General features: G+C 43.9%; 3 protein-coding genes across 4 annotated transcripts in view; all 3 read left to right on the plus strand.

Annotated features, from left to right (window-relative positions):
* Positions 1-43357: 43357 nt before the first annotated feature.
* On the plus strand, positions 43358-97519 carry spag5 (sperm associated antigen 5). Its single transcript, XM_059655489.1, has 21 exons — positions 43358-43718; positions 46376-46568; positions 50035-50154; positions 50319-50411; positions 56674-56808; positions 58949-59042; positions 59342-59489; positions 59594-59656; positions 65658-65820; positions 69348-69460; positions 70136-70310; positions 72374-72464; positions 77312-77395; positions 78192-78275; positions 78488-78590; positions 81246-81378; positions 84901-85002; positions 86549-86701; positions 88628-88702; positions 91679-91759; positions 96570-97519. Exons 1-21 carry the CDS (start codon positions 43426-43428, stop codon positions 96654-96656), a joined length of 2583 nt encoding a protein of 860 aa, XP_059511472.1. The 5' UTR covers positions 43358-43425; the 3' UTR covers positions 96657-97519.
* A 6626-nt stretch (positions 97520-104145) lies between these two features.
* On the plus strand, positions 104146-131899 carry LOC125464595 (fructose-bisphosphate aldolase C-like). Of its 2 annotated transcripts, XM_048557175.2 has the most exons (10): positions 104158-104279; positions 107997-108062; positions 115940-116078; positions 117366-117577; positions 119327-119381; positions 123445-123605; positions 124493-124576; positions 125562-125736; positions 128717-128916; positions 131127-131899. In XM_048557175.2, the coding sequence occupies exons 3-10, from the start codon at positions 115967-115969 to the stop codon at positions 131220-131222; spliced, it is 1095 nt and encodes a 364-aa protein (XP_048413132.1). In that variant the 5' UTR covers positions 104158-104279; positions 107997-108062; positions 115940-115966; the 3' UTR covers positions 131223-131899. The 2 variants fall into 2 exon arrangements, with proteins under 2 accessions (XP_048413131.1, XP_048413132.1); XM_048557174.1 differs by lacking the exon at positions 107997-108062 and having other exon boundaries at positions 104146-104279.
* Positions 131900-136785: 4886 nt separating this feature from the next.
* pigs (phosphatidylinositol glycan anchor biosynthesis, class S) overlaps positions 136786-144179 on the plus strand; it is a 62468-nt gene continuing 55074 nt past the window's right edge. The window contains exon 1 of the mRNA XM_059655454.1: positions 136786-136892. Coding sequence (XP_059511437.1) covers positions 136853-136892 — 40 coding nt within the window. The 5' untranslated portion in view covers positions 136786-136852. The remainder of the gene's footprint in view (positions 136893-144179) is intronic.

Raw genomic sequence — 144179 nt, forward strand, 5'->3', positions numbered from 1 at the left:
CCCAGTACTGACTGAGTATAAATGTCTCCCAGTTAAATATTGGGAAGACTGACCAGTTTTCGGAACCCATTCCAAATGCCATTCCCTGGACAAAAACTGCACCTGTTTCTCCAATGACAGTCTGAGATTAACTGTATTTGGAAACTCAGTGTCACCTGAAGCCTGGGGTGAACCTCTGACCCTGTATTTACACCATTACTGCGATCACATATTTCTTTCTCCTTGTCATCACCCTATATCAGCTCATCGGCTACTGAAACCATCCTTCAAGCCAGCCTTATGTCCCAGTTCTACTATTCCAATGTATTGTTGTCTGGACTCCTACATTCCTGCAGATGTCTGCCACAAGCCTGCCTGCATCTCTTCTGTGCATGTCCTAATACACGCCATGCTGCACTAACTCATTATCCATTGGGGGTTACCCTAAAGTACCCTTCATTGATGCTGTGAGTCCCTGAGAGTCATTCTGAAACCTGTCTGCCTCATGATCTTGCTGCCTTCCTTGAAGCCAGCCCTTGGAATCAATCCCTTTGACCAAGGTTTTCGTCACCTGTGCTAATATCTCAGTCTTTGGCCCGATTTCAGCTTCTTTGTTCAGTCATGCTCCAACGAGTTTAAAAGTGCTATAGAAATGTAGGGCATTGTTATATTGACCTCTGGCTTTCCAATGTCTTGGGTTAATTCTGATTCGGTTACTGACTGCCTCATTGCTGTTGTCAGGAAAAAGAATTTCAAACACAGCCTATTTAACTCCTTTTGTTCTCCCTACTGAAGCACTTTTGACTTATTGATCACGACAGGTTGAGGTGAATCACTGGATAGTGGTATTTAACCCCGTGCTGTCCCTGTACTGGGAGTGTTTGATGGGGACAGTGTAGAGAGAGCTTTACTCTGTATCTAACCCCGTGCTGTCCCTGTCCTAGGAGTGTTTGATAGGGACAGTGTACAGGGAGCTTTACTCTGTACCTAGCCCCGTGCTGTCCCTGTCCTGGGAGTGTTTGATAGGGACAGTGTAGAGGGAGCTTTACTCTGTATCTAACCCCGTGCTGCCCCTGTCCTGAGAGTGTTTGATAGGGACAGTGTAGAGAGAGCTTTACTCTGTATCTAGCCCCATGCTGTCCCTGTCCTGGGAGTGTTTGATAGGGACAGTGTAGAGGGAGCTTTACTCTGTATCTAACTCCGTGCTGTCCCTGTTCCTGGGAGTGTTTGATGGTGGACAGTGTAGAGGGCGCTTTACTCTGTATCTAACCCTGTGCTGTCAACTTGTGCACAGCATACTCCTTCAACAGCAACGTGACAAATGATGGGTGAGAGTATGTTAGTATTATCAGAATAGGGAGAAATGTAGATAGCAGGAGGACCCCCTTGTTCACTTCAGCTTCAAAATCACAGCTGAGGAATCTTTGACAAGATGTTTTAAATGACCTGTCCAAGAAATGGAATCACACTGAGTGGGATTTGTAAATCAGTCATCTTTTGGAGAAGTGACAAACAAGGAATGAGAGAGAAAGAGAGCTGATGTGGCTTCTGATGCTTTTTACTGACCCACTGATCAATTTCCCTTAATGCTGCTTATACCTATGATCAAATAGAATATTTTTATCCCCGTGAATGTCGGTGCACCTGAAATAAAACAGATAAAATGACAGTATGTTGAGTGCTTCCTGAAATATAAACCGATGTTTGAAATATGGCTAAGTATCAAATAGATATGTTGCTGGGAATTAAAAGAACTTGTGTCTTGACAGAAACTGATGAACCTGAGTTATCGGCTATTGCATGGTATATATAACATATATATGTGATATGATATAGATGTCAGTTGAGAATAGAGTTGTCAACATTGCTTTGTGTTAGTATGGTTTGATGTGACCATTGTAAATTTGCAAGCCCACTTATCACGGTAACAGCCTATGGAAACGTCACAGAGATAATAGGAACTGCAGATGCTGGAGAATGCAAGATAATAAAGTGCGAAGCTGGATGAACACAGCAGGCCCAGCAGCATCTCAGGAGCACAAAAGCTGACGTTTCGGGCCTAGACCCTTCATCAGAGCGTCATGCTGTGATTATACCTGTGATTATCCCCACTAATCATCATTCAGGGTCCTATTTGTAGAAGTTATTTATGACAATGGAGCATATTATTGAGAAAGCTGGAATTTATCAAGAAAATGATAGGTAATTTATTACACAGTGATGGGTAATAAATCTCCCCTTGTAGGTAACAATCCCACTCCCCAAGTAAGACTGCTCACCAACTCTTGCTCTTAGAAAGTGCTTCTGAATCTCTTTCTCATCACGACCCAGTTTTGGTTCCTGCAAATGACTGAATTCCCAGACCCGTGACATCAGTGGGAAGTAAGAGGTTGAGGGTGGTAAAGGAGGATGTTGTTTAATCCAGAGGGAGTTTAAGCTATTAAAAAGCACCTTCCTCTGTGTTAGGTTTTCTTTTAGGTCAGGGTCAGTTTGGTCATGCCCACTTCTGAAAAAACGGAAACAGAAGTTGCTGGAGAAACTCAGCAGGTGCGGCAGCATCAGTGGAGAGAAATCAGAGGTAACATTGGAGAGAAATGGGAATTAACATTTCAAATCTAGTGACCCTTCTTCAGAACAGGGTTGAGTTTCTCCAGCAATTTCTGGTTTCGTTTCGGATTTCCAGCATCCTCAGCAAGAGTCCTAGAGCCGTCCAGCATGGAAACAGACTCTTCGGACCAACCCGTCCAGGCTGACCAGGTATCCCAAATTAATCTCATCCCATTTGCCAGCATTTGGCTCATATCCCTTGAAACCCTTCCTATTCATGTCCCCATCCAGATGCTTTTTCAATGCTGTAACTGTACCAGGCTCCACCACTTCCCCTGGCAGCTCATTCCATACACGCACCACCCTCTGTGTGAAAATGTTGCCCCTTCGATCCCATTTAGACCTTTCCCCTTTCGCCTTAAACCTATGCCCCTCTAGTTTTGGACTCCTCCCACCCTGGGGGAAAAGACCTTGGCAATTTCCACAATCTAAGCCACTCTTGACTTTATACATTTTTATAAGGTCACCCCGCAGCCTCTGATACTCCAGGGGAAGTAGCCCCAGCCTGTTCAGCCTCTCCCCATAGCTATAACCCACCAACCCCACAACATCTTTGTAAATCTTTGCTGAACCCTTTCAAGTTCTTTGTTTTATTTTTAAAAACTGTGCAATTTAAAAGGACCTCACAACTGTTAGCACTTGTTCAGTGCTCCACCCAGCCATTTTACTGCATCAGAGATTGCAACATCAAGATCCTGGCTGGCAGCCTCCAATAGGGAGCCACAGCCCACATCTGAGAGACGTTACCCTGGGATATAACTGAGAAGCTTGCTCGGCCATGTTCAGGTAGTAGTCAGTGACTTTGGTGTGGGATCTGGAACCACACAAGCAGCGGACCCAGACAAGGTAAGGTTACTGGGTCCTCTTGTCTCAAAGAGATTAGTGACCAGTTAGTTTTCCAAAGTCACACAGCTTGCCCTAATTTGGATCGATTTTATGTGGTACACATGTAATCAAGTCAGTGTAAAATGTTTAAATAGTCCTTATTTTGGACATGGGTAATTTCAGCAAATACTGCAATGAATGAACATTTCAAGTTTCGCAATCTACCAAGACCAGCTGCTGAGATGAAAGAGGAATGACCCTGCGATTGTCTGTAAACATTCCTGATGGAGATTGTCGAGGCAGGATAAGCACGACCCCCTATCCCTCACACAGTGCCTAACAAATTCAGCTGGCAATGTAATCAGATGGATTTTCTTCATTTACATCCAGTTGACAAGAGTTGCCTGTCTGACCAACAGTGTGTGAGATTCTGTCCTCACTTAAAACTATTGGTGGAAATGTTGCTCAAGTTGTAGGGAAATCTTGTGCAGTGTGCATATCACACTTCAGAAAGTTCTGAAATAAATTATACCTTGGGCTGTCCTCAAAACAGTTTGTTTATCAATATTTTTTAATTAGTCCCCACACAGAGACCCAGAAGTAGGTATGTGATGGCCAGGTACTGGGACCGTTGGGGGATTATAGTAATAAAATGTTCAGGTTTGGGATCTTTCCCTTGAATGGCCTTCTGTGGTCAGTTTAAGGATGAGTGGTTACTGCACAGGACAGTGAGAATGTTAGGTTTAGGCTTTCATTATGCTCCAATTCAGGCAAACAAATGCTAAAGACCCAGGGTGGAAAAAAATCTTGTTTTAAACATTGAAAAGAAGTAGTTACTTACTCCATGGGGCCAATAGGGTGGCCCAGGATTTAGAATGGCCTCAACTGTACATTGGTTATTCTGCTCCCACTTCAGGACCACAATATGGATTAAGAACAGTTTAACATACACCAATCAGTACAGCATCTTCAGAGGGTCCGTGCTGAGGGAGCGCCGCACTGTCGGAGGGTCGGTGCTGAGGGAGCGCCGCACTGTCGGAGGGTCGGTGCTGAGGGAGCGCCGCACTGTCGGAGGGTCGGTGCTGAGGGAGCGCCGCACTGTCGGAGGGTCCGTGCTGAGGGAGCGCTGCACTGTCGGAGGGTCAGTGCTGAGGGAGCGCCGCACTGTCGGAGGGTCCGTGCTGAGGGAATGCCGCACTGTCGGAGGGTCAGTGCTGAGGGAGCGCCGCACTGTCGGAGGGTCAGCGCTGAGGGAGCGCCGCACTGTCGGAGGGTCAGCGCTGAGGGAGCGCTGCACTGTCGGCGGGTCAGTGCTGAGGGAGTGGGCACTGTCAGAGGGTCAGTGCTGAGGGAGTGCCGCACTGTCGGAGGGTCAGCGCTGAGGGAGCGCTGCACTGTCGGAGGGTCAGTGCTGAGGGAGTGGGCACTGTCAGAGGGTCAGTGCTGAGGAAGTGGGCACTGTCAGAGGGTCAGTACCAGAGACTCACTGCAACCAGTTTTGGGATAAGCTTTTAGGTGGAAAGCCAAATAAGTCACAGCCACTGTTTGAAAAGGAGAAGGGAGCTCCTGCCCTGTTCCCCAACTCAGCATGTTCTGGCTAATTATTACACCCTAATGAATGTTCCAAATGCAGATGTTTTTGTCCTTAACACTTCAATGTTCTTGGGATCTTTCTGTGTACAAACTGGCTGCTGCATTTCAGCTTTGGCTATATGTCAAAAGTTACATTTTGATAATTCCTGAGGTCATTGGTGCAATAGAAAGGCACGATTTTCTTTGTTGAAGGAGGATGTTTGGCTTTCCCTCTGTTCTCCTGAGGCTCCCATGATCTCTTGTGCTGGTTTGACCTTCCAGCTGCATCAATGGTTACACCCCTGAGTGAGGAGAAGGCGCTTTGGGAGGAATGAATTTCAATGTGAGTGAAGGGCTGGGTGTGAAAGTACGACTAAACCTGTCAGTGACGTGTAGCTCAGAACTCCTCAAGCTGTGCTGCTGCATTTCCAGAGCTGAAAGTAATTGCTATTTCTTCCCGCTTTGATACTCTGTGTAAGAGCCTGTGGATAGACTTCTGCTGATGGTTAGCACGAGAGAAGAAGCTGTTTCAATCAATTTTCTGCTCTAACTGCAGCTGAGCCAGAGAGGAAGAATGGATACGGGAAATAAACAGCAGGAAAGGATAAGGACTTTATTGGGGTGATGCGGTTTGAATTTTAATATAAACATGGGCCCTTGAATAGTCTTGAACAGAATCATTTTGCCAACGTCATCCCAGCTACCAATTCTTGCCCAACCCCTCACTGTGACTGGCACTCCAGGGCAGGGTGGAAATAAGAATGAAATGACCCTTGTCTTCGGATGACCTTTGACCTTGCAGGTGACCCATGATTTTCTGAATGATCTCAGGCCTTTGAAATGCCTGCTGTTCCTTGTGACATCTCCTGTTGGCCACTCTCCAAGCCTCCATCCTTCAAAGCCAAGGGGAAAATTGCAGCTGCGCTTTTCGGGCAGTCTTTTTTCTTCAAAAATGTATTTTATGCAAAAGAATTTTTTTAAAAAATCAACCTGAATATTGCAGAAATTTCAATAAAATTTGGGTCATCTTTTGACTGTACAATTCCACTTAACACAACACAAGGCATCAGTCTTAACAGTAATAATACACATTCCACGTCAGGTACACAGCCTTTGGATATTCAGATTGAAAATCAAAATGATCTTTTCTCTAAACACCACGGTCCATTCTGTAGTGCCTCACCATATCTTCAACACTCTTAGTCTTCACAATGTACATTCTTTCACAGCCCTCAGAAGTTCTAAGTTTCCTCAGTGCATATTGGCAGAGACATCTTAGACAATGGCCTATCCCCACTGTGCCCCAATCTGTAATCTCCTGTCGTCCTGGCCTTCGGAATAAGCCAGTGTGCACTATTTGGTACAGGACATCTCTGCACTGGAAGACCAGCATGTTTCAGCTGCCTTTTAACTTCTTTGTGCACCTTCGAGTCACTGTGACCCAGAGTGCTCCAGTGTTTTGAGTTGTGGCACTGTTTTGGAATAAGCCAAGTGTGCAGAGAGGACATTACCATCCTGCCACACACTCACTCTGGAGAAACTGTGAAGAATGCTCTCCATGGCTTTAACCAGCTTCTCAATGGATTTTCAAACAATGTATATTCTCAGGAGTTTTCAAAAGGAAGCTGGATGAAAGTACTAAACAGATATTGCATTTCCCCAGGAATATAAAGATGTGATTTGTTATAGGGAAGTGGGACAGCACACCTTACCTGATATATTGGAAAGTATAGAAAGTATTGAACTGAAACAGCTTAGCTATGAGGATTGTATCAGAGATAATGGGAACTGCAGATGCTGGAGAATCCGAGATAACAAAGTGTGGGGCTGGATGAACACAGCAGGCCAAGCAGCATTGGTTGGTATGCTCAAGGTCAAAAGAAAGAGATGTATTCTTGAAGCATTCTTGTTGAAAGATGAAATGTAGGATTCAACATGACAAGAAATGGCTACAGCCCTCTCTGACTTCCTCACATGTTGCTCACTACCTAACTCAGTTAGCACTCAGGTGGAGAGCCAAACACTGTATCTTCTCCTGCTTGTCCTTGGCTCAGTTATTAGCCCTCAGGACGTGTTTGACAAGTATTCATGTTCAAAATCAACACCCTCACAAGAGAAGCATAAAGAAAAACTCAGGTCAGTTCTTAGAATTGCTTTGCAATTAAATTCTCACCGCTGACTGGGCAGCAACAACAGTTCAACTGCTTTTTACAGATTAAACCAAAGCACATTGTATCCACTTCGAACAATATAATGTCAATTAAATTTCAGCTGTACTGTGTGCCTGACTGACACACACTAATTTCATCATTTTTATGCATGTCAGTGACTGGAATTGTTCAAGGCTCCAGGCATCGTGTTTTATATTTCAGCCCAAGATGTCATAAAAAAATTCAGAACTGGAGTCTGTCAGCAGATTTATATCATCCATTTCCTGGGTTGCCAATCTGAGCTGCTTCAGGAAACAGTCTGAATAAACTCTACACGGTTACACAGCAAGTGACCCATACCATGATCAATTAAGACTGACCCTGTGCAGTTACACAACAAGTGACCCTTACCCTGCTGAATAAACACTGTACCCTGTACAGTTACCCAGTGAGTGAGCCTTACCCTGCTGAATAAACACTGTACCCTGTACGGTTACACAGTGAGTGACCTTTACCCTGCTGAATAAACACTGACCCTGTACAGTTACACAGCGAGTGACCCTTACCCTGCTGAATAAACACTGACCCTGTACAGTTACACAGCGAGTGAGCCTTACCCTGCTGAATAAACACTGTACCCTGTACAGTTACACAGTGAGTGAGCCTTACCCTGCAGAATAAACACTGTACCCTGTACAGTTACACAGCGAGTGAGCCTTACCCTGCTGAATAAACACTGTACCCTGTACAGTTACACAATGAGTGAGCCTTACCCTGCAGAATAAACACTGTACCCTGTACGGTTACACAGCGAGTGAGCCTTACCCTGCTGAATAAACACTGTACCCTGTACAGTTACACAGCGAGTGAGCCTTATCCTGCTGAATAAACACCGTACCCTGTACAGTTACACAGCGAGTGACCCTTACCCTGCTGAATAAACACTGTACCCTGTACGGTTACACAGTGAGTGAGCCTTACCCTGCTGAATAAACACTAACCCTGTACAGTTACACAGCGAGTGACCCTTACCCTGCAGAATAAACACTGTACCCTGTACAGTTACACAACGAGTGATCCTTACCCTGCTGAATAAACACTGACCCTGTACAGTTACACAGTGAATGACTCTTACCCTGCTGAATAAACACTGTACCCTGTACGGTTACACAGTGAGTGACCCTTACCCTGCTCAATTAACACTGTACCCTGTACAGTTACACAGTGAGTGACCCTTACCCTGCTGAATAAACACTGACCCTGTACAGTTACACAGTGAGTGATCCTTACACTGCAAAATAAACACTGTACCCTGTACATTGACACAGTGAGCCACAATCCTTCATATCCAACCATCAAATGAAATCAAAGCTTTCTTTGCCTCAATTGCAATTATCCTGCAACTGCCCTTTTCCAAGGAAGCTTCCCAAAATTGCAACCAGATTTTCAGGCAAAGAAGTTATTTTTCTGATTGTAAGTTATAATTGTGGGAGTTTTTAAAAAAATTGTTCACACTGAGTCCTTGTCTATCATCTGTTTTGCCAAGAGTGTAGCATTCACATTAAAATTTGCAAACCTATACTGATAGCAGGTTCACATTGTGCCAGACATCCATGAATTATCATTGGAATAACAAACTATTTATGGCAGACAAAGAAGCCAATCAGGCTCACTGTTCTGTGCCAGTGTTTCAGCACAATATGAGCCTCCTTGCAAATGAATTGGTCTCATCCCGTCCACATTAATCTCCACATTTTTTATCCTGCATACTCTTAGAACACAGAACTGCACATAACAGGAATGGGACCTTCTGCCCACAATGTTTTGTGCCGAACATGATGTCAAATTAAACCAATCCCATCTGCCTGCCTTTGATCCGTGTCCCCCCATTCCTTACATATTCATGTGCTTATCTAAAAGTCCTTTAAAACGTCCCCATCATACCTACCTCCACGACCAACCCCAGCAGCGGGTTCCAGATTCCAACCACTCTCTGTGTGAAAAATATCCCCCTCACATCTACTTTCAACTTTCCCCCTCTCACCTTAAATGCACGCCCAGTAGTATTAGACATCTCAACTCTGGGAACAAGATTCTGATCATCAACCCTGTCTGTGCATCTCATCATTTTGTCAATATCCATCAAGCCTCCCCGTAGCCTCTGCTGCCCCAGAGAAAACAGCCCGAGTTTGTTTTAACGATGCCCTTCTGTGTCGGAGTAGATTGGAGCGATGGAGATTTGGTCATGCCATTTTGCTGTGAGCTGGTGTTCATGTATCCTGGTGGCGAGTTGGCTGCCATCTGACCTGTGAAATGTTTCTCACAGTTGCTGCATGATATTTTATAGATCACATTTGTCTTGTTGTTTGTGGGTGTGAGGCCTTTCATCTTTGAGAGTAACTGGTGAAGTGTGGCTGTTGGTTTCTGTGCTATCCTTATTCCAAGATGTCGTAGGAATCTTGTAGTCAGTTTTGATGTGTTTCTAACATTGGGTAGAGTGGCCAGTGAGTTGGGATGTCCAGCATCTTCTCGGCGTTGTTTGTTTGCCAAGCATTGGCTGACAAAGCTTTTAGGATAACCCCTGTTTGCAAACGCTCTGTATGGGCGTTGCTCTTCATTTTTGTGCAGTTCCAGGATGTTGCAGTGAGCTACTACTCGATTAAACAGAGTGTTGATACAGTTTTGTTTTCGGATGCTAGGTGGATACTGTTGTAATTCAGGATTTGGTCTGTGTGTGTAGTCTTTCTGTGTACTGTATACTGTAAGTTACAGTACTAGGACGAGAGAGACACAGAAAAGCATGAGAATTCCTGGGGGGCCTGGTTTTCAACCACCGATGCAATTAACAAACATGGTGACTCGATCTACATACAAAATGACTATAACGAGGGGGCATAATTTTAAGGTGACTGGAGGAAGGTATAGGGGAGATGTCAGGTAGGTTCTTCACACACAGAGAGGGGTGGGTGTGTGGAATGCGCTGCTGGCAGTGGTAGTGGAGTCAGATACTTTAGAGGCTTTTAAACAACCCTTGGATAGGCACATGGAGGATTGTATAATGTAGGGTATGCAGAGTAGATTGATCTTAGTAGGATAATAGGTCGGCACAACATGGTGGGCTGAAGGGCCTGTACTGTGCTGTACTGTTCTACGTTCTATACCACTCCGGTATAAAACCAGCAACAAGACTGCTCACCGTGACACACAGGACTGTATAAATTTGCAGGTGGACAGAACAATAGCTCTTCAACAGAGGCTGAACAGCACTGACGATGTCACCTAGAAGGGAAATGGAATGTTTACACAAGAACCAGACAGCTCAGCGAACCAACCCACAACTCCGACTACAACCTGAGCAACAGATCTTCATTAAAACACTTCCTGGAGTATCCCTATTTCCCTTCTTGAACAGAGGGACAACGTTAGCTACTCCCCAGTCCTCCAGGCCCTCACCAGTGGCTAGTGAGGATTCAAAGATTTTGGTCAAGGCCCTGCAATCTCCTATCCTGTCCCTCTCAATAACCTGGGGTGGATACCATCGGGCCCTGGGGACTTATCCCCTTAATGCTCTTCAACAGACCTAATGCCACTTCTTGCTAGATCTCAAAATGCCACAACATATTCACATGCTCCACACAAATTTCACTATACCCCATATCCTTCTCCTGGGTAAAAACCGATGCAAAGTACTCATTTAGGATCTCACCCACATCCTCTGCCACCGAGCACAAGCTCCCTCTGTTATCCTTGAGTGATCCTACCTTCTCCCCAGTTATCCTCTTGTTTGCATGTATGTTTGGAACGCTGTGGGATTCTCTTTAACCCTACTTGCCAAGGTCATTTCATGGTCCCCTTCTTGCTCTCCTAGTTCCCTGCTTGAGTACTTTCTGTTGCTTTATATTCCTCAGGGGCCCTGTCCAATTTTAGCTTCCTAATCCTTGCTTATGCTTGCTTTTCCCTTTATACTGAATTCACACCATCCCTTGTAATCCAAGGGTCCCTTACCCTGCCATCCTTGTCCTTCCCCTTTGCTGGAATGTGCTGATCCTGAACTCTCATCCGCAGGTCTTTAAACAATTCCCACATGCCAAATGTGGACTTGCCTGATAACAGCTCCTCCCAACTAACACTCCCTAGCTCCCACCTAATACTGATGTCATTTGCCCTTCCCAATTTACTACCTTCCCACAAGGTCCTGACTTATCCTTGTTCATAGCTCTCTTCAAACTGAAGGAGTTGTGATCACTGTTTCCAAAATGCTCTCCCACTGAAAGACCAATTCCCTGGCCAGGCTCATTAGCCAATACAAGGTCTAGTAATGCCTTTCCTCTAGTTGGGCCATCCACATACTGTTTCAAGAAACCCTCTTGGACGCACCTAACAAATTCTGACCCCAACTGAGCTTCTTGCTGTAAGGGGCTCTCAGTCAATATTGAGGAAGTTAAAGCCCCTACTATGACAACTCTGATTTTATCGTACCCTATAAAATATGCCTGCGTATTTGTTGCTCAATGCCTCAGTGGCTGTTTGAGGGAGGTGGGGGGCTGTAATAAAATCCTATCAGAGTGATTGCACCCATCTTATGTTTGAGCCTCAGTGGATGAGCCCTCCAACATGTCTTCAGATGTGACATTCTCCCTGATTAGTAAAGCAACTCCTCCACCTCTTTTACCTTCCTCTCTATCTGATCCAAAACAATAAAACCCTGGAATGAAGAGCAGCCAGTCCTGCCCCTCACTCAACCAAGTCTCAGTAATGGCCATAACATCATAGTCCCATGTATTGATCCAGGCTCTAAGCTCATCTGCCTTACCCACAATACTCCCTGCATTGAAATAAACATACTTAGCCCATTAGTACCATCGTGTTCAGTTACCTATCTGCCCATTCTTTCTTTCTGTTTTACCGATCCTAACACCTACCTTACCCTCAATCCCTCCACTTGCTGACCTGCTGCTCTGGTTCCCGGCCCCCTGCCACTCTACTTTAAATCCTCCCAAGTAGCACTCGTGAACCTTCCCTACAAGGATACAGGGGGAGGCAATGGCCTAGTGGTATTATCGCTGGGCTGTTAATCCAGAGACTCAGATAATGTCCTGGGGACCTGGGTTCGAATCCTGCCACAGCAGATAGTGGAATTTGAATTCAATAAAATATCTGGAATTAAGAATCTAACTGTGACCATGAACACATTGTTGATTGTCGAGAAAAACCCATCTGGTTCACTCATGTCCTTTAGGGAAGGAAACTGCCATCCTTACCTGGTCTGGCCTAAATGTGACTCCAGACCCACAGCAATGTGGTGACTCTGAACTGCCTTCTGGGCAATTAGGGATGGGCAGTAAATGGTGTCTGATCAGTGATACCCTCATCCTAGGAATGAATAAAGAAACAAAAATACTGATTTTCTTCCAGTTTAGGTACAACCCATCCCTCAAGTACAGGTCATCCCTTTCACACCTTGTTAGCATATCTGGCTGGGCTAGCATTTATTGCTCTGTATGGAAGGGAGTTCCATAATTTGGACTGAATGACAGTGATGGAACAGTGATATTTTCCCAGGATGGTCAGGTGATGGTGTTCCCACGCACCTATTGCCCTCGACCGCATTTGTTTTCCCCAATGTAGAGAAGAGCACATTGTCAGCATCAAATACTGCAGTTTGGATCAAAAGAAGTACAAGTGTAGTCACTGGGTCACATGAAAGGATTGTTCATGGCCTTAGGCAGTGAGGAGAAGGGAGATAAAAGGGCAAATGGGAAGCACAGAAAGAAGGTCTGGAAGGCATTGGGCATAATCAAGGAGCCGACCAAGATGTTGAGATGGAATGGTCCCTTTACAATGGGGAGGGAGGGAAATGAAAGTGTGTCTGTTGGTGGCATCACGTTGCACATGATCTTTTGTCTTTTGAACAATCCACAAGCATTCACTCCGTCCATCACCGACACTCTGTTGCAGCAGTGTGTACTGTCTACAAGATGCACTGCAAAAACTCCTCAAAGATCCTCAAGCCGCACTTTCCAAACTCACGAGCACTTCCATCTGGAAGGACAAGGGAGCAGATCTATGGGAACACGCACCCCCTGCAAGTTCCCCTCTAAGCCCCTCACCATCCTGACTTGGAAATATATCTCTGTCACTTCCGTATCACTGGGTCAAAATCCTGGAATTCCCTCCCTAAGGGTGTTGTGGGTCAACCCACAGCAGAAGGACTGCAAAGGTTCAAGAAGGCAGCTCACCCCCGCCTTCTCAAGGGGCAACTAGGGACAGGGAATAAATGCTGGGCCCAGCCAGTGACGTCCACATGTGTGAAAAATAGTTTGGACACAGCTGAGGGGCCTGTCAACTGTAGGGTGTTGGGGAGGGAGGGAATAAATCTTTGGTTGAGAAAATTGGAAGACTTTTTTGGAAGCTAGCATCATTGGAACAGTGCGACAGACAGAGATATTGGGACAATGGGTTGGAGTCCTTACAGGAAGCATGATTGTGAGCAGCTGTAGTCAAATTAGCTTGGGGAATTGGTGGAATTTTAATCAATAATCATTGACAGGCCACAACCAGAAATAGAAATAGTGAGGTCAAAGGGAGCTAAGGGAAGAGTCAAAGATAGACCATGGTGAGGTAAGAAATTGGAAACAAAATGGATTAAATATTTCAGTTACAGATGAGTAAGGAGTGTGTTAGCAATTAAGACATTGAGGTACTGGAGTAAGAGATATTGAAAAGGCCTCAAATAAGAAGGGAACGAGGAATGTTCCCCAAACCCCACAAATGGATAATCATTACCTGGGTGCATGAGGATGCCCATAGCCACACTTTTTATCTGGAGCGAATGAGACAATTAAATGAGAAATGGTTTAATGAGAAAACGAGCTCAGCCAGACAGGGGAAGCTGTTGGATGTTTGGAGAGGAAGCAGGGAGCCCTCAGACTGTCCTGCTGGTGGGGGGAGGGTACTGGTGAGGAGAGATTTGATAGTTCTCATGATGTCCTTCCCCAGCCCCAACCACACGCCCCACACCCAGAAGACAAAAGAAAATGAATGCTGAGCAAATTCTTGGAACGGCAGGCTGACCAGTCGCAGGGATGTGGGGTTTCACCCTTAAAAGAAATGGCTTGTGAATAGTTAATGGGTTGATTTTAAAGTTTCAAAATATATTTGATTCAGGGAATGTTCTACAGAGTGGTAATTAGCAAACTCCCTTAGTCAAAAATGGAGAGAAACAGAAAGCAGGAGCCTCTCGGCTAATTAGTTTATCATTTATCATTGGGACCATTTTAAAAGACATTATTGATGATGTAATAGCAAGGCACTTAGATAGGTTCAAGCATTCAGACAGAGTCGACATATTTTGTGAAAGAGAAATCATATTTAACCAATTTATTGGAGTTCTTCAAAGAACTAACATGTAATGTGACTGAAGGGAAATTAGCTGCTGCCTTTGGATTTTCAGAAGGTATTTGATAAGTACCTCGTTAAAAGTTGTTGTGTAAAATAAAAGCTTGGGGTTGAGTTATTGGTGTGGGTAGACGTTTGGCCTGCTGCTAGGAAATAGAGCAGGTATGGATGGGTCATTTTCTGGTTCACAAGACAGGTTGAGTGGGGGTTTTGCAGGGATCAGCTGAGGGACCTCAACTCTTTACAATTTATGTAAATTATTTGGACAAAGGGATAAAAGGTGTCATTGCTAAATGACGACACAAAGATTGGTAGCAAAGTAATGAACAAGAGAATGTTAGAGAAACTCAGCAGGCCTGGAGAGGAGCACAGAATTGATGTTTCAAGTCATTCTTCTTAAGAAGTGAAAGGTGTCAGTGATAAAATAAATTTGAAGAGGGCACAAAGATGTTACAAAAGGATACAGATAGGTTAAATGTATGGGCAAAGGTGAGACAAAGCAGTATAATATGGGAAAATATGAAATTGTTTATTTTGGCAGAAAGAATAAAAAAGGACCAAATCATCTAAATGGAGAGAGATTGCAGAGCTGTAAGATCCAGAGGGATCTGTGTTTCCTCATGCACAAATTGTAAAAGGCTAGAATACAGCTGCAGCAAAGCCTTTGGAAATTTGATAGGATATTGCAATTTATCATCATGGGAATGAAATACCAACGTAGGGAGGTTAAGCTTCAGTTATCCAGGGCATTGTTGAGAAAACACCTGGAATACAGGATTAATTGTATCAGAAATAATGGGAACTGCAGATGCTGGAGAAGCCAAGAGAACAAAGTGTGAAGCTGGATGAACACAGCAGGCCAAGCAGCATCTCAGGAGCACAAAAGCTGACGTTTCGGGCCTAGACCCTTCATCAGAGAGGGGGATGGGGAGAGGGTTCTGGAATAAATAGGGAGAGAGGGGGAGGCGGACCAAAGATGGAGAGAAAAGTATTCACTCCAGAAAACGACAATGTCGTCAAGGAGAATACTGAGATACAGGCTACTAGACTAGGTGGGATTGAGGTTCACAAGGAAGAGGTATTAGAAATCCGACAGAGTGTGAAGATAGATACGTCCCCTGGGCTGGATGGGATTTATCCTAGGATCCTCTGGGAAGCCAGGGAGGAGATTGCCGAGCCTTTGGCATTGATCTTTAACTCATCATTGTCTACAGGAATAGTGCCAGACGACTGGAGGATAGCAAATGTGGTTCCCCTGTTCAAGAAGGGGAGTAGAGACAACCCTGGTAATTATAGACCAGTGAGCCTTACTTCAGTTGTTGGTAAAGTGTTGGAAAAGGTTGGAAGGGATAGGATTTATAATAATCTGGAAAAGAATAAATTGATTAGGGATAGTCAGCACGGTTTTGTGAAGGGTAGGTCGTGCCTCACAAACCTTATTAAGTTATTTGAGAAGGTGACCAAACGGGTAGATGAGAGTAAACCGGTTGATGTGGTGTATATGGATTTCAGCAAGGCGTTCGATAAGGTTCCCCACAGTAGGCTATTGTACAAAATGCGGAGGAATGGGATTGTGGGAGATATAGCAGTTTGGATCGGAAATTGGCTTGCTGAAAGAAGACAGAGGGTGGTAGTTGATGGGAAATGTTCATCCTGGACATCAGTTACTAGTGGTGTACCGCAAGGGTCGGTGTTGGGTCCACTGCTGTTTGTCATTTTTATAAATGACCTGGATGAGGGCGTAGAAGGATGGGTTAGTAAATTTGCAGACGACACTAAGGTCGGTGGAGTTGTGGATAGTGACGAAGGATGCTGTCGGTTGCAGAGAGACATAGATAAGCTGCAGAGCTGGGCTGAGAGGTGGCAAATGGAGTTTAATGCAGACAAGTGTGAGGTGATGCACTTTGGAGTAACCGGAAGGCAAAGTACAGGGCTAATGGTAAGATTCTTAGCAGTGTAGATGAGCAGAGAGATCTGTGTCCACGTACACAGATCCTTGAAAGTTGCCACCCAGGTTGACAGGACTGTTAAGAAGGCATACAGTGTTTTAGCTTTTATTAATAGAGGGATCGAGTTCCAGAACCAAGAGGTTATGGTGAAGCTGTACAAAACTCTGGTGCAGCCGCACTTGGAGTATTGTGTACAGTTCTGGTCGCCGCATTATAAGAAGGATGTGGAATCTTTGGAAAGGGTGCAGAGGAGATTTACTAGGATGTTGCCTGGTATGAAGGGAAGGTCTTACGAGGAAAGGCTGAGGGACTTGAGACTGCTTTCGTTAGAGAGAAGAAGGTTGAGAGGTGCCTTAATTGAAACATATAAAATAATCTCTGATGAAGGGTCTAGGCCCGAAACGTCAGCTTTTGTGCTCCTGAGATGCTGCTGGGCCTGCTGTGTTCATCCAGCCTCACATTTTATTATCTTGGATTCTCCAGCATCTGCAGTTCCCATTATCACTCATATAAAATAATCAGAGGGTTAGATAGGGTGATAGGGAGAGCCTTTTTCCTAGGATGGTGACGGCGAGCACGAGGGGGCATAGCTTTAAATTGAGGGGTGAAAGATGTAGGACAGAAGTCAGAGGTAGTTTCTTTACTCGGAGAGTAGAAAGGGAATGGAATGCTTTGCCTGCAACGGTAATAGATTCGCCAACTTTAGGTACATTTAAGTCGTCATTGGACAAGCATATGGACGTACATGGAATAGTGTAGGTTAGCTGGGCTTGAGATCGGTATGACAGGTCAGCACAACATCGAGGGCCGAAGGGCCTGTACTGTGCTGTAATGTTCTATGTTCTATGTTCTAAAAGAAGATAGGTGGAGAGGAGAGTATAGGTGGGGAGGTAGGGAGGAGATAGGTCAGTCCAGGGAAGACGGACAGGTCAAAGAGGCGGGATGAGGTTAGTAGGTAAGAAATGGAGGTGCGGCTTGAGGTGGGAGGAAGGGATGGGTGAGAGGGAGAACAGGTTAGGGAGGCAGAGACAGGCTGGGCTGGTTTTGGGATGCATTGGGGGGAGGCGGGGACAGGCTGGGCTAGTTGTGTGAAGCAGTGGGGGGAGGGGATGAGCTGGGCTGGTTTTGGGATGCGGTGGGGGAAGGGGAGATTTTGAAGCTTGTGAAGTCCACATTGATACCATTGGGCTGCAGGGTTCCCAGTGGAATATGAATTGCTGTTCCTGCAACCTTCGGGTGGCATCATTGTGGCACTACACGAGGCCCATTATGGACATGTCGTCTAAGGAATGGGAGGGGGGAGTTAAAATGGTTCGCGACTGGGAGGTGCAGCTGTTTATTGCGAACCGAGCGGAGGTGTTCGGCAAAGCTGTCCCCAAGTGTCCGCTTGGTTTCCCCAATGTAGAGGAAGCCACCCCAGGTGCAGTAGATACAGTATACCACATTGGCAGATGTGCAAGTGAACATCTGCTTATAATGGAAAGTCATCTTGGGGCCTGGGTTAGGGGTGAGGGAGGAGGTGTGGGGGCAAGTGTAGCACTTCCTGCGGTTGCAGGGGAAGGTGCCGGGTGTGGTGGGGTTGGAGGGGAGTGTGGAGCAGACAAGGGAGTCACGGAGAGTGTGGTCTCTCCGGAAAGCAGACAAGGGTGGGGATGGAAAAATGTCTTGGGTGGTGGGGTCGGATTGTAGATGGCGGAAGTGTCGGAGGATGATGCGTTGTATCTGGAGGTTGGTAGGGTGGTGTGTGAGAACGAGGGGGATCCTCTTTGGGCGGTTGTGGCGGGGGCGGGGTGTGAGGGATGTGTTGCGGGAAATGCGGCGAATGCGGTCAAGGGCGTTCTCAACCACTGCGGGGCGAAGTTGCGGTCCTTGAAGAACTTGGACAGCTGGGATGTGCAGGAGTGGAATGCCGCTTCCTGGGAGCAGATGCGGCAGAGGCAGAGGAATTGGGAATAGGGGATGGAATTTTTGCAGGAGGGTGGGTGGGAGGAGGTGTATTCTAGGTAGCTGTGGGAGTCGTTAGGCTTGAAATGGACATCAGTTTCTAGCTGGTTACCTGAGATGGAGACTGAGAGGTGCAGGAAGGTGAGGGATGTGCTGTAGATGGCCCAGGTGAACTTGAGGTTGGGGTGGAAGGTGTTGGTGAAGTGGATGAACTGTTCGAGCTCCTCTGGGGAGCAAGAGTCGCCGCCGATACAGTCATCAATGTAACGGAGGAAGAGGTGGGGTTTGGGGCCTGTGTCAGTGCGGAAGAGGGACTGTTCCACGTAACCTACAAAGAGGCAGGCATAGCTTGGGCCCATGCTTGGTGTGACCCAGTGTGGCTTCCTCTACATTGGGGAAACCAAGCAGAGGCTTGGGGACCGCTTTGCCGAACACCTCCGCTCAGTTCGCAATAAACAACTGCAGCTCCCAGTCGCGAGCCATTTTAACTCCCCCTCCCATTCTTTAGATGACATGTCCATCATGGGCCTCCTGCAGTGTCACAATGATGCCACCCGAAGGTTGCAGGAACAGCAACTCATATTCCGCTTGGGAACCCTGCAGCCCAATGGTATCAATGTGGACTTCACAAGCTTCAAAATCTCCCCCTCCCCCCACCGCATCCCAAAACCAGCCCAGCCTGTCCCCGCCTCCCTAACCTGTTCTTCCTCTCACCCATCCCTTCCTCCGACCCAAGCCGCACCTCCATCTCCTACCTACTAACCTTGTCCCGCCTCTTTGACCTGTCCGTCTTCCCTGGACTGACCTATCCCCTCCCTACCTCCCCACCTATACTCTCCTCTCCACCTATCTTCTTTTCTCTCCATCTTCGGTCCGCCTCCCCCCTCTCCATATTTATTCCAGAACCCTCACCCCATCCCCCTCTCTGATGAAGGGTCTAGGCCCGAAACGTCAGCTTTTGTGCCCTAAGATGCTGCTTGGTCTGCTGTGTTCATCCAGCTCCACACTTTGTTATCTTGGAATACAGGATCCCCAATTTAAAAAAGGGTGTGAATGCATTGGAAACAGTTCAGAGAAGGTTTACTGAATGAAAACCTGGAATAGTTGAGCTTTCATATGAGAAACCTAAACAGCTTAGGCTGTATACACTAGAGGTTAGAAAAGCAAGACCGTAAGACCACAAGGTAAAGGAGTAGAAACAGATCATTTAGTCCATTGAGTCTGCTCTGCTGTTCAATGGGATCATGACCGTTCTCAAAATCTTCAACTTCACTTTCCTGCCTTTTAGCCATAAATTTTAATTCCTGATACTGACTTAAATCTGTATACCTCAGCCATGAATGTGCTTAATGGCCCAGCCTCGACTGGCCTCTGTGACAATGAATTACACAGATTCACTATGCTGAAAGCAAAACTTCCCATCTTAAATAGGTCACCTCTTACTCTGAGATTACGCTTTGTGGCCCCAGAATTGCCTGGAGGGAAAATAATCTCACCATGATTATTCTGTCAAGCCCCCCAAGAATCTCATCAACACAATTGACTCTCTTTCTTCTAAACTCCAATAAGCATAGACCCTACCGACTCAACTACTCCACATAAGAAAATGCTTCCATACCTGGGCCATACCAATGTGCTGCCTCCAATGTCGGTGTATCATTCCTTTGATAAGGTGCTAACAACTATCTACAATGTTCGAGGTATGATCTAATTATTTTAATCCTCCCCTTTGATATAGAAGCTAACATTCAATTTGCCTATGCCGATAACCTGCGGAACTCGGATGGTTTTTTTTGTGACTTATGTACAAGAACTTCCGAAATTCATCTGTGCTGCAGCTTTCTGCAGTCTTTCACCTTTTAAGTAATATTTAGCCCCTCTATTATTCCTGCCAAAGTGCATAATCTCACATTTCTCCACATTATATTCTATTTGCCAAGTTTTGCCCACTTACTTAACCTGTCTAAATGTGTCTGCAGACTATGTGCCATCCTCAGCACTTGCCTTCACGCAAGGATGATTCTTTCTCTGAGAATAATAAGTCTTTGGAACTTGCTTCATCAAATGGAGCCAGATACAGACCACTTAAATATTGTTGAGGAGGAGGGAGACAGATTATTGACAAGCAAAGGAGTGAAAGGTTAATGGAGATAGGCAAAAATGTAGAGATGAAGTTAAAATCAGATCAGCGCGGTCTTACTGAATGACAGAGCAGGCCCTAAGCATGTGAGTTCGAATCCTGCTCCAAACTTGTACATTCATATAATAAAATGTGAGGCTGGACGAACACAGCAGGCCAAGCAGCATCTGATGCTGCTTGGCCTGCTGTGTTCGTCCAGCCTCACATTTTATTATCTTGGAATCTCCAGCATCTGCAGTTCCCATTATCTCTTGTACATTCATATGTTAGGGCCAGAAACTGGGCATTGTTGAAATGCTGTAGGACATCAGAAGATTCACCAGCGTAAGTGGGAACAGAATGGAGAAGGGGAGAAAAGTCAAGATGGGAAGAAATAAGTTCAGTGGGACAAGAAGTGGCTGAAATTTTGTGTCTGTCATGGCGTTCCTAAATGTAAATGTTGGGAAGAAGGCCCAAACAAACGGTTTTGTGTTGTTGACTGTGAGGTCGGAAACTGTGGAGTGAAGATCCCTGGAGGAGGAGATGAGATCAGCGATAGTATTGGCAACAGTGGCTTCACGCTGAGGAGCAGGATCATAGTCCAGGCACTCAAGCTTTGTAAGTTAGAGGTTGCTATGCCAAATGATAAAAGCTCCACCCTTGTCACCCTTGATAAAGGTTAGATCTGAAAGAATAGAGCGCAGCAGGTTTAGTGGATGACAGGTTAGAGTGGGCGAGAGGAGCAGAGAAACTGTCACACTGTCACTTCCTTCCTGATCTTTGACCTCAGTTGCTCTTTCCTCCAATCTCCCCATATTCCACGAAACCCTGAGAGTTAAAAATCTATGAACCTTCAGCAGCCCACAGAAACCAATTTCCCAGCTGTAGGAGCAAAGTCGTGCACAGATTCTCAGTTAGGTTTTCATTAATCACATTAATTTGCCTTATCATCCTGTTTCACCAATCATGGGTGCTTTTGGCAGAGACTCAGGGGCTAATTAAGTTTATCTTTATAATGTGCAATTACCATGCCACAGAGCCCCAAACAGCAATCCATTCAGATTGAAGAATTCTGCTCACTTCTGTACATCACTCTTCTCCACAGTCCGATCTCTGAATACAGCCATTTGGCAAAATCAGTTAGCAAGCCCAAAACAAACTCAACTGATACTGTTTTAAGATGATATTTTTCTGCCACTGTTCTGAATGTATACAAACTGGAGGCAAGAATTAACCATTCGGCCTTTCGAACTTGCTGTGCCATTCAACAGGATCATGGTTGATCTGACTGTAGCCCTGGTGTAGGAGATTGAGGGGTGACGTTATAGAGGTTCGTAAAATCATGAGGGGTGTAGGTATGGTGAATGGCAGGTGTCTATTCCGTTGGGTGGGGATTTCTATGTCGGGGGGGCATATGTTTAAGGTGAAGGGAGAAAGATTTTAAAAAGACATGAGGGGTATCTTTTATTAACACAGAAAGTGGTTTGCATGTGGAATGGATTTCCCGAGGAAGTGGTGGACGTGGGTATGGTTATAACACTTAAAAGACATTTTTAGATAAGCACATGAATATGAAATGTTTGGAGGGATACGGTTCAAGGGCAAACAAATGGGACTAGTTTAGTTTGGGATAGCGGCTCGCTGGGACAGTATGGCTCTATGACTTGAGAGTGAGAATTTCCCGCCTGACCTGCGTAACTCTTCCTCCCTTCTAAATCAAAACTTTCACTCAGCCTTGAGAGATATTCAATCACCCTGGTTCTATAGGTACCTGGGCTAGAGATCTCCAAATATTTTAAGAGAAGAAATTGCTCCTGTCAACAAATCAGATTCCAGGGTGAAAACTGCTACAATTTGCTCACCATGATGGGGATGCATGGCAGGTCATGGAATCTTGGTTCAATAAAATAACTGGAATTAAGAGTCTAATAATGACCGTGAAACCATTGCCGATTGTCAGGGAAAATGTCCTTTAAGGAGGGAAACTGCCATCCTTCCCCAGTCTGGCCTATATGTGACTCCAGGCCCACAGCAATGTAGCTGACTCTCAATTACCCTCTGGGCAATTAGGGATGGATAATAAAATATGTTGGCCTAGACAGCCACACCCATATTGATGAATGAATAAAAAAAAGTTCCTGAACATATTCACAAGAGACAGCCAATATAATTTTAACTAAAGAACGTAATTTTATAAACAAAAGGTTTCTAAAAGACATATCTATAGCTCAGAGCAGTGAGTATAGAATATGGGATGTCTTGTTGCAGCCGTACAAGACGTTAGTATGGCCACATTTGTAATACTGCGTGCAGTTCTGGTCGCCCTACTACAGAAAGGATATTATCAAACTAGAACGGGTTTTTATAACTTGGCTACTGCCTGGATTGGAAGGTTTAAGTTACAAGGTAAGGAAGGTTGTTTAGGCTGGGACTTCATTCCCTGGATTGTAGGAGACTGAGGGATGTACTTATAGGAGTCTATAAAATCAGGAGAGGCACAGGTAAGGGACGCCAACAGCTTTTCCCCATGGGTGGGGAGTCTAAAGCTAGAGGGCATAAGTTTAAGGTGAGGGGGAGAAGTACAAAGGAATTGGGAGGGGCAGTTCTTTCACAGAGTGTGAAGGATGGTGAGTGTCTAGGATGGGCTGCCAGAGGTCATGGTGAAGGTGAGTACAATTTTGTTATTTAAGAAACATTTGGATAGATACATGGATAGGTACACTGGCATATGGACCAAACGCAGGCAAATGGAACGAGTTTAATTGTGAAAACTGGGTAGTATGGGCAAGTTGAGCTGAAGGGCCTGTTTCCAAGCTTTAAGACTCTATGACTCTATATCTGACAATTTGGATAAATCTTATCATGAACAGCTGTAGTCCCTGCCTACTCACAAATCTTTCATGGTCACCTGAAATGGGAGATCATACAATGTAGGAACAGAAGTAGGCCATTCAGCCCATCAAGTCTGTTCTGCCATTCAGTGAGATTACGGCTGATCTTATTGAATAAATTCTTTGATTATTGATCAAATAATATTTATTTGTGGTGTTTGTCACTCAGTATTAGTTGAGAAATTAATTTATCCGTGAGGTCTGGGTGTTAATCTGTTCTCCTGTTTTCCCAGTTTCTGGACTGACTACACTCTCGGCCCGAATCCCGACAGTCCATCACTATCACGATTCAGAGGCAGTCATCAGCTATGTTCAGATATAAAACCCGCAGACAAGGGTGGCGCAGTGGTAATATGGCGCACTGACCTCTACATCGCCGAGGCTAAATGCCAACTCTCCGACACTTCCTCCTACCGCCCGCTTGATCATGACCCCATCCCCGAGCACCAAACCATCATCTCCAACACCATTCATGACCTCATCACCTCAGGGGACCTCCCACCCACAGCCTCCAACCTTATTATTCCTCAACTCCGCATGGCCCGTTTCTATCTCCTCCCCAAAATCCACAAACCTGCCTGCCATGGTCGACCCATTGTCTCAGCCTGTTCCTGCCCCAACGAACTCATCTCCACCTATCTGGACTCCATTTTCTCCCCTTTGGTCCAGGAACTCCCTACCTACGTCCATGACACCAACCACGCCCTCCACCTCCTCCAGGACTTCCAATTCCCTGGCACCCATTTTCACCATGGACATCCAGTCCCTATACACCTGTATTCCTCATGCAGATGGCCTCAAGGCCCTCCGCTTCTTCCTGTCCCGCAGGCCCGACCAGTCCCCTTCCACCGACACCCTCATCTGCCTAGCCGAACTTGTCCTCACCCTCAACAAGTTCTCTTTCGATTCCTCCCACTTCCGACAGACAAAGGGGCTGGCCATGGGCACCCGCATGGGCCCAAGCTATGCCTGCCTCTTTGTAGGTTATGTGGAACAGTGCCTCTTCTGCACCTACACAGGCCCCAAACCCCACCTCTTCCTCCGTTATACATTGATGTCTGTATCGGCGCTGCCTCTTGCTCCCCAGAGGAGCTCGAACAGTTCATCCACTTCACCAACACCTTCCACCCCAACCTCAAGTTCACCTGGGCCATCTCCAACACATCCCTCACCTTCCTGGACCTCTCAGTCTCCATCTCAGGCAACCAGCTTGTAACTGATGTCCATTTCTAGCCCACTGACTCCCACAGCTACCTAGAATACACCTCCTCGCACCCACCCTCCTGCAAAAATTCCATCCCCTATTCCCAATTCCTCCGCCTCCGCCGCATCTGCTCCCAGGATGAGGCATTCCACTCCTGCACATCCCAGATGTCCAAGTTCTTCAAGGACCGCAACTTTCCCCCCACAGTGGTCGAGAACGCCCTTGACTGCGTCTCCCACATTTCCCGCAACACATCCCTCACACCTCGCCCCCGCCACAACTGCCCAAAGAGGATCCCCCTCGCCCTCACATACCACGCCACCAACCTCCGGATACAACGCATCATCCTCCGACACTTCCGCCATCTATAATCCGACCCCACCACCCAAGACATTTTTCCATCCCCACCCTTGTCTGCTTTCCGGAGAGACCACACTCTCCGTGACTCCCTTGTTCGCTCCACACTGCCCTCCACACCCGGCACCTTCCCCTGCAACCGCAGGAAGTGCTACACTTGCCCCCACACCTCCTCCCTCACCCCCATCCCAGGCCCCAAGATGACTTTCCATATTAAGCAGATGTTCACCTGCACATCTGCCAATGTGGTATACTGTATCCATTGTACCCGGTGTGGCTTCCTCTACATTGGGGAAACCAAGCGGAGGCTTGGGGACCGCTTTGAGGAACACCTCCGCTTGGTTCGCACTAAACAGCTGCACCTCCCAGTCACAAACCATTTCCACTCCCCCTCCCATTCTTTAGATGACATGTCCATCATGGGCCTCCTGCAGTGCCACAATGATGCCACCTGAAGGTTTCAGGAACAGCAACTCATATTCCGCCTGGGAACCCTGCAGCCTAATGGTATCAATGTGGACTTCTCAAGCTTCAAAATCTCCCCTTCCCCCACCGCATCCCAAAACCAGCCCAGTTCGTCCCCTCCCCCCACTGCATCACAAAACCAGCCCAGCTCTTCCCCCCACCCACTGCATCCCAAAACCAGTCCAACCTGTCTCTGCCTCCCTAACCTGTTCTTCCTCCCAACCATCCCTTCCTTCCACCCCAAGCCGCACCCCCAGCTACCTACTAACCTCATCCCACCTCCTTGACCTGTCTGTCTTCCCCAGACTGACCTGTCCCCTCCCTACCTCCCCACCTATACTCTCCTATCTTCTTTTCTCTCCATCTTCGGTCTGCCTCCCCCTCTCTCCCTATTTATTCCAGAACCCTCACCCCATCCCCCTCTCTGATGAAGGGTCTAGGCCCGAAACGTCAACTTTTGTCCTCCTGAGATGCTGCTTGGCCTGCTGTGTTCATCCAGCTCTACACCTTGTTGTCTTAGCAATGTTCAGATGGCTCCTCACTGTGGTCCTGTGTCTCCATCTGCTGGGTGAGGCATTCAACTGCCAGGCATATTCAGACACACACTTGCAGTAGGCCGTAGGCTGACCAGATACACACCTCACAGCTTGTGGTAAATATTCAGTTGTCTACTTTCCTGGCAATTATCTCATCTTTCCCTACATTGCAACAGTCAGTGTACTGCCAAATAATTGAAGGGAAAGCTGGATAAATGTATAAGGGAGAAAGGATTGACTATATATGCTGATCGAGTCAACCAAAATGGGGATCAGTGTTTGTTTAGAGCAGAAACGCCAGCATAGATCATTGGTGTTGATTGGCCTGTTTCTATGCTGTCCACATGATTTAACATTCATACCATTTTTGGACCATGCCAATGTTGCTCTGTAAATGTAAGTTCTTCCTGCATTACAAGAGTGACAATACTCCAATGGCACTTCGCTAACTTTAAAGTGCTTTGAGATATCCAATGGAAGTTATGACAGAAATACAAGTCTTTCTCCCTTTGACACTAGAAGGTACAGACACATAAGAGCATTCGTCCACTAACATATGCAGTAGTTTCACAATTTCTAATGTAACATGCAGTGCATTGTCTTTCTTGGTCAGACACAATAAGGATCTCTGGAGCCCACACTGCGCCATCAAGCTATGATTTTTAGGGAACTGGTGGCATAATGGTAATGTCACTGGGCCAGTACACCAGGCGAACTATCCACCGTGGCAGATGGCGAAGTTTAAACTCAATAATAAAAACTGAAGTAAAAAGCATGTCTAATGACAACTGAGTTACCACTATTAATTTGTCATGAAAACCCATCTGGTTCACTCTATCCTTTAGGGAAGGAAATCGATTATCCTCACCCAGTCCGGTCTACATGTGACTCCAGATCACAGCAACTAGGTTGATTCTTAACTCCTCTCTGGCTAACTAGGGATGAGCAACACAGGGAGAGTCTGAGGAAGGGTCACCGGACCCGAAATGTTAACTCTGATTTTTTTTTCACAGATGCTGCCAGACCTGCTGAGCTGTTCCGGCATATTCTGTTTTTGCTCCTGATTGACAACATCTGCCACACGATCAACACATGCTGCCCGGACCACTGGTGCTCAAGTCCCACCACAGAATAAAAGCAATTATAGGCTGTCAATTCTGAACTGATCCCAAATACCTGGCGTAGGATTATTTCTGTAAGAGGCTAGGACCCATGTCCGTTTGAACTGCTGCGGCAACTCCATGATGGAAAGGGAACGTGAGCCATTCAGAGGAGATGTTTGGGAACACTTCCTCAGGGGAAGTTTAAGAGAAAAAGCAGTAAATGCTGGCGTTTAATCATTTTTATATCTCGAACTTCCATTGCACCAGACTGTAACTGGATATTAAATCAAAACAGATGGAATTAATCCACAAATCAACTATAGTCTGTTATGGACCAGGCCAGAACCCCTTAAAATATTTTAAGAGGGTAGCTTAGATCCTAACGTTTTCTTATTTTAAAGGTAAATGTGAGGAACTGGTGAAACCACTTGGCTTTAAGCAAAATAAAATCGATTTAAACACTACAATTTAAACACAAACAAAAGAAACTGGAATTTAGAATAACAATTATTGGGAAACTTAATCAAATACTTGATACAGTAGCAACTAATTAACTGTTCCAATATAGTACCATCCCATAAACACACCCCTGGGCAAAAAGGTAAATTCAAACACAGATTCTTACAGGCAGCAGGGAACAACAGCCAGACAGATTTCAGAAAAAGACAGTTAGGAATCATTTACTGAAGCTTTCAACCCTTATGGTACTCAAAATATCTCGTGACAGCTGCAGCTAAAAAAACTGGAAAGCCCAAACTGGGAGAACTGGTCACTCCCCTTTCATTGTTAAACTTTTTCAAAATAACCTAAAGGGCTCTCACACTATTGATTCCAGCTGGATCCCTAGCCACGTTGTTACCTCTGCTTTTACACTCCCACCTTCAAAGAAACCTGAGACAAAATAATCTTTGTCACACCTACCTCTCCTTAAGAAAAAAATGAACCATCAATACACAAAGGCTTCATTTTAAAATGTTAGTCTTACTCTGTTAGTTCACCACTATATATATATTACAGTGACTCCAAGCATGCAAACATTCACTACTACATTCTATTTCAGTCCTTTTACTCATGTCAACGAACAGCTCCTCCTTTCTTCATCCAAGTTGCAACAACGTGCCAGCAATTACGTTTCCTCATCCTGCTACATGTATAATTTTCAAACTGAATGGCTGCAATAATAAGCTCCATCTAAACAGTCTGGAATTTCGTGTCCTTAAATTTCTCCAAAAACTTTAATGGGTTGTGATTAGTATGTACGATTGTCTCAGGCACACTGCTGGCACCCTAAATGTTGAAATGTTGTAACGCAAACACCAAGCTCAAGGTCTCCTTCTCAATCCTGCATTGTTTCGGTTGATTCAATTTTCTGCAAAAGCACCCAATAGGTACACTGACATTGACAGCCACTTTGGATGGCTTTGTGTAATTGGGAATGGCTAACACTGAGGCAGTGGTTAACACAGCTTTCAGGCTGTCAAATGACTTCTGACAGTGTGCCATCCGCTGAAATTTTCTGCACTTCTTCAGTAAGTCAGTCAGTCGAGCAAACACTGCTAAAATTAGGTACGAACTTTCTGATAAACCCACTTAATCTCAGGAATCATCAAACAGTTGTCTTTGACGATGGTATGGATAACTCCCCAACAACCTTTGTTTTCACATTCCACGGGCCGTCTGTCCACACCCGATAACATGGCCCAGGAATATGACTTTGGCTTTGGTGAAATCACTCTCAGCCAGGTTTATCACCAAGCTTGCCTCCCAAAGTCAACTGAACAATTCCAATAAATGCTGAAAATGTTCCTTCAACGTGTGACTAAAAAATCACCAGGTTGTTGATGTGTGCCACGCAATTGGGTAATCCAGAAATGACTTCACAGATTCATCTTTGAAACGTGACTGGTGCATTTTTCATATCGAATGGTATGACATTAAATTGGTGCAGTCCATTTGGTGTCACAAAACCCAAAATTGTCTTTGCTCTTTTGGATAAAGGCGCTTGCCAGTATTCTCAGAGGAAGTTGAATTTAGAAATATAAGTTGCTTGTCCAACTTTCTCAATACAGTTTTCCAAACATGTAATTGGATACGATTCGGGCCTTGTAACTCCATTGTCTTTACTACAGTCAACATATAATCATTGGGTACCATCTGGCTTTGGCATCATTACTATGGGTAAACTGCAGTTACTGCAACTCACTCCAGTTATGTTGTCTTTGAGCCTGTGTTCGATCTCTTTTTAACTTGTGCCAACTTTAGATGGTTAAGTCTATAAGGATGTTGCTTAATTTCCTACAGCTACATCATGCAGAATCAGATTAAAACTTCCCACCTTACTCCTACATATCTCTCCATGCAATAATAATAACTCTTTCTGGTCATTTTGATTTTCCCCTGGAAGATGACTTAATAATTTATCCCAATTTTCGAGAACTTCCTCATTATCCAATTTAATTTGAGGAATTGTCCAATTCAGAATCCTCTGAGATAACAAGGCATAGAGCTGGATGAACACAGCATCATAGGAGCAGGAAAGCTGATGTTTCAAGTCCGAAATGTCAGCCTTCCTGCTCTTCTGATGCTGCTTGGCCTGCTGAGTTCATCCAGTTCTACACCTTGTTATCTCAGATTCTCCAGCATCTGCAGTTCCTATTATCTCAGAATCCGCTGAACTTGTTCTTCTTGTAACCAGTAACACGTTCTCCTTTTGCTTTCCCTCCTTATCAAAATACCTTTACAGTGTATTCACATGATACGCTCTTGTGAGATTTCTATCTGGAGTCCTTATTAAATAGTTCACCTCACTCAATCTCCTTTCAATTTGATAAGGTCCACTAAACCTTGCTTCACCTGACAAAGAGGCTATGTTCTGAAAGCTTGCTCATCCTTTTTATATATTTAAAGATGCTCCTACTGTCCTTTTTTTTGTTACTTGCCAGTTTGCCCTAATAATTTGTTTGTTCCCTTTTTTTTGATCATCTTTTGTTGGTTTTTAAAACTTTTCCATTCCACTGGTTCACCATGGATCTGCTATTCAGGGAATGTGATTTTTCAAATGCATAGCCAAAAAGGAAAGGGTGATGGGATGGCTTTGTTAGGAGATGATGTATAAAATTCACCCAAAATTAATGCACTGCTTTCTGTTCATGACCTTATCCTGGTTTATTTTCTGTCCTCCAGATCAGCTACTGTAAGAGGACCCACCAGTGTGAGTTATCCATTTTGGAGCAAAAACGTGATTAATCAGGGTACTTTCTAGATGTTATGAAGTTTAGAACTGTTGATGTCCAAAGACACTTGGGGGTTCAGATGCAGAGATCATTTAAATGTCATTAACAGGTTCAGAAGGCTCATGTAATGCTGGCCTTTACATCTAAAGGGCTGGGGTATAAGGATACAAACATTATGCTGCAGTTATACAAAACCCTGGTGAGACCCCACTTGGTGTACTGTGAGCAGATCTGGGCACCACACCTCAGGAAGGATATATTGGCCTTGGGAGGAGTACAAAGTAGGTTTAGAAGAATGATACCTGGACTTCAGGAGTTAAGTTATGAGGAGAGATTACACAAATTATTTTCTCTCGAATTTAGAGTGTTAAGGGGCGGTCTAATCGAATTCTTCAAGATATTTACAGGAAAAGACAGAGTGCATAGAGATAAACTATTTCCACTGGTTGGGGATTCTAAAATTAGGGGTCACAGTCTGAGAATTAGGGCCAGGCCATTCAGGAGAGATGTTAGGAACATTTTGACGCACAAAAAGTGTTTGAAACGCCTTCCCATGAAAAGCAGCGAATGATGGATTGGTTGATAATTTTAAAGATAGATGTTTAGTTAAGGTTTTTGGTAAGCAAAGGTATTCAGGGATATGGGCCAAAGTCAGGCATACACACTTAGGCAATAGGTCAGCCATGATTTTATTGAATGGTGGATCAGACTTAAGGTGCTGAATGGCTTTCTTCTGCTCTTATGTTCTTCTTCATGTTATTTCTTACCTTCATCCATATGGATTCTACATCATCTGATTTTACATCATTTCTTAATATCACAGTTATTCCATTCTGTACTAACGAAGCCAACCCATCACCTTTTCTTTTTTAGTGGTCCATTTGAAAAATCACATAACCTGATATTTTAGCTTCCAGCTTTGATCTCCTCATAACTCCTTATGTCTCCATTATGGCAATAAGATTATACCTATTAACCTCTATTTGTGCCGTTAATTTGTTTCTTTTTCCAAATGCTGCATACATTAATTTTGCCTTTTTACCATTTTATCTGCCCCACTTTGACCCTATTTGCTGTTTTTTTTATGCTTATGCACCCTGTTCCTTCCTTTCCCACTCAGAGTGTCATGATCAAGCTAGGAGGCCTGCAAAGCTACCATAGTGTTTAGTGCTGGAAGCCCACATTGCCACCCTCCCACCATGGTAAGTGGGTATGAACATTTTACCATCTGAGTTAAAACTGCCTGCAGCTGGAGGCCGCATACCCAGAGTTAAAGGAGGTGTTACCACGTTGTATTGACATTGAAAGGTCCCATTTATGAGGAGAAATATACATACATCAACAGTAACGAGCAATCTTCCCTATTGTGGAGAAAGGCATGCTTTGCTCTGAATCATGTCTGCAGAATATTGGAACACACACATATGTTAAAAGTGACTTTCAACACCAGTAACACAAATTGTTTACTGCACTGGATGATGGCTTACTGGTTAGCACTGCTGCCTTACAATACCAGGGACTTATGTTCAAGCCCAGTCATGGGTGAAATTTGCATGTTCCCCCCTTGTCTGTGTGGGTTTCCTCCCACTGTCCAAAGATATACAGGGTAGGTGGATTGGTCATGAAAGCGACGAGTTACAGGGGTGAGGTTGGGTGTCCTGGATCTGAGTGGGATGCTCTTTCAAGGGTCGGTGCTGGTTGAATGGTCTACTTCCACAATGCAGGGATTCTATGATTGGACTCTCATTTCTGAGAGATCATTTTAGACTCTAAAACATAAATTCGGCCATTCGAGTCTGTCGCGCTATTCAATCATGGCTAATGAGTTTCTCAACCGCATTCTCCTGCTCTTTCCCTGTAATCCTTGATCCACTTGACAATCAATAACCTATCTATCTCTTTGTTAGAGATAATGGGAACTGCAGATGCTGGAGAATTCCAAGATAGGGTTTGTTAAATACACTCAAAGACCTGGCCTTCACAGGCTTCTGTGACCATGAATCCACAGATTCAGCACTTTCTGGCTGAAGAAGTTTCTCCTCATCTCTGTTTTAAAGGGTCTTCCCTTTACTCTACAGCTGTGCCCTCAGGTAGGCAATGGCCTAGTGGTACTATTCTTGGACTGTTATTCCACAGACCCAGGTAATGTTCTTGGGACCTGGGTTTGAATCCTACCATACCAGATGGTGGAAACTGAGTTCAATATATAGCTGGAATTAATAGGCTAGTAATGACCATGAATCCATTGCCAATTGTCAGAAAATCCATCTGGTTCACTGATGTCCTTTAGGGAAGGAAACTGCCATCTTTACCTGGTCTGGCCTACATGTGACTCCAGATCCACAGCAATGTGGTTGACTCTCAGCTGCTCTCCGGGCAATTAGGAATGGGCAATAAATGCTGACTTAGCTGGCGACACCCTCATCCTGTGAATGAATATTAAATAAAATGGAAATATCCTCCCAAGATCGACTCTGTCCTGGCTGCTCACATTCTGTAAATTTCAATTAGATCCCCCTTCGTCTATCTAAATTCCATCGAGTATAGACCCAGAATCCTCAAACATTTATCATGTGTTAAGCCTTTCCTTCCTGGGATCAGTCCCGTAAACCTCCTCTGGACTCGCTGCAGGGGCAGTACATCCTTTCTGAGGTATGGGGCCCCAACACTGCTCACAATATTCTAAATGTGGTCTGACCAGAGCTTTATAAAACCTCACAAATAACAACAACAAAAACAAAGTTGCTGGAAAAGCTCAGCAGGTCTAGCAGCATCTGTGCAGGAGAAAACAGAGTTAACGTTTTGGGTCCAGTGACCCTTCCTCAGAACAGGAATAAGGGGGGGGGGTCTCCTTTATAAAACCTCAGATGTTCATCCCTGCTTTTATATTGTAGTCCTGTCCAAATAAATGTCAACATTTGTATTTGCCTTCTTAACTACTGATCCAACGGGCAAGTTTACTTTTAGAGAATCCTGGATGTTAACCTTCCCATTACCTCCTTAAAGAACTTTAACAGATTTGTCAGGCATGATCTTTCCTTGATGAAACCTTGCTCACTTTGCCCTACTTGACCATGCACTTCCAAGTATTAAGAAATCTCATCCTTCACAATTACCGTGCCTGAGGTCACGCTCATTGGCCTGGAATCTTCTGCCTATTGCCTTACTCCCTCCCTAGATCCGGGGGGCGGGGGTGTACATTAGTGATTTTCCAGTCCTCTGGGACCCTCCCTGACTCCGATGATTCCTGGAGGATCAACACTAACGCCTCCACTGCCTCTTCAGCTATCTCCTTCAGAACTGCAAGCTGACACCAAGTTAATGCCAGTGATTAGAGGCAGATGCTGGAATCCAAGGAAGACAAGCTGGAAAAGCCACAGCAAGCCAGGCAGCATCTGGAGGAAAGGAGCAGCCAACGTTTTGGGTACTACCCTTCTTCAGGACTGGGCACTGGGAGGTGGGTAGAGAGAGGGGGCAGGATGGGTGGACACTGACTTGATGTGCAATGCCCCATTGAATTCTCCCCATCCACAGGAGATACAGCGACTGCTGCGGCCTGACCTCCGGCCGCTGGGGGCGGCACCGCGCTTCTCATCGCCTCGTTCGTGAATGACCGGGTTGTCACGGGTAACGGGCCGAGACCAATCGGGTACGGACGCAGCGCGCTGACGTCACACGCAGGCACGGCCAGCCGAGCCAATGAGCGACGGGGCGGTTAGATACGAATGAGAGAGAAAGAAACGGCGGGAGGATCGGCGAGATTGAAAACAGGTTCGGGGCGGCTGGAGGGAGAGAGAGAGAGAGAGAGAGGAAGGAAGGAAGGAAGGAAGGAAGGAAGGAAGGAAGGGGAAAAAAAATGTGGGGAGAGTGGGATGTGTGGGGGGGAATGAGGGATTGAGGGGATTGGGGATGGCGAGGGCGAGGGCGAGGGCGAGAGCGAGGGCTCACAGGCAATGGACAGTAACCCCGGGACTTACTCACTCCTTTCCCTTCCTGTCTCCTTTACTGTACTGTTCCCCCAACTGTCACCACCGCCCACCGCGCCAGATTCCCTCTCCTTACCCACACTACATACCCCCCCACCCCCCCCCCCCCCCGGTGCTATCACCATCTATTTGACTCAGGGCACCCCACCCCCACCCCCACCCTGTGCTTTCACCCTCTGTTTGCAGCTAAGCTCCTGTAAATGTGTTGTCCTCTCTTCCAGGTAAAGACAGAATGTTCAGCTCGAGGAGATCAGTGAAATCATCTTCCTCCGAGAATGAGGGCGAGGAAATCCAAACTGTACGTAATTGCCTGTCTGCAGTGCCTGAAAGTGGGGGAATCGGGAGGTAGATGGATGAGGGAAGGAGGAAATGCAGCCTGCTTTGAGTCGCCAATACATCTTCGCCTTCTCAACAAAAGACTGTATTATAATGATGAGGTAACACAGTGTGGGGCTGTATGAACACAACAGGCCAGGCAGCTTCTGAGGAGCAGGAAAGCTGACGTTTTGGGTCTGGACCCTTCATCGAAACGTCAGCTTCCCTGCTCCTCTGATGCTGCTTGGCCTGCTGTGTTCACCCAGCCCTTGTTATCTCGGATTCTGCAGCATCTGCAGTTCCTACTATCTCTGCATTATTACGATGTTACCTTTTTAAAAAAAATCAATTATTAAAACTGTTAACATAGGAAAGGATTGCAGATTGTGAGCCTCTTGCATTAGTGATGTGCCTCAAAGAAAAAAATACACAGACCAGAAAACGTTTGAATAATCGTTAATCTGTGTTCTGGATGGGGGGAGAATGAAAGGCCGTCCTGTCGATCGATGATCACTTGACAGTATATAGTAAAGTGTTCCAAGCTGTTTCAAAAATATGTAAATCAGTCAAACATCAACACTAAACCACGTATTAGGACAGGTGACCATAACTTTGCTGAAAATTATAATATTTTGAGAATAATAAGCAAAAGAACTGTGGATGCTGTCAATCAGGAACAAAAAAAAGTTGCAGAAAAAGCTCAGCAGGTCAGGGGAAGGGTCACTGGACCTGAAACGTTAACTCTTTTTTTTCCTTCACAGATGCTGCCAGACATTTTTCAAGCAACTTTGTTTTTGTTGCCAGTTTTAAAAGTAGTCTTAAAGATGGATGGTTTTGGAAGGGAATTCCAGAGTTTCAGTCGATCTTAACTGTGCTGTTCCCTGCAATCGAATTTCATTTGAGAGGAGAAAAAGATGGGAGCTGAAATCTGAACTTGTTTTGTTTCTGAGTGATGCCTGAATTTAAGTGTTGTTCTGCGAAGCTGTTTGAAGTTTCTCCTTTGCTTCCTGTGTAGCCGACCAACAAAAGTGTGCGAGTCCCTCTACAGGACGTTTTGCCTCAGTATAATGTTCAGCGCGACGTGAAGACCCCCTCTGGTAAAAGGCGCTCGGAGATTCTGCCAGGGTCTAACCTGACCCCACTGATGCGCAGGCTGCAGCTAATGGTAAGTGAAGACAGTCTGGCAATGGAACAAGCTCCATGCTGGAGAGCTATCTGTATGGTTCAAGAGCAATTGTAACATAGAAACGGGACTGGGCTATGTTGCCCCTTAAGCAACGCTCAGTCAGATCATGGCTAAGGTGTGTCTGGAACAACGCCTTAGTTTCGATGCTGCGCTTGGTAAATGAGTCAATTCAGTGGTTCAGGGTGAATGTGCAATGCATGTTTCACAGACTCATGATTTTAGCTTTTGTCTCTTTTGGTTGGATTGAGAAACAGTTTTCTATATATCATGGACACTTTGGTCCAGATTACTTTTATAATGGTACCACAGAGACTGGTGTGTAGTTGCAGCAATTTTGGACTACATCTGCTAGAGTTTGGAAGAATGAGGGATAATCTCCTAGAAACCTAGAAAAAGATTCCAGCAGGGCTAGACAGAGTAAATGCAGGAAGGACATTCTGGATAGCTGGAGATTGAAACTCCAGTGTCTGCAATCGCAAAATATGGTATAGGCTTTTTGGAACTGAGATGTGGAATTTATTCACCTAGAGAGTGGTGAGTCTGTAGCATCTTCTACCATCACTAAGGTGAAAGCATTGAATATTTTCAATGAGTTTGACACAGTTCTTGGAGCTAAAGGGGTCAAAGGTATGGGGAGAAAGCAGTTAACAGGGTATTAAGTTGGATAATTGCCAATGATCAAATTGCATGGTGGAGCATTGAGGTCCAAAGGGTTTGCTCCTGTTTTCTAAGTTCCTGTGCTCCACTTGAGCATCCTCACATCTTTCTTCTTCTATATCTATCATGTGATCCTTAATTTCCCTCTTGATCAGATGTTTGTACAATGTTATGTTCCTAGTGGTTGGTAATACTGGACAAGCCAGATCTGAGTGAAGCCTGGCTTGATAGATTCAACGTTTTATTTTTACCATTTGTTTACACAAGTGGTCAGTCACAGAATATATTCACAAAAGACTGTCAGTGCTTCTTTGTGAAAATAACAACAAAAATTTGTACACACAATAAACAAAGCACATGTTTGACACTTAGGGAAGATTTCAACATAACAGCAAAAAGAACAATTCAGTGCTTTTCCCATCAATATCCTTTTTATTTTGCTCAACCCTTGTGAAATAACTCTCCTACCTTCACTATGTCACCTCAGTAAGAATTTAAAATGTTGCAAGTACTTCCTTTCACCTACTTTCTATACGTTCACCAGATGTCATTCTCTCTTACTATCTCTCCTCAAGATTTACAGCCACCAGCTGCTTCAAGGACTTTTCATAACTTAACTTTAAGGAAAACCTTCTCTACTTAAACTGTTAAAAGAGGTTTAAGATTTCTTTCCAGCTCTGAAAGCCTGACTACTGTAAGTGAAGTGCCCTCCATCTAGTCTGAAACTGTTCATCTCAACTCAAACTAGACTGTGGCTTCAGTCTGTATTTCATAAAAGTTCAGCTCATAAATTCTTGATTAACTTCTCAGTTTACCTCGTCTCAAACAAAGAACTGCAGTAAGTCTGGCAGCATCTGTGGGGAGAAAGTAGAGTTAATGTTTTGAGTGTTGGCTCTTAATCAGAAGACCACGATCTGGATGCGAGAACCAAATGCAGCATTTCCAAATTTGCTGCTGACACACAAATAGGTGGGGGTTGTGAGGAGATAATAGGAACTGCAGATGCTGGAGAATCCAAGATAATAAAGTGTGAAGCTGGATGAACACAGCAGGCCAAGCAGCATCTCAGGAGCACAAAAGCTGACGTTTCGGGCCTAGACCCTTCATCAGAGAGGGGGATGGGATGAGGGTTCTGGAATAAATAGGGAGAGAGGGGGAGGCGGACCGAAGATGGAGAGAAAAGAAGATAGGTGGAGAGGAGAGTATAGGTGGGGAGGTAGGGAGGAGATAGGTCAGTCCAGGGAAGACGGACAGGTCAAGGAGGTGGGATGAGGTTAGTAGGTAGATGTGGGTGCAGCTTGGGGTGGGAGGAAGGGATGGGTGAGAGGAAGAACAGGTTAGGGAGGCAGAGACAGGTTGGACTGGTTTTGGGATGCAGTGGGTGGAGGGGAGGAGCTGGGCTGGTTGTGTGGTGCAGTGGGGGAAGGGGACGAATTGGGCTGGTTTAGGGATGCAGTTGGGGAAGGGGAGATTTTGAAACTGGTGAAGTCCACATTGATACCATATGGCTGCAGGGTTCCCAGGCGGAATATGAGTTGCTGTTCCTGCAACCTTCGGGTGGCATCATTGTGGCACTGCAGGAGGCCCATGATGGACATGTCATCTAAAGAATGGGAGGGGGAGTGGAAATGGTTTGCAACTGGGAGGTGCAGTTGTTTGTTGCGAACTGAGCAGAGGTGTTCTGCAAAGCGGTCTCCAAGGCTCTGCTTGGTTTCCCCAATGTAGAGGAAGCCACACCGGGTACAGTGGATGCAGTATACCACATTGGCAGATGTGCAGGTGAACCTCTGCTTAATGTGGAATGTCTTCTTGGGGCCTGGGATAGGGGTGAGGGAGGAGGTGTGGGGGCAAGTGTAGCATTTCCTGCGGTTGCATGGGAAGGTGCCGGGTGTGGTGGGGTTAGAGGGCAGTGTGGAGCGAACAAGGGAGTCACGGAGAGAGTGGTCTCTCCGGAAAGCAGACAGGGGTGGGGATGGAAAAATGTCTTGGGTGGTGGGGTCGGATTGTAAATGGCGGAAGTGTCGGAGGATGATGCGTTGTATCCGGAGGTTGGTGGGGTGGTGTGTGAGAACGAGGGGGATCCTCTTAGGGCGGTTGTGGCGGGGGCGGGGTGTGAGGGATGTGTTGCGGGAAATGTGGGAGATGCGGTCGAGGGCATTCTCGATCACTGTGGGGGGAAAGTTGCGGTCCTTGAAGAACTTGGACATCTGGGATGTGCGGGAGTGGAATGTCTTGTCGTGGGAGCAGACGCGGCGGAGGCGGAGGAATTGGGAATAGGGGATGGAATTTTTGCAGGAGGGTGGGTGGGAGGAGGTGTATTCTAGGTAGCTGTGGGAGTCGGTGGGCTTGAAATGGACATCAGTTACAAGCTGGTTGCCTGAGATGGAGACTGAGAGGTCCAGGAAGGTGAGGGATGTGTTGGAGATGGCCCAGGTGAACTGTAGGTTGGGGTGGAAGGTGTTGGTGAAGTGGATGAACCGTTCGAGCTCCTCTGGGGAGCAAGAGGCGGCGCCGATACAGTCATCAATGTACCGGAGGAAGAGGTGGGGTTTGGGGCCTGTGTAGTTGTGGAAGAGGGACTGTTCCACGTAACCTACAAAGAGGCAGGCATAGCTGGGGCCCATGCGGGTGCCCATGGCCACCCCCTTAGTCTGTATGAAGTTGGCGGAGTCAAAAGAGAAGTTGTTTGAGTGTGAGGACGAGTTTGGCTAGGCGGATGAGGGTGTCGGTGGAGGGGGACTAGTCGGGCCTGCGGGACAGGAAGAAGCGGAGGGCCTTGAGGCCATCTGCATGCGGAATGCAGGTGTATAGGGACTGGACGTCCATGGTGAAGATGAGGTGTTGGGGGCCAGGGAATTGGAAGTCCTGGAGGAGGTGGAGGGCGTGGGTGGTGTCTCGGACGTAGGTGGGGAGTTCCTGGACCAAAGGGGAGAAAATGGAGTCCAGATAGGTGGAGGTGAGCTCGGTGGGGCAGGAGCAGGCTGATACGATGGGTCGACCAGGGCAGGCAGGTTTGTGGATTTTGGGAAGGAGATAGAAACGGGCCGTGCAGGGTTGGGGAACAATGAGGTTGGAGGCTGTGGGTGGGAGGTTCCCTGAGGTGATGAGGTCATGAATGGTGTTGGAGATGATGGTTTGGTGCTCAGGGGTGGGGTCATGATCAAGGGGGCGGTAGGAGGTGGTGTCGGAGAGTTGGCGTCTGGCCTCGGCGATGTAGAGGTCAGTGCGCCGTACTACCACTGCGCCACCCTTGTCTGTGGGTTTGATGGTGAGGTTGGGGTTGGAGCAGAGGGAGCGGGTTTGTGAGGAGATGCAGGTGAGTTGAGTGAATGGGCAAACACATTGCAACTGCAGTATAACGTGGCTAACTGCAAAGTATTTCAGTGTGAAAAACAGAAAGGAAGAATATGATTTAAATAGATACATATTGGGAAGTGTGGATGTACGAAGGGATCTAGGTGGCCTTGTATGTCAGTCAACAAAGGTAGACAGGCAGGTGCAGCAAACAATTAGAGATTCAAATGGTATGTTGGCCTTCATTGCAAGATTACTTAAGTTCAGAACTAGGAATATCTCACTGCAGCCTTGGTGAGACCAGACCTGGAGTACTGTGTGCATCATTGACCTTATAACCTTGCCATAGAAGGAGTACAGAGGAGGTTCACTGGGCTGATACTGAGGGTAACAGGACTGTCCTATGAGGAGACCCTGGTTTGACTGGGCTTGTGGTGATGAGTTTAGAAGGATGAAAGGGGATCTGATTGACAACTTGACACATTTCAAAGGGCCAGATAGACTAGATGCAGGGTGAATGTTTTCATTGCATGGGGAGCCTAGAATAAAGAGACATAGTCATAGGATACAGGGTAGACCATTTAGAATGGAAATGTGAAAACATTTCTTCACTGAGAGAAAGTGAATCTGTGAAATTCTGTACCACAGAAGGCTGTGGAGGCCAAGTCACTGAATGTATTCAGGGAAGAGAGAGAATCATGTTTATATTTTAAAGGCATCACAGGGTATGGAGAGAAAATTAGAATATGGCATTGAGTCACAGGATCAGTCACTATCATATTGACATGTGGAGTAGGATTGAAGAGTTGAATGGCCTACTCCTGCACCTATTTACTATCTATGTACTGTATTATAAACCTTTTTATTATAATAGATTTTCCTCAATGGATTCATTCTAAAGTATTTGTTTGCTGCTCCCTGACCTCCATGGAATCACCAGTTAACCTTGCAAAGGTTGAAAAATGGAAAAGCAAACTTGCACTTTTCACAACCTCAAGACAATCCACATTCAAACGTGCTAAGTTCTTACACAAAAATGTTTCCTCTGGCTGGCGCTTCTTGAACCAGGAAGCACCGATTGAGAATAAGGAGCAAACCATTTGGGACTGAGATAGTGAGGAAGCTTTACATTTGAAGGTGAGAGTCTTTGGCATACATTACCAGAGACACCAGTGGCTCAGTCATAGAATCGTACACTTTTACAGTCCGGAAGAGGCCCTTTGGCTCACCAAGTCTATTCTGCCAAAAATATACTATTACTTACGCTAGCCCTACTTTCCTGCACCAGGCCAATAGCCTTACATGTTATGACACTTTAAATAGTTGGGATCAATAGATGTCTACACACAAACATCAAGGAATGCTGGGGAAATGTTGAAGTAGATGTTCAGCTATGATCTTAAGGGCAGAAGGGGGTGAAAGGGCTGGATTGCTGCCTCCTGATTCTTATGTTGAGCCTTTTATACAGTAAATGATGTACCACTAGAATGTTGTCAGTGCTACAGGAAAAGTGGCAGCTAATTTGTGTACAGTGAGCTACCCAGACAACCATTACCCAGTAATGGTCCACCGATAGGATTTGTTTTAGGGATCTTTATCTTTGAATCATGTTTTCAAGGGTCAGATGCTATATGCTTGCTCTTCATCTATTTTCCTTGGAAGCAACTGACACAAGAAGTCAGCCGAAGTTTCATGTCTTATCAAAACGTCAGCGTTGCTGAAGTTCATACAGAAAAAAAAGAAAAATTATCAGGGTTAAAATCTGCTACTGACCAGCTTTTGCATGTGTGCACTGTCACATAGTCTAAATCCATTGCACCATCTCCGAATGTTCACGGCATTGCTTTGGTTGGAGCTTGCTATATGCACATTCACTGCTGTTTCCCACAACATTCTTGTGCCCGAGCTTTTAAAAAAGCTTAATTCCCTGAGGATGTGAGGATGCTCTAGAAATGCAAATTTCATGTTCCTATTCCTTATGAAATCACCTGAAGATATTGTCTGATTTATATTGGTATGTGTTCAGTGCCTATATTTGATTTTTGGGGGAAAATGTCTGCTCAGAGTCTTTGTTTTGAACTTGCAGGATGATGGTCTGCCAGGTCTGGAGCTGGTTTATGAAGATTCTGGTCAAAAAATCTTTGTGGAAGAAGACAGTGTTTGTGTTCCCCAGATGAGGACCTTGACTCCACTGGCGATGCATGCAGCTGAACCTGGACTTAACAGTGCAGTTCCTGAGACTCTGCTGACAAAGGCCAAGTGTCCGGTTCTAACCTGTGTAAATGGGGAAGCACTTACATGCCTTGTACGCAAAGGAGAGCCAGTCAAAATCGAGGCAAAGGAAAACCCCAAGCTGCCACTCGGTGACATTGCCATAGCCTCAGGGTTGGCACCAGGTGGACCTTCAAGTCTCATTGAGACTGTAGCTGGACCAAGTCTTGGGCCCAAAGTGGCTGAAGGGAACTCTCTGCCCTCGAGACTAGAGATGGCAGGACAGCCAGATGCACCGCAAAGCGATTGCCCTGCGGTTTTGACAGAGAATTCCTGTGCCACCCTCCCTGAAATTGACACAGCTGAGGCTCTTGAGGAAGTTCCGCTTGGTAACTTGACATCAGTTGATGGGCTGTCCACGCCTCTTAGCACTGGAACTGTGGGTGCAAGTGTAGGGATGTTGACCTGCATTGAGTCGAGGCAATCGAAGGATGTTGTGAAATTTGGGGAGTTGAAACGAAATGTGGAGGGTGGTGGGGAGGAGGTGGACCCATGGAAGATGAAGGCAAGGCAGGATGAGGGGATTACTGAGGAGGTGAAGCGAGTGAGTACAGGGCAGATGGAGAGGAAGGAAGTTGGACAGAGGGAGGAGGAGTGGGTGGAGATAGGGCAAAATGTGGGTGCAGTGGAGGAGCTGAGGCAGATGGTAGGGGACAGTGTGAACTTAAAACAGATGAAAGGGGAAAGGGAGGAGATTGGGCAGGAAGAGGCTCCTGTAGGAGAGGTGGAACTGGCAGAGGGTGAGGAGGTGGAGCTGGTAGGAGAGGCTGGGGAGGAGGCGGGGCTGGCAGGGGCAGCCAGGGAGGAGGTGGATCCAGTGGAGGGAGACGGGGAGGAAGCGGGGGCAGCCAGGGAGGAGGCGGGCTCAGTGGAGGGAGATGGGGAGGAAGCGGGGGCAGCCAGGGAGGAGGCGGGCCCAGTGGAGGAAGCGGGGGCAGCCAGGGAGGAGGCGGGCCCAGTGGAGGAAGCGGGGGCAGCCAGGGAGGAGGCGGGCCCAGTGGAGGAAGCGGGGGCAGCCAGGGAGGAGGCGGGCCCAGTGGAGGAAGCGGGCCCAGTGGAGGAAGCGGGGGCAGCCGGGGAGGAGGTGGGCCCCGTGGAGGGAGACGGGGAGGAAGCGGGGGCAGCCGGGGAGGAGGTGGGCCCAGTGGAGGGAGACGGGGAGGAAGCGGGGGCAGCCGGGGAGGAGGTGGGCCCAGTGGAGGGAGACGGGGAGGAAGCGGGGGCAGCCGGGGAGGAGGTGGGCCCAGTGGAGGGAGACGGGGAGGAAGCGGGGGCAGCCGGGGAGGAGATGGGCCCAGTGGGCGGAGACGGGGAAGAGTCAGCGGCAGCTGGGGAGGAGGTGGGGCTGCCGGAGGGTGCTTGCCAAGAGGTGGAGCAGGTGGAGATGGGCACCAGCCCCATGCCAGCTGCAGAGCAGTGTGCGCTGATGTGCCTCATCCACGCTGGGACTATGCAAACGCCAATAAATACCTGGAGATTGCTGGCAGAAGGAATGGGCCGGAACCGGGTCACCTACGAAGAGGTCAGCACTGCAGTTACTCCTGTGGGAACAGATTGTGTGTCAACCTGTGTGACCCCTGTCAGCTTGGCTGAGAAGGCCATCAATACTTCCACATCAGAGGGAGCCTGTACTGAAATGATGGACAGTGCAGTGCTGACAGATTCTCTACTCTGGAAGTAAGTGGTTATATTATTGGACCCAGTAATCTAGAGACTGTAAGTTGAAATGGCATGCTGATAATTTCAGGACCTCTTCTGAAGGATAATATATGCCAGTAAATCCCATGAATGAATTTTAAAAATTGAATTTGGTTTAATATTCTGAAAATAGATGGAAGATTTTAGTAAAAGTGTGGCTTTTAGATCGTCATAAAAGAAAACTGGTTGGCTCACTGATGTGAGGAGCGAGATAGTAGGAACTGCTGATGCTGGAGAATCTGAGATAACAAGGTGTGGAGCTGGATGAACACAGCAGGCCAAGCAGGAACGCTGACCTTGTTATCTCTGGTTCACTGATGTGATGTAAGAAACTGATCTGGTCATATGTGACTTCAGTTCCACAGCAATATGTTGCAATATGAGCGCTTGAAAACATAGGGATTCAGTGGCCTGCCACCACCACCACCACGGTGCAGCTGAGATAGGCAGCAACAGTGTCCTCTTTTGAGTGAATTTAACCCCAAAATAGTTCATGCTAATCTTTGATAATAAAATGTGAGGCTGGATGAACACAGCAGGCCAAGCAGCATCTCAGGAGCACAAAAGCTGACGTTTCGGGCCTAGACCCTTCATCAGAGAGGGGGATGGGGGGAGGGAACTGGAATAAATAGGGAGAGAGGGGGAGGCGGACCGAAGATGGAGAGTAAAGAAGACAATTCCTCCGCCTCCGCCGCATCTGCTCCCACGATAAGACATTCCACTCCCGTACATCCCAGATGTCCAAGTTCTTTAAGGACCGCAACTTCCCCCCCACGGTGATTGAGAACGCCCTTGACCGCGTCTCCCGCATTTCCCGCGACACATCCCTCACACCCCGCCCCCGCCACAACCGCCCCAAGCGGATCCCCCTCGTTCTCACACACCACCCTACCAACCTCCGGATACAACGCATTATCCTCCGACACTTCCGCCATTTACAATCCGACCCCACCACCCAAGACATTTTTCCATCCCCACCCCTGTCTGCTTTCCGGAGAGACCACTCTCTCCGTGACTCCCTTGTTCGCTGCACACTGCCCTCCAACCCCACCACACCCGGCACCTTCCCCTGCAACCGCAGGAAATGCTACACTTGTCCCCACACCTCCTCCCTCACCCCCATCCCAGGCCCCAAGATGACATTCCACATTAAGCAGAGGTTCACCTGCACATCTGCCAATGTGGTATACTGCATCCACTGTACCCGGTGCGGCTTTCTCTACATTGGGGAAACCAAGCGGAGGCTTGGGGACCGCTTTGCAGAACACCTCCGCTCAGTTCGCAACAAACAACTGCACCTCCCAGTCGCAAACCATTTCCACTCCCCCTCCCATTCTCTTGATGACATGTCCATCATGGGCCTCCTGCACTGCCACAATGATGCCACCCGAAGGTTGCAGGAACAGCAACTCATATTCCGCCTGGGAACCCTGCAGCCATATGGTATCAATGTGGACTTCACCAGTTTCAAAATCTCCCCTTCCCCCACTGCATCCCTCAACCAGCCCAGTTCATCCCCTCCCCCCACTGCACCACACAACCAGCCCAGCTCTTCCCCCCCACCCACTGCATCCCAAAACCAGTCCAACCTGTCTCTGCCTCCCGAACCGGTTCTTCCTCTCACCCATCCCTTCCTCCCACCCCAAGCCGCACCCCCAGCTACCTACTAACCTCATCCCACCTCCTTGACCTGTCCGTCTTCCCTGGACTGACCTATCCCCTCCCTACCTCCCCACCTACACCCTCTCCACCTATCTTCTTTACTCTCCATCTTCGGTCCGCCTCCCCCTCTCTCCCTATTTATTCCAGTTCCCTCCCCCCATCCCCCTCTCTGATGAAGGGTCTAGGCCCGAAACGTCAGCTTTTGTGCTCCTGAGATGCTGCTTGGCCTGCTGTGTTCATCCAGCCTCACATTTTATTATCTTGGAATCTCCAGCATCTGCAGTTCCCATTATCTCTCATGCTAATCTTTAATGTGCAGTTTGAGGGCCCTCCAGTGGACAGCACTTGATGCTGCAGGATGACAGACTGAGTGTGGCATATACTTAATGCCAGCTCCCACCTGTTCTGATACTGTTCTTTATAAATTTCTTCTTCCATTTTCTATCTCTATTTTTGTTGTTTGTTTTTTTGACAGCTGATTCCCTGGAGTGTCTGAGGGACATGTGGGCTGGCTCTGAAATTGCCAGTGCTCAGTACTAAAGCATCGCTGACCAGTGTTTCACTGCCTCCCAAAGCACAGCAATACCCCAACTGCAGTGTTCTTTGGGTGATGGGAGTGCAGGGACCTTAATTATGAATCAGTAGGAAGTGTTTTTCTTTTTGGATTGTTAAGTTAAAGGTGCTGATCCCTGAAGGAGGAGATGACTGGAGCTGCAAAAAGCTGAGTAGAAAATAGCGATCATTCCAGTTGAGGATTCACAATTATTGGCTGTTATTTGCAGGGTGTTGAAGTTCCTGGCTCCTGAAGTTGCAGACCTTTGCTTTCCCTGTCCTGTCCCAGGATTGCAATCACACTTGGTTGTGCCATTCCTCAGGTTATTCATGACTAGAACCATAGGTTTTGATCACTGGAGCTGCCTGGTGATTTGGCACTGAATTGGTGAATTTCTTCCCTTTTTTACTCTTTCCTCTAGCTTTTCCCGAGAGGCTCTGAGATCAGTTCCACGAGAGGACTTGGAACATCGACTAGAGACTTCCCTGCTCATCAATGAGGTTCTGTCTGGCCAGCTGAATGACCTATCCAAGAGTAAAGGTCTGGGCCTCCGGGCTGGGCCAGCAGATCAGAGGGATACCTTCACCCAGACTGACACTTCCCAGACTCCTGAGGTAACTGTCCTGTGCATTACTGCAGATGTTTGTGCCTTCTCTGGTGTAATGGGTATCATGATTACATTTGCAGTAATTGGCATTAGTTTGTGTTGGAAACCAATTAATTCATAGAATTTGCAGATGTTCCTGCTCCACATGAGCTTTGTCCCACTCTGTCACCATATCCTTCTATTGCTTTCCTTTCTACTTTATATTTTATCCAGCCTCCCTTTTAAACATGTTTATACAATTCACTTTGACCACTTCTTTGAGTTCCACGTTCTCACCACCTTGGGTAAAGAAGAAACTCCTGAATTCCTGGTTGTTTTTTATTACTGACTGTCCCGTACTCATGGCACTTCTGAAGTGGGCAACATCTTTGTCAAAACCCATTATAATAAAGATATTCATCAGGTCCTCAATCATTTCAGAGAAAACAGCCTGGTCTGTCCAATCAGTTTTGAAAGGTGTGCCCTGGTCTCTCTGGTATCCTTTTTCAATCTTTTTGCATCATTTTCCCCTACCTCTACATTTCCTATCTGGAGGCCGAACAGTGTACAGCACTGTGTGTGGCCTAACTGTAGCCCTATACATGGTTTAGCATGTCTTTTGAAGTAGTCATTGTGTGGAATTCTGCTTCATTTCATTAACCAAGACACTATAGCTTTAAATAACTCTTGGAAGAATTGTGGGAAATGAGGATGCTGTACTCTCTGGGAGCAATTGTCTGGCTCAGTGAAAACATTCCTGCCACAGAGTCTGATATCTTGGGTTCATTCCACACTGCATACAGCCCCAGTTTAGAATTCTTGAGTTGATATCTAGCATTTGTTGGCAGCCTTTTGCCTTCTGCTTTCTGCTTTCTGTCTGTGCTCAAGGACCTTGTAAAATCCTCCCTGAATCTAGGACTAATTTTCCTTTCAGCTGTGGTAAAGATTGTTATAGTTGAATGAACATACGAACAAGAGCATTCACTCAGTCCTTTGAGCCTGCTCTTCTGTTCAGTAAGATCATGGCTGCTCTGATTTTAATCTGAAATCTACATTGCACCACAAGAGCATAAGGACATGGAGCCGGAGTAGAGAATTCAGCTCCCAGAGCCTGTGCTCTCATTTGTCATACCTGATCGCATCGCAGCCTCAACTCCACTTCCCTGCCTGCTCTCCACAATCCATTCCTAATTTTAAAAAATCTGTCTATTTTCCCATCTAATTTCTCCAGAGTCCCAATGTCCACCACACTTTGGGGTAATGAATTTCACAGATTCACGACCCTTTGAGAGAAGTAATTCCTTTTTATCTCTGTTTTAAATTGGCTGCCCCTTATCTTAAAGCTATGACATATTGAACAAGTGAAAAAATACTGCACAGGAACAGGCCCTTCGGCCACCAAGCCTGCGCTGACTATCATGCCCTAATTATTATAAAAACGAACCTGCCTTTTTTTGATCATATCCCTCTATTCCTTCCCTATTCATGTACCCATCTAAGTGCCTCTTCAATGTGCCTGCTTCCTCCTCCGCCTCTGGTAGTGCATTCCGGGCTGCTACCACTCTGCATGAAAAACCTCCCTTGCACATCTCCCTTAAACGTGCCCTCTTTGACCTTGAACCTGTGCCCTCTTGTAATTAAAACTTCAACCCTTGGGAACAGCTTCTGACTCTCCTCTCTATCCGTGCCTCTCACAATTTTGTAGATCTCTGTCAGGTCTCCTCTCAGCTGCCGTCTTTCCAGTGAAAACAATCCTAGTCTTTTTTAACCTTTCCTCATGGTCAATGTCCTGGAGACCAGGCAACATCCTGGCGAACCTTCTCTGTCCTCTGTCCTCTGTCCAAAGCTTCCACATCCTCCTGGTAGTGTGGTGACCAAAACTGCACATAATACTCCAAATGCAGTCAAACAAGGGTTTGATATAGTTGCAATGTGTTTTGCTGATTCTTGTACTCCATGCCCTGGGTGATGAGGGCAAGCATGCCATATGCCGCCTTAATCACCTGGGCTACCTGTGCTGTCACTTTCAGAGAACTGTGGACCTGCATGCCCAGATCCATCTGTGTTAGTGTTCTTGTTTTAGATTGCCCCACAAGGGAAAACATCTTCTTTATGTCTACTGTGTCAACACCCTTTTGGCATTTTGTGTACCCCAATTCGACTTTCTCTCATTCTAAACTCGAATGTACAGGTGTAAAGTGCTAAATCTCTGCTAAAATAAGCCTTTTATCTCTGGAATTAATTTATTGAGCCTTCTCTGAACTGCCTCCAATGCAATATGTATCCTTGCTCAAGTGAGAGGACTAAAACTGTCTGCTTGCAGTCTCACCATTTCTTGTACAACTTCAGCAACATTTTCCTATTTTTATACACCATTCCTATCGCAATAAATGCAGAAATTTCATTTGCTCTCATTATTACCTGCGTATTAGCTTTCTGTGAGTCATGCATGAGGACACTGATCCCTCTACACCAAAGCACTTTGTAGGTTGTCTCTATTTAGATAACTTGCCTTTTTGTTCTTCTGATGAAAGCGGATAACCTCGCATTCATCCACGTTAAACTCCATCAGCAAAATCTTGTTCCATTCTCTTAAACTATCCACATCCATTTATAAATTTCTTATTTCTTTGCTGAAGCTTATTTAAACATCTATTTTAGTGTCTACAGCAAATTTGATTTTAGTACCACTTATCCCTTCTTAAGTTATTCATATAGATTGTAAATAGTTGGAGCCTGAGGACCAAACTATGTGGCACCCAGTTTGCCAACTAGGAAACAGACCCTTTTTCTAATCCCCTCTGCTTTCTGTTGGTTAACCAATCCTCTGTTAAAACTTTTTAAATTACTCCTAATCTCATGTGATCTTACTTCATGTACTGACTTTTCATGCAGCTCGTTATCTAATACCTTCTAAAGTCCAGATATACTACATCTACAGGGCCACCATTATCACTTTACTTGTTACGTTTGGCAAATCAGTCAAATATGATTTAGCCTTCTTAAAGCCGTGCTGACTCTGATGGATTGTGTTTTCATTTTTGAAATGTCCTGTTACAGCTTCTTTAATAATGGATTCCAACAAGTTGCTAATCGAATGTTCATGTGATGCAAGGCTATTTAATTAGCATGAAAAATCCTTGTATTGTTTTCCAAACCTGCTGGGTCTATCTCATTTGTGCAGAACTGTTCTACATCCACTGGATGCCGTCAGTGCACTGGAGCCCTGCAGTGCATTGGGGTGTTGGGGTTGAATGCTCCAACTGGGATTGGTTTTAGTGGCTTGACTCTTGTAAGTGGTTCACAGACTAATACTGGCTGGTCTGTCTATCTCCCTGCCGCTATGTACTTCCCCACCACCCCCACCCCATCATCTCACCAGACCACCAAATATCAGAATGGATGAGCTCTAATTCTTTCACTACTTTTAAACCGCCAAAGACCTACAGATAGTGTTGAGAATTTGTGTTTAACCATGCTTGTTGTGTTGACAGGTAGAGGATCATTACCGCAGCTTGTATCTGCAGCATGCCAGCAGAGTGCGCGATCTGGAGCTGGGTCTGGAGCAGTACTGGCAGCTCCACAGTACAATCTGTAACAGCCGCAAACAGCAAGTAAGTGACCACAGCCTGTGCTTGGCTGATCCTGCTTGTTTTATGGAGGTGTCATTGTCGAATTGAGAAAAAGCTGTTCATCTGACTGCGCATCTACCCTTCTTTCTGTTGCTAAATGTCTTCAATTCGTCACAGTTGAGATATTTCTGTAATTGCCTTAGCAGAATTTGCTGATGGAAGAAGTTGAGGAATGTTTGGCCAGTGCAGATGGAGCTTATGAGGAAATGAAGAACGCGCGACTGAAAGTGCAGGAGCAGGTAAAAAAAACTCAATTGGATTAATGTTAGCTGTCTTTATTTATGCTTTATTCTGGCCCCTTCCTGCTGTCAGGTGTGTTGGTGTGACCCAGGGTAAGCATATATCCCACATGCTGCATCCATTTCCATCTACTGAGATGAACCTGCTGGACATCAACCTGGAATTCTGAGGTGGAGATCTCGTCATCACTTGCTGGGACTGAACAGGATGAGATGATGAATTACCCTGTGTCAGAACCTCTAACTTTTCAAATTATTTATCCTCTGGATTATTGCTCATCATGGCAACGTATTTCCATGCTAGGGTGGTGTGTATTGAAGAGAAACCAAGGCCTGCTGCCCTCTTCAAACCAGTAAAAGGTGAGGTTTGGAAAGTATGAATTTGAAGAAGCTTTTATAAGTTTCTGCAGGATATGGTACACACTGCTTCCATCATATGCCACTGATGAAAGGAATGAATGTTAAAGATGGTGACAAAGAGGACAGTAAGCACAGCACTGGGAGAGTTATACTTGAATGCCTACAATATACGAAACAAGGTAAATGATCTTGGTGCGCAAGATGGCACGTGGAGGTACAGTGTTGTCGGTTTCACAGATGTGGCTGCACAGGGATCAGGGCTGGGAATTAAATATCCAAGGATATGTGTCCTATTGAAAAGAGCAGTAGGTGGGCCAGGCTGGGGGAGGTGTTGCCTTATTGGTAAGAAATGAAATGAAATTAAATTGATAACAAGTTGTAAAGTTGAACGTAGAACATGGAACAATACAGTGCAGAACAGGCCCTCCGGCCCTCGATGTTGCGCCGGCCTGTGAACTAATCTAAGCCCCTCCCCCAACACTATCCCATCATCATCCATATGCTTATCCAAGGACCGTTTAAATGCCCCTAATGTGGCTGAGCTCACTACATTGGCAGGCAGGGCGTTCCACGCTCTTACCACTCTCTGAGTAAAGAACCTGCCTCTGACATCTTAAATCTATCACCTCTCAATTTGTAGCTATGCCCCCTCGTACAAGCTGACGTTATCATCCTCAGAAAAAGACTCTCACTGTCCACCCTATCTAATCCTCTGATCATCTTGAACGCCTCTCATAAATCCCCTGTTAGCCGCCTTCTCTCCAATGAGAACAGACCCAAGTCCCTCAGCCTTTCTTCATAAGACCTTTGCTCCAGATCAGGCAACATCCTGGTAAATCTCCTCTGCACCTTTTCCAATGCTTCCACATCCTTCCTTTAATGGGGCGACCAGAACCGCACGCAATATTCCAAATGAGGCCGCACTAGCATTTTGTACAATTGCAGCATGACATCACGGCTCCGGAACTCAATTCCTCTACCAATAAAACCTAACACACCGTAAGCCTTCTTAACAGCACTATCAACCTGGGTGGCAACTTTCAGGGATCTATGAACATGGACACCAAGATCTCTCTGCACATCCAAGCTACCAAGAATCTTTCCATTGACCCAGTATTCTGCCTTCCTTTTATTCTTCCCAAAGTGAATCACCTCAAGTTTATCCGCATTGAACTCCATTTGCCACCTTTCAGCCCAATTCTGCAGTTTATCCAAGTGTCCCTGCAACATTCTTCCACACTGTCCAGCACTCCACTGGCTTTAGTGTCGTCTGCAAACTTACTAACCCATCCACCTATGCCTGCGTCCAAGTCATTTATAAAAATGACATAGAGCAGTGGTCCCAAAACAGATCCTTGAGGCACACCACTAGTAACCGGACTCCAGGCTGAATATTTTCCATCAACCACCACTCGTTGCCTTCTTACAGAAAGCCAGTTAATCTAATCCAAACTGCTAAATCTCCCTCAATCCCGTGCCTCTGTATTTTCTCCAATAGCCTACCATGTGAAACCTTATCAAAGGCTTTACTGAAGTCCATAAAATCTGTGTAGGTAGAGTTGAGGAACAACACAGGAAAAAAAGACAGGGAGTTATGTACCGACCTCCCAGCATTAGAGTGTGGGGCAGAAAATAAATTGGGAGACTGAAAATGCATGTAAAGAAAGACATTTCCGGTAATTATTGAGGACTTCAATGTGCAGCTGGACTGGGAAAATCTGGTTGGTAGTGGATCCCAAAAAGAGGAACTCTCAACATGTCTAAGAGATGTTTTACTTGGGAGCAACTTGAGGCAGACCCCACTAAGGAACATGTTTTCTGCATACAATGATGTGTAATTAAGCAAACTTGATTAGGGAGTTTAAAGTGAAGGAGTTCTTGGGGCAGTGACCATAACCTGATAGAATTCACAAGCTGGAATCAGGTGTAATACAACTGAGTAAAGGTAACTACAAAGATAAGAGGGACGAGCTGGCCAGTGTTGATCAGAATGGGAGCCCAGCAGGGAAGATGGTAGAACAGCAATGGCAGGAATTTCTGGCGTTAATTTGGGAGACATAGGAGAAATTTATTCCAAGGAAGAAGAATACACTTAGGGGAGGATGAGCAGCCATGACTGTCAAAGGAAGCCAGGAACAACATAAACTCAAAAGAGAAAGCATAAAATGTGAAGGTTAGTGGGAAGCCAGAAGATTGGGAACCTTTAAAACACAGCACAGGGTAACAAAAAAACAATGAGGGGGGAGAAAAGGAAATATGAGAGTGAGCTAGCTTGTAGTATAACAGAAGATTGCTATAGTTTTTAAAATCAAAGTTAAGAGACAGGCAAAGGTGTATATTGGACCATTGGAAAATATATCTGGAAAAGTAATAATAGGGAACAAAGAAAAGGCAGAGAACTGAACAGGTTCTTTGCATCAGTTTTCACAGTGGAAGGTACCAGTGGCATATCAGAACTTAGAGTCAAGGTACAGAGGTGAGTATAGTGGCCATCACTGAGAATTTGTTGCTGGGAAAGCTGAAAGGTCTGAAGGTAGATAAATCACCTGGATCAGATGGATGACACCCTGTGAATCTGAAGGAGATTGTGGAGGCATTGGTGATATTTCAGGAATCACTGGAGTTTGGGAGGGTCCCAGAGGACTGGAAAATGGCTACTATAATCCCCCGGCTTAAGAAGGAAGGGAGGCAGAAGACTGGAAACTGTAGGCCAGTTAACCTGACCTCAGTCGTTAATAAGATTTTGAAGTCTATTTTTGAGGAGATTGTGGAGCACTTGGAGGTGCATGGTAAAATAGCACAGCTTTGTCAAGGGGAGGTCATGTCTGACAAATCTGTTGGAATTCTTTGAGGAGGTAACGAGTGAGTTAGACAAAGCAAAGTCAGTGGCTGTGAACTATTTGGAGTTATGGAAGGCCTTTGGCATAGTACTGTACAGGAGGCTGCTAAATAAGATAAGAGCACATGGTGTATTGGGTAAGGTACAAGCATGGATAGAGGATTGGCTGACTGGTAGAAGGCAGGCTGTGCGAATAAAGGGATAGTAGGAACTGCCAATGCTGGAGAATCTGAGATAACACAGTGTGAAACTGGATGAAAACAGCAGGCCAAGCAGCATCAGAGGAGCAGGAAAGTTTGAAGTTTTGGGTCGAGAAGAAGGGTCTCGACCAGAAAAGTCAAACTTTCCTGCTCCTGAGATGCTGCTTGGCCTGCTGTGATCATCCAGCTTCACACTCTGTTGTGTGAATAAAAGTGTCTTTTATTCAGAATGGCAGCCAGTGACTACTGGAATTCCATTGAATTCCATGTTGTGACCACAGCTATTCACGTAATATGTTAACGGATGAAGGAATGGAGGACATTATGTTTGCAGATGACAAAGGCAAGTGGAGGGACAAGTAATATTCAGGAGGTGGGGAGGCTGCAGAAGGACTTGGACATGGTGAGTGGACAATAATACGGGGAAGTGTGAGGTTATGCACTTTGTAGGAGGAATAGGTGAGTGGACTATTGTCTAAATGTGAAGGCTTTGGAAGCCTGAAGCACAAAGGGATTTCGGAATCCTACCTCAGGTTTCTCTTAAAATTAACATGCAAGTTCAACTGATGATTAGTGAGGTCAATGGAATAGTAGTACTCGTTCAAAAGGGTTAGAATACAAGAGCAGAAGTGTACTGCTGAGGCTGAATAAGGTTCTGGTTGAACTGCATTAGAAAATGGTGAGTAGTTTTGGGTCCCATATCGGAGGGAAGATGTGCTGGTGTTGGAGGGTGGTCCAGAGGAGGTTTAAAAGAATGATCCTGGAGGTGATGGGCTGGTCATTTGTGGATTCTGGGTCTGTACTCGATGGAGTTTAAAAAGATGAGGGGAGATCTGGTGGAAACTTGAAGAACACTGAGTGACCGGGATAGAATGGACACAGAAAATATGTTTCCATATTGTCAAGGGACAATGGTTAGATTCTCTTACTGGAGATGCTCATTGCCTGATACTACAACAGCATTAATGTCGGATCAACTCAAGACTGAATGTTGGCCTGATCATGCTACTGTCAGGCATAGACTGCTTCATTCCCCAAAAAGCTGGAAGTAGAATTGAAGTCTGCACAATTATTAGTAAGCATCCCCATTCTTGAACTGATGATGGAGGGAAGATCATTGTAGCAGCTGTTTTTACCCCCTCTCAAGCTACAGAAAATGGAATAAACTTCTCTCAGACCACAACCAGAGCAACTCTCAATAGCCTGTTGAGAGTAGTTCTTGGGTGCAGTGTAATCGATTTTTTTTTTTCCATCTGATTTTAAAGACTCCCCACCAGTCATAGTCACACAGCATGGAAACAGACCCTTCAGTCCAACTCGGCCATGCTGATTAGATATTCTAAACTGAACTAATCCCATTTGCCAGCATTTGGCTCATATCCCTCTAAATCCTTCCTATTCATGTACCCATCCACGTGACTTTTAAATGTTGTAATTGTGCCAGCCACCACAACTTCCTCTGGCACCTCATTCCATACGCGCACCACTCCCTGTGTGAAAAAGTTACCTTTTAAATCTTTCAGTTCTCACTTAAACCTATATCCTCTAGTTTTGGACTCTTATCCTCCCCCACCCTAAGGAAAAGACCTTAGCTATTCACTTTATCCATGTCCCTCGTGATTTTATAAACCTCGATAAGGTCACCTCTCAGCCAATGATGCTCCAGGGAAAATAGCTGCAGCCTATTCAGCCTCTCCCTATAGCTCAAACCCTCCAATCTCAGCAGCATCTTTGTAAATCCTTTCTGAACCATCAAGTTTGACAACAGCTATCCTGTAGCAGGGACACCAAAACCGAATGCAGTATTCTGTAAGTGGCCTGACCATGTCCTGTACAGCTGCAATATAATCTACCAATTCCCATACTTGATGTGCTGATCAATGAATGCAAATGTGCCAAACACTCTCTTCACTGCCCTGTCTACTTGGGACTGCACTTTTAAGGAACTATGCACCTGTACGTCTAGGTGTCTTTGTTCAGCAACACTCCCCGAAGCCTTGCCATTAACTGTATAAGGCTTGCCCTGCAGTTTCTCTGCGGTTAAAAAAAGTCTTAAAACATTAAGAAAGCTGGTGTGCATTCCCTTAGCAGTTGTTATATGATGTTGCTTTTTAACCAATAAGATACTGAGGTTATAATTTCTAAATCAGGCAACTCATGCATCCTGAAAATAAGTGTAAACTGGCTGGAAAAGAATGAGACAGAGCGGTACATCCTGACAAGCCAAAACAATCGTCTTTGTGAACCGTACAGACAGGGACCACTGAACAGTTTTCAGTTCTTCTCCTCCCATAACACCAATGTTTAATTGTGCCTGTCTGCATGTGTGGTGTGTTGGGGGTGGGGAGAGTGTGTTATAAGGGGGTTGCAGGTTCAACCAGTAGAGTTGTATGTTGACATTTCGTAGATATTTACCTGCTGCTAATAAATAGTAATCCTCGTTAAATAGCTGGTCCATGCTTTCTGGTAAGATAACAAAGTGTGGAGCTGGATGAACACAGCAGGCCAAGCAGCATCTCAGGAGCACAAAAGCTGACGTTTCGGGCCTAGACCCTCTCTGAAGAAGGGTCTAGGCCCGAAACGTCAGCTTTTGTGCTCCTGAGATGCTGCTTGGCCTGCTGTGTTCATCCAGCTCCACACTTTGTTATCTTGGATTCTCCAGCATCTGTAGTTCCCATTATCTCTGATACATGCTTTCTGTTAATTTGGGTTTAAAGATCTGGTAAATTGGGCAGATTTGCATAAATAGATAAAATCTTTTGTGACAAGTCTGGAACTTGATTTCCTGGATCCTACTCCAGTCCTCTGATTAGAAATTGCCGCTGTGGTGTTTGGTTCTGAATATGGCATTGTGTCCGCACAGCTAAGAGATGCCAGGAACCTTGCCCACCAGAGTACTGTCCAGCTCCAAGCGATGACCCAAGTAACAGCAAAGGCCCTGGAACAGAAAGCAATGCTGAAGAAAACAGCAGATGAGGCTGAATGGAAGATGGTTAATGTAAGTTCTTGCTTGTTCTGATGGTACCCCTGTCAACTGTCAATTCTGCATTATAACTGGAGTGAATTAAGTTAGTATTCTTGTTCATTGAAAATTACTGATTGACTTTGGGTGTTTATGTGGTGGCAGCAGATACTAATTTTACTGTAACTTTTCTTTGCGTGGTAACAGATGGGCCACTTGGCCCATTGTGTCTCTCCTGGTTCACTGAAGGACCAAATCACTTGGTACTGTTTCACCACCTTAAACCCACAGACCTACACACTGTTCCTTTTCAGATACTATTCCAATTCCATCTTGAAAGCCTCACTTGAAACTGCTTCAACCACGTTCTCGGGCGATGCTTGTCAGAACCTACCCACTTGCTGCATTAAAGTGCTTTTTTCCTGTCGTGTGCGCAGTGGTTCTTTCCAGTCACCTTGAATCTGTGCTCCCAGTTCTCAATACTTCCATCAATAGGAACAGTTTCTCTCTCTGCTTCCAGCACCCTCATGATTTTGAAACTTCTGTCAAATCTTCTCTCAACTTTCTCTTCTCCAAGGAGAACAATTCCACATCTTCGACTATATCTGTAATTGAAGATCCTCAACCCTGAAAGTATTGTCTCAAACCTTTTCATTGCTGTCCCTAAAGACTTAACGTTCTTGAAGAATGGTGCCAGGATTTGTAAGGAACAGTCTCTAATTTTTTGTTAGTTTAGTATGTCTTGCTTGCTGTTGTACTCTTTTTGTTTAAGTTGCCCACAGGAAATGGCCTGTGATAGTTAGATCAGCATTTATCATCCATCCCTAATTGCCCAGTGGACTGTCACACATTAGCACGTTGCTGTAGATCTGGAGTCACATGTAGGCCAGACCAGATAAGGACAGATTTCCTTCTCCAAAGGACATTAGTGAATCAGATGGATTTTTGCAACAATAAACTCCAGACCCACAGCATTGTGGTTAACTCTGAACTGCCCTCTGAGCAATTAGGGATGGACAATAAATGCTGCCCTAGTCAGCAAAGCCCTCAGCTCGTTAATGAATAAAAAGAAAAGCTAGCTTTTTTTATCCAGATTTTATTGAATTCTTATTTCACCACCTGCCATGGTGGTATTCAAATCCATTTTCTCAAATCATTAACATGGGGTTCTGGATTATTAGTCCACTGACATTATCTCCCCTGTGTACTTTATTAATAATGTCAAGATACTGTATGCTTAGCTAATTTCTATGGACTTTACTGTAGTGGGTTGTTGAGGCTGGGTTACTACATATATACAAGGCTGAGATAGACTGATTTTTCATCAGTAAGGAAATTGAGTGTTTTGGTGAAAAGGCAGGAAATTGGAATTGACGATTATCAGATTAGCCATGATTCCACTTAATGGTAGAGATGACAAGATGGGCTGAATGGCCTGCTTCAGCTCAAATTTCTTACCCTTTGTATTGTTTTTCTGTGTTCTTCATTCCACATGAAAATCCTTCATGTTTGTAAATTTTATCTGCCCATTCCGCAAATGTTTTTGTTTTTTGAAGGTCTACACTAAAGGTCCACAGGTTATAATACTTACAAGCATTCTATCATGAAATTTTGAAATTATACCCTGGACATCAACACCTGGGTCATTAATATCAGGAAGAGCAAGGGTCCCAACACTGACTCAGAGGATCTCCACTATAAACGTTATTCACCCTATAAAGCAACTATTCATTTAACTTTTGTTTTGTGTCAGTCAACCAGCCTTGTATCCACGTTTCCTTCTAGCTTTCATTTTCTAAATTTGCTCACAATCTGTGTGGCACAATATCAAATGTATCAGTAAATCTTCACCAACTCTTACAATTACTCCCTCAAAAAAGAATTTCCAATTAAACAATCTCCAGTCTTCTGAGACAACACCTGAGTCCAAGGATATTTAAATTTTCATGATACTGCTAGGATTCTACTGTTCAGCAGCCTCTGCTCCAGTAATACAGATCTCCTGTCATTTGAGGGTTTTACATTGGGGGTGTGGCTGTGGAAATAAACTCACCAAGCATTTTCCCCATATGGGTTGTCAGACCCAATGCCTTTCCCACTGTCTTTTATTTTTGTTTAAGGTCCTGGCTTGTATTTAAATGTGCAATGTGTGTAAATAAATATTTTTGTGGCCCAGATGCAACAGGAACTGGAACAAACTGTGTATGAGCTCCACGGTGCACTGGACAAAATTAAACGGCTGGACTGTGAGAATCTGCAACTGAAATCCGGTGAGTTTGTAGGTGGCAGCAAATCCCACTCTCAGCCCATCGTTTGAGTACAGTATTGAAGGGCTGCTGCACTGTTCCAGTGTTTTTTTTCTCTGAAAGATCCATTAAGCCTCCTTTTCCATATCTGCTTACTTTATGAATGTAGGAGATTCTATAGTATTGTTCACAGAAAAGTAGCAGACCTGGACAGTCATTAGTAGCGCTAAGCATCAACTCATCCACCCCATTTTCACTCCTGAACACGAAGACACAATCTGTTGCAAACTACAGAGTACTTAACCTTTCAATACCTGTTCCAGGGCTGGAAACCATGACTGATCAGCTAGCCAAGGTGGAGGAAGAACGGGACAAGCTGATGAAGGACAACAGTAAATACTTTGTGGAATTGGCAACAACTGAGGCATCGCTGAAACTTTCTGAGGCGGCACTAGTTGAGAGAATGGAAAAGTGAGTTAGCTTTGCCTCTAAGGTGCCATTACATGTTTGCTTCAGTGGTTGGAGTAAGTATTCATGCTTGTAACTATGAATATGTCCGTCTCACCTTGCTGTAGGTTGCAGACCTGTGAAGCACGGAATAAGGAGCTGTCAGATACTCTAAGGGAGAATGTAAAAAGGTAATAATGTGCAGAAAGCCTGCTGTATTTTCCAAAATGAGCCCCTGTGACTTAATGACTTTCTGAGACTCGTGTATGACTCCAACCGAACAGACCATTGTTGACAGTTGCTATTGAAATATTGGACTTTATATTGTAAGACGAAGGGGTGGAAGTTACTCATATCACATTGTAGATAAATCCTATCTGGAGTAACTGTTTAGTCCTGAACGCTGCACCTTTGGAAGAATAGATTTGATTTACAGGAGGTGCGATGGAAATTTGCTAGAATGATATCTTGGGGCTAAAAGGCTTAATGATGAGGTAACATAGACTACCCTAACAATCTCCCCGACTTGAGAGATCTAACTGAAGTGTTTAAAATGATTAAAATGTTCGAAAGGGTAGGTAAGGGAACAAGTTCCCCCTTAGATGGGGAGAGGGTGGGTAAGTCCAGAATAAGGTGATTACAGAAACATGGAACATGGGAGTAGACCGTTTGGCCCATCCATCCTGGTCTACTATTCAACATGATCATAGTCGCTCTATTTCACTGCCGTACTCATGCTCACCCCATACCCCTTCACGCCTTTTTGGTGTCCAGAAACCAACTTATCTTTTTTCTTAAAGTCAGTGACCACCTCAACAGGTGGTAGAGAATCCGGCAGGTTCACCATCCTCTGAGTAAGGATGTTTCTCCTTGTCTCAGTCAGAAATACCTTGCTGCACACCCTGATACCATGGCCCCTTGTTCTGGACCTCCAAACCAAGGGAAGTATCATCTTTGTATCCTGTCTGTCCAAGCCTGTCAGAATCATCTACATTTCGATTAGATCCCCTCAATCTTCTAAATTCCAGTAAATCGGGCCCAGGCAACTCAATCTCTTCACATACGATAAATCTGCCATCCCTGGAATCATGCTTGAACCTTCTCTGCCCTCTATGGCAATGGTGGTCTCCTGACTCCGAAAAAGCTGAAACTATGCACACTACTCCAGCTGTGGTCTCTCCAACTGCAGTAAAATTCGATTGATTCTGTACTCGAGCTCTCTTGCAATGAAGGCCAACATACCATTTGCCATTTCTAACTGTTGCTGCCTGTATACTTGCTTTCAGTGACCATTGTACAGGAGATTCTGCTATAACGTGATAGTTGCATTCCAGAGCAACTTCGCGCTACAGAGATAATGGGGCCTATGGGAAAAGTGGAGTGAGGGCACAGCACCAAAAAAATCACAACACTCAAACACACAAACTCCATGTGTGTGTCCCTCACTCGTTGCACATACGTGTGTCTCTCACTCCCCGCATCCATCCCTATCTCTGTGATCTAATCCAGTTCCCTATATCCCTGTAACTACAGAAACTCCACTCCCTAAAGCCCTTTCTCCCACGAACACTTTTGAGCACCTGCAACTCTCTGGAACATTCTCGAGCACCTGTCTCTTCCATTCCCAGTATCCTTATAACTTTCCACAGCTGGTGTAAACCTCCCTATCTCTAACCTCTATCGATCTCTTTAACCCCCCCACTATCACTGAAACACTCCCTGCATTTGCAACAAGGCAAATAAAATGACAGCATTAACTGAAGTGAACAGGTATGTTCTGTCATTATGGAGATGTGGCTGCAGAATGACCGTGGCTGGAAAGTGACTAATGACAGTCCGGCCCATGGTCCACGTGTTGTACTAGCCTATTTTACAGGAACCACTGACCTTTCTCAACCTTGCTCAAGTGACTGTTCTCCATATAGAACTTGATAGTGAATGTTGGTAAGCTATCTGCTCCATAGTCAACCAAACCTGAACTTCTCCTCACTGTTGTATAATAACAACTTCCAGAAGATGGAACTGATACTTCAAGAACAGACCTCAATTTTTGAGTGCTGCATATTTATTTTGTCTGAGAGCAAAGTGAGGGGTTAGGATTTGTATTTAATGTCAAAGATAAACAGAGACAGATAAGTGACTGCTGAAAATAACTGCAACTTCTAAGTATGTGACGGTGAGGTTTTGGTGAGAAAGGCAGGTGTGTTAGACTATGAGCATTAATAGACGCACAGCTTACAACAACAAGGAAGTTGTGCTAAAACTTTATGAATCAGTGGTTAACTTTCAGCTTGAGTATTGTGGGTTAAAGAAAAACATTCAGTAGCAACTTTGGAAAATAAATTGAATAAATTTGTGAAAACCAAAAAGCAGGTTGATGGGGAAAGAATAGTGAAGTGGCACTATTTTGATTCCTTTCTAGAAGAACCAGTCCAGTGGACTCGATGGGTTTGCCTTACAGCCAGCACAGGGTTTGTGTTATAGAAATAGCGTAGTCCTATTTGTCAATCACATTAATGCCAATTCATGTTACTGAAACACTCTTTATAGCAGAACCTCCATACAAAGATACCCTGGTTCCTTTTTTACATCAACCTTTCCCAGTCTATCAGCATTTAAATAATAGTTTGCCATTCTGATTTTCTTCTTACCAAATTGGATGACTTCATATTTGTTCACATTTATACTGTCTTTGTTCACTCTTTAACTTGTCTAAATTACCCAAAAGCTTCTCTGTCGTCTTCACCACTCATGGTCCCACAGTTCTTTGTCATCAGCAAACGTGGAAATATTATACCAGAGTCCCTCATCTGATTTATTGACATAATCTGTGAATAGTTGGGGCCCATCTTACCCCATTTTGTCACCCTTTTCCGCTTTAGGGATAAATGCATTATTTTCACTCTGTTCTATCTGCTAACCAATTCACAGTTCATGCCAGCACATTACAACCGATTCCATCTGCTTTGATTTTTGGACGTTAACCTCTTATTCAAATTCAAATGCACAACTATCTATTCGACTAGTTACATACTCAAATTTCAAGTTGGTTTGTCCAACACCATTTCCCTCTCATATTTTGTTTCCGTGACATTGCTAGTATTTTTAAGTGCCTTTTATAGTATTCTTTACAATAGACTCTAACGTTTAGCCTAACATCAATAATAGGTCAACTAGTCCCGAATCCCTCCTTTTCTCCATGTCTTAAAAAACAAGTGGGGTTACATTCGCCACACTCCAAACTGCCTGGACTTCTCCAGAATCTAAAGAGTTTTGGAATAATATAAAGTGCAATCATTATTTCTACAGCCACCTCCTTTTATTACCCTGGGTATTTACTGACTTTCAGGCTCATTAATTTCTCCAGCATTTTTTAACTAAAGTCCTTCAATTCCTTCTTCTCAAAAGACCTTTCCTTCTACAGCATTTCTGGAGGAATTTTATCTGTAACGACAGAACAAAAGTCTTCATTTAATTCAGAGCTAGTAGGAACGGCAGATGCTGGAGAATCTGACATAACAAGGTGTAGAGCTGGATGAACACAGCAGGCCAAGCAGCATCAGAGGAGCAGGGGAGCTGACGTTTCGCAGTCTAGACCCTTCTTCAGAAAAGAAAGGTCGAGACCCAAAACATCAGGCTTCCTGCTCCTCTGATGCCGCTTGGCCTGCTGTGTTCATCCTGCTCCACACCTTGTTATCTCTTTATTTAATTGATATGCAGTTTCCTTATTCTCCATTGTCAGTTCTTCCATTTCAGACTGGAAGGGCCTGATAATTATACTTTCATCTTCACTACTATTTATCATTTTATTGACTTACAGAAACTCTTACAATCAGCTATTATGCTCCATGCATACTTATTTTCATAAACTGTTTTCCCCTCTTAGTCACACACTTGTTCCTCCTTTGAATTCTAAACTGCTTTTAGTCTTCTGGCTTGCTACTTTGAGTTACTTCATACAGCTTTTATGTGACTCTCTTCTACCCCATCAATGTCAGCGCATATATCGCCTTTTCCTGACTGCTATCAGTTGTGATGAAGAGTCACTGGACTCAACGTTAACTTTACTTTCTCTCCACAGATGCTGCTAGACCTGCCGAGTTTCTCCATCAATTTCTGTTTTTGTTTATATGACTCCTCTTGGGATCTCATGCCATCCTTGCTTTCTTTGGTTAGCCATTGATGGTCTACTTCCTTGTTGTTCTTTTGCCCAAAGGAATGTAAGACTCCTGTAATGCAAGTCTGTTTCTTGCATTGTTTATTCACTGGTGTGCCTTTTAATGAAGTTATCCAATCTGTTACTCAGCTAACCTCTCAAACCTTTGAAGTTTTATTTGTTTAGGATCTTAGTTTGGGACTAGACTGTTTCACTTTCTATACCAAAATCTATATTTTTACTGTGTTATGGTCTTTTTTCCTAAAGGACCTTGCAGACAAGATTTGTAATTAACACCTCCTTATTGCACAAATCCAAGTCTAGGCTTGTCCTGAGTTGGGTCCTTAATGTATTGGTCTAAAAAATCTATCTTGTACACACCCTAGGAACTGAGCTGCCAGACTATCATTGCTGATGTAGCTTGCCCATAAGTATATTAAAATCACCCATGATTACTGTAGCACATGGTGCAATTATGTCTAACATCCTTTTTAATGCTATCCCCTACTTCATAACTATTTGGAGGCTAATAGACAGTTCCCACTAATGTTTTCTGCCCCTTGTTGCTGCTTCACTCCACCCAGACTGATTCCTCATCTACATTTCCTGACCAATATCCTTTCTCACCGGTGCATTAATTTCATGTTCATGAACAATGCCACCTCACCATCTTTTCCACTTCTGTTTGGCCAGTCCTTCCTTGAGATTGAATAACGTTGGGTGGCCACTTGCCATCCTTGGTCACCCCATGTAACCATAACTGCATCTGTTTACAACTATTTGTTGTGTTGATTTGTCTGTCATTTTGTGACTATTCTGTGCATTCAGATATTGTAAGTTTAGATGTGTCATTTTGTGATTCTATTTTTTTTTGTCCTCCAATCCTATTTGCTGATAGCCTTCCACTTTTGCATTCTATTTTTCTCTTACATTTCCATGCTTATTTCTTCATTTTTTTTCTTCTGCCAGCTCAGGTTCCTGCCCCCCCTAGTTTAAACCCTTACTACTGTACTTATGAATGTCCCTGCAACGGTATTAGCCCTGGCCCTGCTGGGGTACAACCCATTCAGCTTGTACAGGGCCCATCTTCCTCAGAATTGCTTCAAATATCCCGAGAATCTTAATCCTTCCCTCCTGCGCCATTTCATAGAATAGAATCATAGAATTCTTACAAATTGGAAGCAGACCACTTGGCCCATCAAGTTCATACCAGCATCCAAAATGCTTCCCACCCAGATTCATACCCTACCTCTCCCCTCACCACTACTACCTTATCCCTGTAACCCTGCATTTTCCAATGCCAATCCACCTAACTGCATGTCTTTGGATTGTGCATTGTTGGAGAAATACTAATATGGACTATTTTCCTATTTCTGATTGTTAGCACATAACACTGGGAATAATCGTGAGATCAGTATCTTTTGAGGTCTGTTTTCATTTATTTCCTAGCTTCCTATGTTGTGTTTGCAAGACCTCATTCTCCTCTTCACCTTTGTCACTAGCATGGGCCATGATCTCTGGCTGTTTTCCCAATCCATTCAGATTGTTCTGCAGTTGCAGGCAATATACCATTCCTAGGTGCATGCGTCTGCAGCTGCAGTACATCACTTTATTCCCTCTAGAATAGAATCTTCTTTCAGTCTTGCTCTCGCAGCTCACCCCCTATCCGTGCAGCTGAGCCATTCCTGGTAATGCAGACTTTGCCCTTGTTGCACTCCCCTGAGAAACTGTCTTCCCCGGCAGTATCCTAAACAGCATATCTGTTAGACAGAACTGGCCATTGTATCGAGGTGGGATATTTGGGGTGGTATCAGTAAGACTTTATTCATGTAAACAGAGGGGAAATCTGGAGCTTTCTTTTCCCCCAAAAGTTTAGATTAGAGATCTATTGAACAATACAAAATTGGAATTGGATTTTTAATATGTGGAATGAACAGCAAGTTCTGCACTTACCTTTAGCCAAATTTTGTATATCTGTATGTTTTATTTAAATATTGTTTTGTGGTTTTAATTGGCATGTTATGTTTTTCCCTCAGTCTGGAAGAGACTGCAAATAAACTAAAGCAGGAGAAAGAAGATCTAGAGCTGGCTCAGGCTGAGGTCACCCGCTTAACTAAGGTCCTGGCACTTAAAGACGAGGAGCTACAAGAACTCTTCGACACCCGGGCCGAGGCTGCATTGATTGCAGACTATAACAAGGTACGTGGAAAACAGCCAAAGCATGATAGATGTGGTAGATTTGTAAGGGAAGGCAGCTATATAATTCAATTTTATTAAATCCCAACACGTGTGACATTTCACGGTCAGGTAGGGCTGGGCAGTGAGACTTGTTCATGCGTGAACCCTCTGTTTACCTTTAGGAAGTGGTTGGTTCAACATTTCCAGCTAGCCATGGCGTGTCTCCTGAAGAAGGAATGTGTAGGATGTGGAGATATTTTAATGTAGTTGGTCCAATGGCAGAGCAAGTGTTTAGAGGGAGGAATTGTTGTTGATCATCAGAGCACTGAGTGTTACTGGGTTTTGAGGAGCTGGTGAGAGCTCAGCCATGGTTCAGAGTTCCTGAATATTCCAGAATTCAAATGGATGTGGAACTATTATAGTAACAGGTGGCTGGTCATATGATGGATGCTGAAAGTAGTACTTGTATGGGAATGGGGCAAGGGATTGAAACTGACTGCATTGCTCTGTTGTTCTGAGGGCTAGAATTGATTCAGTTGACAGAATGGCTTCTCCATCCAAGGAAATGATTCAATGAAGAGCTTTCCTCCTATCCCCTTCTCACCCCTACAAGTGTTCTGGGTAGTACCGATTCTGTACCCGAGCACCACTCCCTATGATTCCTTATTTAGATGCTACAGCTTCAATGACCCCGTTCTCCTGATTTCCATTCCGTTTGGGTGTCTTGTGTCTGCTTCTAAATTATACTTTTTATCTGACTAAAATTACAAAAGATTGCAAAACATCAGTAGGCGCTGCTGGGCATTTAATCAGTCTGTAACTGGATTTGCATTAGCACATCCTCTCCTACACCCATACTCTTTAAGATGGACTCCTGTCATTTTTAGCCTGACCTACTTCTGGCCTGTACTCCAGAGCAATGGCCTGAATCTCTGGAGCTTCTCCCACAAAACTGGGTTATGCTCCAATTATTGACACAGATGAGCTTTTAGGAATACATGGCTTCTTCAAACACCACTTGTTAAAACTAACTCAAAGTGCAAGAGTCTGAACAGGTTCATGACACCTGGATTGGAGCCAATAAATGCTCTGGGCTCACCTTTCTGCCCATCTTTTTAAAATGTTCCTGAAATCCTTGTCTGCATTCTTAACAGACTAGACTTTGTTCTGTGTTGAACTCTAGCTTGAACAAAATGGATTTATTGCTGTTAGGTGCTGTGCTCTGTTGTCCTGTCTTCCAAGATCCCTAATATCCACCCACCCTGGCTCCCATGGTACACTGAATTTATCCAAATCCCCTATTCTTGTCTTTCAGTCTCTGATTGTGGCCTCCTGCAGCCTCCAAGCACTCTGTGACATCTGGTCTCGCAACTGATTTGCAGCATAATTGCAGACTGCTCTCCACATCACACCCTGGAAACCCCCCTCCTCTCTTTTGAGCCTCTTTGACTGACTTTGTCTTCTCCATTACCCTCTCCTACATTCTCCTTTCAAAGGTTTCAGAAAATCTCATGGTTAATTACGCTGGTCACTTTCCAGCTGTATCTCATCACCCTTTGGGTGAAGAGCTTTGGAACATTGTGGCTACATTGAAGATGATGTGAAATTATATTTAGATTTTTTAATAGTTTATTAATTGAAACATTTTGTAAGATGAGCAATTTTAAGAATAGAGAGAAAAATTATTCCCTCTGGCAAAAGAGTCAAAACCATGGGTAATAGATGTAAAGTCATTTGGCATAAAGAACAACAGGAGATGACAATTCGTCTGGGAAGTTTTCAGAATCTGAATGGGTAATGGATACAAAACAGTTCTGGGACCAAACATTAGCATTTCTTTGAGAGACAGCACAGGCCCGACAGCCCAAATGGTCTCCTGTAATGTGTGACTGCGACAAGTCTCTGAACCATTCTTTGTGTAGGTAGGCCTCAGCCAAAAGAGTCTGTTTTGTCTTGCTTGCTGAGTCTGTGAAACCAGGAGCTCTGGTCCAGTTTTCCCACATTACCACTATTGGTCTGCGTGCTGTGATCATATGTTCCTGATACTTTGTGTGATGATCAGCCATATATGAAAGGCTACTAGTTTGTTCCCTCGTCTGTATGGAATTTGCTAAAGTAGCAACAGAGGGGTTTGTAAGGACATTATGTGCTGATTAATGCAATACTTTTTATTTGTTCATGGGTGCGGCTGTCAGCGTTAAAAGGGGAGGCAATGGCCCAGTGGTATTATCACTGGACTGTTAATCCAGAGACCCAGATAACGTTCTGGGGACCCAGGTTCAAATCCCGCCATGGTAGATGGTGGAATTAAATATCTGGAATTAAGAATCTAATGATGACCGTGAATCCATTGTCGATTGTCAGGAAAAACACATCTGGTTCACTGATGTCCTTTTTAGGGAAGGAAACTGCCATCCTTATCTAGTCTGGTCTCCATGTGATTCCAGACCCGCAGCATGTGGTTGACTCTGAACTGCCTTCTGGCAATTAGAGATGGGCAATAAATGCTGCCTAGCCAGAGATGCTCTCATCCCATGAAGGAATAAAAACAAAAATTTATTACCCATCTCTAATTGATGGTGCGTGTGGTGTACATGCGAGGATATTCCTAGATTTTGACCCAGTGACAGTGAAGGAACGACATCATAGTTCTAAGTGAGACTTGAGTGGTTTGAATAGGAACTTGCAGGTAGTGATGTTACCACCTGCTGCCCTTGTCGTTCCGGATGGTAGTGGTTGTGGATTTAGAAGGTGCTGTTGAAGGTGTATCGGTGAGTCACTGCAGTGGATCTAGATAAATGGTACTTGCCACTTCCACAGTGCATTGGTGGTTGAGAAGGTGAATATTGAAGGTGGTGACTGGAATGCCAATTGAGTGGGCTGCTTGGCCCTGGAAGGTGTCAAACTTTTCGAATATTGTTGGGGCTACACCCATTAAGGCAAGTGGGGAGTATTCCTCCACTTTTCTGATTTGTGCACTGCCTTTGAGATTTGAGAGTAACGATGAGGAAGGGACTTGATACACTCATTTTCACCCAGTGAGTTGAGGTATCTTGGAAGTACATTCCAGTCAGCTGGGAAAGGAATGGTGTCCTGAGAATCATCTTGTACACAAGGTTGATTCCTCAGGATCTAAATTAGGACCAAAGTGATCTCTTAGATTATGTCTGGTTATGTGGGAAGAATTTTTTACATTTGTACCCCATCTGTCAAACCCCCACTGCCTCACCAAAAAGCTCACAATCGTCTATGCCCAGGAATATTTTGACCCTGCCTTTCCTGGAAGAGTTCTTTCCCCTTGAATAGGGCAGGACTGCCAGTAAGATTATGCCTAATGTACCATGACCATGTGAGACAGGCTGGTTGGAGAAGATTGTTTGTCACTTTTATTTGTTGTTGGTACAACACAATTCTACAATGTGTGGCTTTGACAGTGAAATCACTGGGCTTGCTGCAGTCAGTGTGCAGAGGTGTTTGCTACTTAGAGGTTTCTAGGGAATGTAAACCCTTGAATTTTATTTTTTTTTTGCTCTGTTCTCTTGAACCAGTTTATGGAGCAGGAGCTGAAGGTGTCCCGTGAGCACTTGATAGAGATGGAGGGGCAGCTCAGTGAACAAGTCCACCTCCTGCATGAACGCAACCTGCAATGTGAGGAGCTGCGGTGAGTGAACCAATGAGCAGACTCCCTTACCCTATGCTTTCCCAGGACAATGTTTGTTTCTCCCTGTGCATGGAGTCAGGCATTACAGTAATCAGCCAACTAAGGCACGGGGTCAAACGGGTAGTGACCTCTGGGGTTTTATTCGAACACTGTTCCACAGTAAGGTGTAAACAGCTGTTTGCATGATTTATATAGGACCTTGTTGTGTAAAACCTTTATTGCAAGGGTGAGGGGTCTCACTGAGGAGTTCCTGTATGCACGTTTTGGGATGCGTTAAAGGAAAGGAAACATTTCCAAGTTCAGGCAGCATGGAGTGATAGCTGGGAGGCATTTTTAAGGCCAGATAGAGGAGTTATAGGGCTGAAAATTATTACGAAAATAGGTTGGGATAGAGCCATGAACAGTTTATAAAAGAAAAGCGAACCTTACTGTGGATTAGATTGATTACAACTGACTGTGTTTTAAGATGGCAATCTGTATGGTTTTTTTTCCCCAAGGGCCAAGATACTGACAGCAGTGGGGAGATCAGTAAACCTGAAATGGAGGGTCTTTTAAAAACAATGCGCTGACATTTGGGAGGTGACCTATATTTGGCATTGACTGAACGTGGATAAGCCCGCAATCCTGATTTGGTACATGAGTAAAACAGGTGTCTGTCTGTCTCAAAAATATCAGGACTCGGTGTGATGAGTGCCAAAGAAATCTTGATATGGTTAAGGAGGATGCGCGAGAGATGTTGCTGGAAATGGGACAGCAGATGAACCAGGCCACGATAGAGATCTCTGCCCTGAAGAATCAAATACAAGATGTCATCAAGTCAACTGGAGTCACTATGAAGAACTGCCAGCAGGTGGGTCTCCTGTTGCTTGGATTCTTCTCTAAGCTCTGCCTTCCTGGAGGCACAATGCACAGGGTTCCTGATAACCCAGACTGTAAAGTGAATCACTGTGCTGATGACTGCCCAGCGAATCTCTGGACAATGTTTAACATTTGAATTTGGATATTATTGACTTGCCCTCCATCAACAGAACCACTTACTTCCTCCACTGTAACACTGTCCATCTCACCCACTGCCTCAGCTCATCTGCTGAAAATCTCATCCATGACTCTGCTACCCCTTGAACTGACTTTTCCCACAGATTCCTGGTCCATCTATTTTCCATGTGAAGCTCTGCTGTCAATGTCCTAACTCGCAACTGGTTCCAATTTACCCTTCACTCTTATGTTCACTCACCAACAGTGATTCCTGCTCCAGAAACACCTCCATTTTCGAAAATTTTCATCCGTAGAATCATAGAGTATAGAAAATCCATCGAGTCTGTGTACCACCAGAAATACACTACTATCTCCACTGGTCCCATTTCTCTGCACTAGGCTTACAGGCTTAAATGTTATGACACTTCCTGTACTCATTCAAGTACTTTTTAAGGGTTGTGAGCTTTCCTGCCTCATCTATCTTCCCAGGCATCTCAGACCCCCATCACCCTCTGGGAGAACTTTTTTTCTCCAATCGCTTCTAAACTGTCGGCCTTTCACCATCAAATTATACCCCCTTGTTATTGATCCCTTGACCAAGTGGAACAGTTGCTTTCTATTCACTTTCCATGCGCCTTATAATCTTATACACCACAATCAGGCCCACCCCCAAGTCTTCTCTGGTCCAAAGAAAAAAATCCATGTCTTTGTAGCTGAAATGTTCAGTCCTAGCAAATGGTGGTGGTGAATCTCCTCCGCACCCCCTCCCCAGTGCAATCAAATCCTTCCTGGTGACCAGAACTGCAAGCACAACTCCAGCTATGGCTGAACCAGTCCTGTACAGCTCCAACATAACTTCCCTGCTCTTACAATCTGTACCGCAACTGATCAAGGCGAGCTTTCCATATGCTGCCTTAACTACCTGATTAGTCTGTCCTGCCATCTTCCAGGATTAATGGACAAGCATCCTGAGATCCGTCTGTTCTTCTGAGCTTCCTTGTGTCCTGCCATTCATTGAGTACTCCCTTGCCTTGCCCCTTCTTCCGTCACCTCACACTTGTGGAAATTAACCCTGATCTGTCGTCTGACCAATCCATTTGTATCTTCCCACACTTAACACCTTCTTCCTCTGTGTCATCTGCAAACTTCCTCATTATTACTACCACAAGCTCTGCTTCACCCCCAACCTTCTTATCTACATCACTTATGAATGTCACAAACCATAAAGGACCCAGCACTGATCTCTGTTGTTCACCACTGCACATCACGTCCCAGTCTCTCAGTACTGTTGTCAAATTCCTCTGCTGTTTCTGACTTCGCCCTCCTTATTAACCACAGAACTCTGCATCTCCAATTCTGGCCTCTTCAGGATCCCTGATTTCCATGCTGCTCATACTTTCAGCTGCCTGAGCCCTAAGCTCTGCAATTGCTGCAGAAACCTCCCTCTCGCTTTTGAAGATGCTCCTTGAAACCTAGCTCTGACAGACTTTAGTGACTTGTCCTATCTAATACCACTCTGCGTTGGCCCATGTCAAACGCTGTGTTCCAGTGTGAACTGCCTTGGTGCTTCACAATGTTAAAGATGGTTACATAAATACAAGTGTCACTTGGTGATCTAGAACTTCAGTATTACTGAAAAGAGAGATGCTGTGAAAACTCCTCAATTTGCTTTCACAGAACAGATGGCAGGAATGCACATGTTCAAGGAGAATAACAATTTCACAATTACTGAAGTGTTGCAGGGCCCGGAAATGTTCTCATAAACCCTGTCTGTGCACTCTCCAATGCCTTCACATTCTTCCTGAAGTGCAGCACCCAGACCTGTAGCTCAGGCAAAGTTAACATCTCATACACGTTCCAGAATTCCAATACTTACAGTACAGAAGCAGGCCAGAATCAGTATCTTGCCTGATATTCCTGTGATATGTTTTTTTTAAGAATCGTCTGGTGGCCATTGCCAAGACTAAGCAACTACCCCCTGCGACTGAAACACAGGAGGCAGCAAAGGAAAGTACCAAACCCAGTGAAGGTAAATCGATGGGTCGGGGTGAGAAGTGGAGTATAGAGTGGGTTTGATAGTTCCTCTGGATTTGACTGACAGGGTGAAGATCTCCTTTTCAGGATTTTGCTCACAATTAAATTCTGTTCCTCTCCATGCACAGAATACAATAAAACATACCTGGCATCATCAAGTCAGTTTACAGGGAACTTTTGTCTGCTGCCACTCTTTGTGCCAAATACCGTATACAGCTAGTGATAGATGGAGCAAAGTGATTCCACAACCAATAGATTGTATTTAAGTTTGACAGTCCTGCCACATTCTATTGTGAATGGTGAAGGATAATTAAGCAACTCACTGGAGGCCGAGACTCCATAAATATTCCTATCCTCCATGATGGAAGAGCCCAACACATCAGTGCAAAAGATAAAGCTGAAGTATTTGTGACAATCTTCAGCCAATTCGATTCACTCTACATTATCTAGAAATGGATACTGCAAAGGCTATGGGCACTAACAATATTCCGGCAGCAGTACTGAAGATTTGTGCTCTAGAACTTGCTATTGCCCTAACCAAATACAGCTATTCCAGTACAGCTGCAACACTGGTATCACCTGACAATGTGGAAAACTGCCCAGGTGTTTGTCCTGTGCACACAAAGCAGGACAAATCCAACCCGATCAATTACTGCCCCATCAGTCTATTCTTGATCATCAGTAAAGTGGTGAAAGGTTTAATCAATTGTGCTGTCTCCTCAGTAGAGACTATCTGTCCCCAGCAATCCATTCTGCCAATAAAGTCATCCACTTTAAACTGGGAGAGGGGAGTGTACAGCCATTCAGGTAGCAATCTATCTACCTTGTTTATTGCTTCTAAAGTGAATAACCTCACATTTATCCAAATTATACCGTATCTGCCATTGATCTGATCACTCACCTAACCTGCTGAGATAATACTGAAGGATCTCTGTATCCTTGTCACAGTTCACCCTCCCAACCAACATGGTATCATCTGCAAACTTGGAGTTGTTCGATTTTGTTCCCTTCGTCCAAATCATTGGTATATATTGTGAATAGCTAGGGTCCTAGCACCAATCCCTGTGGCACACCACTTGTTACTACCTGCCAATTTGGAAAGAATCCATTAATTCCTGTTCTTTGTTTCCTCTCTGCCAACCATTTTCCTATACACTTCCCTCAATCCCATGAGCTTTAATCTTGCACATTAATCTCTTATGTGGAACTTTATCAAACACTTTCTGAAAGTCCAAATATACTACATTGACTGGCTCCCTCTTCTCAACTCTACTGGTTACATCTTCATAGAATTCCACCAGATTTGTCAAGCATGATTTCTCCTTCATAAATCCATGCTAACACTGTCTGATCCTGCCACTGCTTTTCAAATGCTCTGCTATAAAATCCTTGACAATGGATTGAGGATTTTCCCCATTCACCAGTCTATAATTCCCTGTTTTCTCTCTACCTCCCTTTTTGAATATTGGAGTGACATTAGCTACCCTCCAATCTGCAGGGACTGTTCCAGAGTCTATAAAATCCTGGAATATGATCATCAATGCATCCACTATTCCCAGAATTACTTCCTTAAATACTCTGGGATGTAGATTATCAGTCCCTGGAGATTTATTGGCCTTCAATCCCAATGATTTTTCCCAGCACCATTTCTCTGCTAATATTGATCTCCCTCAGCTCTTCCCTCTCGGTAAATCTTACCTCCTCCGACTATTCTGGTATCTGATTTGTGTCGTCTTTTGTGAAGACAGAAGTAAAGTATGTATTCATTTTCTCAGCCATTTCTTTGTCCCCTATTATGCATTCTCCCATTTGTGTTGGGAAGGGGACCTACGTTTGTTGTTACCAATTTCTTTCTTTTTGTGGAACTGTAGAAACTTTTAGTGTCAGTCTTTATGTTCCCTGCAAGCTTCATTTTGTACTCCAATTTCCTCTTAATCAATCCCTTGGTCTTTCTTTGCTGAATTCTAAACTGTTGTTGGTCCTCAGATTTGTTATTTTTCTTGACCAATTTGTATGCTTATAGAACAGTGCAGGCCCTTCGGCCCACGATGTTGTTTTTCCAACCTATTATCCTACTCTAAAATCAAACTACCCTGCGTACCCTTCATTTTACTATCATCTATGTGCCTATCCAAGATTCGCTTGAATGTCCCTAATGTATCTGACTTGGATTGGATGCTGTCTCATTTCTTTTGTAAGCCATGGATCGGCCCTCTTACCCATTTTACTTTTGCAACAGACAGGAATAAACAGCTGTTGCAGTTCCTCCATGTGTTCCTTGAATGTTTGCCATTGCCTATCCACTGTCATCCCTTTAAGTAACACTCACCAATCTATCAACGCCAAGTCACGCCTCATATCCTTTTATTAAGGTTCAACACCCTAGTCTCTGAATCACTCTCCACCTTGATTTTAAAAATTCTATCACGTTATGGTTGCTCTTCCCCAAGGGGTCTCGCACAGCTAGATTAGCAATGATTCCTTTCTCGTTACACACTACCCAATGTGAGATGGCCTGCTCTCATTGGTTCCTCTACATATTGGTCAAGAAAACCATCCCGTATATATTTCAGGAATCCTTCTCTATGGCATTGTGGCTAATTTGATTTACCCAATCTATGTGCAGATTTAAATCATCCATGATCACCAATGTTCCCTTTAATGCCATTCTTGACATCACGGTAATTTGGGGGTCTGTATATGACACCCACTAATGTTTTTTGCCCCTTGGTATTTCTCAACTCTCCCCATACAGACTCCACATTGTCAAAGCGAATGCCCACTGTTCCCATTGTGGCCTCCTCTACATCGGTGAAACCAAGTAGAGGCTTGGGGACCGCTTTGTGGAACACCGACACTCTGTTTGCAATAAACAACTGCACCTCTCGGTCGCGAACCAATTCAACTCCCCCTCCCATTCCTTAGACGACATGTCCATCCTGGGCCACCTCCAGTGCCATAATGATGCCACCCGAAGGTTGCAGAAACAGTAACTCATATTGTGCTTTGGAACTGTGCAGCCCAATGGTACCAATGTGGACTTCACAGACTTCAAAATCTCCCCTTCCCCTACTGCATCCCAAAACCAGCCTAGCTTGTCCCCATCTCCCTAACCTGTCCTTCGTCCCACTTATCCCCTCCATCCACCTCAAACCCCATTCCCATCTCCTACCTACTAACCTCATCCCGCTCCCTTGACCTGTCCGTCCTCTCTGGACTGACCTATCCACTCCCTGAGTCCCCACCTATACTCACCTTTTACTGGCTCTATCCCAACCTCTTTGACCTGTCTGTCTCCTCTCTACCTATCTTCTCCTCTATCCGCCTCCGTCCTCTCCCTATTTATGTCAGAACCCTCTCCCACTCCCCCCATTCTGATGAAGGGTCCAGGCCTGAAATGTCAGCCTCCCTGCTCTTCTGATGCTGCTTGGCCTGCTGTGTTCGTCCAGCTCCACGCCTTGTTATCCTGTCCTATTGTGTTAATTTCCTCTTTAATCAGCAATGCAGCTTTGCCACCATTTTCCTTTTTACCTGTTTTTTTTTTTCTCCCCCTCCCTGCTCTAATTTGTGTCTTCAGCCAGCTACATGACACAACTCTACATTTTTTGGCTTTCTATTAGTCCATTATGGGACACCTTACTGAAAGCTTTTTGGAAATCCAGATAAATTGCATCGACTTCATGAGTATTATCTAGTCTGTTGCCTGCTCAAAAAAAAATCAATCAGGATGTTCATGCAAAATTTTCCCCTGTCAGCACAGATTTCACTTCACAGGTTCTATTTCCTGTTTTAAATGTTCTGCTATTGTAACTTTGGTAGAGATTTTATTTTTCCACTATTGATGTTGAGATGACTGACATAACCACGTGGACCTGTTCTGCTCCCCCTCCACTTTAAATAAAGGCTATTTACTGTTCCTCTTTGTAGTAATGTTTCTGCCATGTCTTCCTAAATTCTCTAAATCTGTTTGTTTAATTTATTCAATACGTTCTATTTTTGTACTTGTAAGTTAGCTCTTTCATTATCCATTTCATCATTCTATGTCTTGTCTACTCTTAAGGGTCAATCTGAAGGATGGTTATATGATTATCATTACGTGTTCTTTGAGAGTGTTTCTTTGTAATGATTGAATTCACATTTCACTATCACTCCTGCGGGAGGGGGGTGGGGTTTCAAACCTATGTTCCCAGAACAGTGGCCTGGAGTCTTGGATTGCTAGTGCACTGACATTAGCACTACACTATTGCCCAGATATTCCCCTGTGTTTTCTTTTAATTAATGTAATTGCTTTTGTTCATCCCTTGTTCCTAGATCCAATAGCTTATCTAGCTTTTATTGGTTTTAATGCATGTGGGTTGGACACTGGTTACAAATTGAGGGGACCTTATTCCTTTTACCTAACTCTTCTATCCAATTAATATCAGGGTAGTTGAAATAAGTTATGATTATTTTGTTTTTACTCGTATTCAATTTGCTAACGTTGTCTGTGCATTTCTTCCTCCACCTCCTTCCGCTATTGGGTGGTTGGTAGATCACACCTACTGGTGCGTTTTGATCTTTTTAATTGTCTTTTCTTTCTCCCCCTGTGGATTCTACTTTTGTCTTATTGATACCCGTGTCCCTTTTTTTTAGTTAAATAGCTTTCCAGTGTTCATCAACCTTGGTTCACATAGAGCATGGCAACAGAGTGAGATGTCAGAGGGCATTGATGGAACTGTGTATTCCATGATGAGGCAACATCTCCATAATTTGAAAACAGTTTTGTTGTGTTGAGATGGAACCATACTGTTTTTGGTTACAGCATTGCTGAAATTTGTCTTTTTTATCCTGTGGTCTGTTCAGAACATCATGAAGGGACTCTGTGCAACATCAGGAGTGACCAGAGTGCATTTGCTCCCATCAGGTCAACAATGCTGAATCCACCAGGTAAGATCCTGGCACAAATAAGCAGCAGCCACCATTGTATCTACAGACGTATTCATCAGTTCTTACTATATCTCTTCTGGGAGTGTTTAATGAGGACAGTGTTAAAGAAACTTTATTCTATCTAACCCAGTGCCACGCCTGCACTGGGAGTTATGTGGATTGTAGTGTCCACTATGAAATTGTGACCGTCTTTTTGTCTGACAAACACACAATTCACTTGTAGTAAAAGAAGTAATTATCATTACAAGGTGTGTGAGCATAGGCTGGGAATGATTCTCCCTCCACCCTCCTGATTTGAAATTGTTGAATTCGTTTTGATTTGGAGTAGTTCTGATGTCTGTCTTGCAAATTTTCTGAACTGATATACTGGAATACACCACAATATTCTAATGTCTTTGGATGCTTTTTAGAAACTCCTGTGTTCCTCTACCAACCAACTCTGTACCATCCCAGTTCTTATCATTCACGTTCTCATTGTTCATGAATTTCCCATGCGACCAACACCCATCCTATCCATCCCGCCTCTCACTGCACCACTTCCTCCGTCTGGTGTTCCCGTATGAACCCTACTCGGCCCTCTCCTCGATTCACGTTCTCAGCTATTACAGTACCATTCTCTGGTTTCTTCTCTCAATCCCCTGCCTCACTGACTTTGCACTTCTGTAATGGTCTCCTCAAAATCTTGCATTTCAGTCTCCCACTGTCGCTCTGTGGCCTGTTCTGATTTGCTGATGGTGGCTTATTGTGTAGAGCTAAGTGGCTGTGTAACCACTGTCTTTGTCTTTGCTTTTTGCAGAATGTAATAAAGCAGCTCCCCTTGATATTGAAAGCTGTCAAGGTGCCTTCACAAGAGTTGAGCCCACAACTCCCAAGAAAACAGGTGAGGTGTTAGTGTGGTTAAACTTTCACTGAGATATTAATTGGGTGAATAAACTGGCAGGTTCTGCGCATTAGAAAAAGGATGAAACAAGTCCTTTCTCCCTTCTGGGTTTGTTGCTGTTGTGTATCAAAGGGAAATTGGTTTGGCTGCAGCATTCGTTTTGGTGCTCTGAGCAGCTGTTACTCAGTTTGATATTTCTCTTCCCACTATAGAGAAAGAAGATACTCTGTTGCCGACTGTGGTTGAACTGCGAGAGTCCACCCAAAAGCTCCTTGAGGTAATACAACTGCGGGTAAAGGACCTGCAGGATGAGATGTAAGTACAGAACTTGAAACAGCTATAGTTCCTTGCAAATTGCTACATTACTGAATTAGGTAAAATGGTTCTGGTGTGAGCATTTAGCATTTGATGTCTTTGTTGTTCAGTAGTTCTGTGTCTCAGGAACTGAACCAAATTTCATGCCCATCAGTGGGCAGCATGAAACCTTGCTTCCCGATGAGAAAGGCCTTGGTTTAAGTTCCACTCAGGAGATTCGAGCACCAGGTCAAGGTTGATATTGGTGCCTTGCAGTTGCCAGGATCAGTGCTACACTGTCCTGGTGCTGCCGCCTGGATGAGATGTTTAACTGATACACATCTGCTTTTGTTTGTGAATTTAAAAGATCCCATTGTTATTATTTGGAGCATGGGTGCATTCTCTCTAGTTTTCTTTTCATTACTTATCCCTCCACTAGTGATTTTAAAACAAAATGTGTTCATTGATTTCATTGCGTGTGGAATCTGGCTGGGTTTAAATTGGCTCAGGGATAGTAGGAACTGCAGATGCTGAAGAATGAGATAACAAAGTGTAGAGATGGATGAACACAGTCCTGCTTCTCTGCTGCTTGGCCTGCTGTGTTCATCCATCTCTACACCTTGTTATCTTGGGTTTAAATTGGCTGCCATTTTTCTTATGTTACAACAGTGACCAGACCTCATTGGCTATAAAACACATTGGGATGCTCTGCAATTGTGAAAGGTGCTATAGAATTGAATGTTCCTTCATTACCAATGAGTGAAATGAGGTATTTAAGTTTGGCACTGTGTGATGGGATCACTGTGCATACCAGTTGGTGATGTCTGGTCCTTCATTTACTGATTATTCTCTGTTGTGAGTCAGTAGTTTTATTCTACTATTTCTCTGCTGTGATCATCTTACTAAAACTTGATCCTGTTTGTATGGGATCCTGGATGCAGATCGGAAGCAGGATCCTTGGCTGCAGCCTGCTCCCACCATTAATTCATAAACACCTAAGGTTAGCTGGAATGTCCAAGCTGATCTTGGTGAATTTAGCACAGGCTAAGGCTACAAGGAGCCTTCACATCAATACACCTTAGCTGCTCACTGGACAGTTCCTGACTGATTTGTGAAGCTGAAAATTGGGAAGTGAGCATGACCTGCTGCGTCTCTAATCCTCCCCGTCTGCCAACTGCTCAGCCTAGCTTTGGAGCCAAAGTTTAAGGGAGCATGCTCCTCTCCAAACTAGGTTAGCCCTTTTAACTTTGTATGTTGCTCTCCAGCCTTTCTCTGCTTTATGGTTTATAGTGCACTCATTGAGGTGACTGTATCCTGCAAGAGCTGAGACAGATGTTGGAAATGAAGGAGTTTATGATGAAGGCCTACTGCATGTCGGCATTACTGGGCACAGTCTGGAGTTGCCTGCACTGGAATGCTGTCAACTATTTCCCCTCTGCTTCCCATAAACAACACATGACAGGCTTGTGAAGAAGGTTACAGATCACAGATTTTAAAACAAAGTAACAACAGTTGACACAAAATTGCCTGAATAATATCAGACAGAGTAATGGTCAATGGATATTATTCGAGCTGGTGGAGGGTTTGTTGTGAGGTTGCCTAGGGGTTGGTATTGTGCAGGAGATAATTTGCAGATGATGCAAAACTTGCAAGAATTGTGAACTATGAGGAGAATGTTGTAGAGCTCCAAAAAGAGATTGACAAGTTGGTGTAGGTGGCAGGTACAATTAAATACAGAAAAGCATCAGGTGATACACTTTGGTCAGAAGAACATTGAAAGACAATATAAAATATGGGAATAAAAACAAATTGCTGGAAAAGCTGAGCAGGTCTGGCAGCATCTGTGAAGAAAAATCAGAGTTAACATTTTGGGTCAGTTTTGAGAAAAGGTCACCAGACCTGAAATGTTAACTGATTTTTCTTCTTAGATGCTGCCAGACCTGCTGAGCTTTTCCAGCAACTTCTGTTTTTGTTTCTGATTTAAAGCATCTGCAGTTCTTTCAGTTTTTATAAAATATGGGGTGTAAGAGCAGAGGTATCTTGGTATATATGCAGGACTGGTTAAGAAAGCAATTAATGAAGCATACAGTATCCTTGGCTAATTAATAGAATATAAGGGCAAGGCGATGATGTTTAAAACACCTGTTAGGCCACACATGGAGTATTGTGTACAGTTGTGCATGCCATGTTATAGGAGAGATGTGAATGCATTGGAGGGCATAAGTGATTTACAGGAATGGTTCCCAGGATGAGAAACTTGAGTTATAAGGATAGATTGAAGACTGGATAGAAGAGATTTTTTTGAGGTGGGCACTATAAGCAGGCTAGATGTGGTGGATGGGGAAAATCTGTTCCTGCTTTAAGAACAAGAATGAGAGGGCATAGATTTAAAGTGATGTGAAAGAAATCATTTTCACATAGTATTTCACGCTCCAACTATTCACTGTCTGGAAAATATGCTAGAGGCCAATTCAACTGAGGTATTCAAGAGGCATTGGATGTTTATTTGGATAGAAATAATATGCAACAGTATGGGGAATTCAGTAATGAGAGTTGTCTGAACATCAGTGCAGACATGATTTGGCTGAACAGCATCCTTCTGCACTTTCAGAATTCTGTGATAAACTGAGTTCTGGGGCTAAACCTTTCCTACATTTCTTTTATTTCTTTTATCAGTTCTACAATGAGGGAGCAACGGAGGGCCACATTCAGCAAGAACTGGTCAGAAATGAGCAGTCTACAGGGCAGAGTTTTAGCCTTGGAAACTGAGAACAGGAGGCTGAACAGAGATCTTCAGTCACATGTTAAGGTGTGAACAGTCATGTGAATTTGTCTATGTAAAGACCTACACTTAGATTAACACAGGCACCTGCAGAAATGTCCACGTACACGTGAAATTCAAGTCTGAGGAATTCTCTCAATTGCTTGAAGCTGGTTTTCTGCTGGTAATGAAAGTGGCTGTGGACCATGCTGTACCCTACATGTACTCCTCTGCTCTGCCTATTCGGGTGACTCTGATCTGTTTTGGGATTTTTTTTTCTCGTTAAACTGCCCTTTTCCTTTTCTCTTTATTTCTTCTCACCAAGTCAGCTCCCATAAAGTCCATCACAACTTTCAAGAACAATATCTTTTTATTTCAGCAAAATGCACCACTTTAGTTCAAATTCAACCTCAGTACCTGTGGCTAGATCCTAATTGTTTCAATCCCTAGTGTCCACAGAACATAGAACAGTACAGCACAGTACAGGCCTTCGGCCCACAATGTTGTGCCAAACTTTTTTACCTGAAACTTAAGTTCTTTCTAACCTCCACCTCTACCTTTATACTATCATCCATATGCCTATCTAATAGTCGCTTAAATGCCCCTAATGAGGACGACTCCACTACTGTCTCCAGCAATGCATTCCACACCCCTACCACTCTCTCTGAGTAAAGAACCTACCTCCTTTCACTTCAAAACTACGTCCCCTTGTAAAAGCAACCTCCACCCTGGGAAAAAGTCTCTGGCTGTCCACTCTATCTATACTTCTGATCATTTTGTACACCTCAATCAAGTCATCTCTCATCCTTCGTCGTTCTAAAGAGAAAAGCCCTAGCTCTCTTAACCTTTCCTCGTAAGACCTTCCCTCCATTCCAGGCAACATCCTGGTAAATCCCCTCTGTACATTTTCCAACGCTTCCACATCTTTCCTGTAATGAACACAATAATCCAGATGTGGCTGAACCAGGCTTTTGTATAGCTGGAGCATAACTTCAACTCCTGAACTCAATCCCTCTATTAATGAAAGTTAACACATCATACGTGTTCTGAACACCTCTATCCACCTGGGTGGCAGCTCTCAGGGAACTGTGAACATGAACCCCAAGGTCCCTCTGCTCCTCCACACTGCCAAGAATCTTTGATAAACCTGTATTCTGCTTTCAAGTTTGTCCTTCCAAAATGAATCACCTCACACTTTTCAGGGTTAAACGCTATCTGCCACTTCTCAGCCCAGTTCTGCATCCTGTCAATGTCCCTTTGTAACCCAGAACAGCCCTCCGCACTGTCCACAACGTGACCCACCTTTGTATCATCTGCAAACTTACTAATCCACCCTTCCATTCCTTCATCCAAATCATTTACAAAAATCACAAATAGAAGAGGACTCGGAACAGATCCTTGTGGTACACCACTCGTAACTGAGCACCATGATGAATATTTTTCGTCCACTACCACCCTCTTTCTTCTAAGGGTCAGCCAATTCTGAATCCAATCTGCCACATTTCCCCTGTCCCATGCCTCCTTACCTTCTGCATAAGCCTACCATGGGGAACCTTATCAAACACCTTACTTAAATCCATGTATCCACTGCTCCACCTTCATCCACGTGTTTGGTCACCTCTTCAAAGAATTCAGTAAGATTTTTGAGGCATGATCTACCCCTTACTAATCCATGCTGACTATCACGAATCAAACTGTGCCTTTCCAAGTGATCATAAATCCTGTCTCTCAGAGCCCTTTCCAATAATTTACCCACCACTGACGTAAGACTAACTGGCCTGTAATTTCCACAGTTATCCCTGTTCCCTTTTTTGAAAAAGGGAATGACATATTTGCCTCTTTCCAATCTTCCCGCACTATACCCGTGGACAGTGAGGACAAAAAGATCATTGCCAAAGGCTCTGTGTTCTCGTCCCTTGCTTTCCAAAGAATCCTAGGATAAATCCCATCAGGCCTGGGGGACTTATCTGTCTTCAACTTCCTCAGAATTCCTAGCACATCTTCTTTACAAACATCAACCTCCTGTAGCCTACCAGCCTGTTTCACAACATACTCCTCTACGAGTAGGTTCCTCTCAGTTGTGAATACTGAAGAAAAGTATTCATTAAGGACCTCTCCTATCTCTTTCGGCTCTGTGCACAAATTCCCTTTACAATCCTTGATCTGTCCTACCCTTTCTCTGGTCATTCTCTTGTTCTGCACATATGTATAAAAAGTCTTGGCGTTTTCCTTGATCCTATCTGCCAAGGTTTTCTCATGCCCCCTTATAGCTCTCCTAAGCCCTTTCTTCAGCTCCTTCCTGGATAACGTGTATCCCTCTAGAGCCTTTCTCGTTCCTCTTTTTTTCTTAAACCTTACATAAGCTTCCTTTCTCTTAACCAGTCCTTCGACTGCATCTTGTCTGCCTGCTAGGGACAAACATATCGAGCATGTGCAGTGTGCATTCCTTAAACAATCTCCACATTTCTGTGCTGCTCTTCCCTGACCGCATCTGTTCCCTTTTTATGTTGCCCAGTCCTTGTCTAACTGAATTGTAATTACCCTTCCCTCAATTATAAACCTTACCCTACCATATGTACCTACCCTTATCCGTGAAAGTAACAGAGTTATGATCGCTACTGCCAAAATGCTCTCCTACCAACAGGGCTAACACTTGGCCCGGTTCGTTGCCAAGCACCAAATCCAAAGTGGCCTCTCCTCGTGTTGGTCTATCTACACACTGTGTTGGGAATCCTTCCTGAACGCACTGGACGAAATCTGCTCCATCTAAACTATTACAACTAAAATGTTTCCAATCAATATTTGGAAAGTTGAAGTCACCCATGACTACAACTCTGTGACTTCTGCACCTTTCCAGTATCTGCCTCCCAGTCCGCTTCTCTGCAACTATTAGGGGGTCTGAAAAAAAACCCCAACAAAGTGCTCCTTTCTTGTTCCTGACCTCAACCCAAATGGACTCTGTAGACATATCATTCTCGAACTGCCTTGCAGTGGCTGCTCTACTCTCCCTGACTAGCAATGCCACTCCCCTACCTCTTTTTCCACCCTCCCTATTTCTTTTAAAGCATCTAAATGCCCATGTTTTACTTCTCTCCTTTCTCAGCTGTACATACATACATTTCTTTTTTTCTGGAATTTTCTTTTATCAGTTACCCAGGAAAAGATGAGTTTAGTTTATTTCATTGAAGTTTCAATTGGAGCTCTTTCCCCTAATTTTGATCTTTTTTCTCTTGTTTTAAGTTTTGTACTTCAAGTAAATGCTATTATTTCTACAGGCAGTGGCCAGTTTTAAACCTGTGTTAAAATATTATTGTCAGGTTATAGCGGCTTTGAAGGGTGTTTTATATGTTTCCAGTTTAAAGTAATGGTTCTCTGGTACCTTGTTGCTGTGTCATTGCTTTGCAGTCTCATTGACCTCTGGCTACTATTGCAGAGCTTGCTGTACACAGTTGAGCAGTTTCATTATAACTGAATGAAATGATTCAAGCTCCTGGCAGTTCATGGGGATCAATTCTTGTAATGGGAGAGTAAATAATGAGGCTGACGGCTTGTTTTTATTCTACTTCACAGACTAACTCTGAGCTGAAGAATGCTATAAGTCTTCAGGATGAAACAATCCTTGAATTCAATAAGCAGATGGAGACTAATTTGAAGGAACACAGTGAGTTTTTGGTAAGGCTTTCTCTCTCGTATATGTAAAAATGCATTAAACACATTGCTTAGATCCAGCAGCCTGGGGGGATGAAAATTATTTATTTCCCAGCCGCTGACTCTACAGTCAGTGCAGAGGCCTTCTAGTTAAAAATTTACAGTTTTGTTCACTGCAGCCTTAAATTGATATTTAATGGGCAGTGGGGCAGTCACATTTGTGTTCTGAATTGTGTGATTAAATCAATGGTTAAGACCGTGCCAAGGAAGTTTCACTCTACATCTACCATGTTTCCCACCTATCCTTTTTTAAAACAAAATCTATTTGTTCCAGGGATGTGAACACCCTTAGCAAAGACACTGTTCGCTGCTCATCCCTGATTATCCATAACGAGGTGGTGAGGTGCTGCCTTGAATTGAAGTCACGTGATGTAAGCACACCCACAGTGTTGTTAGGTGGGAAATTTTAGGATTTTGACCCAGTGATACTGAAAGAATAGTGATAAAGTTCCAACAAGGATGGTGTGTGTTCTGGAGGTTTACTTGCAGTTGGGGGTGTTTTTCCTCTGGACTTACAAACTGTAGGCAGAGCTTGCAGGTTTGGAAAATGCTTTTGGAGATACATTGGTGAGTTTTTGCTTTGTTGATGGTACAGACTACTGTCACTTGCTAGTGGTGGAGAGAGTGGATATATAAAATAATGGGAATCTAGAACATTACCTTAAGCATTTTGGAGTGTCGTTGCTGCACTTGCCCAGACAAGTGGAGGGTATTCCTTTACACTCCTGACTTTTGCTTGTGGACAGCCATTGGGAAGGCAGGTGATTAAACACTGCAGCATTCCTAGTCTCTGACCTAAGCTTGTAGGCACAATATTTATATGGCTGGTCCCATTATGTTTCTGGTCAGTCATAACCCTCTCCCCTGGATGTTGTTTGTGGGGGATTCATCAACAAAAATGCCATTGAGCGTCCGAGAGATGGTTTTACTCTCTTGTATTGGACATGGTCACTACCTGGCATTGAATGGCACAAATTGCTTGCCATTTTATTAGCCCATGCCTGAATGCTGTCCAGGTCTTGCTGCATGTTGACATGAACTGCCTCCATAACTGAGGAGTTGCAACACCGCAATCATCAGGGAACATCTCCATTTCTGACCTGATGAAATGATGATTACCCCAGGGGTATTTCCCTGCAGAGATGTCCTGGGTCTGAGCTGACTGACTTCCAACTCCACAACCATCTTCCTTTGTGCCAGGTACGACTCCAACCAGTGGCAAGTTTCTGATTATTCCCATTTCGTCTTGGGTGTTTTTGTTGTGGCAGTGTAGAATAACCTTTACTCTATTCTAACTTGCACTTGTACCTGCTGTAGGCATGTTTTGATGTGACATCGTATAAGAGACAAGGACCTATGCCCAAACAGAGGTCTTAAAGATAGTCTGGTCCGATTGGTTTTAAAACCCTCCAGGAATAGTATTGGCTGCAAACGAGTTGAGACCTTGATAAGAACTGTTTGATCCCAAAATTGTGGTGTAAATGAACTGGAGAAAGTTGGTGTATTTCAGGCCATGAAGGAAGAAGTTACCAGTTTAAAACGGCAACTCCAGCGTTCTGAGTGTGAGGCTGAAGCCTGCCGTGAGGAGTTGACCAAATTACAAACCTCAGGAGGAGTACTCGACACAAACTGGCTTGAAGAGAAAGTAGAACTTCACTACCAAGTAAGAAGTACATTGTGTTATGAAGGAGATGCTGATGATCCTTTTTCTAAACACTGGCTGGGTGCAGCTCAGTAAGAAAGGAATTTAATATATTAATAAGAATCTTGGGGTGTGGGAGTCCCTGGTGAGGTCTTACTCCTCATTCCTTACTCAAACACAGTGTGGAGTTATAAGTAAGAATGATAAATGTCTTTCCCTTAAAGATATCAGGAAGCCAAATGAACTGATTTTCCAAATTATCAAACACCCAAGGTGGGACTTTAGACTCATGTTCTGTGTCTTATTAATCCAGTAATGTAATTACTTAATCTCTACAGTCATTGTCATTGTTGTTGTTTTGGGGAATCTGAAGAAGCTGCTGACTCTTTTCTAGCTTAGCCCTGCAATGTTGTACGAACCAAACCTACTTACCAAACATGGTAATGAAATGTCTGTGGAACAACAAACCAGCTCGGCGAGCCAACCAACCTCAACACCAACAACCCGAGCTACAGATCTACTCCAAAACCTTACAAACCAGCTTACTCTTGAATCCTGTCTGCTTGTGGTTACTGGAAAATGAAATGTGGCAAACATATTTGCCCTGTGATAGGATTGCAACACTATGTTGGGAGTGGTGGATCTATTAAGTCTCAAGACAGGAGCACTCATGGCGGCAGTAAATAGCATGAGCACGCAGAAGGATTCAATTTGAGTCTGTGGAGATTTTGTTCTGTTCTCACCCCTGTTTGCTCAGTGCCGTTACCTTGATTTCCTATTGTATGAATGAATTGCAGCCCTATGTTGCCCAAATGAGCTTAATTATATGAGCCTGTGCCCTACGCCCATTGAAAATTAACCTTGTGAATTTCAGGGGGAAGGCCGGGTTAGGAGACTAACAGCCACGAAGTTCACAAGCAGAACATAGAAACCCCACAATAAAAACAAAGTCGCTGGAAAAGCTCAGCAGGTCTGCCAGCACCTGTGAGGGAGAAAACAGTTAACGTTTTGGGTCCAGTGACCCTTGCTCAGAACTCGTGGCTGGGAAAATGTCAGTTTATATGGAGAAAATAGGGAGGGAGGTGGGGTAGGGAGTAAACAATAGGATAGACTGTCTGTCCAACTAAGGAGGGTGAACAGTTGTTATTGGGGACTGTTAGTGACTAACAACAGCGGGTGTAATGGCAGGCTCTGTGGCGACAAAGCCTGGTGCGTGGGGTGGGGGCTGGGACGTGGGAGAGTTTAGGCCCTAAAATTATTTAACTGTATATTGAGTCCGGAGGGCTGTAGGGTCCCCAAGCAAAGAATGAGGTGTTGTTCCTCCAGCTTGCATTGGACTTTGCTGTAGCAAGCCAGAGACAGAGATGTTGACCAGGGAGCAGGGTGGTGCATTGAAGGGGCAGGCAACGGGTAGTTCAGGGTCTATTTTGCGAGTAGAACACAAACAAAGCGGTCACCAAGTCTACGCTTTGTTTCCCCAGTGTAGAGGAGACCACGTTGTGAGCAGCGAATGCAGTAGACTAGATTCTGGGAAGTGCAGGTGAAGTGTTGCTTCACCTGGAAGGTATGTTTGGACCCTTGGATACTGGGGAGGGAGGAGGTAAATGGGCAGGTGTTGCACCTTCGCCAGTTACAAGAGAAGGTGCTGTGGGAGGTGTTGGGGGTGAAGGAGGTATGGACCAGGGTGTCCTGGAGGGAACAGTCCCTGCGGAAGGCCAACAGGGAGGGTAAGGGAATATGTATCTGGAGGTGGCGGAAATGGCATCTGATGATCTCCTGGATATGGATGCTGGTGGGATCGTTGGTAAGGATAAGGGGAACCCTATCGCTGTTGTGGGATGGAATAGAAGCACTGCTCCCAGAACAGAAATAAACAACACTATCTCTGCTGATCCCTGCCAGTGAAGTGAGTGATCTTAATGTTGCAGTTTATTTTATACTCTTAAGGTGAGAAAGCTACGAGAGGCTTACGTACAGAAGGATAATGATATGCAGGAACTGAAAGTGAAAATGTATAATCACGTGAGTTTCACCTTGTGATATTATGTGACTTACCAGTACAGCCTATATCTGTCTCCTTTCTGGTTCTGGTGCTCCCTGTCTCAGCTCTCTTATCTGTACCATTACAGTCAGTGCTTATGGTTTTTTTCTGCTAATTCTTCTCAAATTTCAAATTTTTTAATCTACCCTATTAAAACCTCTGAATAAAAACCAAAAGAACTGCGGATGCTGTAACTCAAGAACAAAAACAGAAGTTGCTAGAAAAGCTCAGCAGGTCTGGCAGCATCTGTGGAGGAGAAAACAGAGTTAACGCTTCAGGTCTGGTGACCCTTCCGAGATCTAACCTGGAATCGGGCTGGTTTCATTCCGAAAGCAGGAATCTATAAAATGCTACACTGACTGACTGTGACTACCAAGTGCTTTTTTATGAAACAAATGGAACGTATCTGCAAACAGACAAACATCTTGGATGAAATGATTCGCCCCATAGATGTGCGTGTGATGTCAATGCAGGACAGTAAGAAAGTTTTACAGATACAGAGGTGTTGGTAGGGGCACCTGAACCCAAGATCAAAGTTGAGGCCATTTTCATGGATACAAAACTTGTCTATTAGTCTCTGCTCGGCAATTCTGCATTGTTGTGCATCCCAAAGTCCGCCTTGGAGGATATTTACCTGAGGATTGGAGGCTGAATGCCCTTGACTGAGCAGAGACTGACAGCCAAGTTCTGTATCCATGAAAATGGCCTCCAACTGTGATCTTGCATTCGTGTTGCACTACATGTGACCCCACCACACTTCTGTATCTCAAAAATCATCTTTACTGCCCTGTTTTGACAGCATCACCTCTCCCTCTCTCTCTCTCTCTCTCTCTCTCTCTCTCTCACATGCGCCACACATGCTGTTTTGTATGCTGCACACGTACTCTCTTGCTCTCACACACATCTATGGGGTGAATCATTTCAGCCAAGATTATTGTCTGTTTGCAGATACGTTACATTACATTTGTTTAATTAAAAATACACACACTTGGTAGTCACAGTCAGTCAGTGTGGCATTTTATAGATTCCTGCTTTTGGAATGAAACCAGCCTGATTCCAGGTTAGATCTCGGAATCAGATTCTGAACGAGGCCTCACACCTACAATTCAGAGATGTCACCTTTTCTATCTCCACCTGATTGAGGTTTGCAAAGTTAGGCAGACACTGATAATTAAGGGTTTTATCTTGGGGCAGTGACTTAAAACAGAATCTGGAATTTGCATTGTAATCAATCAAAACTTGCATCTCCTTTCTAACAGAGTTCTTCATCAACCATTTTATATTTGTTCAGTCCACTCACACCAGTTGAATGATCCTTTTGACCTGTTTGCCTATAAACTCCATGTCTGTGTGCCCCCTTTCACTGTACCTGACGAAGGAGCGATGCTCCAAAAGCTTGTAATTCCAAATACATCTGTGGATTGTAACTTGATGCTGTGTGATTTTTGACTTTGTCCATTTCAGTCCTACACCGGCTTCTCTACACCTGGGTAGGGTAGTTTTAGTTGTTAAAATTTGGGTGGGGGCAAGGGGAGTAAGAAAAACTGCAGAAAAGAGGGGGAAAAGGAAAGAACTGGCAAGCAGAGAAGCCCTGGCTGGACATTGACAAAAGTTAAAGGTGCAGAATGAATACAAATTGTCACATTTTGGTCCTCAGCCCAACTTGACCCTCTGGAAAAATTTAAGATTCATGATTAGGGTGATGATTGAACTTGGTGATCCCATCGTTAAGCATATAAACATAAAAAGTAGGTGCAGGAGTAGGCTATTTGGCCCTTCGAGCCTGCACCACCATTCAAATAAGATCATGGCTGATCTTGCAATCTCAGTATCCCATTCCCACCCTCTCCCCATACCTCTTGCTCCCTTTAGCCACAAGGGCAAGGTCCAGCTCCCTCTTGAATATATCTAATGAACTGGCCCCAACAGCTTCCTGTGGGAGAGAATTCCATGGGTTCACAGCCCTCTGAAGAAATTCTTCCTGGTCTCGGTCCCAAATGGCTTATCCCTTATTCTTACACTGTAACCCCTGCTCTGGACCTCCCCAACATGACGAACATTTTTCCTGCATCTCGACTGTCCAGTCCCATTAGGATTTTATGTTTGTATGAGATCCCACCGCCGCCATTCTTCTAAATTCCTGCGAATCCTGTCAATTGAGTCTTTCCTCACATGTGAGTCCTGCCATCCCAGGAATCAGTCTGGTGAACCTTCACTGGGTTCCCTCAATAGCAAGAATGTCCTTCCTCAGACCGGAAGACCAAACGTGTACACAATACGCAAGGTGTGACCTCACCGAGGGCCCATATAACTGAAGTAAATATCCTTATTCCGATACTCAAATCCCCTCGCTATGGCATGCTGGCCTTTGTTAACTTGCCTCACTGCCTGCTGCACCTGCATTGCTAACCTTCCAGAAGTGTTCCACCAAGACACCTAGGTCTTGATGTGCCTCACTTTTTTCTAAACTGCCACCGTTCAGAAAATAATCTGCATCCCTGTTTTTGTGACCAAAATGGACAACCTCACGTTTATCCAGATTATACTGTATTTGCCAAACATTTGTCCACTCAGGCAGTCTGTCCAATCTACCCTGCAGCCTCTTAGCATCCTTCTCACAGCACACACTGCCACCCAACTTAGGGTCATCTGCAAATTTGGAGATTGTGCGTTCAATTCCTTCATTCAGATTGTTAATGTATATTGTGAACAGCGGAGGTCCCAGCACTGAATGCTGCGGTACCCTCCACTTGTCACTGCCTGTTGCTCTTAAAAACGACCTGTTTATTCCAACTATTTCCGGATTTGTTGAGCAATGTTATTCACTGTATCAAAGATGGCCATTAGTTCAGAGCACTGCACTTCACTTTCTCAATTATTAAAGGATCTATGAGAGGTTCAGTAGAAGATAAATGGAAATGTGTCATCAATAACACTTCCTTTTTTGCCACTTCTAGAAAGCGATTCTTGAAGAAAATTATCAGAAAGCAGAGGCAGAGGTGGCTAAACTCGACGACCTGATTGAGCACATCAGAATAGTAAGTCACTGAGAAATGGTGGGTAACGGCTACAATTTGGTTTTGAGGCAGGTAGGGTACATGAAGTGGTCCAAAGGATTACAGAAACTGTCAGTTTATCACTTCCCGAAAGGATTCAAATGATATCTCTCTTCATATCTCTGGTAGCTTTTGCTGTTGCATCCTGTCTTTTGATGATGTTCATTTACTTTTTAAAATCTCAGACTAGCTATTCTAATTATGATAACTATGTTTTGGGAGTTAGAAAATGTGCACATGGAAATTGATATCTGAGATTAAGGTTGAGAGGGAAATGAATATCAAGTGTGTTCTCAGTCATGTTAGCAGTGGGATTCAGGAAGCTGAGTGGTCAACAGGCCTGGAAATGGCCTGGAGACAAAATAGCCCAGGAGGTCAAAGGACTTCAAGATTTACACTGAGCTTTTCATGCAGTTTCTACAATGGTTCAAGAAGGCAGCTCACCATCTGCTTGGGGGCATTTGGGGAAAAGCAATAAATGCTAGTTTCACCAGCACTGTCCACTTCCCCTGAAAAAATATTTTTTAAATTGCCATTGGGATAGTCCTAAGTGCTTCGCAGCTGGTGAGATTACTTTTGTCACTGTCAGTATTACAGGCCAGAGCATCAGCCATCCTTGCACAACAAGATCTTGTGAACAACAATGAGCTTAATCAGCGATATGGTGGCTCACTGGTTAGCACTGCTGCCTCACAGCGCTAGGGACCCAGGTTTGATTCTACCTTGAGGTAACTGACTGTGTGGAGTTTGCAAATTCTCCCTGCATATGTCTGGTTTTCTGCTGGGTGCACTGGTTTCCTCCCACAGTTGAAAGATGTGCAGGTTAGGTGGATTGGCCATGCTAAATTGTCCATAGTGTTCAGGGACGTGTAGTTTAGGTGTATTAGTATACAAATGCAGGGTTACAGGGAAGGTATGGGATGAGTCTGGGTGGGATGCTCTTCAGAGGGTCAGTGTGGACTCGTTGGGTCGAATGGCCTGTTTCTGCACTTAGGGATTCTATGATTCTTCTCTGATTAGCTAATTTGATTTTTAGTTGAGTCAACTGATAGTGGGGAATCTGGAACCTTTTGACTATTTTTTTTTCTACAGAGAACTTGGGGGTGAAAAATAGGTTATTGTAACCACTGCTTTTGTATAGATTAGAGAACGTGCTTCTGAAATATTACGTCGATCGGATGCTACTAAACTAGTTTTGGAGTTCATTCCTTAAAAGCTATGAATAAGAAATAATTTGCTACCTATATTTGAAAAATACCTGCTGCCTATTCTGTTAAATAAATCCCTGGACCCCTTTTCTGTCTGAATAGTGTGGCCAAGCTGGCTGAAGGCACTAAGTCCTTTGAGGCTGGGGTTTTGCTGCCACTGCTGATGCTGATGGTCTTCTTGCCAAATATCTTTGTTTCTAGATGTTAGGAGTCTGTTTTCCATTGGCTGCAGAGTATCCAAGTAGGACTCAGCCATTGGTACTGAAAAGGCAATTGAGCATTGCTGAAAAAAGATGCCTTTTGTTGAAGTTTTTTATCTTGCACTCATCAGGACAACTTGCAAGAATTTTAAATTTTCTTACAACCTTTTGTCAAGGCGTTATGAGAAATTAACGAGTGTATGACTCATCTACTTTGATGTGAACCAGGTACACCGTTGTAAGCGTTCCTTCTGTTTCCAAGGGTCATTTGTCCACTGTGTAAACTTGATGCTGAAATAGAGTGCATTAAAGCCATCCTCCAAGATAACAATTGCTCTTTGTCAGATCATTTCTTGCTGTATCTTGTGCACAATCGTGAAAGGCCCTAAGACACTGTTGGTCCTGAAAAGTGCCCTATCTACCTACCGGAGATGTAAGGTATTTGAAAAATTTGAGCAAGGTTTGAAGCTAGATTTACCTGTTGCTAATATGCAGTAGAAACATAAATGACTTCTGCCTCTAACCTATGGCACCATCAAGCTAAAAAGACATTTTTGCCATTTGCACAAATGAGAAATGTGGGAAATGAATCTACATACCAGTGTGATGCCAGGCATCATATGTCCATCATGTGCCCCAAATTTGATGGACTGTGTCAAACAGCATATTCTTTTGGCTGTTTGCAACAAGCAAGGAACTAACTGTACTCATGAATCATGAAATCCTTACAGTGTGGAAGCAGGCCATTTGGCCCATCCACTCCGCATCCCACCCAGACCCCTACTCTATCCGTGTAGCCCTGAATTTTTCCCATGGCTTATTCATCTAGCCCTCACATCCCTGGACACTATGGGTAATTTGCTGTGGCTACTCCACCTAACCGGCACATCTTTGGACTGTGGGAGGAAACTGGAGGAAACCCGTGCAGACACGGGGAGAATGTGCAAATTTGCACACAGACAGTTGTCCGAGGGTGGAATTGAACCTGGGTCCCTGGCGCTGTGAGGCACCAGTGCTAACCACTGAGCCATCGTGCCAGCCAACCAGTCCACCCTTGCAAAAACAGTGTCCAACGTAATAATTCTGCATTTGGACAATATTTACCGGATAATCCTGACTGCAAAGAATTTTGCAGTCAGCTAATTTAGTATCACCAGTCGGATTTGCAGTGGTGTGCTTGAGTGTACTGGAAGCTACTTATGAATACATATTGTTGTTCTTTGTAGACAAAACATGTACAACACTGCCTGTTTCAACTCAGCAAGTAGGTGACAGCCATTTGGTGGCTCATTTCTCAGCATTCCTGACCAATCTGATTCAACCCAACTTGGTTAAATTTAAAGCCAAGTTAACCATCCTTATTGGTACAGTGTCCATGCCATTGCCTCTATGAGGAGTCCACTTGCCAATCAATCTGCGTTCGCCTTGCAGTAAAAATGTTGCTTTTACCGTCAAATTGATATTCTTGCAGATTAGTGCAAGACAAAAAGGTTTGATATTCTTTGGAGGGTCAATGCAGACTTTGGGCCAAATACCACCAGGCCATTGCCTCCCCTGCTTTTTCCACATAGAATTTTGTGTGTGTATGGAATGGAAGTGGTTGAAGAAGGTCCAATTACAACGTTTAAAAGACAATTGGATCGGTACATGGATAAGAAAGGACCAATCACAGGCAAATGGAGCTAATTTAGTTGGGATACCTGGTCAGCATGGATGGCAGTTGGATCAAAGGACCTATTTCTGAGCTGTATGACACTATGATTGTATGACTTGCTGTGATTAGTGGGTGGATCACAGCCACGTTTAAATATTGACCTTAATTTTAAAGAAACCATGAGTTGCTTTCTCCCTTGGTTTAATAATGTTGTTTAATCCGGAAAATGTCCAAACAGTTCATTATCTTTGTTTCTCATAGTGCATAAAAACAGATAGAATGTGGAGGTGTCAATGTTGGACTGGGTTGACAAGGTCAAAAATCACATCACATCACATCAGGTATGGTCCAACCGGTTTATTCGAAAACACAAGCTTTCAGAGCATTGTTCCTTCCTCAGGTGTAGTGCAAGAGGAAGTAACAAGACACTCCACTCACTCTCTCACGCACTCACTCACTCGCGCACACATCTATGGGATGAATTTGCATTTGAGGATACATTCTATTTTGTTCAAAAGCACACAATTTGTGGATCCACTCAACAGGGCATTCTATAAATACCTATTTTGGAAATAAAATCGGTCCGACTCCTGGTTAAAACACATACAGGTTCTAAACAAGGCCTCACATCTAAAAATGTCTGACCTGAGATGTCACTACTTATATAGACTGTTAAAACTTTGTTATCTCAGGGCAGTGACTTGAAATAAATTCGGGGATTTACATTTTAATCAATGGAAACTTGCATCTACTTTCTAACTGATTAAAGATTTAAGAGGAGGGAGTCAGCCAGCCATTTTAGGTTTATTCAATACGTTTGCATCAGTTGTATGATCCTCTGGTCTTTTACTTATAAATTCTGTGTCTTGATACCTCTCTCACTACACCAATGAAGGAGCAATGTTTCGAAAGCTTGTGTTTTCAAACGAGCCTGTTCGGCTGTAACCTGGTGTCGTGTGATTTTTTTTTTTTAAAACCTTAAAAGTAGATATGTAGTCTCAACGTTGAAATTATCTCCCTCAAAAGCTGTGGATGCTCAGACATTGAATATAATCCAGACTGGAAATGATAGATGTTTGGACACTCCAATCAAGGAATATGGGAATAGGACTAGGAAATAGGATTGTTGGAGAAAATTGTTCATGAACTATGTAAGTTATATGTTCCTGCTCCTTTTTCTTGCATAACACAGTTGAGATTAAATACCTAGCTGTTCAGAATGGGACTTGCACCAATGATCTCCTGACTCGGGGGGGATAAAAGAGAAATCTGGATGTTACTGCAACCAGGTCAGGATCTGCGCTGATTTTAGGAGCTTCTCGGGGCCAGGATGACAACTAAAAGACAATCCTGTTGAAGTTTGTTTTAATTATGTAAAATGTATGTGACATTATCAAACATAACGGGTCATGAGTGTTAATGGGGAATTGGGAGTTCCCAGGATAGTGATTGAATTACCTACTTTACAGAGAAAAGGACTGAAATTAGAATTCAATTAACGTGGTAACTTCTTCTAAGTGTCTGAGATTCCCATCTTAATAGAGACAAAAGTTGATCGACTTCCCCCAGGAAAACTAAAGGATAATGAAAGATCTTTTGCCATCGTTGTGCCTGAAATCCAAACCCTTTGTTTATTTTTGGATATTGCTGCACCTGGCTTGTATCTCTCCTGTTTTATTTTTATTTTGCTTTTGCTTTGCACAGATTTTACTTGGCTTTTTGTATTTCAGGTTCTTCTGTCAGTGCCCAATGTTGTTGCAAGCTCAGTAGAGCTGAGGAGTCTCCTGGTTGATCTTGGAGAAGATGTTGAAGAATAGAAGTGGTGTCTCAGCTGTTTCACCCACTGGTCATTTTGAGGGGAAAGGAATGAGTTGCAGCTAGGAGTGATGTACAGGGTAAAGTCTTCAGCCTATGCATATGATTGTTTCAGTGACAATTAATAGCCTGAAATTTAAACAATGGCCTTTCACTACAGCTTTCAGATTTTTTTAAACAAAGGCAGTGACGGCCTTCTGATGGGTACTGCTAAGTCAAGGTCAGATCTTGATGCTGAAGTGTCTGAATATTTGTATGTATTGAAAATAGAGATGAAGCTTTTTGTCTTGAACCCATCAGGATGAATGAAACAATACCAAATTTTTAATCATCATGGTTTATACCAAGGAGAAGGAGGTTGCTGATTGGTTGAGACCATAGCTACAGAAACTAAAATTCCCATACTTCCAAGAATTCAAAAAGGGAGCTTCCCTTAAAAAAAATTAATAATCAACCGAACTCCTACTGTGCTTCATTTATCCTTGCTAGAAGTGCCATATATTCATTTGTTGGGACCAGTCCTCAGTATACAAATGTAATAACTTCAAGCCTGTTGCCATCTTTGAAACATCTGAAACTATGGGGAGCCCAGTTGCTTTGGCCAAGAATCCAAGTTGACTGGCCAATCCATCAACCCAAGCCTTTTCTCCTGTGGTATAAATTGGTACTGTTTAAAGCTGGCATTCTGTGTTTGTCTTGATGAGCACAAGAGACACACTATTTGGCAACATGTCTCTGTTCAGCAAGATTAAAGTTCTGTATTTTAAAAGCATAGGTGTTCATTGTGTAACTCTGATTCAATTCATGCTTTGAAGCACCAAAACCTGGGCAGACTGTAAATGGTAAGCATAGTATTATTTATAAATAAAAGGTGATACTTTTGGTTGATGTGATTTTGTCTAATTACTGTTTATACTTCATGTTGTTCTGCAACAATTCATCTTCTAATGTGCTCCTGAGATGCTGCTTGGCCTGCTGTGTTCATCCAGCTCCACACTTTGTTATCTCTCATCTTCTAACGCCACTGGTTCATATTAGATCTACTTTTCACTGTTTCTCACTACCCTGTAATCCCTTTTGGTGACTAAGTCCCATGTTCCTTTCTGTCTCTTGAAGAGCATTTTCAGCATCAAACAAAACTGCACAAAGAAATCCAAAAGATTGTATGACCAGTTCCTTCAGTGATCAGTAACTACTGTGGCTCATGTTGGCCCAAATGCCTTTAATTGAAGGATTTCTCTCTTTCTTGAAACTTTTGTTCAGTGTTGCATTTAGGATCTAACTTGTAAATTGACTATAATGTGAACCTTTTCAGGTTGGTCAGTGGGTAAACAAACTGCTTGTTCACACTCGTTACAGATAGGGGACTCGTAACTAGTAATTATTGTCAGTAGGAGCCATTCAGTTCCATTGAATTATCATCAGTGTAAGTATAGGAGGTTTTTGTTAATATGGAGAATAATGGGAATTCGGTACAGCCGTCGGAAGAAACTAGAACAGATGTCAACAAACAACAATTGAAATTCATCTTTTAACTGGGTTCTAAAAGAGAGAACACAGTTAAAATCACACAAAGGCAGTTAAGATCTGTTACTTGCAATTTCTGCATCATGTAGAAACTCTGGACACTACTTGTGGGCTTACATATAGGGAGTGGCTCTAACAATTTGAGCTGGAGATTAGCCCCTCAAATTTGAAACTCTTTTGGAATCACTGTGAAGTGGGAATTCCCGGAATTATACATTTCAGTAGGTTTGCACCAGTGGAGTCTTTTGGTACAGCAGGAAGTAGAGGAGTCTTCAGAATGTGTGCCACTTTCAATCTGGTGTCCTGCGCTAGAAAGTGATCGCACCTTTAAAACAGCCCTGTCCAGACCTAGCACTGACCAGCAAAGTGGAGCAGCAAAGATTGGAAATTCAGTAATTACAGAACATTCCATAATTAGTGGGACAAATCAGTGCTTCTGTAAACATCATAATGAGTTTGCTTCATACAGAGTTGCTTCGCTACTGCCTGAACTGTGCAGAATTTTCTGAAGGGGGAAAGAAGTGATACAGAAACTTTGGCATGTTTGTGATGCTGATGACTGTACTTGTCATTTATGCAGCATTGGGACATACTGTGGTTGTGAATAAAATGCTTCCAGCTATTCTGGATGCATTTAACATCTGAAAACTAACAATTGCAGCCTAGCTTATGAATTATGCCAGGTGCTGTATCTTGTGGTACTTGGGGGGGGTTATTGTAATCAGAGTTAAATTTCATGGCTTATGAAGCAAGGTGTTAATTTCTGGAAATTGCTTTAAATTGATTCTTTTTAATCCCTTTGAAATGGTTCTATTAAGAGCTCCCTATTCTCAGAACAGTGTCATCCATATCACCATCACATATCCACATAAATCAACATTTCAAATAAGTTGTGGCAACCACCAAAGGAACTTTGACTTAATTGGTTTCTGAACAGAGGCATTTTCTAATTTGTCAGACACATTGCCACCTGAGCCCTCTATTTTAAAATTTGCTGAAGAAGGACATGACCTATTTAACTAAAACTACTTTAAAATCTATCAATCAAAACATAAATGTCCCTAATATCACATTTCTTATCTTTGATAGACAGTTTCCCTTCCTCCTGTGATCTACCAATTTATGTAAATCCTGTTGGCTTTGTCAATTAACTGTACATTGATCTAATTTGCTGCCTTGCTTGGTCACATCATGGGCAGCCTCTGTTTCAATTTTAAGGAAACCTGCATTGAAAATTGAGATGTGATTTTTGAAGTGTTGGATTCTGTTGTAATACAGTGAAACTCAAGTGTTAGAATAAGGGCGGGATTGTCCCGCAAACAGCAATATTGTTTGACGGATCAGTATATTTTAAGGCACCTGAGACATCAGGCAGGACCTTAATTCAATGACTCAACTTAAGAAGTATTAGCGCTGATCACCTCTTTTAGTGTAACATTCCTTCAGTTTCACATTAAAATGTCAGCCTGGATCATATCTTAAGTGGGACTTGGGCCCTGAACTTTCTAACTCAAGTGAAAATGATACTCGCTAAAACATAGTGGACATATGCTGTTTAATTTAAATCACTAAAACTCGGGTTGTGCAGAAATGTCATAGTGTAAGTCATCATCCACCACCATTACTAGCAATCGTTTCTAGCCTTTAGTTTCTTGCATGATTCTTGAGTGATTCCCTTCTCTAGATTCACTCTTCCTTCATTCCCACACAACCTTTATCTTGTTCACTGTCTATGTACGTAGGGTCGGCCGTTTAAGAATGAGATGAGGAAAAATTTCTTCACCTAGAGAGTAGTGAGTGTCTGGCATTCTCTCCCCTGGAAAGTAGCTGAGGCCAAAGTATTTAATGTTCGTAAAGAGTTAGAAATAATTCTTTGAACTAAAGACATGAAAGGGTATGGGAATAATAGCATCCAATCGGCACACTCCTATTTTATTTCAGTGGTGTCTGACCCCCAAGAAGCTCCTAAATGTATTGCTAAAGAACCATGTCACAATCACTTGTACACTCTCTTGTTGCATTATGAATATTTAGCTCAGACCTTGGGGGATTTGGCACTGCAGTGGATAGGATGGAGAATATGGGCCATTTATAAATCAAGGTGGACTTCTGGAAATGATGTACTTTTAGGTAACTGCAGAAAACATCTAAACAAAATGTCTTTCTAATCAGAGAGGTTACCACACACACACACACACACACACACACACACACACACACGAATAGGTGCAACTTGAACTTTGGCCTCTGGTAGGGACACTATAACTGCACTGCATTTAATAATGTTCCCTTTACTATCCAATTGCATTCACTATTTTTACTATCAAATATATATTGACTCCTTAAAGGTCAACAAATGGGATTCATACATCAACTTTATGAAGTCTCTTAAGGTATGCATCTCCCTGAATCAACATCCCTCTAGCTAATTTTGTTTAATCTACAGTTCAATTTCATTGAATAATTTCAATAATGATTCAATAGAGTTTGGGAGCTGCCAAAGTGCACTGAACTGGAAGTAATAGAATAAGCTAGACAAAATACAAGAGTGAAAAGAACAATGTCCGATTAAGCATAAAGTATTGCACGTGAGAAGAAAGTTAGGACATCACAGAGAATTCATGAGTAGTGCAAAAATCACAAAGCACAGGAATGATTCAGACTGAGGAGTCTCAGTGTCAACAGTGTGTCCAATCAATACACAACAAGAATGAACAAAGTCAGCAAGATATATGCTAGATTTGAGGTGCATATCATGTTGTCACTCACTGCGCAGGAGGCCATTCAGCTTATTGGGGCCATCTCAGCTCTCGTACAGTAATTTAGTCAGTCCCATTCCCAATGCTCCCTTTAAGTGCAGCCAGTTCAAGGTTCCATGCGTGGTGTCAGAATGCTAATCGTAGCTTTGACCTTGGAGGCCCATGCCGCTGCAAAGAAAATTAGAGGGAATGCTGCCTATTCATCTTTTTCTTCCACAAGTCCTGCCTTGCGTGTTGGCCGCTATATTGCACAATATTCCAGTTGTTGCCTGACAGAGTTTTACCAAGGATCACTTAGCTTCCCTACTTATTATACTCGCATGTCTTTATTGCTGAAGCCCAAGATTCGATATGCTTTGCTAATTACTTTCAATATTTCCTGCCAATTTTTAATTATACAGCCCTAGATTCCTCTGTTTCTGTACACACTTTGGGTCAGTGCAATGAAGACTATTGTTAAATTATATCAACTCACACCTTTTAATTCATCTGCTATTTCTTTGCCCATTCTGTTAGCCTATCTAAATTTTGTTGAGCTTTTGTGCTCCTGAGATGCTGCTTGGCCTGCTGTGTTCATCCAGCCTCACATTTTATTATCTTGGAATCTCCAGCATCTGCAGTTCCCATTATCTCTAAATTTTGTTGCAGTCAATTTTATCATCTTCACTCTGGCACACTTCCAAATTTGATGTAATTGTAAATTTTGAAATTTTACTCGGTGTTCCAATATATCAAAAAAAAACAATGGTTCTCTAGTGACCCTTGGAGAACACCATTGTCTATCCTGCCCCAGGCTGTAAAACAACCATTTGCTGTGTGAGTGATAATGGGAACTGCAGATGCTGGAGAATCCAAGATAATGAAATGTGAGGCTGGATGAACACAGCAGGCCCAGCAGCATCTCAGGAGCACAAAAGCTGACGTTTCGGGCCTAGACCCTTCCCCCACTGCATCCCAAAACCAGCCCATCCTGTCTCTGCCTCCCTAACCTGTTCTTCCTCTCACCCATTCCTTCCTCCCACCCCAAGCCGCACCTCCATCTCCTATCTACTAACCTCATCCCACCTCCTTGACCTGTCCGTCTTCCCCGGACTGACCTATCCCCTCCCTACCTCCCCACCTATACTCTCCTCTCCACCTATCTTCTTTTCTCTCCATCTTCGGTCCGCCTCCCCCCCTCTCCCTATTTATTCCAGAACCCTCACCCCATCCCCCTCTCTGATGAAGGGTCTAGGCCCGAAACGTCAGCTTTTGTGCTCCTGAGATGCTGCTGTGTTCATCCAGCCTCACATTTCATTAACCATTTGCTGTTCTGGCCTTAAACCAAATATTTATGCAAGCTGCTGCTGAATCTCCGTGAGAATAAAAGTTTGTTCCCTAGGTTTTTATGCGGCTCCTTGTGAAACTATTTCTGAAAATGCACGTATACAAGTTGTTCCCTATATCATTTTTGCTTCATCGAAAATCTAATTTCTGAAGTACTTACAATGCGGATAAGACAAAGAACTGTGGATGCTGAAGATCTGAAACAAACAAAACCAGGTAATGCTTTGAGTCACGTGACACTTCTGGCAGTGCTCAATCTGCTGAATTTCTCCTGCACATTGTTTTTTGTGTGTACAGTTTGAAGTTGTCTTTATCTCTGTGTGTTGGACAGGGAGTGGACGCTAGGGCGTTGAATGGTTTGAGGCAACTTAATGGTGATCTGCGCAGATTTGTTGGCTACTTTGGTTTCTAAAATTCTTTCCAGGAAAAGTAGGGAAAAGAACAACAAGATAATACTTAGTAATCTTCCTGAACTGCCTGAGAACTGAGTGGCTTGCTCGGCCATTTCAGAGAGCAGTTAAGTATAAAACACAATTGTGAGGATACTGTTACGCACAGATGTGAATTAGATGAAGGGTCACTGGACCTGAAACGTTAACTTTTTTTCCTTCACCAATGCTGCCAGACCTGCTGAGCTTTTGCAGCAACTTCTGTTCTTGTTTGTGAATTAGATTGTTTTTTTTTATTTGTTTATGGGATGTGGGCGTCACTGGTTGTCCCAGCATTTATAGTCCATCCCTAAATACTCGGAAGGCAGTTGAATGTCAATCCCATTATTGTGGGCTGGAATCACACAGAGGCCAGATCAGGAAAGGAGGCACTTTCCTTCCTCAAGGAGAGCAAACGTGAGGCTGGAAGAACAACGGCAGGCCAGGCAGCAAGAGGAACTGCGGATGCTGTAAATCAGGAACAAAAACAATGTTGCTGGAAAAGCTCAGCAGGTCTGGCAGCATCTGTGGAGAAGAAAACAGTTAACGTTTCGAGTCTGGTGACCCTTCCTCATAACTCCCTTCAGTTCTGAGGAAGGGTCACCGGACCTGGGACGTTAACTCTGTTTTCTCCTCCACAGATGCTGCCAGACCTGCTGAGCTTTTCCAGCAACATTGTTTTTGTTCCTGGAGGAAAGCAGCAGTTAACGTTTTGGGTATAAGGCCATTACTGAACCAACAGTGGTTATCATTAAACTCTCTCAAATCTTGATTTGTTTTTATTTAATTCAAACGTACCAAGCGTCGAGACAGGAGTCCAAATCCTGATCCCCAGAACACTACCTGGGTTTCTGGATTACTACTCCAGTGATAAGACCACAAGGTGTTTTCATCCTCTAGAGAGAACAGTTTGAGAGAAAGAGATAACAAGGTGAAGAGCTGGATGAACACAGCAGGCCAAGCAGATACTGGAGAACCTGAGATAACAAGGTGAAGAGCTGGATGAACACAGCAGGCCAAGCAGATACTGGAGAACCTGAGATAACAAGGTGAAAAGCTGGATGAACACAGCAGGCCAAGCAGATACTGGAGAACCTGAGATAACCAGGTGAAGAGCTGGATGAGCACAGCAGGCCAAGCAGATACTGGAGAACCTGAGATAACAAGGTGTGGAGCTGGATGAACACAGCAGGCCAAGCAGATACTGGAGAACCTGAGATAACAAGGTGTGGAGCTGGATGAACACAGCAGGCCAAGCAGATACTGGAGAACTTGAGATAACAAGGTGTGGGGCTGGATGAACACAGCAGGCCAAGCAGCACCAGAGGAGCAGGAAAGCTGACGTTTCAGGCCTGGACCCTTCAGGAAATTGTGCTGGAGGGCGTGTACATTGGGTTGTGGGTGTCCCCCGTCGTCTATCTTCCCCGCCGCGGCTCTGGGCGGAGTTTGGGCCGGTCACGTCTCTCTGCGGCATCACAATCGCTTTATTTAGGCGGAGGCGGAGCACGGAAAGCCGCATTCAGGGCTGATCTGGCTGGGGACGCGGAGTTGGAGCGAGAGGCTGAAAGAAGACGGAATCGTTTTGGTGAGAAGCAGATTGAAGGGGCGGCCAGGGAAGAAACAGGGTTAGGGGTTTGTCACTAAAGTTGCTGTAGAATTAATTCCAGGTAGTGGACCCCGCTGCACCAGTCCACAGTGTTTTCCATGAAAATTTTAAATTATTGTTCAAATTACTTTTATTACAGTAAGGGGATGACTAAAATGATTTAATTTGTTGACCGTGAGTTTTTAGTGCTTCAATAATAATGTAATAGTTTTTGTTATGTTTATAAACCCTGACCTTAAACATTAAAGACGAAACAGGCAGCCACTGAAACCAGGGACAGACTCAGTCTCCCGAAAACAGTCCCCGCAATGAAGGCTCTCTCTGCACCTGCCGACCCTACCCCAGCATGGCTATTAAAAACGAGCAAAGCGCTTGATGCACAATTAAACACACATCGTGGTGGAGCTGGAGAAAGACAGGTAGCATCAGACGAGCAGCAAAGTCGACGTTTCAGCTCCTCTGATGGTGCCTGACCTCCTGCGTTCCTGCAGCTGACTCTGAGTCCGGCATCTGCAGTTCTCGCTGTCTCCAAACACACATCATTGAGCAGCGCGGGTTCCTTTCCTCCAGTGCAACAAACTGGCTCCCCGAATTTTGAGAAAGATGTTCAGTACAGAATTCAAGCTCCGTTGAAAGGGCCAGTCCAGGCAAGATGTGCCGAATGGCCCCTCTCCGTGCCTTAGGGCAAAGCGCCATCTACACAGTCCCCACAAACACTTCCCAGGCATGTGTAATTCAGTATAATTTACCAAACTGACTTGTGTAAGTTGTATAACCTCCCTGACCTATCGCCCATTTACTGCCTCAGACAGGTCAATATCCCGAGCTGTACGTGGTGTGCCTGAGAAATGTGACTGGCTTGAGGATGTGTTGCATGAGTTATGGACATTTCTTCAAAGGTGCTTGAATGAAGGAGCCTAGGTTTTTGAGCTTGTTAATATATCTTTCTGTACTGGATGTGGAGAAGTCCTGTGCACACATCTAATATGCATTGAATAATACATGTCTTTGCCTGTGCTTCGCTGTTTTATGTGGGATACAAGTTCCAAGCGCACCAGACAGTTTGTTGCCAATTTCACTCCATAACCTTGAGAGGCAGTGATGAGGACATTCTCCACCATTATGCTGCGTGTCATCGCTTGGGGCATCTGAAGCACAGGGTTGCCTGCAGTCGCTGAGATCAGGAAGGGAGAACCCAGGTTCAGGTCGATGAAGTACTGAGATGTCTTTTGAGTCCAATGTGTTTATCACTGGATCCTTGGTCAAACAGACTAGTTTTGTGGCATTTTGTTAGGTTAGCTTTGACACAGTAATGTGGAACATGAATAGGAAAGAGACTATTGCAGACTGCCTGACCTGTCCAGAATTATTTATATATCATAGAATATTGCTAACTCTTCCGCTGCCAAACATCTATACTGTTGCTGTGTGAAGTTGTCAGTTTGATCAGACTGATGGCATGGATAACCATTCCGCTTCCTCACCACCCACTTCCAGTTTAAAATCATTAAATATGTTTCGTCTATCCATTGCCACCTCTTAGACTTGGTGCTGAAACTGTTGTAGCATTTTGCATTATCTGTACACAGTATGGATAAAGTATATACCTCAGAGTCTTGTATATTGATACTGCAGTAACAGTTGGAGACCATTTAGCTCAGCAGCTAGATGGCTATTGTGTGGTTCAGAATAATGCTGAAAGTGCAGATTCAATTCCTGTTCAACTGCAGTGGTCTTGGGCCTTGCCTCCTTGTCCTGACCCTGAGAATGGAAGGCACCACCAAGGAAAGCTGTCCAGGAAATGGGTCAAGGAGGACATGCACTGGTGTTGGGAGCTGTCTTAACTGCATCCTGTGCAATGGTGGTGGGGGCGTTCTCCAATTGGAGAGTGGTGGAAAGGCAGTTCTGAGGGTAGATTCTGCTGCTGTGTTTGTCAGAGGACAGTGGAAGACCCTGAGTTTCCTTCTGTTCTCTTGATTAAAATAACCTAAGGAAAAGAGAGGAGTGGGTTCTTTCTCGTATCCTGGCTAATTATATCACAACCAGCTGGTGCTACAGATTATTATTCACATGGCACGGTAGCTCAGAGGTTAGCACTGCTGCCTCACAGCACCAGGGATCCAGGCTCAATTCCACTCTCAGCTGATTGTGCAGAGTTTGGATATTGTCCCAGTATATACACTAGGTTCCTCTGGGCAGTTTCCTCCCACGGTCCAAAGATAGTTAGGTGGATTGGTGATGTGAAATTGCCCCTCATGTCCAGGGATGTATAAATTAGGTGGATTAACCATGGGAAATGCAGAGAAAAGGTAGGGGGTAGTCTGGTTGGGTTGCTCTTCAGAGAGGCAGTGTAGACTTGTTGGGCCAAACGATCTGTTTCCACACTGTAGGGATTCTATCTAACTCCACCTGGTTGATTTGTTATATCACTCCCTTGTGGGTGTTCTTATTGTCTGCTACATTACAAGTGACAACACTTCAAAACTAATTAACTAGTTATAAAGTTCTTTAAGAATCTCTTGAGATTTTGGAAGTGCACTTGTAAGTGCAAATCTGCATCCTGTAATATTTATCTTAAATGTCTGATTATTTTGGTCGCATCAGATTTTGTATTTATTATTTGCTGTCTCTTTGTAAATCCATCTCCCTAAACCTACACTTTTTTAATCTGCTTTCCCTCTTCCTTTCTTTTTCATGGGCTTAGTATTAGCTAACTCAGCTAATTTTGATTTTTTTTATTGTCATATATAACACTGGTACGGTGTAAAGTGTTTTTTTTTGTTTTGCATGCAGTACAGGCAGTTTTCCCAATCGCTTGATTAAATGCCTACAGAGGAGCTTATTTTTCCATGTGGGTTCCTGGGCTTGGTGGGCACCTTGCAGTAACATAGCTCTGTTTACAAATTGCCTTTCGCTCTAATTTATTCAGAAACTGCCTCAGCCCTTGGCCTGCTGTGTTCATCCAGCTCCACACTTTGTTATTTTGGATTCTCCAGCATCTGCAGTTCCCATTATCTCTGATACAATTTTAACCTCACTGCGAAGCCTCTTCCAGGGATGCCTAACCTGAAGAAGTTACCTTCCTCCCTCCGGACCAACCTCAGGGAATCTCTCTCCCACTGCAACTCTCTTGTAATCTCTTCAGCCTTGCTTCCCTGGACTGACCTATCCCCTCCCTACCTCCCCACCTATAGTCTCCTCTCCACCTATCTTCTTTTCTCTCCATCTTCGGTCCGCCTCCCCCCTCTCCCTATTTATTCCAGAACCCTCTCCCCATCCCCCTCTCTGATGAAGGGTCTAGGCCTGAAATGTCAGCTTTTGTGCTCTTGAAATGCTGCTTGGCCTGCTGTGTTCATCCAGCTCCACACTTTATCTTCAGCCCTTGTGTTTTTTCCTCTCGTTTTCTCTACTCCCTTACCATGTCACTTTGCATTACAGGGTGACTTTGTTCAGATTTATGGAGGTTTAAAGCTTGTAACACCACGGTAGAATGATAGTGTGTGCAATTTGAGGAAATTAATTGAGAGAATGTTGCTAGAATTGGTTTCTGCAATTGGTGGAAACTGCTGTGATGCCCGACTAATAGCCTCAGAACATTAGCTTACTTTGTTATGGATGCTGCCCGACCCACTGTGTTCTCCAGCTTTTTTTTTGTTTTCAGACTGCTAATACTCACTGTTTTAACTTGTGCTTTAGCTACTGTTAGGTACAAGGGGTTACCTGACAATGTGCCTTTTGGAGAAGGGAAAATTCGGGTTAAAGGTATGTAATTTGTCCCTGGGTATTCTGTGTTTCTCTTTTTACTTAAAGTTCCTTCCTGTTGCTAGCATTGAACTTCCATCCTTAATCTAGTTTCTTTCTCATCTGACCTAAATGACCTTCCCAAGTTAACCTTCGGTGGGGAGGTAGTGGCCTAGGGGTGTTATTGCTAGACTATTAGTCCACAAATGCAGACAGTATCCTGGGTTTGAATCCCATGATGGCAGATGATGGGATTTGAATTCAAATTTAAACAAAATTCGAGATTTAAGCATCTAATGATGAACATGAAACTATTGTTGATCAGGAAAAACCCCATCTGGTTCACTAATGTCCTTGAGGGAAGGAAACTGTTGTCCTTACCTGGCCTAGCCTAGGTGTGACTCCAAACCCACAGCAATGGTGTTGACTCGTAACCACCTTCTAGGCATTTAGATTGGACAAAAAGTGCTGATTTCGTCAATGATGCCCACATCCCATGAATGAGTTTAAAAATAAACTTGTCCTTGAGACAACAATGACTTGTATTTATGCTGCACCAAATGCCCTAAAGTCATTTTTAAACAGGAGCATTACGAAACAATATTCGGACATTGACACAAGAAAGAGATATAAGGGCTATATAAAACTAAAACCAAGAAACAGGTTTTAAGAATCTTAAAATAGGAGATACAGTTAAAGACAGTCTTAGGGAGGGAATTCTGCAGCTTTTGCCTAGATAATGGAAGGGTGCTCAAAGGATTGATTCAGGAGAATGGGTATTTTAGATTGTTTCAGGAATGAACAAGGTTAAAGACTGGGAGAAGACCAGTGGAGGGATTTGAGTACATATGAGACTCTTAAAATCAAGACTTGCATTAACTAATATAGGTTGATGGTGCATGGGACTTAGCTGCTCATGTATCAACTTAAACTAAACTTTGCAGAATCTCAAGCTCAGAGGGGAGAGAGTAGGAGTCTGACCAGGAGTATTTTAATCAGTACTAGAGATAACAATGACGTCTAATAATAGTTTCAGTAGTAAACGAGCAGAGGTGGGAAAAGGTGATGTTATTATGGTAGAAATAAGCAGTCCTAACAATGGTGCAGATATGTATGCAGACTTCCCCCTCAAATTTGCTTCAAACAGTTATCAGAGATTGGGAACAAAAACAAAGTTGCTGGAAAAGCCCAGTGAGTCTAGCAGCATCTGTGAAGGAAAAAAACAGAGTTAACATTTCGAGTCCAGTGACCCTTCCTCGGAACACCGAGGAAGTTCCGAGTAAGGGTCACCGGACCTGAAATGTTAACTCTGTTTTTACCTTCACAGATGCTGCCAGACTCACTGGGCTTTTCCAGCGACTTTGTTTTTGTTCCTGATATACAACATCTGCAGTTCTTTTGGTTTTTATTTAGTTATCAGAGATTTACCTTTTTTTAAAACCATATTTCCACTGCATTGCTGATCACTGAACTCTCCTTTCTGGCTCCCACTTTAGCGAAAATTGTTAATGGTTTTGTGGTCTTGAGTACTGTATTGCTCCCTTCAAGTAAGATAATTATGTCAATTGCAAAACCCATCCAGACCTCGCAAACTGCCTTCACCTGTCTGTAGTCTTTGAATGTGTTGTCATCTTTACCTGTGCCAATCCTAACTCTGTCTGAATCCATCCAATTTGGTTTCTGCCCCAACACAGAGCTCATCAAAGTGACATGACATTCGCTGTTACTGTGACTATGGAAAGTTAACTCTTCTTGACCTCTCTGAAGCCTCAGACCCTTCTAAGATACATATACTTCCTCAATCTGTCCTTTTTCTTGAACATCCTTCCATTGTCTATGTAATTCCTTCCCTAAACTTGTTTCTTTACTCGTGGCTAACTACATCATTCTTACTGCAGAGAACAGAGCTCCTGAACTGGTGGAGATCTAAAACGCTAGGGAGGTGGTGGGGATCACGGTGTTAGGAACAAATGGAACTGAATAAGGGTTTTTCAGAGCAAAAGGCAAAACGGATGCTAATTGCTTTCATTGGCAGGGAATTGAGTTTGAGCTGCGAGGCTATGCTGCAGCTCTACAAAACCCTGGTTAGACCACACTTTTTTAGAACACTGTGTGTTCAGTTCTGGTCACCTCATTATAGAAAGGATGTGGAAGCTTCAGAGAGGCTGCAGAGGAGATTTACCAGGATGCTGCCTGGACTGGAGGGCAGCTCTTATGAGGAAAGGTTGAAAGAGCTAGGGCTTTTTTTCATTGGCGTGAAGGATCAGAGGTGACTTGATAGTGGTAGACAAGATGATGCAAGGCATAGATAGAGTGGATAGCCAGAGACTTTTTCCCAGGGCGGAAATGACTATTACGAGGGGGCATAATTTTAAGGCGATTGGAGGAAGGTATAGGGGAGATGTCAGAGGTAGGTTCTTTGCACAGTGAGTGGTGGGTGTGTGGAATGCGCTGCCGGCAGTGGTCGTGGAGTCAGATACTTTACAGACTTTTAAGCTGCTCTTGGATAGGCACATGGAGGGTAGTATAACTTAGGGTAGTTTGATCTTCGTAGGATAATAGGTCGGCACAGCATTGTGGGCTGAAGGGCCTGTGCTGCTCTATGTTTGAATGGTAGTACAGGAGAGATTTCTTTGTTTTTGAAAGGCACCAATGGTAGAAAATAGATCAGCTTTGCTAAGAGCAGATCGACACAGACAAGTAACTGGGAGTGGTGTAATTAAAATGGAGGACAGAATTCATGGTCATACGCTAGTCAAAATATTAAACACTTTTTACTACAGTTGCTGAGTTCCTTAAGTATTTTGTTTTTGTTTCAGATCTCCCAGCATCTGTAGTGCTTTTGCTTTTGGTTTTGCATTTGACCCAAGTAGATCCCTTTTTCCTGTTTTCTTTCTCTTCCCACCCCTCCTTTTTCAATTATTTTGACTTTTTGTTTCAAAGAATCAAAGAAACCTACAGCACAGGAACAGGCCCTTTGTCCCTCCAAGCCTGTGCCGATCTAGATCCTCTGTCTAACCTGTCATCTATTTTCTAACGGTCTGTGTCCATTTGCTCCCTGCCCATCCATGTACCTGTCCAGATATATCTTAAAAGACGCTAACGTGTCTGCGTCTACCACCTCCGCTGGCAACGCGTTCCAGGCACCCACCACCCTCTGTGTAAAGAACTTTCCATGCATATCTCCCTTAAACTTTCCTCCTCTCACTTTGAACTCATGACCCCTAGTAACTGAGTCCCCCCACTCTTGGGGAAAAAGCTTCTTGCTATCCACCCTGTCTATACCTCTCATGATTTTGTAGACCTCAATCAGGTCCCCCCCCCTCAATCTCCGTCTTTCTAATGAAAATAATCCTAATCTATTCAACCTGTCTTCATAGCCAGCACCCTCCATACCAGGCAACATCCTGGTGAACCTCCTCTGCACCCTCTCCAAAGCATCCACATCCTTTTGTTAATGTGGTGACAAGAACTGTACACAGTTCTCCAAATGTGGCCGAACCAAAGTCCTATACAACAGCAACATGACCTGCCAACTCTTGTACTCAATACCCTGTCCAATGAAGGAAAGCATGCCATATGCCTTCGAGACCACCCTGTTGACCTGCGTTGTCACCTTCAGGGAACAATGGACCTGAACACCCAGATCTCTCTGTTCATCAATTTTCCCCGGGCTTTTCCATTTACTGTATAGTTCGCCCTCGAATTTGATCTTCCAAAATGCATCACCTCGCATTTGCCCGGATTGAACTCCATATCCTGTGATAACAAAATGTGAGGCTGGATGAACACAGCAGGCCAAGCAGCATCTCAGGAGCACAAAAGCTGACGTTTCGGGCCTAGACCCTTCATCAGAGAGGGGGATGGGGTGAGGGTTCTGGAATAAATAGGGAGAGGGGGAGGCAGACCGAAGATGGAGAGAAAAGAAGATAGGTGGAGAGAGTTTAGGTGGGGAGGTAGGGAGGGGATAGGTCAGTCCAGGGAAGACGGACAGGTCAAGGAGGTGGGATGAGGTTAGTAGGTAGATGGGGGTGCGGCTTGGGGTGGGAGGAAGGGATGGGTGAGAGGAAGAGCCGGTTAGGGAGGCAGAGACAGGTTGGACTGGTTTTGGGATGCAGTGGGTGGCGGGGGGGAAGAGCTGGGCTGGTTGTGTGGTGCAATGGGGGGAGGGGACGAACTTGTCCCCACACCACCTCCCTCACCCCTATCCCAGGCCCCAAGAAGACATTCCACATTAAGCAGAGGTTCACCTGCACATCTGCCAATGTGGTATACTGCATCCACTGTACCCGGTGTGGCTCCCTCTACATTGGGGAAACCAAGCGGAGGCTTGGGGACCGCTTTGCAGAACACCTCCGCTCAGTTCGCAACAAACAACTGCACCACCCAGTTGCAAACCATTTCCACTCCCCCTCCCATTCTCTAGATGACATGTCCATCATGGGCCTCCTGCACTGCCACAATGATGCCACCCGAAGGTTGCAGGAAGAGCAACTCATATTCCGCCTGGGAACCCTGCAGCCATATGGTATCAATGTGGACTTCACCAGTTTCAAAATCTCCCCTTCCCCTACTGCATCCCTAAACCAGCCCAGTTCTTCCCCTCCCCCCACTGCACCACACAACCAGCCCAGCTCTTCCCCCCCACCCACTGCATCCCAAAACCAGTCCAACCTGTCTCTGCCTCCCTAACCGGCTCTTCCTCTCACCCATCCCTTCCTCCCACCCCAAGCCGCACCCCCAGCTACCTACTAACCTCATCCCACTCCTTGACCTGTCCGTCTTCCCTGGACTGACCTATCCCCTCCCTACCTCCCCACCTATACTCTCTCCACCTATCTTCTTTACTCTCCATCTTCGGTCCGCCTCCCCCTCTCTCCCTATTTATTCCAGTTCCCTCTCCCCATCCCCCTCTCTCCACCTATCTTCTTTTCTCTCCATCTTCGGTCCGTCTCTCCCTATTTATTCCAGAACCCTCACCCCATCTCCCTCTCTGTTGAAGGGTCTAGGCCTGAAACGTCAGCTTTTGTGCTCCTGAGATGCTGCTTGTCCTGCTGTGTTCATCCAGCCTCACATTTTGTTATCTTGGATTCTCCAGCATCTGCAGTTCCCATTATCTCCATATCCTGTGATTTTTTTTTCCCAGAGGTGGCTGTGTCATTTCATTATTTTTTTGTGTTTGAGAAGCTAACAGCTGTGTTGCAAAGAGTTTGGCTGATTTGAGATCAGCACAGCTTTACACTTCATCTCCTCAGTAAATGCAAAGAATGCTCGAATCAGTGGCAAACTTGTTTTCCAGGAAATGGTAGAAATTTCTGCATGTGTGTATGCTGGTTGCCTTTGAAATTAGGTGATTCTTGATTTGATGATGGAAATTTCAGTGACACAATGCAATGTTTCAGCCATTGCCAGCCAACTCTTTGTTGAATGGGAGGGGGAAGGGGACCAAGGACATAAAATTTAAATGAGCGTACTGAGTACAAGAGAAAATCCTATTGTCTAAGTGCTGTGAAAACTACAACAGACCTCCAAGCCCCACAGCCAGGATGAAAATAAATTCAAACTTCATTTAAAAATTGTCAGCCCTATGTTCCTTGTATTCACTTAATTTAGGCTGAGACAAAGTTTTTTTTTGTGTTTACAGATCTTACAGAATGCTGAGGTGCAGAGGAAGAAATTAAACTTGTTAAATGTTTTAAAAAGAAAATTAACTCCTTTTCTATCCTGAAAGTGGTGACTCCATCTATATTGGGCTACAGTGCCATAGGCCCTCTGCTGTGTCCTCTAACCAAGCAGGCAATACTTACAGAAATAGCTGAAAACTGGTCAGTCATAATCTGTTGAAATTACAAATCACCAACTTGAGTGTATTTTTAACATTTTAACAGAAGTATTGAAGGTTTTGGGCCAAAGGCAGGTATATGGAGTAAGGCCTCAGAGGGCAACACGGTGGCTCAGTGGTTAGCACTGTTGCCTCACGGCTCCAGGTTCAATTCCAGCCTTGGGTGACCGTCTGTGGAGTTTGCACGTTCTCCCTGTGGGTTTCGTCCAGGTATTCCTGTTTCCTCCCATAGTCCAAAGGTGCGCAGGTTAGGTGGATTGGCTATGGTAAATTGCCCACAGTGTCCAGGGATATGTAGGCTAAGTGCCATGGGAAATGCGGGGTTACAGGAGTAGGGTAGGACGTCAGTCTGGGTGGGGTGCTCTTTGGACAGTCAGTGTGGACTCGGGCCAAATAGAATCTCTCCAGTGTGGAAAGAGGCTATGATCAGCCATGATCTAATTGAATGGTAGAACAGGCTTGAGTGGCTGAAAGGCCTACTTCTGGTCTTCTGCATACAACGTACGAACAAGGAACAAGAGTTGGCCACTCAGTCCTCAGCCTGTTCGGTCATTCAGTAAAGTCATGATTGATCTGATTGTATTGTCAACTCTATTCTTGCATAAAGCTGATAATTTTTCATCCCCTTGGTAAACAATGCTTGTCAGCTTTGGCTTTTTATAAATATCTAAAGATTCTGCATTCCGAGTCTTTTTGAGGAAGGGAATTCCAAAGACACAGAATGTTACCTCGTCAATCTTAAATGGGCGATCCCTTATTTTTAAACTATGATCCCTAGTTCTAGATTGTCTGACAAGAGAAAACCTCCTTTTTAACATCTATTTAGGCGAGCCCCCCAGGAATTTCTGTGTGTTTCAATTAAGTCAACTCTTAATCTTCTAAACTCCAGAGGATATAGCCTCTCCAACCTTTTCTCAGAAGGCAATCTGCTCGTTTCTGGTATTAGGCTCATAATTTTTTTTAAGAAAAGATCTGAAACAATAACAGAAATTGCTAGAGAAACTCGGCAAGTCTGGAAGTGTCTGCAGAGATAAAGCAGACTAACATTTCAAGTCCAGTGACCTTTCTTCAGAAGTTTAGTCTAGTAAAACCTTTCCTGAATTGTTTCCAAAGTAGTAGCATCTTTCTGTAAGTATGGTGACCATTACTGTACAATCCATTACACAGTATTCCAGATAGGTCTCACCGAAGGGCTGTATAGAATGAAATATAGCCTCCCTACCTTTGCATTCAATTTCTCTTACAATAAAACATAACCTTTCTCTCAGCTGTTCTGATTACTTTCTATACCTGCAAACTAATCTTCTGCAATTCATCATGACACAGATCTCTCTGAATCATCTCACCATTTAGATAGTATGCTTTTTTTTTTATTCCTCTGCCGAAACAGACAAATTCATACTTTCCCAAATTTGTATTCCATTCCATTTGCCAAATCTTTGCTAATCTCCAATTTTAAGATGCTGCCCTCCACGTTCAAGGAAACAGTCCACTTTAAATAGTTATTGTTAGATCACCCACAATCATCTAAACAAGAGAAAACAATGCAATTTTGTGAAACCAATCCTTTACTTTAAACCTTTTTAAGCTATGATATTTTGGTGAAATTATATTAATACCCTCTAAGGCCAATATTCCACTTCAGAACTTCTGAATAGATACCCAAAACATCACGTTCTCTCCCATTCTTCATGTTGTAATCATCTCCAAGATAACCTCTTTGATTTCTATTCTGGCCTTTTTGCAATGTCCTGGAAATGTTGTTTAAATTTGTAAGCTTACATCTGAAATTAAGATTATAAATCAACACCCTGAGTTCTGACTTTTTCCTACCCCACTCCAATATCAGCTGACAGTATTAAGTTTACTTTTGGTTATCACAAACTTAAATTTATTGGTGCCGTTTAAGGTTGCAGTTGGGAGATTTAAAGTCTGTTTCTTTTGTAGTAACCTGATGGGAAAGACTGAGAATAATGGGATGAAAGAAAGGCCACTCCCATAATCAGATTGGTAAATCAGAGCATATTTTGTTTTTTTTAAACCTCCTTTCTTGCAGTTTTGGTCATACATAATCAACTAAAAGATGACGCACCAATTTCCAGCACTCAGCCCTGCTCAGAAGAAGGAGCTGTCTGAAATAGCTTTGAAGATCATCTGCCCTGGTAAGGGTATCCTAGCTGCTGATGAGTCCGTGGGTGAGTGTCTCCTGCATTTTTTTTGCTTCCTGTTTTGTGATTTATTGGTTGCAATGGCAGATGTGTGGGGGATAGGAAAGGAACGGAGGTTTGAGGAGGAACGTACAACTGAACTAGACTCTGATTCCCACTTCTTCAGAGTTGCACTGACATTTACTAAAACATTAACTTCAATGAGTACAATAAGCAGGCTTGTATTTAACAGATTTCCTATTGTGACTGTGAAAACAAGTATGACCAATAAACAGACCAGCAATTTAAGAAAAAAGCCTTGCCTCTGTCTCCTAAAATGAACACACACATTTCATTGACTCCTCCCTCCTAATCCATAGTATGCTTAAAGATATGGTATTGAAAGTGCCAATCTGTGTCAACCAATGAATTCAACAGCGTACTCCCCTATTTCAACATTGAAAACTGAATTCAGAAAATTGGAGCAAATGTCTGTGAATGAGCTGACATGTGAGTTTCACAAAGCAAGGCTGCGTTCATGAACTAAGATAACAAAGTGTGGAGCTAGCTGAACACAGCAAGCCAAGCAGACCTTAGGAGCACAAAAGCTGACTTTTTGGGCCTAGACCCGAAACGTCAGCTTTTGTGCTCCTCTGATGCTGCTTGGCCTGCTGCGTTCATCCAGCTCCACACTTTGTTATCTCGGATTCTCCAGCATCTGCAGTTCCCATTATCTGTCGCATTCATGAACTATTTCTTAGTTAACAGGCGTGAAGTCCTTTTTATCCCTATAGGGTAGTGAGATACCTTGAGGAAATTTTGCCTTGAAGCCATTGGAACCTATGGAGATATACTTTTTAATCGGAATACTCTTTGGTGCTTTGACCTGAGTATCGTTTATTTAGGAAGACTTACTGTATACATTCTCACGCAGTGCCCTTCTCCATAGGAACCTATAAATGGAACTAGTGGATTTGATGATATTTCACAAATACATGATAATGTGAGTTTCTGCTCCTCCTAAAACACAATAAATTGGAAGTTGTGTACTTCAGCTAAAAGCTAGTCACCACTAAATATGCTATTGACTTAAAGTTTGAAATATTTTTTTAAAAAATTGGATGAATGGCAAGGGAATTGTGGTTGTACAGAAGATTACGTTCAGTTGGGGCTCTGTGCTGATCTGCTTGAGATCAGACAGCTTGGTTGATAGATAATGGACCATGAACCCGAGTGTATGTATCGAGTAGTTCGTGACCTTTTCATATCCAATGTACTAAAACAGCCTGTATGTCAGTCAATTTTTAATAAGTAGATTGCTGTCCCATTTCTTAGGGAGCATGGCCAAACGATTGAACCAGATTGGTGTGGACAACACAGAGGAAAACCGACGTCTCTACCGACAGATCTTGTTGACTGCTGATGATCGTATCAAAGACTTTATTGGAGGTGTCATCTTCTTTCATGAAACTCTGTACCAGAACACTGATGATGGGACACCCTTTGTAAATGTGATCAAAGACAAGGACATTGTTGTAGGAATCAAGGTAAATGATCAAGATTTGTAATTATCTCTCCTCCAATGGACTAGACTCAATTGGGAGTAGTGGAATTGAGCACTCTTACACTTGGGTGTTTGAAGGGGTATCAGAACTCTACAGCAGGTGTTGCACAAATTACTGATACGGATTTGGGTTTCAAATTGCTGCTTGTGGCTGATCAGGAGTTCGAAATGTGCATCTTATGATGCATGAGGCAGATTTTGTGTTTCTACTTCTTGATAATAAAACAAAGTAGAATGTTGTCTACTACAAATATCTGCTCAGGTTTCGTAAAGTATATATTTTTTCCACACTCTGTTTGTTCAAGATATAATGATCTTGATGTCCAAAGCAGTCTGTTAGAACAGCAGTATCTGGAAGTAGTATTGGATGAGCTTATGGAATTTTAGGATTCATCATGTCTAGTTGCAGTGTTGAGCCAGGCTCTTCTCCACACAAGGATAGACAATCAAAAGGTGAATCATAAGCTGTCAGATTTTGAGTAGCTCATGTTTGGTTTGGAATAAACTGATTTTCTTCCAGCCTAAACTTTCCATAGCTGTTTTGTGTGTAGGATTTTTATACCTGAATCCAATTTGTCCTGAAATCTCAAAAACTGAACCATGCACAAAAAGCTACATTGGTATAGATTGCGTTTGCCTGAAGGGAATGTACAACCTCAGCTGTAGGGATACTAAAACCAAAAGGATATAGCTTGGCAGAACTGAGACCGAGAAACTTCTAAGTGTTCAAAGGAACACTGCTGGATTAGAAGTAGCTAGTAGAGTACTGACAAGCTTTCTGTTACTTGTCCAGATATTATTAACAGACACTAAGGTGTCAAATAATTATTTTGTGCTTCTGTCTTTCCCCACTTTTATTTATGTGTATGCGTTTTTCTTGTGGAAGACAAGCAATTAGTTGCCTGATCCTAACTGTCCCTGCAGTGAGCTCCCACCTGCCATATGCTTATCCACTGCTGGGAGCATATAGTTCAGAAACTTACAGCAATAATAAACCTGAGAAGTAGAGCTGATCGTAGGGAGAACAAATCTGTGAATCTTTTGCAGGGATAACTGACATAGAATTGGTGGTGTTAACAATGGAAACTGATTAACTGATCCAATCTGTTTGAATCAAAACAATAAGTCCATGAAAGGTATAATGTGTCGGTGCAAGCTTGGAGGGCTGAGGGGCCTGTTCCTGTGCTGTACTGTTCTTTTAAAAGTGGGTTCCGTGTGAATTTATGTAAAAAACCTGAGCCTGTTCTGCCATAATGGCAGACATAAATTCTAGCTGTACTTGCTTTTGCTTCATATTCCTCTAACTATGCTCAACAAAAATCATATCTAGGATTCTGCTTTCTGCAATGCTTATCATTGCCTTGGATTGATGATAATCTCTTCTGTGGAAGACTAGAATATAGAATTGAGACAATTCATATTCACGTGTCACACAAGCAGTACTAGACCCTTCACCAGTCTTGAGGCTTGGTTACAATATGTCTTTTTGCATAATGGACTTGTAAACCAAAGGGAGGAAAGCTCTTTTGAAATCGCTGGTACAGTCAATTAATGGCATTACAAAGTTGGAATGCAATAGGGTGTAAAATTCTTAAAACAATAACAGAACTATCAAACACTGATTCTAAAAATTATTCAACATTTTGTTGAATATTTAGTACAAATTATAAATGTCAATTATTCTTATTTGAAACTTAAGACTTCTTGGACTTAAGATGTTCTGTATTTCCAGGTTGATAAAGGTGTTGTACCCTTGGCAGGAACCAATGGAGAAACGACAACTCAAGGTAAAGATCACATAAGTGGGCGGGGAAGGTGTAAAGAGATAACAAGCTGTGGAGCTGGATGAACACAGCAGGCCCAGCAGCACCAGAGCAGCAGGAAAGCTGACATTTTGGGCCTAGACCCTCTTATGCACGAGTCCCATCATTCTTTGCAGTGCATTTAAGTTGCAGACACTCTAGCCACCATTCAATGCAATACATTATCTCCATTACCCCAACGTACTATACATATCCAGTCCCCTTTCTAATCACAGATCTTATACCTTCCCTGATAGTAGGAGCTGGAGAATCTGAGATAACAAGGTGTAGAGCTGGATGAACACAGCAGGCCAAGCAGCATCAGAGCAGCAGCAAGGCTGACATTTCACGCCTAGACCCTCTTAGAGAGGGGACTGGATATGTGTTGATCCCTGGAGTGATAGGTTTAATATATGATGAACGGCTAAGGATCCTGGGATTGTACTCATTAGAGTTTAGAAGGTTGAGGGGAGATCTAATAGAAACTTACAAGATAATGTATGGCTTAGAAGGGGTGGACGCTGGGAAGTTGTTTCCGTAGGCGGGGACACTAGGACCCATGGGCACAGCCTTAAAATTAGAGGGGGTAAATTTAAAATGGAAATGAGATGACATTTCTTCAGCCAGAGAGTGGTGGGCTTGTGGAATTCATTGCCATGGAGTGCAGTGGAGGCCGGGACGTTAGATGCCTTCAAGGCAGAGATTGACAAATTCTTGATCTCAGAAGGAATCAAGGGCTGCAGGGAGAGTGCAGGGAAGTGGAGTTGAAATGGCCATCAGCCATGATTTAAATGGCGGAGTGGACCTGATGGGCCGAATGGCTTTACTTCCACTCCTATGTCTTATGGTATAGTACATTGGGGTAATGGAGATAATGTATTGCATTGGATGGTGGCTAGAGTGTCTGCAACTTAAATGCACTGCAAAGAATGATGGGACTGGTGTACACATGAAAGCAGCTACTGTGCAGCACTAAACAAGATTCTATACATTGAATCTTTTTGATAACAGTGATCAGTCTTTCCATTTTTTTTGTAATTCCTGGTGTGGGCAAATCACTACAAGTTACCTTTTTAATTCAGCTCCTTATTAAGGAATCTTAGACAATCATGTACCAAAACAATGATTTAAACTTATCTGAATGTAGCAAACAAATTAGGACCCCTCAAGCAAGTTAAGCCTCACAACCCAACTCGGCTATTACCTGACTCTCTTTTTAAAATAGTAAAATCTGACCAGGATTCCATGAACAGGAAGTGTCCAGGGTTCAATCTTTATGCAGTGTAGTTCTTTGAAGTTCTGCTACTGACTTATTGTAGTGTTCAATTTTCATACAGAGTTTTGTCCCTCAGGTCATTACTGATGAATCTTCAAAGTCCTTTCATCCAAATTACTGCAGATTTACTGCTTGCTTTCTTATGAGAAGTAGGTTCTTTATTCCTTGTTACATTTGCCCTTAACTGTCTGTTCAAAGGCACAGCTTTCCTGTAATTGACTCCTTTAAATTCTTCTACAGGTCAATCAGTTGTCCTTGTGGCATAAAGCATCAGTTTATCAAGCAGTGATAATGGGAACTGCAGATGCTGGAGAATCCAAGATAATAAAATGTGAGGCTGGATGAACACAGCAGGCCCAGCAGCATCTCAGGAGAGCTTTATCAAGCAGTTTTGTTCATGTAACCTTTTGACAGACAAGGCTAATTGATTTCAATTTCTGTATAAGTTTGTCCTTGGACAGTGTATTCCAGATAGAATTATTGCTGATGCTTTCAAGTATAACAGTATATATTTTGACTTAAAACTGTTCATGGATTGAATTAAAAGTCTGTAATATCACACAGCAATTCCTACATGAACTCAGCTCTAATACTGATTAAAGTCTCCTTTTTTTTTGTCCCATTAAAATTTTCAAATCCCCAGTCTTACCATCCATTACCAGTCCTAGGGCAAGTTCCAGTGAAATCAAAGGACCCAAGCTGTACTTTCCCTCAAACATCGAGAATATGTTCTACATTTCAGTAACTTTGATTGCCGTATTCTGACAAATTTTGTTTTTAAAATTCTAACAAAAGCAAAGAACTGCACATGTTGGAGATCTGAAATAAAAAGTGCTGGAAAAAAACAGCAGGTCTGGCACATTTGTGGAGACAGAAACAGTCAATGTTTTGAGTCAAAGTTATTTTATTCCAGTTGGGTTTGTTGTGGAATCAGTGGGCTGCCCCAAAACTGTTTCTTGTTCTCAAACAATGCAGCAATGAGATCGGGAAGGGTTCTGGCTAGGATTTCAAGCTGTCATCCAAGGTATCATTTTAAGTGCTATTTCCAGTAAGTGGAAGTATTGGCTTGCCTTTTGGCTCACAAGTAATGCTCCAACCAATGTGGCCTTAATCCAGAGGCATTGAATATGTCTGACTTCCAATTTTAGCTGAATTGATAGAATTCTATTACAGTGAAGCTATTTTAACCTTTGTGCCAATGTTCCAGGAAGGGAGTGTGGTTTTGAGTCTGCTCTGTCAAGACCCGTGTCCTTCCTTTTTAAATTATCTCCAAGCTTTTATACTTGAAATCAAAATTAACTTATTTGGTGTTGGGACTTGAGGCATAAAAAGACATGATTGTATTCTTCATGGAGTTGCCAAAGTACACCAGAAGACCAATATGTACTGGTTAAATGTACAATTAAATGTATTCATACATGTTATTATCAAATTATTGCTTAACTGGACAAAAATAGAATATTGCAGGTGCCAGAAGTCTGAAATAAAAATTAAAAATGCTGCAAATATTCAATGGGTTAGGCTGCATTTTGCAAATAGAAGAGTTGTGATAAACATCAACGTGAAATGTCAAGTCTGTTTTTTTTTCTCTACACGGATGCTGCTTGACCTATTTCCAGCAATTTTTTTTTTGTAGCAGACAAGATTTTTTTTGTCCTAATCAACCTGTTCAGAGATGTTAATACACACCTGTGGATCCGGGCTTCACAGTTCAAGGATAGGGACTCTGCCTCTGTAGCACAACTGGGCCCCGACATTGTACTTTGTCTCACCATGGAAGTGTTATCACCTGTACCAAGCTGCCTATTTTGAATGGTTTGATATCTTAGCACTTCTAGATGTGATGCTTCTGTCAGCTGTGAATTTTTTGGTTCAGTTGCTGACTTCCTGCCTTTAACTCCACTGAAGTATGTTTCAATTCTGATCACTGAATAACAGCAGTCAGAAAATGACCAGCCAATGTGTTTTAGTAATGCTTGTGAGGAATAATATTGCATAAAGCACTGGGGAAACACCCTTGGTCTTCATGTTTATTGTCAGTGGATCTTTCTGCATTCAACTGAACAGGTAGGTGGTTTAACATATCTGCCAAAATATGGCACCTCTAAATTAATTTAAAATGCTCAGTACTATGCTGGAATTACGTGTTTAAGTCTTTTGAGCAAGATTTAAACCTTACGGTTAGATAGCACTCTTAAGTATTTCAGCTTCCTAGCACACTTGTAGCATTAAAGGTTTCCCAAATAATTTCAAATACCTTCAGAAATGATAGAAGGATGCTTTCATTGATTTTTGTTTGGTGTGGTCAGTTATTTGTTAGTTGCTGTTGGAACAATAGAATTGAGGTGTTCCAGAAACCTAGCTGGCTGCAACTATCTCGATGCTTTTTGTTTTGTTTGGCATTGGAATTAAAAATATAAAAAAATTACTTATAAATCTAGGCTTTTTTTTAAATCACTTTTTAAAATTCTTGTAGGTACCAGTGTCCAATCGGTGCAGTGCCTAATAGCTGACGATATCTGAAACAAAAGTTGCTGGAGAAACACAGCAGGTCCGACAGCATCTGTGGAGCGGGGGGAAGACAGAAAAGTTAACACTTCCAGTCCAGTGACTCTTCTTCAAATCCTGAGTCAGTGGATTCTTTGTTAACTCCGCTTTCTTCCTGTAGATGCTGCCAGACTTGCTGAGTTTCTCCAGTAGCTTTTGTTTATGTTCCAGATCTCCAGATTCCACAGTTCTTTAATTAAGCTGATGATATCTTGGCCTTTATAGGTCTGGATGGATTGTCGGAACGTTGTGCCCAGTACAAGAAGGATGGAGCAGACTTTGCAAAGTGGCGTTGTGTTTTGAAGATCACTGACACAACCCCATCCTCCCTTGCTATTGCTGAAAATGCCAATGTCTTGGCACGTTATGCCAGCATCTGCCAGCAGGTAAAGTGATTTTTAAAAATTACCTAAGTTTAAATGCAATTGCTGGTTACAGAACTTGTTTCTAGTTACCATTACATAGTGCTGATGCAACATTTTGTTTCTTTTCCAGCAAAATAAGTAATGATCACCATAGTTTCCCTCCCAGTTCTAATGGCAAAGTATAAACCCAGAGTGGGGACAGACCTACAGATTAGGAAGATTCATGCTTTGTTTTGAATGAACTAATATTGGCCACAGTAAAGCAATTTAATAACAGGTCCTCGCACATCTATGACAGAAGGGGAAAAATTCCAACGCAAACAAAATCAGAAATTGCTGGTAAACCTCAGCAGGTCTGGCAGCATCTGTTCCATTCGGAAGAAGGGTCACAAGACCTGAAAAGTTAACTCTGCCTTCTCTCCACAGATGCTGCCAGACCTGTTTAGGTTTTCCAGCAATTTCTGATCTCTGGCATCCACAGTTCGTTGTTTTTTGGTTTAGGAGAAAATTCCACATTACCATTCAATGATTCATCTGAAAAATCTGTCTACATTTCTGAGGATACCATCAGTTGGTCTATTAGCACCTCCATGATCAAATAGTCTACCAAATGCCTAACAGGATTCACTTGAGAAGACTATTTGGGGAGGGTACTGGAAGGTGTTCATATGAACAAATTGGTGGCTTCAGGATGGGAAGAAGTATAAAATAGGAAGAATGGGATGACACTGTTCTGGATTTAGCTACAGTTATGATGCTATGAAAACAAAGTTCTCTACCCAAGGTTTTTGGGAAAATATTAATGGGCAAAGTTTCATTAATGAGCACCATATGAGTTTTTGATCGCTGGAGTGGTGGGGTTCTTGATCTCTGCATTTCTTCACTATTTTTCCTTCTTGTGTATTTAGAATGGCATTGTTCCGATTGTGGAGCCAGAGATCCTTCCTGATGGTGATCATGATTTGAAGCGATGCCAGTATGTCACAGAAAAGGTTGGTTGGAAAACAAACTTGAGATTTGTTTAGCATCTTCCAAAAACTTTTGGTACTCTAAGTAGCTTTAGTCAATGAAATGTGTGTAAAATATAGTCATCATTGCAATATGACCTAGTGATTAACTAAACTGCATGTTGACTCAAAGTTACAGCAGGTACAAATGGAAAATGCAAGTAAGACAATGAAGTGCAAAGCTGATGAATTTACAGTAATAGAAAATAGCATAAGCAACGAATCAAACAAATGTAACAAAATGAGAGAATTCAAAAACAGAACTTTTTCAAAATAATTTTGATCAACCTAATCCAACATGTAATGACACAACTCCAGGGAGCGTGTTCTGGCTTGAATCCTTATGGACAAGAGATAGCGACATTACCACTGCTCCAAGAACACACTTTTTTTGTTAAAGGCAGCATCTTCAATTTTAAATGTTGCTGAGACAATTAAAGCTAACCAAAGAGTGGATACAGCTAACCAGTCCATGGGAAGGATGTAGAGAAGGTAAAACAGACCACTTCATAAGCTAATGGAGTTATGCTAGGAATAGCAGTGTTTGTGTAAGCAAGAATGGAGCAGCTGTTGGGCTTGGCTGCATATTGGCATAGCCTAGGTATCATATGACTCTTTAGAATTGCTAGTTCATTTGAAATTCATTTCAGCTAGGTGAATCAGGGGAGCTTCTGCCAACTATACTCCCACACCTACCTAAAGGAACACTACCGATGAAAGAAGCTGCATGAAATTCATTTGCTGATATGAACAATCTGCTACTCTGTGGCTGAATTTCAGTCTTGTGGGGGGGCCTGATTGGACCATACATTTGAGGGGAAAATCTAATTCTCAATCTGAAAATAGAGCAACACATTTTCTTACCTACGAATCTCCACACCACAGAACTAAAGGGAAATGTAAAAAATGAGTAATTTCCCTGTACCATCCCTTCTGTGATAATTTTTAAAAATTGCCTTTTGTTTTCCAGGTGCTGGGTGCAGTCTATAAGGCCCTAAGTGATCACCACATATATCTTGAGGGAACCCTGCTGAAGCCCAACATGGTGACCGCAGGATATGCCTGTCCCACCAAGTACAGCCCTGAAGAGGTTGCAATCGCCACAGTTACTGCATTGCGGCGCACTGTCCCACCTGCTGTCCCAGGTACATGGATGCTAGTTGAAGAATTTATTGTAATATGTTTAGAATCAGAGTTTTCCACAAATACTGATGAGCGGAGAATTAGTGTGGTTTGAATAATGATCTTTATGTAAGTTTGTGTTTTTGTTCTAACCTAACTCAATCTTAATGTCACCACCCTGACTGCCCATCCATCCACCCAAAGTGGTGACATTGTAAAGCTCAACAGTAAAGTAGCATATCAGAAGATCAATATTCATTCATAATGGTATGGGAGGTGCTAATTGTGAATCACATCCATGCAACTGGCAGCCAAGTAACACCTTGTATTAGGTGACTGAAGGAGTTAGTATTTACAGCTTAGAAAATTAACAGGAAAAACAAAACCCCACACCCCTGCAGTGTCACACCAGTGTATCTGTATTAAGGAAGTGAAAGACATTTCTCAATATAACAGTGGTACAAACAATAGTAGTAAATCTGAGGATTAGGAGTGTTTTGGGTTAATTTAAAAATGGGGCAAGAATAGAATGAGCAGAAACTAGCTAGCAATATTTAAATGAGTAAGCATTTGTAGAAGATTTTTTAAAATAAACTAGCCTGAATAATCATAAGTCAGAAACATGAAAAATTATCATGGTGAACTAAAAATGGCAAACAGAAAAATGTGTTTCGTCTTCATTTGTAGCAATCATACTCTCTCTATTTCTGGTACAGAAATTAACCTAGAGGTGGCTGAGTGAGGAAATTTAAAGTAATTTAAAATCAGAAGACATTAAAAAGTACTGGAGACACTTAGTTTTAAAATCCCAACAAATCTCAGTACCTTGTGGCCTATGTGCATCCTGGGATTCTTAGAGAACAGTGGTTGTGTAGCCTTGGCTTTTTTTCCCAAAATTCCCTACATTCTGAAATGGTCCCAGCAGATTAGAAGTTACCACATGTAATTCCACCCATAATGGAGGGGGAAAAAGAGAGAAAACTAAGAACTAGGGTAGACTTGTTGGAGATGTGCTGGAATTTCTTAATGTCTTAACAATGTATTTATATCATAGTATGGACACACCATTTGTGGTTTTACAGAAGAGTAATCTTGTTTGACAAATTCATTAGAATTCTAAAGACATTCAGAAGTGCAGTTTTATAATTCCTTAAAGTGGAGTCCCAGGGAGATAGGATAGAGAAGAAAGTGTTTGGTACACTGCCTTTATTGGTCAATGCATGAATATAGGAGTTGGGAGGTCATTTTGAGTACTGTGTGCAATTGGATAGGAAGGATGTTATGAAATTTGAAAGGGTTTAGAAAAGATTTCCAAGAATGTTGCCAGGGTTGGAGGATTTGAACTATAAGGACAAGCTGAATAACGCTGGAGCACCGGAGGCTGCTGGGTGACCTTTATAGAAGCTTATAAAGCTATGAGGGGCATGGATAGGATAATTAGATAAGCTCTTTTCCCTGGGTTCGGAAGAGTCCAAAACTGGAGGGCATAGGTTTAAGTGGGAGAGGAAACATTTAAAAGTGACTTAAGGGGCAAATTTTTCATGCAGTGGTAGGTGCATGTGTGGATTGAACTACCAGAGGAAGTGGAGGAGACTGGTACAATTACAAATTATAAAAGGCATCTGGATGAGGATATGAGTAAGAAGGGTTTAGAGGAACATGGGTCAAATGGGACTAATTTATTTAGAATATTTGGTCAGCATGGATGAGCAAAGATTCTGTTTTGTGCTGTACGTCTGTTAGGTGTACAGTAGGATAAAAAGGGACTAGTAGGTATGGCATACGTAGATTTTTAAAAAGCTTTCAATAAGATGCGACAGAGAAGGATACCACTTAGGAGCAGGCCTAGACCATTCAGCCCCTTGAGCATGCTCCATCATTTAATACAATCCTGGTTGATGTCATCTCTGCTTCTGAAGTAGCAAACTCCCACAGATTTGTAACCCCTAGACCTCATTCTCCCTCATTTGTTACACATGCCACCTCTTAGCCTGAAATTATTACCCCTTATTCTAGACCGCACAGCACCACACCCACCGGGAGCGTCATCTGTTCTGCATCTACTTTTGTGAATTGCTTTAGCATCTTTTACCTGAACTAGACCTCAGTTCATTGTTCTAAACTTATCTCAGAAAAGAAGTCTTTCATATCTGGCATTAATCATGTAAACTTTCTCTGCATTGACTCCAAAGGCACCAAAACTACATACTGAAATATGGTCTCAGCAATGTCTTGCACAATTGCAGCAACGTCCCTGCTTCTATACTCCATTCCTTCGAGCAATGCATGCTGAAATTCTATTTGACCTCCCTTTTTCATTACCTGCTGTATCTGCATACTAGTGATGTGATTCATGCAGGAGGACGTACAGATCCTTCTGTATTAGGTTTCTCTTCATAACTTGCCTTTTTATTCTTCCAACCAAAATGGATAATTTGTCCATATTAAAATCCACCTGCCAGATGTTGGCCATGTCACTTAAAATATCTGTAAACATTTTTTTTTGCAACTTGCTTTTGAACCTATTTTATTGTCCTCTGCAAATTTGTCTAAAATACTTCCTATCCCTGCAGCCAAACCATTAACATAAATTGTGAATAGTTAGGGCTCTGAGGTCTGTACCCTGTGAAACCCCACGGGTGTACGGTATGAATGATTGGAATTCTGAAGGAAAAAAATTCAGGTGGAATTGAAGCTAAACGTCAGCTAGGGTATTGCTGAAGGCCAGAGAAGGCTTCATGCCATATGGTCATCTTGAACTCTCTTTCTAATATTCATGAGCATTAGTATATCTTCAGAATCTGTAAAAGTTACAGACTAATTAAGCTTTTTATATACTAGTATCACAGTTGTGATGACAAGGAGAGCCAACTATTGTACCCCTCAAACTTCATTTCAAGTTGATGCACAACATTCCTTCAACCTCCACAGCCATATTGTAATTGCACACCAAGTCAAATTATGGTGTCTATGTTTCTGACTGGTTTTTGATTTTCCTGTCAGGAGTCACCTTTTTGTCTGGAGGCCAGAGTGAGGAAGAAGCCACCATCCATCTCAATGCTATCAACAAATGTCCATTGCCAAAACCATGGGCACTGACTTTCTCCTTTGGCCGAGCTCTACAAGCCTCTGCACTGAATGCTTGGCGTGGGGAGCAGGATAACCTACAGGCAGCTCAGGATGAGTTCATGAAGCGTGCTGAGGTATTGGTGATTCCTGTCTCACTGCAGATAATTTTTAAAACAATTATGGACATGGTTCCAAATATTTCAATGGATCCGTAGACTAGACAGTATGGTCTCTACTGCAAGCTGAAGGAACTTCACTATGTAGCTTTTTGGGATAAAGAGTTTGAGTTGGGTGGGGAAAGCAGCTGGGGACATCAGCCCAGATTCCCATATAGTCACTGTGTGTGAACATCTGGTGATAACTGATTAGACACAGGTCTGGTCCCATGTTGCACCAACTTTTAAAAATTATTTTTGATAAAGTATGTCTTGCCCTCTGTCAGTTCTTCATGCTGGTAGCATCTGGGATCTGCTTTACAACCCTTTTGTGAACTAACTTTTCTGTAGCATCATTTAAAATGGAGTAAAAGACTGTCCAACAAAATTTGATACTAGTTAAGTTTGAAATTATTAGTCAGATGACCAAAAACTTGGTCAAAGAATTTGAGGAGTTTGAGTGAGTGAGTGAGAGACAGACAGACAAGTTGAAATAAAATCCCAGTGTCTGGAACGTTGGCAGCTGAAGTCACGCAAATGGTTAAAATGGAGAATGCCTGAAACCCAAGTACAAGATTGGATGAATTCAGAAATTAGGGAGGGGGAGAATGAGTGAGTCTTTTCTGAGGGAAGGATGCTGTTACAGTCGAGGGAGTGCAGCGAACATTTACCAAGCTGATTCCAGAGATGGCAGGACTGATGTTTGACAGGAAATTGACAAGGTTAAGATTGATTTTGCTGGAGTTCAGGCTTATAAAATTCTGACTGGACTGGATAGGGTCGATGCAGGGAGGATGTACCCAATGGTGACCTGTGTCCGGAACGAGTCTGAGGATTCGGTAGACCATTAAGGACAGAAATTAGGAGACACTTCTTCACCCAAAGCATGGTGATCCTGTGGAATTCATTACCACAGGAAATAGTTGATTCCAAAACATTGAATGTATTCAAGAGGCAGCTAGATATAGCACTTGGGGTGACAAGGATTAAAGGTTATGGGGAGAAAGCAGGATTAGGCTATTTAATTGGATGAACAGCCATGGTAATTGCAAATGGGGAGCAGGCTCAAAGGGCCTCCTCCTGTTCCTATCTTCTGAGTCCATGGTGGGATTTGAAACCAGTTTTATGATCCTTTGAGATTAAATAATTTCTACTTTTTGATTAAAATAGAATTTCTAAGCAATCAACAAATAACCAAACAACATTTAATGTTTAAAGACTTTTACTATCACAAACTTAACAAATCAAACAAAAATAAAACAAAGCACTGCAGATGCTGGATATCTAACAAAAACAAATTGCTGGAGAAACTCAACAGGCTGGCAGCAACTATGGATAAATAGAATATGAATTGTTTTCTCGGGTTAAACGTTCCTCAGTCCTTTAGCAAGTTGTTCTACTTAGCTTGAGACTTCCAGATCTGACTTTGAAGGGCAAGGCCCACCTTGGCAACTTCTTCTACCTTAAATCTCTACAAGCACTCCCTTTGTTCCATTATTTCTTTTCTAAAGCAATGCTTGGTTATTAAGACAAAACAGGACCCAATTTCTTTACAACAGTAGCTGTCTTGTTGCTCAACACAACTGGCAATTGCTAAAATAAAATCAAGAACTGTGGATGCTGGAAATCAGAAACAAATTGCTGGAGAAAATCAGCAGATCTGGCAGCATCAGTGGAGAGAAAACAGTTCATGTTTCTGATCCAGTGACCCTTCAGTTCTTAAATTTGTTTTTGTTTGTGATAATAGTAATTGCCTTGCATCTTAAAGCAGCTGACCCATGTGTAAAACAGGAGCCTATTGAAATACTGAGAGATTCCTCCCCACCATGACTACCAGATCTCACAGGTTTGTCTTCAAACAAATTTGACCTCACCCACTCCCTTCTTGTAGAATGTTCTGTTCTGCCTTTAAAGTGTTTCCTTTTAAGCTATTCTTAAAAATTCAGTATTTGTCACATGGGGATGAGAACTTTTCAAAATAAAGATGTCAGACAAGCAGCCAATGTATATCTGAGAGCATAAGAGTGATGGCTGTAACATGTATGTAGACATGTTTCAGGAGCCAAGGTGGCATTATGGATTATTATTTTAAACCAATGCACTTTCTTTTTCTGTTTATGGTTTTAACCTTTCAAATATTTTGTTCCTACTTGGTGCTTCAGTCACACTTTTCCTTTTGTTTTAAATAGGTTAACAGTTTGGCTTCACTTGGGCAGTATGAATTCAGCGGTGAGACTGAAGGTGCAGCTAGCCAATCTCTCTACATAGAAAATCATGCCTACTGAAAGGAAGCCACAGGAAAATCCAAATAAAAAGGAATGAAAAAAGTTTTTAAATTCTCATTCAGCTTCTCGTGATTGACTGATCCACTGCCTCTGCTACCTTGTATATTGTGCCCTCCTGGCCTACGTTATTTTGCTCTGTAGCTGAGAATTAACCATACGAGTGCTGATAACAACACAACATGCTCTATACTCTTATCCCAGGGTTCATGTAGTTTGGTCTTAATGATACTCCAACAGATTACTGCAATCTCCAATATTACAAATGTTGTTAATTGCTTCCCCGAAAGATTAAAGATTGTTTTCGGTGTTAGCTGCCTTGCCCTGATAATCTGGGCTTGTTGTGAACAAAAACACTGGTAGATCAGAGCTTACTGCACTTTGCCTCTTCCCAATGTGACCGTGTTGCTGTAGCTTCTAAAGTGAGCATGACAACCTAGATGACTATACACAACATATAACAGTAACTATAACACACAAATCTAAGTTAATTCCAAACAGTGGTCTGCATTTTTTCTCCCTGCCTCGGAAGAGAAACCCACTGTTTGTATATTTTTGTGTGAATTCTGACTATTTGAGATTACAGGGGAGTATTGAGTGTTGTTCAAAAGTATTTTGTGATATATAGTTATTGTACTCCCTCCATCAGGTAAATAGTTACAATAAAGTTATGAAACAAACATCAGTCTTGCTGTCTTGGTACTTTCAAAATGTTTGATTTGTACATGAGTTCTCAACTGTGGTAGAATATTTCTCCTCCAACATGGCAGATTTAAGCGATCACTTACTTCAGACTCTAATCTCCCAACTCTAGCAATGTTCCCTCTCCTTGCACATTATTTCCAGTCTGTCATTTGCTAGCCCTTTATCAACTCCCTCCCTGTAGCACACAACTGCCTCAGCAAAGTCTCAAAACCAATCTAACTATGATTCACTCTTTTGACCTTGGTGTTATGCAATGACCCTGCCACACTCCTTAGTGTCCTTGTGTTGCTCCAACACAGAAGAAGCTCAACTACATCTAGGACAAAGGCACTTGCTAACTTGGTGGACACCATATTCACTTATTCAAAATATTCACTCTTTTCATCAGTGTTTTGACAGCAACTTCCAAACCTATTACCCTCTCAAGCAAGGAGGACAAAGGAGTAGACATGTAGGAACACCATCAACTAAGTTTCCTTCCAACCTACTTGACATCTTGCAAATATATTACTGTTCCTTCAGCAGCCCTGGGTCAAAATCCTGGAAGTCCCTTCCTAAGAGCTTTGAGGATCAGCCTATAGCAATGGACTGCAACAGTTTCAGAAGACAGCTCACAAACATCTTCCACGGCAATTAATGATGGGCAATATCCACGTCCACTGAATAGAGGGGAAAAAGAGTAAGAATTTGTAATCAAAATATAAGATAGTCAGAAGCCCTAACAAAATGGTGACCACTGAATTGTTCACTGCTTCATCCCATTCCTATCAATGCTAAATTTCCAGAACTTAACCTCTAATTTGTTAAAGTTATAATGGTCTGTTAATAACCAGACCAACTCCCTCAAAGTATATTAAGGAGATAATATAGACCCTAACTTTATAAAGGCAAGTGTAAGGTGCTGAGTTCCACGTGATTTGATCGCTTCCTTTCCACATTGTCCATCCATATCATTAGCTTATACACTTCAATCAGATCTGCCTCAGCCTTCTCTGCTCGAAAGAAAACCCAAGCCTACCCAATCTTCCTTGCTAAAATGCTCCAACGTAGGCAACATCCTGGCAAATCTCCTCTGTACCAACTACAGAGCAATCACATCCTATAGTGAGGCGGACAGAACTGCGCACACTACTCCAGTTGTGGCTTAATTTGAGTCCTGTACAGCTCCCAGTGATTCCTTTGATCTTCTTCGTCTCATGCCATTCATTGAATCCTCCCTCGTCTTGTTAATTCAGCCAAAAGTGCACCACCTCTTTTTTTTAAGGTTAAATGCCATCTGACCAATCTGTCTATCTTCCCATAACCCAAGACCTCCTTCCCTTGCTATTAACCATCCAGCCATTGTCTGTGCCATCTACAAATATATCAACCATCTACCCCACATTCATCAACATTATTTAAAGATCACATAAAATAAATGGACCCAGCACTATACAGTAGACATCAACCTCCAGTCACACAAACACCTTTCTACCCCCATTCTGTCTGCTGCCACTTAGCATCCAACATGTGGACTTAACCTGGATGCTGTGTATTTTTACAATCTTTATCAGTGTCCAATGTAGGACCTTGTCAAAGGCTATTTTGAAAACCATACAAACTGCAGTACTCTCATCTAGGCATCTGATCACCTCAAAAAAGTATATAAAATTTGTTAGGCATGACCTTCCTCCAAAAAAGCCTTACTGTCTATCCCTAATCAAGCCTCCCGCTTCAAGTGGAGATTTATTCTCTCCTTCAGAACTTTCTCCAATAACTTCCCTGCCACTGATGTGAGACTCACTGTTCTGTAAATCCCTGTAGGTTTATTTCGGCTATTATTCTTGAAAACTGGAACCCTATTACATGTTCACCATGTCCTTGGCACCACCCATACGGCCAGAGAAGAATTAAAAATTGGGTCAGAGTTTCCGTAATTTCCTGAACAAAAACATAACTTCTGAGGAAGTGTTACCAGACCATAAACGTTAAATGATTTTTGCTTCACAGATGCTGCCAGACTTGCTGAGTTTTTCCAGCAACTTCTGTTTTTGTTCCTGATTTACAGCATCCACAGTTCTTTTGGTTTTTATTCTGTAACTTTCTCCCTTGTGTCCCCCAGCAGCCTAGAGATTTGTTCACTTTTAAACCTGCCACATCAGTAGTTGGTAAGCTATATGGTAGGGTCATCCAGAAGAATAAGACACATGGGATCAAGCGTGTCTTCGCAGTGTGGATTCAGAATCAACTTGCCCGTAGAACACATGGGGTAGTGGTGGAAGGTTGTTTCTCAGGTGGGAGGTGCATGACCAGTGGTGTTTCGCAGGGATCCTTACTAGGACCTCTGCTGTTTGTGATAAATATATAAATGACTTGGAATGAAAGTGTGGATGGACGGGTGGGCTAGTAAGTTTGCAGATGATTCAAAGATCGGTGGAGTTGACGACAGCGTGGAAGACTGTCAAAGGCACGGTCTAAAGATGTGCAGGTTACACCTAAATGGCTATGCTAAATTGCCCGTAGTGTTCAGGGATGTGTAGCTTAGGTAGGTTATGAGGGATGGGTCTGGGTGGGATGCTCCAAAGATCAGTGTGGACTTGTTGGCCTGAAGGGCCTGTTACCACACTGTTGCAATTCTGTATATAAAGCATACAGCAGGATATAGATCAGTTGTAGATACAGGCAGAAAAATGGCAGAGGAGTAAGGAAAAGTATACAGTTAATGGCAGGACTCTGAACAGCATTGACGTACAGAAGGATCTTGGGGTTCAAGTCCATATCTCTCTGAAAGTGGCCACAGAAGTAGATAGGGTGGTTAAGATGACATTTGGCATACTTGCCTTTACTTGTCAGGGCACTGAGCGTAAGAGTCAGGATGCCATGTTGCAGCTTTATAAGATTTTGGTTAGGCCATACTTAGAGTACTGCATTCAATTCTGATCATCACATTACAGAAAGGATGTGAACGCTTTGGAGAGAGTGCAGAAGAGGTTTACCAGAATGCTGCCTGGATTAGGGGTATGAAATAGAAGGACAGGCTAGAAAAACTCATTGTTTTCTCTTGAGCAGCAGAGGCTGAAGGCAGACTTGATACAAGCTTATAAAATTAGGAGATGCATATATAGGGTTGACAGTCAGAGTCTAATGTCTAATACTAGGGGGCATGTATTAAGGTGAGAGGGAGAAAGTTCAAAGGAGACATGAGGGGGCAAGTTCCTTTTAAAAAAAGGAGAGAGTTGTAGCAGTCTGAGATGCACCATTGGGGGTGGTGGTGAAGGCAGATATGATCAGGTGATTTATGGGACTTTTGGATAAGTACACGATATATGCAAGGAATGGAGGGAGGTGGAACAAGGGCAGGCAGAAGAGGCCAGTTTAATTTGACTGGACGTTTAGCACAATATTGTAGGCAAAGGTCCTGTTCCTGTGCTGTACAGATCTGAGTTCTATACCATGATGGAAACTTAGAGTAACACAAACCACTCACTGAAATTAGGCTAGCTTTTTTTTGCACTGGCTGGGCTCTAGGAGCCTTAAAACAGTCATATGGAAAACTAAGCCAGTCTCCAAACTCAGACAGTGTGAGCCACACATCTTCCCACAGGTCCATTAGACAAGGTGACCCCGTTGATCTTGACAAACAGCAAACGTCCTCATCTCAAAGCGTGGTTGGTGTCATGGTTGATCCAGACAGGTTGACTGGTGAATCACTACACAGGGAAAGCCAGCATTATATCCCTAACAGAGAATAAAGGGATGCACTTTCAAGTCAGATTACTAATTTTCAGCTGTGGATCTCAAGTTGATCAATGAAAAAAAAGGTCAGTTTTTGCTGTTAACAGTTGTCTGAAAGAACATTAATTTCAAGTAAGTTATATATAGAAAGAATAGGGCATACAGTTTAGTTTTTCTCATTTCTTTTGAAGTGAAATAAAATCAAGCCACATAAGTGAAATTTTCTTTGCACAAAGTGGATGTAGGCACAATTACAACACTTAAAAGACATGAATAGAAAAGGTTAGGAGCAGGCAGATGAAATTAGTTTTGTTTGGGATTACACTCAGCACAGACTGGTTGGGCCAAAGGGTCTTATTCCATGCTGAATGACTATGACTAATGTACAAACTCCACACAGACAATCATTCGATCTGTAATCAGACCCAGGTGCCTGGTGCTGAGGCAAAACCACTGACCTACTGCCCACTGAGGTGTTCCCAGTCTATTTTGGCTTCTCCCCAGTCCATTTTTTTTTGCAGACCATCATTCTGCTTTTCTTCAAGAGACCTAAGATCAAACTGCACTGGGATCATTATCACCGAAACGCTCCCACACCTGCCTGCCTTCACTCCCCACAATTAGCTTCAGTATTATACCATCCCCTGTTAGCACATTTAAGTGCTGACCTACAACTACACTGATGTTTTTCAGAGAGTCAACTAGCTAAGTTGGTTTGATGGCTGATTTGCAATGCATGGCTCAATCCCTGTCCTCTCAGAGGTTACCATGAAGGGTTCTCCTTCTCAAGCTCTGCCTTGACCTGAGGCGTGGTGACCCTCCGGTTAGACCCACCACCAGACACCTCTCCCTAATGAGAGATTAGCCCTAACCCGCCTTTTAAAACTACGGCGACGTTACTACACATTTTGACGTAAAAAAGTGATGCTCAACGGGAACCATTTACCGAACTTATCTCACCCACCCGAGTCTGTGGAGGTGCCATTCTGCCATCCCACTCTACACGCGCATCGGGCCCAGCAGCGCGGGAAATTTGAAGGCAAATGCCCGGATATTGCCCCCAACCGACACTGAGCACCAAAGCTCCGACTTCCGGAAGCTGCCGCTAGCCCCGCCTTTTGGTGGATGGGCGGTCCCATCGCGATGCTGTTCCATTGGTGGATGATTCTGTTATTCATACCGTACTTCCGTTGTCAGGGGCAGCTGGAGGCAAGATGGCGACGGCGGCAGCAGCAGTAGCAGCGATGGCGGAAGGTCTGAAACGGTGCGGGGAATGGGAGCTGGGCACCGCTTTACCTGATGAATCATACTTTATTTACAGGAACAAGAACAGAAGTTGCTGGAAAAGCTCAGCAGTTCTGGCAGCATCGGTGTAGGGAAAAAAAATTCGCTTCCGGTGACCGTTCATGAGAAGGGACCCTGAGTTCTGAGGAAGGGTCACTGGACCCGAAGCGTTAAATCTCTTTTTTTCTTCACAAATGCTACCAGCCCTGCTGAGCTTTTCCAGTAACTTCTGTTTTTGTTCCTGATTTACAGCATCCGCAGTTCTTTCGGATTTTTCCACACTGTGTTCCTTGCCAAAGCTAAAGTGCGGGCATCTCTCTAAGTATGATATTGGCTGTCTAACATGTCCCTTTCCCTTCAGGACCAGCTGCAGCAATGTCTGAAGCGAGTGACGGGTGAGGACATCCCCAATCGGGCCCAGTGTTTTCAGTGAACTTTTTGTCCAGTGCCATCAGCTGTCCATCCTCTGCCTCACATCCTCCCATGAGTAGAATCATAGAATCCCTACAGTGTGGAAACAGGCCCTTCAGCCCTACAAGTCCACAGCGAACCTCACAGCATCCCACCCAGACCCATCCCCTTAATCTACACCTTCCAGAATTAAGCATGACCAAACCACCTAACCTGCACATCTTTGGACTATGGGAGAAAACCAGAGGAAACCCACGCAAACACGGGGAGAATGTCTGCGCGGAGTTTGCACAGATGCCAGAGGCTGGAATCAAACCCGGGTCCCTGGCGCTGTGAAGCAGCAGTGCTAACTGCTGTGCCACTGTGTGTCATCTAGGCTAATCATGCTCTGCTGCTTGGGGGCTTTAGGACTCAAATCGAGTTTAAATTTTTTTAGATAACAAAGTGTGAAGCTGGATGAACACAGCAGGTCAAGCAGCATCTCAGGAGCACAAAAGCTGACGTTTCGGGCCTAGACCCTTCATCAGATCAATTTTTTTTAGAGCAGGAAAACCTCCTTCCATGTCTGTTGCGCTCTGCGCTCTCCACTCACTCCCCTCCCCAGATCCTGTCATAACATGAAACATAGTATCAGAGATAATGGGAACTGCAGATGCTGGAGAATTCCAAGATAATAAAATGTGAGGCTGGATGAACACAGCAGGCCAAGCAGCATCTCAGGAGCACAAAAGCTGACGTTTCAGGCCTAGACCCTTTATCAGAGAGGGGGATGGGGAGAGGGAACTGGAATAAATAGGGAGAGAGGGGGAGGCGGACCGAAGATGGAGAGTAAAGAAGATAGGTGGAGAGAGTGTAGGTGGGGAGGTAGGGAGGGGATAGGTCAGTCCAGGGAAGACGGACAGGTCAAGGAGGTGGGATGAGGTTAGTAGGTAGCTGGGGGTGCGGCTTGGGGTGGGAGGAAGGGATGGGTGAGAGGAAGAACCGGTTAGGGAGGCAGAGACAGGTTGGACTGGTTTTGGGATGCAGTGGGTGGGGGGGGAAGAGCTGGGCTGGTTGTGTGGTGCAGTGGGGGGAGGGGACGAACTGGGCTGGTTTAGGGATGCCGTAGGAGAAGGGGAGATTTTGAAACTGGTGAAGTCCACATTGATACCATATGGCTGCAGGGTTCCCAGGCGGAATATGAGTTGCTGTTCCTGCAACCTTCGGGTGGCATCATTGTGGCAGTGCAGGAGGCCCATGATGGACATGTCCTCTAGAGAATGGGAGGGGGAGTGGAAATGGTTGGCGACTGGGAGGTGCAGTTGTTTTTTGCGGACTGAGCGGAGGTGTTCTGCAAAGCGGTCCCCAAGCCTCCGCTTGCCCACCGACTCCCACAGCTACCTGGAATACACCTCCTCCCACCCACCCTCCTGCAAAAATTCCATCCCCTATTCCCAATTCCTCCGCCTCCGCCGCATCTGCTCCCACGACAAGACATTCCACTCCCGCACATCCCAGATGTCCAAGTTCTTCAAGGACCGCAACTTTCCCCCCACAGTGATCGAGAACGCCCTTGACCGCGTCTCCCGTATTTCCCGCAACACATCCCTCACACCCCGCCCCCGCCACAACCGCCCCAAGAGGATCCCCCTCGTTCTCACACACCACCCGACCAAACTCCGGATACAACGCATTATCCTCCGACACTTCCGCCATTTACAATCCGACCCCACCACCCAAGACATTTTTCCATCCCCTCCCCTGTCAGCTTTCCGGAGAGACCACTCTCTCCGTGACTCCCTTGTTCGCTCCACACTGCCCTCCAACCCCACCACACCCGGCACCTTCCCCTGCAACCGCAGGAAATGCTACACTTGTCCCCACACCTCCTCCCTCACCCCCATCCCAGGCCCCAAGATGACATTCCACATTAAGCAGAGGTTCACCTGCACATCTGCCAATGTGGTATACTGCATCCACTGTACCCGGTGCGGCTTCCTCTGCATTGGGGAAACCAAGCGGAGGCTTGGGGACCGCTTTGCAGAACACCTCCGCTCAGTCCGCAACAAACAACTGCACCTCCCAGTCGCCAACCATTTCCACTTCCCCTCCCATTCTCTAGAGGACATGTCCAGCATGGGCCTCCTGCAGTGCCACAATGATGCCACCCGAAGGTTGCAGGAAGAGCAACTCATATTCCGCCTGGGAACCCTGCAGCCATATGGTATCAATGTGGACTTCACCAGTTTCAAAATCTCCCCTTCTCCTACGGCATCCCTAAACCAGCCCAGTTCGTCCCCTCCCCCCACTGCACCGCACAACCAGCCCAGCTCTTCCCCCCCACCCGCTGCATCCCAAAACCAGTCCAACCTGTCTCTGCCTCCCTAACCGGTTCTTCCTCTCACCCATCCCTTCCTCCCACCCCAAGCTGCACCCCCATCTACCTACTAACCTCATCCCACCTCCTTGACCTGTCCGTCTTCCCTGGACTGACCTATCCCCTCCCTACCTCCCCACCTACACTCTCTCCACCTATCTTCTTTACTCTCCATCTTCGGTCCGCCTCCCCCTCTCTCCCTATTTATTCCAGTTCCCTCTCCCCATCCCCCTCTCTGATGAAGGGTCTAGGCCCGAAACGTCAGCTTTTGTGCTCCTGAGATGCTGCTTGGCCTGCTGTGTTCATCCAGCCTCACATTTTAATAACATGAAACATTCCTTGTTCAAATCTTACTTAGGTCCCTCCACATCTCTTTCTCCAGTATGTTAATGATGTTTTTAGTGCTGCTTTCCCCTCTCATTTGAAATTAGAAAAAGTATCAATTTTGCTTCCAATTTCTGCTCTCACATGGCCCACCTCTGGCTCCATCCCTCCTCAACATCTGTTTCCATTTCTGGACATTGGTGACCACCAATCTCCACTACAAACTCACTGACTCCCACAGGTCCTTGACTTCTTTAAAAGGTCATTCATGGAATGGAGGCTTGCTGACTAGGCCAGCATCTGTGGCCAAACCATATTACCCAGAGGGCCGTTGATAGTCAAACATTGCTGTGGGTCTGGAATCACACGTAGGCTAGACCAGGTAAAGGTAGCAGTTTCCTTTCCCTAAGGGGGTTAGTCAACTAGTCAGGTTTTCCCCAAGAAGTGACAATGGACATCATCAGACTCCTAATTTCAGATTGTTATTGAATTCAAATACTACCATCTGCCTTGGTGGATTTCCCTCTCTAGTCCTTGAAACATTACCTGGTCTCTAGTTTAACAGTCCAGTGATAATACAACTCACCCAACACCACTCCCCCCCACCCCTTCCCTGGCTTTTACAGCTGCACATGCTCACACCCTGGTTCCTGTCAGAACTTGATCCCATTCTCCTAGTTTCTCAGTCTGTCACATCTGTTCTCATGATGCTACCTTCTGTGGGGGCAGTCTCAAAAATGTCTTTTTTTGTCCTTACTTGAGGATTCCCCACTGCAGTGGTCAGCAGGGCCCTTATTCATGTTTGACCCATTTCCCGCACTTCTGCTTTCTCTTCCCACCTATAATAATGGTTGTGTCTCTCTGGTGCTCGCATGCCACCCAAGCAGACATCTAAAGGATTGCAAGCCACCATTTATGATCCCTTCAACAGGATGCCATGTCCAGACACACATTCCCCTCTCCTCCATTTTGCAGTGGCCATTCTTTCTGGGCCACTCTAGTATACTCCTCCATTCCTGTAGCACCTTCCCATGCAATCGGATGTCTGTTTACCTCCTCACCATCCAGGTGAAGCAGTTATTTATCTGCACTTCATTCATCTACTGTTTTCACTGTTCACAATGTGGTCTCCTCTAAATTGCGGAGATGAAGTGCAGACTGGTTGACTGCTGTAGTGAGCAGCTACGATCTATCTGCAAAAATGGCTGCGTTTCCAGTTGCTTGTCACTTCAACACAGCACCATATTTCCTTACCAGCATTTCTATTGCATCCTGTTAGTGTTCCAGTGAGCCTTAGTGCAAGCTTGAGAAACAATATCTCATTTTCTGCTTGGGGACCTAATAACCTCTAGGATTCAACAAAAGGTTTGAAAACATTAGAGCCTGAGTCTATACTTCAATGTTTTTAATCCACCCCAGACTTGGTCCCATTAATGACATGCGTTGCTTTCAGTAGTCACCCATTCTCGTTGTATGAGTTGCATTCAGCACTGCTGGCTCATTTTCTCACCCTTGGCTCATCGCTTATTAAGTTTTTCTTCAGCCCTGACCTGCTGTCTGTAATCACCTTGTTTACCTATCCCTTTTGAATAATCTGTCTGGGCTGTATCCACCTATCATTGAGTCATAGTCATACAGCACAGAAACAAATCCTCCAGTTCAACCAATCTGTACACACCATAAACCCAAACCAAACTGCCTGCACTTGGCTCATATCCCTCCAAATGTTTCTTATTCATATACTAAATTACTTTTTAACATACCTTTATCCTCATCTACCACTTCCTCAGGAAGTTTGTTCTGCATGTGAATCACTGTGAAAAGAATAGCCCTGCATGTTTTTTTAAAAATCCTTCTCCTCTCACCTTAAAAATATGCCCCCCAAGTCTTGAAATCACCCACCCTAATTAGAAGGCAACTGCCATTCACCCTATCTGTACCCCTCTTGATTTTATAAACCTCTGTCAGGTCATCCCTCAACCTCCTACACACTCTCGCTTCAGCATAAATGTCACTTTTCCTGGTTACTAACCATTCTGATGAAGAATCACTAAACTCTAAATTCTCCTCTCTACTGGCAAATGATGCCAGACCTACTGAGTTTCTCCAGCAATTTTTATTTTTGTTTCTATCATTGCATAGGTTGTTTTCAGCACAGCTAGCCTGTTTTCATTCACTCGGAGCTCCCATTATCACTCGTCTAGTTTATATCTCACAAACAAATAAATTGCTGGTGAATCTTTGCAGGTTTGGCAACATCTGTGGAGAAGAGATACACCATTAATATTTCAAGTCCAAAATGATTTCAGGCTTCCGGTATTCAGCTTTTATTAAAGCTGATAAAGCTATATGGCTCCTAATTATGGGGTATGACAAAATTCGTTCTGTGGCTTTCATCATATTTTATCCAAAAGGATAGCTCTTGTCCTTTACTGATTGGCTGTTCATGAGAGTAGTCTTAAGTATTATAATGTGTGAAGTTTCATCTTGCTGCTCAGTGCTGCCCCATAATAAGAACAGCAGTAGCACCAAAGATAATGGGAACTGCAGATGCTGGAGAATTCCAAGATAATAAAATGTGAGGCTGGATGAACACAGCAGGCCAAGCAGCATCTCAGGAGCACAAAAGCTGACGTTTTAGGCCTAGACCCTTCATCAGAGAGGGGGATGGGGGAGGGAACTGGAATAAATAGGGAGAGAGGGGGAGGCGGACTGAAGATGGAGAGTAAAGAAGATAGGTGGAGAGAGTATAGGTGGGGAGGTGGGGAGGGGATAGGTCAGTCCAGGGAAGACGGACAGGTCAAGGAGGTGGGATGAGGTTAGTAGGTAGATGGGGGTGCGGCTTGGGGTGGGAGGAAGGGATGGGTGAGAGGAAGAACCGGTTAGGGAGGCAGAGACAGGTTGGACTGGTTTTGGGATGCAGTGGGTGAGGGGGGAAGAGCTGGGCTGGTTGTGTGGTGCAGTGGGGGGAGGGGACGAACTGGGCTGGTTTAGGGATGCAGTTGGGGAAGGGGAGATTTTGAAACTGGTGAAGTCCACGTTGATACCATATGGCTGCAGGGTTCCCAGGCGGAATATGAGTTGCTGTTCCTGCAACCTTCGGGTGGCATCATTGTGGCAGTGCAGGAGGCCCATGACGGACATGTCATCTAAAGAATGGGAGGGGGAGTGGAAATGGTTTGCGACTGGGAGGTGCAGTTGTTTGTTGCGGACTGAGCGGAGGTGTTCTGCAAAGCGGTCTCCAAGCCTCTGCTTGGTTTCCCCAATGTAGAGGAAGCCACACTGGGTACAATGGATGCAGTGTACCACGTTGGCAGATGTGCAGGTGAACCTCTGCTTAATGTGGAATGTCATCTTGGGGCCTGGGATAGGGGTGAGGGAGGAGGTGTGGGGGCAAGTGTAGCATTTCCTGCGGTTGCAGGGGAAGGTGCCGGGTGTGGTGGGGTTGGAGGGCAGTGTGGAGCGAACAAGGGAGTCACGGAGAGAGTGGTCTCTCCGGAAAGCAGACAGGGGTGGGGATGGAAAAATTTCTTGGGTGGTGGGGTTGGATTGTAAATGGCGGAAGTGTCGGAGGATGATGCGTTGTATCCGGAGGTTGGTAGGGTGGTGTGTGAGAACGAGGTTGTATCCTCTTTGGGCGGTTGTGGCGGGGGCGGGGTGTGAGGGATGTGTTGCGGGAAATGCGGGAGACGCGGTCAAGGGCGTTCTCGATCACTGTGGGGGGAAAGTTGCGGTCCTTGAAGAACTTGGACATCTGGGATGTGCGGGAGTGGAATGTCTTATTGTGGGAGCAGATGCGGCGGAGGCGGAGGAATTGGGAATAGGGGATGGAATTTTTGCAGGAGGGTGGGTGGGAGGAGGTGTATTCTAGGTAGCTGTGGGAGTCGGTGGGCTTGAAATGGACATCAGTTACAAGCTGGTTGCCTGAGATGGAGACTGAGAGGTCCAGGAAGGTGAGGGATGTGTTGGAGATGGCCCAGGTGAACTTGAGGATGGGGTGGAAGGTGTTGGTGAAGTGGATGAACTGTTCGAGCTCCTCTGGGGAGCAAGAGGATGAACTGTTCGAGCTCCTCTGGGGAGCAAGAGGCGGCGCCGATACAGTCATCAATGTACCGGAGGAAGAGGTGGTGTTTGGGGCCAGTGTAGGTGTGGAAGAGGGACTGTTC

This window comes from Stegostoma tigrinum, chromosome 27, assembly GCF_030684315.1.
Source record: "Stegostoma tigrinum isolate sSteTig4 chromosome 27, sSteTig4.hap1, whole genome shotgun sequence".
Classification (NCBI taxonomy): domain Eukaryota; kingdom Metazoa; phylum Chordata; class Chondrichthyes; order Orectolobiformes; family Stegostomatidae; genus Stegostoma; species Stegostoma tigrinum.

Excerpts from the sequence above, each read along its gene's own strand:
- LOC125464595 (XM_048557174.1), top strand. The coding sequence starts at position 115,967 with ATGACGCACCAATTTCCAGCACTCAGCCCTGCTCAGAAGAAGGAGCTG. Across the intron at positions 117,578-119,326 it reads ACATTGTTGTAGGAATCAAG|GTTGATAAAGGTGTTGTACC; the intron begins GTAAATGATCAA and ends CTGTATTTCCAG. Across the intron at positions 119,382-123,444 it reads TGGAGAAACGACAACTCAAG|GTCTGGATGGATTGTCGGAA; the intron begins GTAAAGATCACA and ends TGGCCTTTATAG.
- spag5 (XM_059655489.1), top strand. The coding sequence starts at position 43,426 with ATGGGCACCAGCCCCATGCCAGCTGCAGAGCAGTGTGCGCTGATGTGC. Across the intron at positions 56,809-58,948 it reads CTGAATGGAAGATGGTTAAT|ATGCAACAGGAACTGGAACA; the intron begins GTAAGTTCTTGC and ends TTTGTGGCCCAG. Across the intron at positions 59,490-59,593 it reads CTAGTTGAGAGAATGGAAAA|GTTGCAGACCTGTGAAGCAC; the intron begins GTGAGTTAGCTT and ends ACCTTGCTGTAG.